The sequence below is a fragment of the Phascolarctos cinereus genome, unplaced genomic scaffold (genome assembly GCF_003287225.1).
Source record: "Phascolarctos cinereus isolate Bilbo 61053 unplaced genomic scaffold, phaCin_HiC Scaffold_726;HRSCAF=1367, whole genome shotgun sequence".
NCBI lineage: Eukaryota > Metazoa > Chordata > Mammalia > Diprotodontia > Phascolarctidae > Phascolarctos > Phascolarctos cinereus.
The window spans coordinates 120,518,573-120,662,751 of record NW_027556098.1 but is presented as its reverse complement, the minus strand read 5'-3'; the positions used below and the strand labels follow the sequence as shown (position 1 = coordinate 120,662,751).

The 144,179-nt window shown below is 37.9% G+C and overlaps 2 protein-coding genes and 1 pseudogene across 5 annotated transcripts; 1 reads left to right on the top strand and 2 right to left on the bottom strand.

The window, feature by feature from the left end:
• The first annotated feature begins 18,233 nt into the window (after window positions 1-18,233).
• Window positions 18,234-23,029, top strand: LOC144454356 (galactose-3-O-sulfotransferase 2-like). The gene is given in 5 exon segments (XM_078146145.1): window positions 18,234-18,255; window positions 18,690-18,843; window positions 19,546-20,440; window positions 22,170-22,740; window positions 22,743-23,029. Coding segments are annotated over 5 exon segments (1,929 nt in total).
• Window positions 23,030-30,501: 7,472 nt separating this feature from the next.
• PAK2 (p21 (RAC1) activated kinase 2) lies at window positions 30,502-139,709 on the bottom strand. Of its 4 annotated transcripts, none has more exons than XM_078146759.1 (17): window positions 139,622-139,709; window positions 102,660-102,870; window positions 83,972-84,072; window positions 83,417-83,564; window positions 80,315-80,346; window positions 78,790-78,897; window positions 77,206-77,338; window positions 74,406-74,469; window positions 72,907-72,955; window positions 68,507-68,619; window positions 66,342-66,459; window positions 62,145-62,244; window positions 61,040-61,236; window positions 60,035-60,172; window positions 36,227-36,270; window positions 33,184-33,300; window positions 30,502-31,232 (listed from the first exon to the last, which is right to left on the bottom strand). In XM_078146759.1, exons 2-17 carry the CDS (start codon window positions 102,844-102,846, stop codon window positions 30,956-30,958), a joined length of 1,926 nt encoding a protein of 641 aa, XP_078002885.1. In that variant the 5' UTR covers window positions 102,847-102,870; window positions 139,622-139,709; the 3' UTR covers window positions 30,502-30,955. The 4 variants fall into 4 exon arrangements, 3 of the variants coding, with proteins under 3 accessions (XP_078002885.1, XP_020841715.1, XP_020841717.1); XR_013482974.1 differs by lacking the exon at window positions 30,502-31,232 and adding an exon at window positions 35,743-35,832 and having other exon boundaries at window positions 33,220-33,300; XM_020986056.2 differs by lacking the exons at window positions 30,502-31,232; window positions 33,184-33,300; window positions 36,227-36,270 and adding an exon at window positions 51,408-55,391.
• On the bottom strand, window positions 101,370-102,511 carry LOC110208179 (succinate dehydrogenase [ubiquinone] cytochrome b small subunit, mitochondrial pseudogene; annotated as a pseudogene).
• Window positions 139,710-144,179: the final 4,470 nt, after the last annotated feature.

The following is a 144,179-nucleotide window of genomic DNA, read 5'->3' as shown; positions in this document are numbered from 1 at the left end:
AAGCACATGTGACCAAGATAATTTATATCTCTTCCACTGTCCTCATCCCCAATGCTTTGTAAAACTATTTTTCTTGCTTCATTTCTCATTTCTAAGATATAAAAGGAATTTATTCAAATACAATAAGAATATAAGCTTTTATAAGAATAAGAGCAATTCCACAATTAATAAATTGTCAAAGTATTTCTTAAAGGAAGAAATTCAAACTATCAAAAGACATATGAAAAAAATCTCCAAATTACTAATAATCAGAGAAATGCAAATTAAAGAAACTCTGAGGTTTTGCCTCATATCCACCAAACCAGCAAAGTTGACAAAAAAAGAAAAGGACATATGTAGGTCTGTGAATAAACAGACACATTAATTTTTGGTGGAGCTGTGAATTGGTAAAGCCATTCTGGAAAACAATTTGGAACTAAACTCCAAATTTTATTAAACTAAACCCTTTGATCCAGAAATACTACTACTATGCCCATACCATAAAGAAATTAAATAAAGAGGAAAAGGACTTTTTGCCACATTCATGGCAGGACTTTTTGGTGTAGGAAAGAACTATAAACAGAGGGAGTACCCATTGACTGAGGAATGAAGGAAGAAATTATGGCATATCAATGTATTAGAATACTATTGTGCTATAAAAGTGTTCAGAATAGTTTCTATGAAATCTAGGAGACTTATATGAACTGAGGCAGAATAAAGAAAGCTGAACAAGGAAAACAATTTATATAATAAGAACAATGTAAAAACAAACAACTTTGAAAGACTCAAGAATTCTGATCAGTACAATGACCAATCATAATTCCAGAGGACCAATGATGAAGCATGCTACCCACCTTCTGATAGAGAGATGATGGACTCAGAGTACAGAATGAGACATACCTTTTGAACATAGCCAATGTAGGAATTTGTTTTGTCTATCTGTATATTTGTTATATAGGTTTTCTTTTTCTTTTTTTAATGGTAGGGGAGGGATGAAAGGAAAAGAAAATAAATCTCTGTTAATTGAAAAAATAAAATCTAATTTTAAAAAATCATCAATGAAAAATAATAAATGTGACAATTCACTGCAGTTCCAGGAATTCTTACAGCATGTTCTTCTGCCTCCATATATTACTGGGCTGTAAGACCTAAAGCTTTAGCAGTTTGGCACTGTGATTCACCACCCTCAAACTTAATTATCATTTCTAACTCCATTTCACTTCACTATTTGGATGGACCTCATTGATCCATGGATACTCCTTTCCACTTGTGCTGATAGCAGTCTATCCATGCATTCTCATCCTGCCCATGACCTTCCATAAAGTTTCAATAGAAGATCTACCTGCCACATTGGAAGTTTTTCTCCAAGTTTTTTAATATTCCATGGATACAAACACAATACACAAGTTGCCTGCCTATTATACCTTGTTTTCTTTACAAGACTAACCCACTCTCTTTTCTGTTCATACATGTCTCTGATGACATCTTTTTTATATCTGTGCTGCATAAATCTCCATTAGTTATGTGCAGCTGGCTCACATCCACCATGCATTCAACTTCTAACTTTACATCCAAACTAAATGGTTTGGAAAGTTGTTGGGTTTTTTTTTCAATTGGGGCAGGAGAGGAAGTTAGGAGGACCTTTTCCAACACTTCAATTTGTTGGACCCTTTGCAAGCTGTCTTGCTATTAAAACATCTGTTTTAATCATCACAGTGCTTTTGCACCAAAGTCAATCACTCTGACAGGTGTGTAGCAAATTAAGGTAGCCCAGCACTTCTATATCAAGGTGCCAAGCGTGGCCCTTCCTTGCAAACTGACTGTACCCTGGCACTGATTTCCTGCCCGAATGACAGAAATATAAAAATCTTCTTGGCTTGAACTGCCTTTCATAGCGAAGCATCTTCATTACTGGAACTCTGTATCTGCTTGCCAACGTTATTTGCCTAGAACCTGATCCTTCTATCTGGATGTTTTTACCTAGAATCCCCATCCACTTCCCTACTTTTTATTTCTGTGGATTTAATAGCCTCTGATGAATACACAAATTTTTACAAACCACTTTATTTTGTCATTAGATGCTTGAGAACTCCATCTAACCCAACTCATTCATTTTACAGATGAAGAAACTGAGGCCCAAGAAGAATAACTAACTTGCTCAAAGTCACATGGATAGTGTTCATTTGGGTGGGGCTTGAACCCTGACCCTCTAATTCCAGGGCCAATGCTTCTTTCACTGTGCCATTTTATGTTCCTAATTCCTGCCTATTTGGTTCTACCACCAACAGGCTTCTGGATACCCAACAAGAATTTATATGGTTCTAACCTGCTACCTTGCCCTGCCACAAATTGTTTAGGGTGATTAGCTCTTATTTAAATGGGTTTTTAAATGTTTTTTAGTGTTACACATACAAATATTACTCATGGTATATTGGAAAGCTATCAAAAAGCAGAAGTCACCTTAAAGTAAAGCAAGAATCACATCTGTGTGGTCTTGTTTGGTTGAAGGCTCTAATGTCCAATCTAATGGTTTCTTGGATGGTCCTTAGTTAGAATTCCTGTGTGCCAGTTTCATTTTTATCTTTGTATCTTTAGTGTTTTGCTCTCTAGTAATGGTTACTTGGTTGGCCCCTCCTTTTTAATTAAAACAGGAAAATTGATGAGATAAAATGAAGACCATATACAATATGGAGTTGGCTTAATGTGGGAATAAAAAGAACCAACCAGATTCTAGCTCATGAACATGGACTCTATTGTGTGCTGCCACATGTATTCTCCTCCACTTTGTTGTTTTTCTGTTATTCATCCATGGGAAACTAGATTATATAAGCCATATATTGCTTCATACATTCAGGTGGTTGCAATTAATCAATATCTGTTCATTTTATGAACAGAAAGCTCACTCCTTTCTCCTTCCCCTTCCCAACATGGAAAGCCCCCAATCTTTCTTCCAATTAGAAATTAGATTACCTGATTTTGTATCCTGGTTAATTGTTCTTATTGTAATTACTTGGCCTGGTTTGATTACTTTTATGCATAAAAATATGACTCACTCTGTATTTGGGTTCTTTGGACTAACTGAGGAGTCCATGAACCCATTTATTCTGACTGCCTAGCCAACAAATTACTTTTGCTTAGATTGTTTCCTCAGTTATTATTAATTACTCACCATAGTACTTGTTGAATTCAGTTAAATAGCCACCCCATTCTCCAGTTCACTTGTCTCTGCAGACATAGTCAATTTTGGATCTTTTTGTGTTCCAGACATAGGCCAGTAGCTACTAGCTAAATGGCTTCTGTAGGTCATTGAGGAGTTAAGTTCTTAGAATCCTATGGCAACACCAGTTGGTCTTTTCAATATTATACTCTACCCATTCATTGACACAGTTCTTGCCATACTTACGTCAGATTCTGAATTAAGGCAATGTCCTGTGTGAACTCCTGGTAGTAAGTATTCTTCCATTGTCCAAATTGAATTCTTGAAAGTTACAAGCATAGCAATTGTAGAACGTGTTACAAGCATCAAGTATATTGTGATCCTAATTTGTTCCTCTATCTGAAATTGTTGCTGTTGCTTGTCTTTCATTTTTGAAGAGGACCAATTATATCAAGGTGATGTTTCGACTCATGGGTGAATTAGATTTAAGTGAGGCAGAATTGCACAAAGTCTCACTCTCTCTTCCAGAGTCATCGAAGTCTAGTGGAAAGGTAAATATCAAGACAACGGGCAATGGCCCAGAATGCAGTGGATGACCTTGGTGTCTTCAATATCTGACCCAGCACTCCACAGCACCTGCTTTAGCTGCCTTCATGGCCATTGGAACAAACTGTTCTCATCCTCCCATTCTTCACGTACTTGGGATAGGCATTCCCCTCAATTCACCAATGGGTTTGAGGTTCATTGGTTACCCTCAACCTAGTTTAGCCTGTCTGCCAAGATGGTTTGTCAGGGTGTGTCTGCTGTGCATGCTACAGTCTCTTGGAGCCAGAGGTGAAAAGTGAGTGCCAGGTAGACGCCGAAAGTGGATGAACAGCCCTGAAAAGAGCTTGGCAAGCCCTCCCAGAAGAGGTGCTAGTCCTCTTGAACAACCCATACACCCCACATGTGCATGAAGTCTATCCATCTGGATCTAGACCTCTATTCTACCTTAAATGCTATCTAATAGGTACTTCCTAGGCCACAGCCTACTCCCATTGCCTAACCTAACTCTCCTAATCTCTGGCTCCTTGCCCTACCTCTGCAAACCACCACTATCCCATGGCCCCAAAGACTAAATATAGCAATGCATTAAGCTAAGGATTAAAACTGTCCCATTTGCCCTTCACGGCATCCATGTGAAGTAGGGGCAAGCATTATCCTTTCCTACTAAGCAGAAGAAAAGCCCAACTCCATAACATTGCCCAAGGCCACAATCGGTCATTCTTCTAAACTCTGAAGAGACATGAAATTGATTTAGTCAGACTTACATGGTGCACGTGTTATGTGTGTGTGATCGTTGCATGATATTTGTTTCTTTCCAGCTGTGATTAACTAGGAGGAGTTATTTGAACAATTAATCTCTCTAGGGAAAGGAATGGTCTTGTACTTTATTTAAATATGTATAGATTCATGTTGGAACAACAGACTAACCTGGGAGTGCTTGAGAAAGGTACACCTCCTGAGAAGCACCATGAATGTGTTAAAGTAAGTAGATAAAGCTCTAAAATCTTTTTTCCGTCTCATTCTTTTGAAGTCCATCCCCTACAGTGATTCTTCTGAGCAGAATATAAGAAGGTGAGGGATAAGAAAAAGGAAAGTTAAACTTATAAGTGAGAAAAGAAGGTGGGGAAGAGAAGAGAGAAGCAGAGTGGGCAGAGAAGGCAGGGAAGAGAAGGAAGAGAAGACAGAAAGAAATTCTGTTTCATGCCTTTCAGTCACATTGTTGCAGGCCTAGTTTCTTAACCAAAGGTGGTTATTAGCAAGTTGATGGAAGGGGAAAGTCATTTATAACGTCTTTCTGAAGAAATATAATTTTGGGGTCCATCTTGTATGTTTTGGAAATGTGGTGATAGAGAAAGCGGGTACTGAGATCCTGACTCATCTAGGCAGCTGTGAATTAACTTACCAGGATATCAGGAATAATTCCAGGTATTTGGCTGTCTCCACCATTTCTCAGAGAGCAACTTGTTGGGGTCATCGCAGTTTTTTCCAAATTCATTTATGGCAAAGACCTTCTTGCATTAGACCCTGTCTGCTTCAAAATTGCACTTACTTCTCAGCTTTGCATTAAGAAATAAAGGGCTTTAAGGCAAATTAATAGGTTTTTTAAAAGCTAAGGAGAGATGGTTAACCTTAAGGGAAATTTATTTTTGGTATTGATTTGTATATTTTTAATGATTCTCTTCATTAAAGCAGGTCTAAGATGGTCTTTGGTTAATGAATGCTAGATTAAACTGTCAGTTTTCATTCTGATAGCTATATGTAAATTATAAATGTATATAGCTTATGTAAAACAATATTTGTTGAATGAATAATAAAACTGCATTTCTCTAAAAAATATTCAATAGTTCAGATTTCACTATTCCAGAAAAACCTTTCCCAGGCTTCTCTGAAACCATTCTCTTCATCATTTCTTAGAGCGTAATAGTATTCCGTCACACGTGTATATTATAATGTATTCATCCATCCCCCATTTGATGTACACTCCCATGGTTTTCAATTCTTTGTCACCATAAAAAGAGGGGTTATAAATATTTTGTATATATGGGATATTTTCCTCTTTCTTTGATCCCTTTGGGGAACAGAAATAGTAGTGGTATCACTGGGTCAAAAGTATATATAATTTGATAGCTTTTGGGGCATAGTTCCAAATTGCTTTCCAGAATAGTTGGACAAGTTTACAATGCCACCAACAGTGCATTAATGTACCTATTTTTCCACAGCTCTTGCACAAATTGTTGTTTTCCTTTTTTATCAACTTCACTATTTTAATGGGTACAGGGTTGAAGCTCAAGTTACCTTAATTTGCATTTCTCTGGTTAATAATGATTTAGAACATTTTTTCATACAGCTATTGATAATTTGGATTTCTTACTCTGAATACTGCTGATTCATATCCTTTGAACATTTGTTAATAGGAAAATGGCTCTTAATGGATATCCCCATAGTTTGGGGGCTCTTATTCTTATAAAATTGAATTCCAGATATACAGACATATTAAAAATGAGACCTTTATCAGACAAACTAGTGGCAAAGATTTTTTTCCCCAATTTCCTGCTTTTCTACTAATTGTAGCTGAACTGGCTTTGCTTATACAAAACAAACTTTAAAATTTTTACATAACCAAATTTGTCCATTTTACTTTCTGTGAATTTCCTTATTTCTTGTTTGGTTATGACTTCTTCCTCTAAGTCATAGATTTGACAGGTAATTTCTTCCATGCTCCCCTACTTTGTTTTTGATACTACTTTTTATGTCTAAATCATGCACCCATTTGGAGATTGTCTTGGTGTATAGTTATGAGATGTTGGTCTATATCAAGTTTCTACTAGACTGCTTTCTAGTTTTCCCAAAAGTTTTTGTTAAATAGTAAGTTCTTGTCCCAGTACCTGAGATCTTTGGGTTTATCAAACAGTAGGCTATTGTGCATCAGTATACCGTATACTTAATCTGTTCTACTGATCAACCCCCTTCTTTTTTTTTTAAGTGAGGCAGTTGAGGTTAAATGATTTGCCCAGAGTCACACAACTAGTGAATGTTATATCTGAGGCTGGATTTGAAGTCAGGTCCTCCTGACTCCAGGGCTGGGACTCTATCCACTGCATCACCTAGCTGTCCCAACCTCTATATTTCTTAACCAGTACCAAATCATTTTGACAATGAGTTCATAGTATAGTTGAGATCTGGTGCTGCTAGGCCTTCTTCCTTTCCATTTTCATTCATTATTTCCATTGATATTCTTGACCTTTTGGTCCTCCAGATGAATTTCAATATTTTATCTGGTTCTATGAAGTAATATTTTTGTATTTTGATTAGCATGGCACTGAATAAGTAAATTAATTTAGGTAGTATTGTCATTTTTATTATACTGACTCAGTCTACCCATGAGCAATTAATTTTTTCAATGATATAGACTTGTCTTTATTTGTATAAAGAGTTTTTTTGTAATTGTGTTCATATAGTTCCTATTTGTGTGTCTTGTCAGGTAGATTCCCAAGTATTTTACACTATCTGTAATTATTTTAAATGGAATTTTTCTGTCTCTTCCTGCTGGATTTTGTTAGTGGTATCCAAAAATGCTGATGATTCTTATAGGCTTATTTTATGTCCTGCAACTTTATTGAAGTTGTAAATTGGTTCAATTAGTTCTTTACTGGGTAGCTAGGTGACACAGTGGATCAAGTGATGGACTTGGAGTCAGAAGATTCATTTTCATGGATTCAAATCTGGCCTCAGACACTAGCTGTATGACAAAGGTTTCTGAAACAAACCATCATATCATCTGCAAAAAAAATAATAATTTTGTTTCTTCTTTGCCTGTGCTTATTCCCTCAGTTTCTTTTTCTCATATTATTTCTATAGCTATCATTTTTAACATAATAAATAGAAATTGTGATAATGAACACCCTTGCTTTATTCCTGATCTTGAGAGGCCTCTAGTTTATCTTCAATATAACTCTTGGTTTTAGATAGCTATTATTTATCATATTAAGGAAAGATCTATTTATTCCTATGCTGTCTAGCATTTTCAGTAGGAATGGATGTGTCTTGTTAAAGCTTTTTCTATATTCTTTGATATAATCACATGCTTTTTGTTATTAATTTGGTCAATTATATTTATACCTTTCCCAATATCATACCAGCCTTGCATTTCTGTTATAAGTTCAGCCCGGTCATAATGTAGGATCTTTATAAGATTTCACTACAGTTTCCTTGCTAGTATTTTATCTAAATTTTTATATCAGTGTCCATTACAAAAAATGGTCTATAATTTTTTTTCCTCAGTTTTGACTCTTCCCAAATTTAAGTATCAAGACCAGATTTGTATCAGAGAAGGAATTTGGCAGGACTATTTCTTTTTTTTCTTTTTTTTTTCCAGTTTATGTCATATAGGAATTAATTGTTCTTTAAATATTCCATAGAATTCACTTTTAAATACATCTAGTCCTAGTTTTCATTTTTCCCTTAAAAGTTCATTTATGACTTAACTCAATTTATTTTTCTTTTTTATTGTTTTATCAATGGTCTACTACAGACTTAAGAAAATTATAGAGAAAATGTTCATACAGATTAAACTTAAAAGTGAGTTGAGCATACTTTTTTTTTTCAGAAAGCCCATTGTTAAAAATTTACGGTCACACCCCTGATACAAATATTCAACTATGTATACAGGTCCAAGAGAAAATAAAGTTAGAAAAATGGGCAACATAGTAAAACAAAACAAAGTATTACATTTTACTAACGAAGAAACAGAGGCCCAGAGAGGTAACATAGCACAGGGTAGAGACTCTGCCGTCAAAGGACCTGGGTTTAGATTCTGCCCCTGATCCTTAATGTCTGTGTGACTTTAAACAAATCACAATTTCCTTGGGCCCCAATTTTCTCATTTATAACATTAGTAGGTTAGCCTAGATGGCCGCTGAAGTTGCCTTCCAGCTCTAGATCCATAGTCTTACAAGGTAAAATAGTTTAGAACCATAAATTTAGACCTGGAAGAACCAATACTGGAATTCTCTGACTCCAAATTCAGGATTCTTACTACTGTACCACCTAGCATGAATTATCAACTTTATAAAATTATTCATAATTTTATATTTATATATAATGTTTAGTAAAATGAATGTATTTTATAAAATTTATAAAATGGCTGGATGCAAGGCTCTGATGGAGTGCAGGTACATTTTGAAGGAAGAGAAAGAGAAAGAATTATAAATGTAGAGCTAGAAGGAAGTTTAAAGGTTATCAAGCCCAATCCCTCCATTTTCTAGTCCCAGCTCTGGCTACCCCAAAATGGGCTAAATCAAGGATCCTGTCCAAGGATCCTTAAAGGCAACAGAGCTGCAGGCCTGGTCGTGATCCCTGTGCTGGTGACTCTTCTTGTGGGAAGAATCCATCATTTTGGACTGGAAAAATGGCCCACTGTGGTTCCACTTTGGGTTTCCCAATCACCTTCAATATCTAGTGCTCTTTCTTAGTTTGAGTTGGCATAGTGGTGAAAGCTGGGCCGTACCACTCTTTCATACTCTGCCATTTTTTCTGGTCCTTCATCCACTCATTTTCTAGGTGAGGAAACTGAAGCCCAAAGAAGGGAAACTGACTTACTCAAGGCCACATCTTGCAATTCAAAATAGTCTCTTGTCTCAGAATGCAGTGCACTTTCCACTATAACATCCTACCTCTCCATTGGCTAGCATTAGAAGATACTGTTATACAAACCTGCCTCAAAGTGGGAGGCCCTGAACAGCCGTGGGAGCAGCATGAGGGGATTGGGCATCTGTGCAACATGAGGAGAGAGGGGTGTGTCAAAAATGGAAGTGAGAAGGTACAGAAGAAAATATAACATGTAATTGACTTTACTATTTTGCCCAGATTTGGTCCTTCCTTCCTTCTCCCATCTAGAATACTACTAGTATGAACTGATTTGGAGTTTCCAGAAGAAAGGTGCTAGAAAACCTGAAGGATTATCATTATTAATAAGCCCATTGTTAAAAGAAGGGGAAGAATGAGGTCTATGAATATACTCTAGTTGTCTGACTTCCTCAGAAAGGAGAAAAATATGAAAAGCTTTCAAATGACTGGTTGTATTTAAAAAAATGAAATAAAATAAAATAAATAAGGGAGCAGCTAGGTGGCGCAATGGATAGAGCACCAGCCCTGAGTTCAAATCTGACCTCAGACCAAACACTTGACACTAGCTGTGTGATCCTGAGCAAGTCACTTAACCCCAATTGCCTAAAAATAAAAATAATAAAATTAATTAATTAATTAAAAGAAAAACAAATGGCTGTTTATCTTGTGGAGTCAGGTAACAACTGGGATCATAGGATTTAGAGCAGGAAAGGAATCTTCATTTCAAATGTGAGGGTACAGGCATCAATTAAGTGACTTGTTTTTGATCACAAAGGAAATACATAAGTAGCCAGGCTAGGATTTGAACTAGTTCTGCTGACTCCACTAGAACAATCTATGTTAGGCAAAAAGGAAAGAAAATACATATTTTTCATTTTACTCTGGGTACATCTCTCGGGAGGCAGCTAGATGGTATAGTGGATACAGTGCCAGGCCTGGAGTCAGGAAGACTCCTCTTTCTGAGTTCCAATACAGCCTCAGACACTTACCAGCTGTGTGACCCTGGGCAAGTCACTTAACCCTGTTTGCCTCATCTGTAAAATAAGCTGGAGAAGAAAATAGCGAACCACTCCAGTATCTTTGCCAAGAAAATCCCAAACAGAGTCATGGAGAGTTGGACATGACTGAAATGACAGAACAACAACATCATCTGAGGAGTAGGCAGGATGAGAGAGCAAAGGATGCCTGAATCTAGGTGGACTCAGGGCATGTCATTTCATAGCTGACTTAGCTACAAGGGATACCTGGGCAAGCTCCCTGATGATAATAATAGTGGTGGTCTACAGGTTCTCCTATTATTTGGCCACAGCTTGACCTTTTTGCCTCTAGAGTATCTCATCTCCAATTCGGCACTTTACAGAGACTTCCAAGTGAGACAACTCCATGGTACTCTGAAGTCTTGGATATTAGCTCAAAATTAGCCTAGAATGGAGAGAGGACCTATTGGTATAGAGATATCCTAATACAAAGTTTGCTAGCCCAAATACATTTAAAAATGCTTTCAAGCCATCTTCTGCCATATATGCCCACCAAAGTCAGTCAAGAACATTGAAAAGGATGAGAAGCAAGGAAGGAAGGGGATAAATAAAAGAGATTTCCTTACAGAGAAATAAGTAGGAAATACCCTCCATGTAGAGGAGAGAAAGTGATAGCTCAAACTAGAAGCCGATGATGGTATCTCTGAGCAGCAGCAGAGCTAGACATTAGAGCTGGATGGCAACATTCCTTCACTGCTAACTTGGAAACATGAGGTCCCTAGGCTAGGAGGGAGGGCAATTCCAGGGGTCATCTAGTCCACCCCCACCTCATAAATTGGTCAACTACTTAGAAGCTTGGCAATCATCTAAACTAACTAGTTTCAGGAAAAGAAATTCTAGAATCCTGGGATCCAATGTCAAACACAGGTGTGTTTTCTGGAGGGAAACAAGGTTTTCATTGTCACTGAATAGAAAAGATATTGGCTGGAAAACCTAGCATATTGAAAGGGAAAAGGCTGTGTCAAAGTATCATTCTGACATCCTGGTCAATGCTAAAGAATCCAGAGTTATAGAACTTTAATCATTAAGCATTTATAAAGTACCTACTGTGTACCAGGCACTGTGCAAAGTGCTGGGGATACAAATAACAAAGAATGAAACAATCCCTATCCACAAAGAAAAGAAGGGAACAAGCAGTTATGAGGTGCTGTTATGTTCCAGGCACTGTGCTAAGTGCTTCACAAATATTATCTCAGTTGATTCTCACAACAACCTGATAGGTAGCTAGTATTATAATCCCCATTTTGCAGCTCAGAAAACTGAGGTGGATAGAGGTTAAGTGACTTTTGCCAAGGGCCACACAGCTAGTAAATGTCTAAGGTCAAATTTGTACTCATGTCTTCCTGACTCCAGGTCCAAAACTCTGTACACTGAACCACCCAGCTGCTTATGTTCTTTTTGTGGGTTCTGCTGCTCTAGAATTTGTTTAGAGCCATTTTTACAGGTATTTAGAGGGGTTTGGAGGAGAGCTCAAGCAAGTCACTGCTTTTACTCTGTTATCTTGTCTCCTACCCCCCCCCAGCTACTTATATTCTAATGGAGGAGCTTACATTCTACCAGGGGAAGTACATATATGGCACAGTGGATAGTGGACTGGGCCTGGAGTCAGGACAACCTGAATTTGAATCCAGCCTCAGACACTTATTAGCTGTGGGACCCTGGGCAAGTCACTTGATCCTACTTGCCTCAGTTTCCTCAACTGTATAATGGGGATGATAACAGCGTCTACTTCCCAAGGTGGTTGTGAGAATCAACTGAGATAACAGTTGTGAAGTGTTTAGCATAATTTCTGGCACATAGTAGGTGCAATATACTTATCAGCTGTGTGACCTTGGGCAAGCCACTTAACCTTTCTCTGCCTCAGTTTCCTCACTATAAAATGAGGATAATAACAGCACCCACTTCCCAAGGTTGTTGTGAGGATTGAGTAAGATAATATTTGTAAAGAGCTTAGCACAGTGTGGGGCACATAATAGGTGCTATATAAATGCTAGCTAATGTTGTTGTTCATGTGACTTTAAACAGAATAACTTAAGAAGATAAATGCAAGGTAGTTAGGGAGGGTGGGCACAAGCAGTTGGGGGCATTAGGCAAAGCTTCATCTTGAAAAAAGAGAGGACTCTGTGAGGGCCAGACATATTGGAATAAACAGACACACATGCTACTAAGCTATAACCTCCAAGAGTCTGTCACAGCAGGTCAATATTCTTCCTCTAGTTTTGCTAACAGCCAGCACATTGGATGAGTGGGAAAGAGGGCAGACAGTGTCACACCGAGTGACCAAGTCACTTGCACAAGCCTCGTAAGGGGGCAGGAGTGAGTGTGATGAGTGGGTCTGGTCCGTGCTGCTCTGGAGGCAAACCTACATGTGGGCAGCCTTTGTCTCTCTAAAGTGATGAGGACCACATCAAGATCAATTGGGTGATGCCCCCGCTCGTGCCTGGAAAATGAGACGACAGCAGACATCTCTACAGGTGCAGAAAGGTCAGACCATGCATAAGAGACCAGGATCACAGAGCAGGGGCCAGGAAATGTACATCTTGAAGCCTAGGTACTGCTCAACATATCAAATAACTGACCAGTAGCCCCGATGGGATATAACCAAATGCATCAGTCATTCCCAGTCAATGGGATGGGCCTCTAAGGTTAGCTGCTGGCCTTTGTTGAAATATTGACAGATCCTTACCAAATAACACTTAAAGAGGACCCCTATTGAGTCTTATCCAAGTAAGGTTGGCTTATGGGGGAAATCTGTCTCTAGGGCCTGCGTGTCAAGTAGCAGCAGAATGAGCTTCCCTTCATTTGGAATGGGGCCCAGGACAGAAACCTAAAAAACAAGGAATCTTGTTGGATATAGAAGGATAAAAAAGACACAGAACAAATAAGCAAGGTGGTTTTCCTGCTGGAGGGGAGTTTAGGGAGTTTCCACTTCACTGTCCAGGATATCCCCCCAATGCCCCTTCCTCGTCAGGACTCCTGACTCACAGCCTCCACTGGCCTCCCCTTGAAACAGAAATGAGAGGCACAGAACAGCAACAGCAGTAATAACAAAAGTAAAAGTAACAATAGTAAGTAAAAGCAGAAGTAACAATAATAGTAAAAGCAACAATAGTAACAGCAAAAATAACAATAATAGTAACAGTAATAGTAATGGACACAGTAAAAAAGTAATAGTAACTGTAATAGTGATAGTAATACTTTTATTTATAAAGTAAAAGTAATACTGATTGTAATATTTTTATTTATAAAGTTATGGTAATAGTATACTTTTATTTATAAAGTAACAGTAACAGTGATAGTAATACTTTTATTTATAAAGAAAAAGTAATAGTAAAAATAATAGTGATAGTGATAGTAATACTTTTATTTATAAAGTAAAAATAATAATAGTAAAAGAAATAGTGATAGTAAAAGTCATAGTAATGATAGTAATAGTAATGAAGTAATACTAAAAATAATAGTAATAGCAATAGATTTTTATAGTGCTTTTAAGATTTACAAAGTACTTTACAAATACTATCTCAATTTCTCCCTACAATAACCCTGGAAATTAGGGGTTATTATCTCCACTTCATACACGGAGAAACCCAGGCAGATAGAAGTTAACTAAGTTTCAGTGTTGGAGAATGGGCCTAAGGTGGCAGAACCAACTCCAGGGTCAAGTTCAGCCTTAAGTACAAGTAGAAGCAAAGGCTGAAGGGTAAGAGTAAGTAAGCAAAGTCAAGTGTCAGTCTCTGAAATCTGGCTCTTTGTTTCATCTTTGGTTCAATGTCAGCCTAGCGCAGTGGGAAGAACAAGGGTCACAGTATCCAATCCTACCTCTGGCATTTACTTCCTGTGTGATCTTGGGCAGATCACTTAACCCTTCTTGGCCTGTTTCCTTATCTGTAAAATGAGGAGGCAGGCCAAATGACCACAGAGATGGCCTTCTAGCTGTAGGATCCTTTTCCATAAGTGGAAAGTCCTGGGTTTTTTTTTTTAAGCACTCATAACTCTATTGAATTGTTAAAGGCCCTGAATTATAATATTTCAACTAATCAAAAATATTTCTTCTCCTATTAGGATCCTTGAGGTCAAAGGCTCTTTGGTTCATATTTGTATTTCCCATGTTTAGCATAGTGCCCTGGTACCTAATGAGCCCTTAATAAGAGTTTAATCTAATCTAGGATACAAGCTATTTTCCCAAGATGATTTATTTTCCCAATAATGGTGCTAGGTGGTGTGACAGAACCAGAGTTCTCTACCCCACCCACCTCCCGCTCCCTTTCTCAAACAGGGATTAGTTTTCCTTAAGAGACAAAAAAGTTGCGTTGGGGAACCGAGTGGCCCCTGCCTCCCTCTCAGGTCATCTAAGGGCACAATAAAGTCTCTTCCATGTGAAGTCAGCTCCTGTAAACTGGTGGATGTCTGAAGATAATAGTTCTATGTTTCCATATAAAGAAAAGGTGGGGAGGAGGGAGAAAGAGGGGAGTATCCTATAGAAACTAAGTGCTATTGTATCCTTGTTATATATCCTTGCCTGTTAAGGCAAAGTCAACCTCCTTTGGTTAACCGTTTAATAACTTATTAGCGTCTCATCCCTCCAATACCAAGTTCCAACCTGAACTAACCAGATACTGGAGTCAGGTCTGCCCCTAACAAGCGGGCATTGATTCACCCATACCTGCCTCTTTTTCTAGGTACCCATTGTGATCAAAGACATAAATCAGCAGAATGCTCATCAGGATTAAAGGTGTTTCGTTGCGATGGAAACTAACTGGATCACATATAACAACCTGGGATAGGTTCTCTACTTGCTAAGCAGACCCTTGATGAATGTCTGCTAAATTGAGTCATGTTGATAGACCATATCCTGCTGACCAGAATTACAGCAAGGCATGTAACATAATAGATTCAGAGCAGCCCTCAAACAGAAGGGGTCTTCAGTGGAGAAATTCAATAATCAGTCAACAGGCACTTATTGGGGTGTATGGGATGTTCAGGGAAGACTAGCACCTCTGATGTGAGGGCTGCAGAGCCCTTTCCAGGGCTGCTCATTTACCTTTGGTGCCTACCTGGCACTCAAGTCTCACCTGTGGCTCCACGAAGCTGTAGCATGCCCAGTGGCCACACCCCAGCAAACCATCTTGGTAGAAGGGCTAAACCAAATTGAAGGTAGCTGAACCCATCAGTGAATTAGAGGAGCTGTCTACGCCAAATACGTGAAGACTTCCCCCAGCAGAATCAGTGGATCAGAACAGTTTGTTCAATAGCCATGAGGGCAGCTAAAGCAGGTGCTGCAGAGCCCTTAGAGGTTGGTCAGATATCAAGGACACCAATATTATCTATTGCATTCCAGGCCATTGCCAGTCATCTTAACTTTTGTTTTGACACTGGATTTCAATAACTCTGGAAGAGAGAGTGAGGCTGATAGCTGCATGCAACTCTGATAAATCTAATTCATGCACAAGTCATAATATCATGCTGTGATGTCATTGGTTGGCTTCAAAAATGAAGGACAACAACATTGAGCTAGAAGGCTCAATGGATAGAGTGCAGGCCAGGGAATCAGGAAGACCTGATTTTTTTTCCAATGGGATGGGAGGTAGAAGGGAAAGAAAATAGATTTCTATTAATGTTTTTAAAAAGAGAAAAAGGATACTATAGATGTAGTACATGTACTTTAAGACGAGGCCACTGCATTATGTTTTACTAAATTGTTTTACCTTGTTAAGTGAGATGTCTTGAGAAGGGGGAGTGTTTGTGATGTATAAACAAAACACATCAATAAAACTTTAAAAGCCATTAAATCCAGGCCCCCAGACAAGGAAAACAGAAGCTGAGAGTGGTTAAGTGACTCACCCAGGGTCACAGTAAGAGTCTAAGGCAAGATTTGAACACAAGTCTTCCTAACTCCAGACCCAGCATATTAACTGAAAGGCATGATAAATCTCCCAAACCAGATTAAAATGTAATTGGGAAATATTTAACAAAATAAATAAAAACAGAATAAAACATAATGTTAATATGTGGTTTTCTAAGTCAATAGGTGATTCTTATATACAGTTTGGGGGCCCCCATTTCTATTTGACTTTGACACCATTGCCACAACACATCCCATGGTTGTTACTATCTAGGGCCTTCCAGTTCATGTCATATGAGAACCAGTTAAAGAAACTAGGAATCTTCATCTTGGAGAAGAGAAGACTTGAGAAGACTGACAGTGGGAACACTAGACAAGATAGCTGTCTTCAGGTTTTTTAAAAACTATATATCTGGCTTCAGACACTAGTTGTGTGACCCTGGGTAAGTCCCTTAATCCTGCTTGCCTCAGTTTCTTCATCTGTAAAATGACCTAGAGAAAGAAATGGCAAACCAGTCCAGTATCTTTGCCAAGAAAACACCAAATGTCACATCTATCAGATTGGCCAAGATGACAAAACAAGAAAATGATAAATGTTGGAGAAGATGTGGGAAAATTGGAACATCAATGCATTATTGGTGGAGTTGTGAAATGATCCAACCATTTTGAAGAACAATTTGGAACTATGCCCAAAGGGCTATAAAAATGTGCATACCCTCTGACCCAGAAACAGCACTTCTAGGACTATATCCCAAAGAGATCATAAAAATGGGGAAAAGACTCATGTGTACAAAAATATTCATAGCAGCTCTTTTTGTGGTGACAAAGAATTGGAAATTGAGAGGATGCCCATCAATTGGGGCATGGCTGAGCAAGCTGTGGTATAAGAATGTAATGAAATACTATTGTGCTATAAGAAATGATGAACAGGCTGACTTTAGAAAAACCTGGAAAGACTTGTATGAACTGATGCTGAGTGAAGTGAGCAGAACCAAGAGAACATTGTACACAATAACAGCCACATTGTGCGATGACTAATATTGAAAAACTTAACCCTTCCCAGCAATACAAGGATCTAAGACATCTCCAAAGGCCTCATGATGGAAAATGCTATCCACATCTAAAGAAAGAACTATGGAATTTGAATGCAAATCAAAGCACACTATTTGCTATTTTTTTCTCTTCTGTTGAGTTTTGTTTCCTCTTTCTGGTGGTTCCTCCTATTGGTTCTAATTTTTACTTACAACATCACTAATCTGAGAATATGTTTAATAAGAATGTATATATATAACCTATATCAGATTGTGCACCGTCTTGGGGAGGGTGGTGGGGAGGAAGGGGGAGAAAAATTTTAAACTCAAAAGCATATGGAAGTGATTGCTGATAAATCAAAATAAATTAATCAATAAAAAAAGAAGAAGAAAACACCAAATAGGGTCACGGAGAGTTGAACTCAACTGAAATGACTGAACAACAATAAAGGAAATTAGCCTTGTTCTGTCTGGCTTCAGAGGCCAAACTAGGAGTAACAAGGAGGTCAAAGCTGTTAATAGGTTTGATGTCAGGAACAACTTCCTAACAATTAGAACTAATCAAATAATATCCCTCAATGCAGCCCACTTGAAGTCCCACACCCTACATGGAGCTTTCCCTAACTATTCTATTCTACCCCCATATAAGGAGTAAGCATCAGAGGAAGATTTGAACCCACATCATCTCAACCCAAAGCCAGTGCTCAATCCACTATATCACAACTCAGAAGGATGGGCCACTGAATTTTGAGAATCAAATAAGATTTCAGCAAATAGTTATAGAAATTCTCAGGTCTTCAAGGACTCTAGAGCTCCATGGGGCCTCAAAGCTGGGCTATTTATTTGTATGAGGTTCCTTGGGAAGGTCTCCATTTCAGTTATTTTCCTCAGCTAACTCTAGGCCAAAATCAACCTTTTATGCAATGAAAAGTCCTTTCTTGAGTCCCCCAGTGCTTATCTTCTTCAAATAGAGGGTTGCCTTGGAAAGCACATTTCCTGTCATTTAGAAAAAAGCCATGGTGGCATTAAGGAAAACAGGTGAGGAGGTGGAGTCGGTGATATCAGTAAATCATTGGCTGTGGAGATTGGTCTGTAATCCAGGTGCTTTTAATTATGTAAAACTCCATACAGATAAGAGACATACGTTGAGCCTTCTCTTCTTATCTACTGCATTACTGGCACTTAACAAATTGAGTCCTTTTAGCAACTTCCATTATCTTGAAAAACAAATTAAATATCTAAGAATGAACGAGAAATTTCTGGGAAGTCAGGTTTTTTTTTAATTTAATTTTTTTTAATGAACAAAAATCTATGGGGGAGGCAACACGTACATTTACAAGTATAGGCAAAATAAATGTAAGGCAACTTTGGGGAGAATGGGGACACTAGTATATTTGACATGTTGAAGAGAGATTTTACTAAGGTGTTTCTAACAATTATTTTAAAAAATCATTTTTTTAAAAAAAGATAAGATTCAATCCTACATTTTTTGTTTGCTTGTTTGTTTTTCCACAGAAAGGCCCAGCTGGTGCCCAATAGCCAGCTTGGAAGATTCTGGATCCTTATCACTTTAATTAGCATCCTCTGCATTTCTCTCCAAATGCTGGGAAACCTCCAACAGATAAGGTAGTGTGAGGATGGGACTCCGCAGTTGGGGAACAGGACAGAAATCCTAAGCTCAGCCTGAGCCAAGAATACATGGGCCACAGTGTCCTTCTAAGTCACAGGATGTCACACTTGTGCTGTAACCAGTACAGGTCCAAACACCCTGTAGCCCTGTAATCACATTTTAAAGAGGTACATGGAAAAAGCCAGACTCTCAAGAGAAGGATAACCACAGGATTACAGGGTTGGAAGGCATGAGACAACCAAATGAAAAAAATGCATGGCCTAAAGGATAGGATTCTGGGCTTGGAATAAGGAGGGTCTGGGTTCACACTTCCCCTGTGACATTTAATAGCTATGTGACCTTGGACAAGACACTAAGCCTCTCTCAGTGTCCATTTCTTCAACCTTAAAATTGGAGTCATAAAGAAAAACACAATATCTCAAGGATATTGTGAAGATCGAGTGAGATAACATATGGAAAGCACTTTGCAAGGTTTGAAGCACTGTAGAACAGAAGCTGTTATTGCTTAAACTTTCTGAGCCTCAGTTTCCATATCTATAATATGGGGATGAGATTACTACCTCAAAGAGTCATTGTGAGGCTAAATAGTATTAAGTCTCAAACATTATCATTTGAAAAGAGCTTTGCCCATATAAATGTCAGTTGTTGTCATTATTAGGTTTATTCAAAACACTGATCTTCTCACTATCTAACTGCAGTTGCAAACAAGAAATCAGGCATCTCATCCTTCAGCAAAATATCAACCTCCAACAGAGATCCCAGGTTTGGAAGAGCCCCAACTCCACATTGTCTCCTCAGCCCTTGAGCAATGCCCCCATCAGTCACACTGAAATAACCCCAACTCAAATCTCCCTGCAGAGAATGAAGGAGAATCAAGCACTCAGTCCTACTTTGCAACTACAGAATAACCTGAGTTACCCAGAGGAAAATGCCTCAGATGATTTAAAGTGGCTTTCTTACACCTCCAAGTATCCAAAACCTACATTGTGGGGTACTGAAAAAGCAGTCGAGGGCAAAGGCCAGACTCCCCCTCAGATCAAGAGCTCCAGGCCCCTTCCCAAGGCTGTACACATCATAAGAAAAGAAAGAGAAATGGGGAAGAAAATGGAGATGGTTGACTCGACAGGTGCATCCCAACAGAATCTTCTTCAGGGCACAGAACAAAAAGATGGTGAATTGTTAACTGATCTAGCAGACACCACTGGGGCCCAGGCTCAACGAAGAGTAATGGAAGCTCCTTTATTCAGCCGAAAAAAGTCATTTAAAGGTCAGCTTACAAGGCCCAAGACTCCAGTTTCCCCTTTTCTGGCCCTTGGTTTGCCAGATGGCCTTGACTCTTCCCATGAGGCAGCCTGTACCCCCAAAACCCACATCTTTTTCCTGAAGGTCCACAAGAGTGCCAGTAGCACCATCATGAACATCCTCTTCCGTTTTGGAGAGCAACGAAATCTCACCTTTGCTCTCCCCATCAACCAGTTCAGTCAACTCTTCTATCCTTTCTATTTTGTGGCTAAGGTGGTAGAGGGATTCAAAGATGGCATAAGCCCTTCATTTGACATCATGTGCCACCATATGAGGTTCCTAAAAAAAGAGGTGAGTCTTAGCAGTTTAGAAAGGGGAGGGAGGGAGAGGAGGAGAAAATAATACTAGCTTTCCCTCTTGAGTTCACGTCCACAACTCACTCAGATATCATAATAGAGAGAGCCTGGCTTTGGAGTCAGTGGACTTTGGTTTAAATCTCCCCTCACTGACATTTACTACCTATGTGACCTTGCTCACAAGTCTGGGCCTCAGTTCCCTCATTGGAAAAAAGAGGGGGATGAACTGAAAAGCTACTAGGATCCCTTCAAGATGTAGATCTGTGATCATATGATCCATATTGTTGACCAACAAAGGCATCCAGATATCCTGTATTTGCTAAGAACAGCAAGGGAACAACTTACTGTATACAAACCAGTGTTTCCAACATCAACAAGCGAGGAATAGAGGCCAAAATTTTTTGTATGTATGCAGGTAAGTATGTAAACACGTGTGTATGTTACATGTGTGTGGTATCTATGTACATGTATATATGCATGTGTGTTGTGTGTTATATATGTTTATACATACACATGTGTGTATGCCTCTGTCCACATGCATATATGTATACACACATACACATACACACACCACACACACACACACACACACACACACACACACATATATATATATATATACAAACACACAATATACACAGCATTTCATCCTGAAAGAACATAGACCCATCTTCTCACCACTAATCAAATACTACTCTAAAAAGATTGGATTCTAAGGAGCATAAAAAATATACCCAAAATGACTTAGACAATTGGACTTGTCTCTAAGACTTGTTAGTGGCTTAACCATTTGGGTAAACTAACTAGTAATATCATCTTATATTTCAATAAACATTCAACAAGCATTTATTAACAACCTACTCTGGGAAGGAATGAACAACAACGTGATTATTAAATAGAGAGTTCACTTCAGATGACTCAGTTGACACTGAGTTGACCTGGGTTCAATTCCCAACTCTAGCTTTTCTCAGTGTCCCAGGAAATTCTCTAATACTCTAAATTGCAAAAGAGTTGCCCATCTGTATTCACAGAAGATTTAGCACAGTGCCTGGCATATAGTAGGTGCTTAATAAATGCTTGCTGATTGATTTCTTCATGGGGAGTTCCCTATACCAATGAAATTACACACACAAACACACATACACTCACAGTACAAAGCTCTATACTGGCTGTCATTAATTTACAGGGAAAAAAATGAAACAGTATGAAATAATACCTACCCTCAAGACCCAGGGTAACAAATTGGTTATTGACCTCCACTCTAGTGCTTACATTCTATTTTTAAGATGCTTTTTAGTCTAGCAATGTTTTCACATACATTACCATATGTGATCTTTGGAAGCAGGTAGTACAAATATTCCCATTTTACAAATAGGGGAAATGAAGGTCTAAGAAGTCGAGTAACTTGCCAACTTCACAGCCAGTAAGTGACAAAGCTAGAACTTTATTCCTGGTGTTTGGGCTCCAACCAAAGCTAGGGCTTTTCCGACCATGCTATCATACATTCCACAAATGACAGCATCACAATTCTTAGAGCTAGAAGGGGCCTCTAAGGGTTAGGGTTGTTTCCAAACAGGTGAAGGCAACTCTACTTTTAAAGTCCTTTTAGAAAAGACCTCACTGAGCTAGGAAGTCTTTCCAGCTTTTTAACCTAAATCCCTCCCTGAGCCAGTATGAACCCATTACCCTGAATCAGTTTCTTCACCTTGACTTTCTCTTTTCAGGTCCAGAGGGTCATGCCAAATGACACTTTCTACTTCTCCATCCTCCGAAATCCCATTCACCTCATGGAGTCATCATTCATGTACTTCAAGGCCAGCTCGTCCTTTTTCAATGCCAAAAACCTAGATGACTTCTTGAACCACACAAGCAAGTTCTACAATCCCCTGACACCTGATAGTCATTATGGCAGAAATCTCATGACCTTTGACTTTGGTTTCAACCACAATGGACAGGGCTCCACCCAGCACACTCAGCTTCTTGCCCAGACCATTGAAAGCCAATTTGATCTTGTCTTGATTGCTGAGTATTTTGATGAATCAATGATACTGCTAAAAGACTCCCTCTGCTGGAGCCTAGATGATGTAGTGTCATTCCCCATTAACCAGCAAGATGCTTCTTATCGTTCTCCACTGTCCTCCAGCACCATTCAGAAGATCCAGAGTTGGAACAAGCTGGACTGGGAACTCTACCTTCATTTCAATCGTACCTTCTGGGAAAGAATTAACCAGAGCATGAGCAAGGAATACCTGCAGCAAGAAGTGGCTGCCCTAAGGAGGCGGCGGAACCAACTGGCCAGACCTGTCTCGAGGGTGAACGAAGCGTCCATTCCTGGGAGATCCAGGACAAATTGCTAGCCCCACTCCAGTACGGCAAAGCTAGAATTCTTGGCTATAACTTAAAGCATGGGTTGGACAAGGCAACAAAACAGGCCTGCCAGAGTCTTGTCATGCCTGAACTCCAGTATAGCAAGAGACTATACAAGAGACAATTTCCCCAAAAAGCCCTCCGGCTCAGCCAGGCAAAGAAACACTCCAAGGCCCACAGCATGAAGAAACAGAGACCCTTCAAGCACCATTCCTAAACATCTTAAGTATCTCTTTTCTGACCCAAGCTTTGGCTGATGAAGAATCAGGAGAGGATTCTGACATGGGCTCCTATGGGCCATTAGCATAAAGCAGTTACGCTCACAAGGCCCATGCATTCTGGACACTCTACTGAATATTTTACAACATCAGCTGGATAAGTTACAATCCGGGATAGATAACAGGATAAACAACTCTGTAGTCATCAGCTGGATATATATGAAAGTGAACTAAACACACACAGGACTCTAGAAATTGAACCTGGGTGTGAAATACTCTCAAACAAATAGAAACTTGGATTTTCTCCAATCTCTCTTCCTGATGAGAAAAATATAGTTTATTCATTTCAAAGTCCTAAACAAACAGATCTCAGATTCCTCAAAGTACCCAGAATATTTGAGATTAAATACATAATAGTGAAGGCTCCATCCCAAGCATTAGACTAAAGGACGTATGCACCCTCTGCCTGGCACAGGTTTATGCTAAGGCTAAAACTGAGCCTTGACTAAAATATGACCATGGTCTTCAAGTAAACCAATAACAGAGTTAGTCACCAGATATAAAAAACTGCCATGACAATTTAAAAAGTGAACAGTTGATTATTTGATGATGGTGATTGAGGTAGGCAGGGAGAGTATAAAAACAGAAGAGGCCAATAATGATGTCTGAAAATTATGATTAGTCAGAAAAGTCCACTGCAACCAGGAGATGAAAAAAAATGCCTGCTGCCTATTAAAGACTTTTATCGTAACATCTTCTTGGCATCATCCTTGGGTTTCTTTTTAAAACTGATGAAGATGTAAATTGTCATAAAAGGGGTGGATGGACCTTTCAACAGTTCCCGAGCCTAGAAATAATCTCTCTTTTGCCTAACTGGATCAGTATCTTCGCTACCCCGGGGAGACCTCATAGACCTCTGGACTATTTGCTCAGCAAATCAGGAAAGAAAGCAGACAAATATGATTCCCCCATTGTTTGTCCCAGCTTGCAAAGCTATTTTCAAATGTCTGCCAATTCTTACAGAGTAGCTCTCTCAAGAGAGCAGGGATATTCAGAGTTTATCATGACCCTGTGAAAAAATTGGCAACTCCCATTCTTCAGAAAACTGGGGCTCAAAAATAAAAAAAGGAAAGTTAATGCATACCATGGTCACATACCTAAAGTGATCTTGCAAGACAGAGTATATATATTTTAGTCCAGACCTGCGGTGTTTCAATGTGAGATATTCCTAGTATGGAAATTTCCTCCAATGATTGAGATTGGCAAATTGTCTATAACTTAAAGAGTTGTTTGGAAGTCAGAGAGATTAAGTGAATTGCCCGTGGTCACATAACTAGTATGTTTTAAAGGTAGGACTTTTTAGAAGAGCTGAACTCATTTTCCTGCTCCAAAGCCAGCCCCTTTATCCACTACATCATGACTCTCACTAAGTGTTATAAGGGATACAAAAAACAACCTATTTTTTGAAGAGTCTTAGGGAGACAAGATGGAATTCCTGAAGCAAGGCAATAAAATTACAAGGCAATCTGCCACCTGCAACACTAACCAATTCCTCTCTACTTGTCATTCCCACTCACTAAATACAATCTTAATGTCCTAATTTTTTTCTCCCACCTATCTATTCCAATTGGAATCCAATTCTCCATCCCACTCTTAACTTTCCATTGATTCAAATAATTGCCCTTTTCTGCTTCTGTTTAATGAGCCTACTATGTACAATGGTCTAAAACCTGTAGCTTCCTTCTTTTGTACTCCTTCAGTTTCTTTGCAGGGTGCTCCTGCTTAAAAATTCCCCATCTCCAAGATCATAATCTAATTGGTTCCATCATCATCTTTCTTGGTTCCTTCCATTTGCTTCCCATTGCCTTTCACATCAGGTATAACTTTCTCATCCCTACATTAACCTTCCCCCCTCCCCACCAACCCATTCCATTGCCCTTGCCCAGATTTCTTGGTTTTCCTCCTATTTCCCCATCTACCCTATTTACTCTTCTCAGCCTCTTCTTACTCCCTCCAAGCATGCACACTCCCAGGAAATACCAGAGATAAGCCCCTCTTCCACCTTCTCAGCCCCAGTCACTTCCTAATGATCTATCCTGAAAACTCACATCATTGGTAGCAAAGTTTGCCTTAGGCTTCACATAACATGCTTTATAGCCTTCTAGTTGATAATGCTTCCCCCCAACTTTGAAATAACCTTATATGTTTATGTTTAATAACCTTATGTGTGTATGTTTTATGTTTATTTATCTGTGCATGTTTTTTTCCTCTTAGTAGAATATAAATTCCTTGAGAAAAGGGACTGTTACAAAATTTTTTTTGAGAGGGAAAGTTTAGTAAAGGAAGATAACAAGTACAAAGTTTAAGGTAAGATGCCCACATGAAAAAAGCCTAGTATGCAGGGCTAGAGATACAGATTTAGGAATCTGGTAGTGTTAGAAGCTATGGGAGGGCATGGACTATTTGGTGATGGAAAGGGGTCAATAGAACCAAAAGTGAAAAGAGAACTGAGTGAGAAAGAATTTAGCTGTTTGGAGACGGGAAGAAGAAGAACCAAACCAAAAGACAGAAGATCAGAGAGAACAATAAGAGAAAATAAGGAAAGCAGAGGAACTAAAGAAGGAGAAGATAAGTATATAGGACAAATGCTTAGGACGACAAAGAAAAGACCATTGTATTACATCAGAAAAAGCTCATGGATGAACTTAGAGGGTACAATGACATATCATAATGGGGTGGAAGTAGGGAGATGTGGAGGGGGAATGGGAAGTAAGGAGCTTGAGGCAATCTGAGAAATTTAGCTTTCAATAGGGCAACATTAGACTACAGTTAGTAGGGCTTGTGGTGCCAAGTAAAAGATTAAAATACTGGACGATGAAATGTGGAATGTGTTGGCAGAAGGGAACAAATAGGATAATTTTGATTACATTAAATTAAAAAGTTTTTGCACAAAGCCAATGCAAGATTAGGAGGAAAGCAGAACACCAGGAAAGAATTTTTACAACCACTGTCTCTGATGAAGGCTTCATTTCTAAAATATATAGAGAACTAAGTCAAATTTATAAGAATATAAGTCATTCCCCAATTGATAAATGGTCAAAGGATATGAACAGGCACTTTTCAGATGAAGAAATTAAGGCTACATATAATCATATGAAAAAATGTTCTAAATCACTATTGATTAGAGAAATACAAATCAAAATGACTCTGAGGTACCACATCACACCTATCAGATTGGCTAACATAACAAAATGGAAAAATGATAAATGTTCGAGATGTGGGAAAATTGGAACACTAAAGCATTGTACGTGGAGTTGTGAACTAATTAATCCAACCATTTTGGAGAGCAATTTGGAACTATGATATAAGAATGTGCATACCTTTTGGCCCAGCAATACTACTTCTAGGGCTGTATCCCAAAAAGATCATAAAAATGGGAAAAGGACCCACACGTGCCAAAATATTTATAGAAGGAAACAATTGAGGAATTAGCAATCAAAGATATTAGAGATATGGAGGGTGGGTATAGTAGCTAGGTCTTTCTGGTGGTAGTGGGAAACCAAAAGGGAAGTTTAGAGAAAAGTAAAGACATTTTCCTTTTTGAAAATAGGGGGGAAGCTGAGAGAATATAAAGAAATGACATAACTATGTATCATGTGCTGGAAGGCTCCTTCAGCCTCTGAGGCTTTTTACTCAGATGGAGTGCTATTCCTCTTTTGTGAGACAACCCATTCATAAAGCCATTTCAGCTTTTTTGTTCATCAGACATACAGCACAATACAGTCAGCACATAAAAGATCCCTTAGGTTAAAGTCTTTCTTTTTAACTATATTTTTCTTTGTTAAGAAAAATTCCCTCTAGACTTGTTTGATATTTATATTGGAGACAGTAAATTTCTCTCAACTCCTACCATGCCCTAATAGCTAGTGCCAGAGCCAGGCAAATTACTCTGGAGATTCACTCAGCAATATTAAAAGGGTGATGTGGAGCTGGAAACTTCTGACCTACATTTCTGTATTTATACCCATCTTATCGTCCTCCTGATGGGTAGGAAAGGGATTCCTAGAGGATTTACAAGATATAGCCCCATTCTTCTTAGGGATGTAAGAAGTGAAATTATCAGCTGTAAACGAGATTGGGAGAAAGGATTGAAGACTTAAGGAGAATGGAGGCTGGAATACATTCTGTGAGGATTATCAGGGTATTTATGAAGGATAGAGATCAGGACTGACAACCAGTGGTTGCAAAGCCAACTTGTAACTGAAAAGCACAAATCTGTAAACTTCTCTGGAGGCATTCTGCAATATGAGAACAGGAATGGACCAAGTAGAAGGCAAGTCTTACTGAGTATTGAAAATTGGCACAAATAAACAGAAATTGAAGGGGGCAAAAGAACCTAGAATGCCAAAAAGGTCAACACTGGAGTCCACAGTGGAGAATGAATCTGCAATGTGATTGGAAAGACATTAATAACTGGGATGAAATGATGGGGTTAATCACTTAGAGGTCCAAGAGAGGATAGATATTGGGCCCAGTGTAAGAAGCACCACTACATAATGGGGATAAAACGCCAAACTTGGAATAAGGAAAACCCAGGATCAAATCCTGTGACCTGATGCTTACTAGCTGTGCGACTAGGAGCAAGTCACCTAACCTGAGCCTCAGTTTCCTCATTTGTAAAGTGGGAATAATAACGTCATTCACACTCATCCCAAAGGGTTGTTGTGCATATCATGTGAAATGATGTACATATAAAATGCTTTATAAACCTTATGCCTATATAAATATATAAATATGAATGAATGACAAAGCATTTAAGTGTTTACTATGTGCCAAACACTGTAATAAACATCGGTTATTATTACTATCTCTTATTTTTCTAATTCTAATTCAGGCAAAAGGGATTTTCAGTTTGCTAGTTAGTCTATATTTCCAGGACCTGCAAGTAGGTATTGTAGGTACAAACAAACAGAGAAAAGCCCTGGATTTGAAGGTGAGAACATGGCTTGGCACCACCCTCAAGGGATGTTTCCCAGGATTTCCCACTCAAAGAATAACAGGATATCTGGTCAGAAAGAGACATCAAGAGAGCATCCAAGCCCACCATCCTGTAGCACAGAGGGATATACCTAACTCATTTCAGAGAGAGAGACTTCCAGGAAATATGCCTTAAACAGCATAAGCAAAAGCACTGGGGGGTTTCCATAATATAACAGAAAGTATCAACAACCCTGCTAATCAGGAAATTGCCATAATTTAAATCTGCCTGTCCCCCTACACAAAAGCCTCTATGTTCTAGCAATCCATATATTCAGCGTCCTCTGAGTTCATCGAGCCTAGCATCCTAATCCATTTGGGAAAAAATGTAGAAAGAGGAGGTAAGCCAGGGTCCCAAAGGAAGCTAAGATTAGCTATGTCCGTCCTTCCCTCGGTGACTTTGCTTACGTGGTTCCTAGAAGATACTCCCCACTCTTATTAGGATCATAGATTTAGAACTGAAAGAGGCCTTTCAAGATTATTCAGTCCAACTCTCCTGTTTCATAGGTGAGAAAACTGAGGCCGAGACAGGATAAATGACTTGCCTAAGGTCCCTCAGGTTTTAAGTGGCAGGGTTGGAATTTAAATCCAGATCATCTGACTTCAAATTCAGGTTTCTTCAGTCCCATCATCTTTCAAAGTCCAGTAGAAGTCCTACCTAACTCCATAAAGGTTCCCCGACCATCCTAGCCCATGGCAGCAAGTTGAATGAGAATATTAGGAATCAGAGGACCTGACTCCAAATTCTTTCTCAATGTGCCATTTTACTACTTATTGAATGGCCTTGGGTAAGTCACTACCTTTTTCTAAACCTCAATTTCCTCAATATTCATTTTATATTTTATATATTTACATTCATAAGAAAAAGCACAGAGGTAAAATGGGAGAGTTAGACTACATGGATTTTTGCCTTTTTTTTTTTTTTTGGTTAGGCAATGGGGTTAAGTGACTTGCCCAGGGTCACACAGGTAGTATGTCTGAGGCCAGATTTAAACTCAGGTCCTCCTGAATGCAGGGCCGGTGCTCTATCCACTGTGCCACCTAGCTGCCCCAGACCACATGGATTTTAATGTCCTTTCCAACTCTAAGATCTATGATCCCATAAGGAGTGGTCAAAACGACCTCCGGGCTCTGAATCTGAAATGAATTCTATGGTTCTTTCCCTAAACCCTGTACCACTCATGAAACACTTAGTTTTGTATGTATGTGTCCTCTCTGCCTAATTTTTATGTGTTCTTAAGGAAGGGACCATGGTTTATACTTCTTTATATCCCTGGCACCTAGCTCAGAGCATTTCTCATTGTGGTCTTTGATAATGATGATAGATACCTGGCTGCCATCTTCTGTGCTACAATCCTAAAAGACAGATAAATTATTTTGTCCTGTTGATCTCTGGGTCTTCTCATTCCCAAATTAATTTGCCCTAACCCCCATTTCTTCTCTGTAATTTTTTTTGGGGGGGATGTTAAAATAGATTTTGGAAAGGTAAGAGCCAACCCAGACCTTTCCTGTCAGAACCAATCCTATAAGCACTAAGCACCTACTAGGTGCTAACCTTCCCCAAGGAGGCTACTCCTACCATAGTATACATGCACCCAGGACCCCTCTCAGGCACCGCCATTCCCATTCAGGACTCACTCACATCTTTTCCCCAAAACCTATCAGTCACAACCTAGAATAAAGGGGACATTTGTCCTTTAAGGACAACCGTCCCGCAATTCATGGCCTATAAGCTAGTAATTGTTTAACAAATGGCTCTCCAGAATACCCAGGACACACTTTAAAGTTTAATCTGGGGGGCAGCTGGGTGGTGCAGTGGATAGAGCACCAGCCCTGAAGTCAGAAGGACCTAAGCTCAAATCCGGCCTCAGACCAAACACTTGACACTTACTAGCTGTGTGACCTTAAGCAAGTCACTTAACCCCAATGCCAAAAAAAAAAGTTTAATCTGCATTACGAACGTTTTCTCCAACAGTTTCTTAAGTCTAGACAAGCACCAAAACAATAAATCAAGTCCTAATTTGTAGTTTGCCGATTTCCAAGGTGTAAATATTCATGTTGAAAATTTAACAGCTGGCTCTTGGGATCTAGTTGGAGCTCACTCCAATACACCCTTCCCTTCAGTCTATAAGGCCCCTCCAAGTCACCATCCCATCCTGTCTCCTAAGCCTCTCCACATACTAATGGCATTCCACAGACTTAGAACAGATAGCGGACTGAGACAGTAATTATAGGAGCTTAGGGAGGGTTGAGGAGACTCCCTTCTCTGAGAAGCCCAACCCCTGCCCCTCTACTTTAGGACTTCAGACACCTTCACTAAATCACTGGGTACAGAGGAAACAAACAGCTCCAGTCAGTATTTTAATAATTTCTCCCCACCTCCCACCCTTCCAAGGGCTGTTCTTTTGTAAGGAAAGAAGGAAGAGGCTCAACCTGGGTTTCGCGTACTTATTTTATTTAACATGTTGATAACTGTATTTCGACAAAATCAGTATCCTTTGTAATCCTATTTTATTTTGCACATTTAAAAACATGAATTCTGGGGAGGGGAGTCCATAGGCTCTACCTAACTCTCGAAGGAGACCTTGACCCAAGAAAGGTGATGACCCATTGCTAGGGTGCCGGATTGTGTACTTGGTTGCTGCCTGAGAACACTCTCAAAAAGCTCAACAGCTTTGAAGATAGAAAGCCAGCCAGGATTTCCTGGGTTCCTGTCTTTTTTTGCTGATGCATTCACCCAATAAACTGACAAGCCAAGGAAATGGGCACACCTGTCATCACAGTCTAGTAGGATCACAGGAGCCCAGATCCAAAGCTGTAAGGGACCTCAGAGACCATCTAGTTGAACTCCCTCATTTCACAGATGAGGGAACTGAGGTCTAGGGGGTTTAAGTGACTTGCCCAAGGTCACCCAGGTAGTAGTAAGTGGCAGGGGCAGCATTCGTACTCGGGTCCTCTGAGTCCAGAACAGCTACTGTCACTCCATTTTCTGACTGGGTTCTGCTTTTCCCCTCTTGGTACTTTTCTCCTGTTTCTGCTTCCCATTGGGCGTAGAGTAAGGCTTCCCCTTGGGCACCCGATACTTGTTCTTTTGATAGTAAAACAGGTTCCTCTGGAAAAACCGGGGAATGTTGCCCTGATATAGTAGGACTGCCACAACCATCCCTGGAAAAAAGAAGACTTTATGAGTAGTCTAGGGAAGCCTGTAAACTCACTATCCAGCTTGACTTAAAAGGCACTGTACCCATGCAATGCAGACCTCCCCACTCCAGGCCTCCCTCCAGAGCCTCACTAGGGCATGGAGAAGACCTGGGATTCTCAAAGGCTAATGAAACTTAGAGACCACCAGCCCAGGATGCCCAGCCAAGCTCAGCAGGTTCCAATGATGGACTGGATTGCTCATTATTTGAGCGCCAGCCTAACTCAATTTGGGGAGGCTCGTAAACAGGTTGGGCATTTTTGGTCAAACAGATCATCAAAGCCACATGCAAAGCCATCGAGAGATTACCACTATCATCTGCAGTGACAGAGGGAGTACCCACAGAGGTGTTAGCACAGATCCGGCCTGAAAATACTGAGGTAAATGCACGTGTAAAGGATACCATCACAGAATTATTATCAGGAGCTGAAGGCCGTCTACAGGCCATCTAATCCAATTACCTCATTTTACAGATGAGGACACTGAGGCCTAGGGAAATTAAGTGACTTGTCCACAGTCCTACAGGTAATTAGCATGACGTCAGGCCTTCCTCCAAGGTTTCAGTGTACCTTACGTGGCTTTACTTTCCCATGAGTTAGGTCTATATTTTAATACTTCAAATCATTATTTAATATTCAGTTTGAGTCATTCCATTTTGTTCCTTATTCATTTACTAAATAGTTAAATAGGGAAAGGTGGTGAAATTATTACTCTAAATAAGGTGCTAATCATCATGTGCCTTTTGCTCTCCATGACCCAATGAATCTAAAGATTAAAAAGATTATAGCTTGTTGAAATGAAGATGCATCCATATATACACATACATAATAATTACATGTACTTATATGTCATATATAGTCATCATATATACTGATATGTGAACTTACACATTCATATAGCTATTTATATATAGTCATATATGTACTTATATATGAACTTGTGTATATATATATATACATGTACATATTTGTTTTATATAGTTGTTATACATATTTGTATATTTAGTCATAATATATACTTAAACATGAACATTTGTATATATTTACACATATTTATAGTCAATACATATGAACTTGTATGAACTTTTACATCTATGCATATATGTGTTTACATAGGATATATTAACTTTTATGTATATGTTCACATGTTTATTTTTAGCATCACTGTATAAACATACATGTAAACTTTTACATATATATTTACATATAGTCATTATATATACTTATATATGTATAAATTACATATATTTACTTATATAGTCAAAGTATTACATGGACTTATATATACATATATGTTTTATATTGTTATATGTTCTTTTATATATACATATGTATTGTCATCTTAAATAACATCTGCCCTAAAATATCTCTTACTATATGGTCATAGAGTCATTCTATTATTATGCTGGGTTTGGAACCAGAGGATGTGGTCTCAAATCCTGATTCTGCCCTTACTATCTGAGTGGCTTTGGGCAAATGACTTCACCTCTCTAGACCTCAGTTTACTCATCTGTAAACAATAATACCAACAATAATAATAGCATTTATATGACTCTTTAAGGTTTATAAAATGTCATCTAAACATCTCATTGTACTCACAATAACCTTGGGGAAAAGGTGCTACTATTATCTCCATTTTATAGATGGGAAAACTGAGGCAGACAGAGGGACTTGCCCAGAGCCACACAGTCTGAGGTTGGATTTGAACTCAGGTCTTCCTGACTCCAGGTCTAGCACTCTATCCACTGTACTTCCTGGTAGCCTCCAATTAGAAGGTTGTACCAGATGGCCTCTAAAATTGCTTCCAGTTCTAAACTTGTGACACTCACATTGCCAACTTTGTCCTAAACAGATTCAAACCTGTAGACTTGATCAATGGTGTGAAATGGACCCCTGACTCCCCTTAAGCTTTTCTTACCTGTGAGAGGGCCCAAGCAATAAACCTGCGTGTAATCCAGTAAAGTATTTCCAGAGCAGTGAAAAGTCACAGCGGATGCTAGAGCAGGGTTGAAGAAGGCAGAAGTGAATGGGCCAGCTGTGGAAAGAATAATCCAGAGTGACGGCGTTCCATTGGTTTTAAGTAGCCTCTCCATGATACTATCTCAAAGGATGCTCAGGCTGCAGGGGCCCTTGGAAACTGCCCCTCCCTGCTGCTTGAAAAATAGCCATTTTAACTAACTTGTAAAGATCATTTCAGACAATTGTGGTTTTGCTTCTTCTTCCAGCTGGCACTTAGGTAACGCCTACAAAGAGCAGGCCAAAGTCTCTCTAGTGAATCTCATCCACCTCCCTGTAGTCCTGGCTGGAGAGTTACCATGAAGAGGCAAAATGTGGAACTTTGTAGAATATTGTCCTTGGCCCCATCGATCAATAGATAACTCAAGAGAACAAAGCTGGTTCTGAAGTACCCTAGTCTACTAAGCTGCCTGAGAAATCCTGTTTTTTTTTTCATTTGGTCTTTCACCCTTTTTTCTGCAATACAAGAAACTAGAAAGAAAAATGTTTGATTGTACAACATTAAAAGCAACCAGCCTATCTCAGAGTATATCCAAACCTACAGTCTAAAAGGAAGTTAAATTTCTCAGCCTTAGAAGACTGTTCTCTGATTCTTCCCTGAAAAGTTCTAAGAGGAACAGAGTTATGAACTCCAACCCTTCTTTCCCATATAAAACTGTACTAACCTTGAGAGGGGCAACATGACAGTTATACATAACATAATAGCTTGAGTGCTGAATTTGAAATTTGGAAGCCTGGGTTAAAATGCTATGGCAGACATTTACTAGCTGTGGAAACAAGTCACAAACTCTCTTAGACTCAATTTCAGCATCTGTAAAATGGGGGGTGGAGGGAGAGGATGTGTTTATATTTACATTAGCAGTAAGAAAAAGCACTTTGCGAATCCTAACAGAGTACACAAGCATGAGTTTTTGAATTATCCTCTCTTGACCCACACAATTAGCAAGCAATTAACAAAATGACTCTGTGATCTAGGTTTGTGTTCACCAGGGTTGATATTTATTCACGATAGGGGGTTGCAGTAGCATGTTCCTTGCATTTTTCAAGAAGGGCTAGTGGACTTGGGCTCATCCTTCCATTTTCTTTTATATTTTATAATACTATGGATACCTTTGCTATTAGGCCACAATTTAAATGGATAACCTTAGAGGAAAGAAGCCAATTAATCTAATACTATAACTTTGGGGAAAGTTGTATTCCTATTTCTTAGACATAAAATGGCCTAATTGAAAGAATACTGAATATAGAGTCAGAAGGGATCCAGATATCCCTCATACTAGCTATGTGACCTTGGGAAAAGCATTTAACCTTTGTGGATTTAAGTTTCCTTACCTGTAAAATGGAGATAGTTTTTGTACACTGCATGCCTTACTTCACAAGGCTACTGTGGGAAAGACACTCTGCAAACTATAAAGTGCTGTAAAAAGACTAGTTATTTATTTTGTATGGGCACACCCCTTTAAGAGTACAAGGCAGCTAGCTGGTAGCACAGTGCCAGAGTTGGAATTGGGAAGTCATGAGTTCAAATCTGGCCTTAGATGCTAGCTGAATGATCCTGGGCAAATAACTTAACCATCGTCTGCCTCAGTTTCTTGGGGATAATAATAGCATCTACCTCCCTTGGTTGTTGTGAGGATCAGATGAGATAGTATTTATAAAGCATTTTGCAAACCCAAAAACTATATACATGTTACCTATGATGATGATAACAATTCATTATAATAATAACATTTATTTAGTGCTTAGTATATGCCAGGCACTACTAAGTGCTTTACAATTATTATCTAATTTGATCCTCACAGCAACCCTAGGGGCTGGAGGTAGAGAAGGGGTAGTTGCTATTATTATCTTTACTCTACAGATGAGGAAACTGAGGCAAACAGAAGTTAAGTGAGTTGCCCAGGGTCACGTAGATAGGGTCTGAGGTTACATTTGAACCCAGGACTTCCTGATTCCAGGCCCAGGGCACTATCCATTGTGCTATTTTAAAAAGTAGTGAGTTGGCTCTATTTTTCCGTGTGTGGGGGGGGGGTATGTGTGGATGGACAGATAGTTAGATGTATATGTGTGTATGTTTGACCCCCTCATTTTACAGACAGGGGAAAATGAGGCCCAGAGAAGTAAAGGGATCTGTCCAAAGTCACACAAGTAGTAAGAGGCAGAAATGTGATTGGAATCCAGACTCTCTCACACCAAGTCTAGCATTCTCCATTCTACCAACACTGCACTATCTTATCATTAACAAGCTAGTAAGTAATTTTATAGATTTTTTTTAGTCCCTAAACCAGGTAACTCTAACTTAGCTCCCATTGTTTTCCCTTGTCCCTTAGAGTTATCCCACACTTCCTACTTGTTCTGATGCTGTAATACTACTATCTGATTTCCTTTTCCTTCTCCCTCTGCCTCCTCCACCCCCCAAAGTATGGTCTGAATTTTTAATTAAATTGAATAAAAAACTCACTTGGTTTGGAGAATTTCATGACATCACTTGAAGTAACTGAATCGTTCTCACACATTCTGAAACTAGGGCTGTGATTCACTCCACCAAAAGCTAAATAAATGTAAGAATTGGTTCTTAGCCCCCTCTCCCAAATGGCAAAACAAAGCTCAACAATTTCAAAGACTCCCTGACCTTCTTTTTCTGACTCTCCCCATTACACACCATTATATACACACATGCCACTTCCAACTACCTCTTGGTCCCTAGCACTATGCCCAAGAAAACAATATAAAACAAATGGCTAACCAAAAAAACAACTAAAATTCTCTTATTTCTTAAGATACACTCTACTTGAGTTTTGTCAGAGTAGCTGTCTGATTTCTATTAAGTACTGACTATTTAAATGAGTGCTTCTTTTCTCTCCAGTAAAGTAACACTGCTTCAAGGGATAACCTTCCTCCCTCTCTCCACCCAACCTGGACTCTCAAGGAGAAAATTCTCTCACCTGTATAAGCCAAGATGGTGACAATGAGAGCCACAGCTGTCACCCTGTAGATAAAAAAACTGTGCTGAAATAGGAGGAGAGTTAAATGGAAGAAGAAAGAACAGGTGGCTTCCACCAAGGTGCCCTGGCCCACTGACGTCCGCAGGGAGGAGCTGCAATCTCTGGCGATCAGATTCTGGATTAGATGGAAATCTGTCAATTCCCAAGACCAATAGAGATTGGTCAAAATGCAGCTAGCCTTCATCCCCAAAAAATGAGCCAACAGTTTGACAGCCGTAGTCAGCAGAGAGGATTCTACCATCAGGAATTCCTGGATGGACACAGCTGGGTTGGCAGATGCACCATCAAAAGACACCCCGTGGACCAAAAAAAGCAGAAAGAGAAGAGTTAGAACCACATCTGGGCCAAAGCCGCCTCCCCAGGGCCCAATCTCTACTAACATCCTTAGTTCCAGGCAACATGCACATAACTGGAAGGCACTTGCCAGCTCCCCAGCAAAGCTGCTGTAGATTTTCTGTGGGAGAAACATCTTGGAAACTCTTCTAGCCCCTTCACAGAAGGTCACAATAACAAAGAAGAAGGAAAGGGAGACGTTCAAACCAGCCATCCAGGAATCCTCACTAGCTAGTAGAAGCAAGGGAGTGTCTAGACTGGACTAGACAGGAAATCAGGTCAGAAAACCCCACCTCTTTTAACATAGAGGTGGATATTAAGCTAACGTGGCAAAAACTAACATTCAGGTCCATAAGGTCAAGGAGGCTGGAAGGAAAATTCACATATGGCAAGAAGCAAGCAATGCTCACCCCCAAAATATTTTTTCTCATCTACAATCCCATCAGCCACTTGATCTTCAAAAACTTGCTTCTCCTTCAACTAAAATGTTTCAACAGTGGAGAGCTACCTGTCAGAGAGGTATACACAGACACAGGCTACCCAGATGAGTGTTCGTGAGTCACACCATAGTAACTGTCTACTTTTTCTTGTGCTGCCGTGGGAAGATCAGAAACAGCTTGCTCAAAGCATCGTACATCCAAAGTTTACTCATGGTACTTTCATTCATTTCAGCCTCCTGGACTGTGACTCACCTCTGACCCTTCCTGAAATGATGAGAATATGATTTTGACGCAAACACCGATGTTAGTGAATACTAGTTTTATGGAAGGTAGTATATGAACTCTTTCATAACCTTGGTGTTGGGAGACAAGACAGACTCCTGTTAATTCTGTTTTAAAAAGCCGCAATAAAACTATGCTGTAACAAAAAAAAAAAGCTGCTTATATTCAGATGGTGCTTTGTAATCTATAATGCACTTTTCTCCTAACAACCTAATGTGGTAGGCAGTGTATATCTTTTCACTCCCCTTTTACAGACAATGAAACTGAAGCTAAGCAATATGCCAATGGTTCTTTTAAATACAGAACTGAGTATGATATGACTTTAAAAAGTAAAAGCGTTTAGGAACAGCTAAAATGAGGTGCGAGAGGAAGAACCAACATAGAGGAATTAGATGGGAAAGGAGGGCTGGTAGTTCTGGAAACCTACTTTCATCAGGAATGAGTTCAAAAGGGAACAACCCATATGTATCTAGAAGAGTACAAAAGTCTTCTAAATCCAGAAAGAAATAAAATGCTAAGGAGATAGGGGGAGGGGAGAGGGGAGAGGATAAGGGAGGGATCTTTAGAGGGGAGAGTGATTGAATAGATCAAAGGTAGGTATAGAAGGGTGTTTAGATTTATGGGAATGGGAGGATAGGGGAGAGATTCTTGGAGGGCGGTAGGTTAGGTAATAGGAGTGCAAAGTAGAGGGTAGAAGTAAAGTAGAGGAATTAAGAGGGATAGGAAATTAGAGAAACGCACAAACTAAAAACAAGGATCAGAAATAGAATTTGTTAGGGAAAGTCTATGTCTATGTATGGATAGATGGATGGATATACACATATACGTATGTGTATATATGTGTATCTATATTTTATATATATATGTATATATATATGTGTGTATATATATATATATATATATATATATATATATATATATATATATATATATATATCCATGCTTATTTGTAGCCTGGGGGAAGTGGAAGGGAGAAAAAGAACAAAGTAAAAAGTGCACAGCAGAGAACAAAAGAAAACTAACAAGGAAGCAAAGACAGACAGCTCTTAACACAACACATAGTACTTATTATAAAGGCTTTCTTGAAATGGAAATTTATTGCTATATATTTTGAGTGCTGTCTTACATTCTGCTGTGCACGACATACTTTTTTTTCTTATTATGTATTTAAGTTTATGTTTCTTTTTCTTTTCTTATTGTGTATTTAAGTTTCAGTAATAAAATTAAAAAAAATGGAAAAAAGATAAAAATCAAAAGTGAACCCTGTGTAATTATAATGACCAAGGCTGACCCTGGAAAAGAGTTGAGAAAAAGCACCTTTTCCTCTTCACTGAAGGGATGAAGGGCCATGAACATGGAATAGTTGGTTAGTTTTGCTGAAATGCTTGCTTCTCTTTCCAAAAACTTTCTTGTTACAAGGACTGGCCCATTGTATAAAGGAGGGTAAGGAATATATTCAGAAATTAATGTAATACAAAAATAAGGCACTGATCCAAATAAAAAGAAGTTTTTTGAACTACACAACTTTCCAAAGGCATTTAGTAAACTCTCCTCCTAATCAATTCTGGGCCCACTTTGATGCTCGTTAGCAGTGCCTCTCTAAGATATATGGACTGATGGACTGTTCTGTTTGGGTTGTCCATCTGCTGCAAATCAGTTTATAAAATGTGAATTTTTCATCCATTTTTTCCCACATGGAAGGTTAGGCTGAACACTCTGAAATGTTCCTGGACTTGATGCAATCAACACAATGTCATCCAAAACCAGGAACATCTGGAGGACTGGAGGACTTTGCCTTTTCAGTTGAATTTTGCTGTTCTCTTTCTTAACAGTGGTAAGTATCTTCGGGGAGTGTTTTAGGTCTTGCTTGATATGATTAACTACAGACTGCTGAAGAATGTCATCTCTGCTGTTAGATCTTTCAAGATTTTGTCATATGCGGGAAGAAAACTGTAGAAGGAAAACTTTGAAGGGATCATCTTGGTTACAGAATCAAACACTTTTTGATAGTAAAAAAAAAACCAAACCCTCAAGACAGTGGGATTTTGTATTCTCTAGTCCTTTCAGTAAATGAAGAGTGAATGTAAAGATGCAGTCTATTAGAGTATAGTATTTGTGAAAGCCTTCCTGTTCCCTTATCATACTTCCATTGAGAATGTCTCATATGAAAGGCAGACTAGGGGAAGGGATATTCAGAATGCATGCCATCTTGGGGGGGGTGAGAAATTTGGAACTCAAAAACTTATGGAAGTGAATGTTGAAAACTAAAAATAAATAAATTTATATTAAAGAAAATAAAGACAACTAGAAACATAAAAAAAGAGAATGTCTCATATGTGTGGAGATTATTCTCATAAAGATTTATTAGAGATGAGAGAGTAGACACATGGATTGATAATTAATATTTTCTTGATCACTGCTTTTGTTTTGTTTTGTTTTTTTTCAGTAACAAAGTTCGTGATTGTTCCCCCCAAAAGCTTGGCCATCCTCTTCTCTTTTGAGACTCTTGAGAACCAGGACTTCCTTAACACATTCAAAATTGTGTTGACTCCAGTACAAGCCTTTTCTCTTCTTGCCTTTATTTTCTTTTGTACAATTTCTACTTCTTCCTGAAGCATAATAGGACTATGGTATTAATGGCCAAATATGTATATTGGAGAGAACACAGCAAGGGCAAGTGATGAACTTGGAATAAGGAAAACCTGGATTTAGATTTCACCTCTAATACTTTTTAGGTATATGATCACAATCTCTCTGTTTCTATTTCCATAGATACAGAATAAGAATAAAAAATAATCATAATGCCTACCTCACAAGGTTGTTTAGAGGTTTAAATGAGATAGTTTGTGTAAAGTTCTTTGCAAACTTAAAGCCAGTATATAAATGCTAATTATTCTTACCATCATCACCCTTATTATTTGTAGAGAAAAAAGTTTGTTACGAAGATCTTTACTGATCATTCCATTTTTGCCTATCTGTTGTCTTTCTTCCAGATTTATCCTTAAACATCCCCAGAATGATCTGGCTTAATTGTCTCTTGCCATATTTTCTGTAAACTTGTTTTTTCTTCACTGATTCTCACTCTGTTATGAGGCAACATGCCTCATAACCTTCCACAACGTGCCTCCATTAGAGTTTCTGCGAAAGACTTTCTATTCTAAACTGGTGTTGTCCTTGGCTGCCCTACCTCTCTTCTTATCAACAAGATCAAATGCTGGTTGATGATTTCTAGGTTTTCTTGATTTCACTGTAACTTGATTTATATTGGTTAAACTTCCTTGGAAAATGACAATAGTTTGTGTTAATGTCTGTTCTTTTATTCATTTCCCTTTTTTAAGCATTAATAGTCAACAACATTTATTAAGTGCTTACTGTCATTACTGTTATTAGATGTGGCCCAATGTTCCAACCTGCCAAAATCCTAATTCTATCATTATACATATTATCCAACCCTTCCAGCTTTACTTCACCTTCAAATTTAATACTAATGTCATCTATGCCTTCATCCAAGTCATTGACAAAAATATTAAACAGTACAGGGTCAAAGAGATATCCCGGGGGCACTTCACTAGAGATCTCCCTCCAGGGTGATACTAACTCTTTCATGACTACTGCTTGGGGAATTAATTATCCAAATACTATCCATGGTTAAAGTCAACCAGGAAGAACAACAAATGAGGCACAAAATTGAGGCTAATAACAATGACAAATGAATCCTTACTTGTAAAACTTTTAAATGAACCATTTCCTCTAATCTGGGCTAGAGGTTTCAAGCTACAGTTATCAGACTCTTCCAAGTTACCCATGTTATGCAAATTTCTAAGAGATAGCTAGAAAACTCTCTAAAAAACCACCTCTTCTTCTCTAACCACGTAGAACAGGTTGCACAGTGGTAGAGGACCAAGCTGAGTTGGTCCTGGAGTTAGAAAGTTTGAAGTCCAAATACAGCCTCAACCACTTATTGGCTGTGTAACCCTGGGCAAGGCACTTAACCTATTTGCCTCAGTTTCCTCATCTGTAAAATAGGGATAATACTAGCACCTACCTCCCAGTTGCTACAATTAAATGACACAGTAATTATAAAGTACTTAGTATAGTGCTTGACATACAATAAGAACCATAAAGTACCTTTACCCATGTTGGTTACTATTATTATTATTATTATTATTACATTTATCAGTCAGGCCCATTTCTTTTCAAGAAGCTCACATTCTAACGTGGTAGATGACCTGCAAATAACTATATACATACTGTGGATATACAAGTGTATTTACATGAAGAGTGAAGACTTGTTTTAAATTTTTGGGTGGGTGTTTCTTCTACTACATGCCATATCTTCTCATTTTTATTCTTCCTTATGATTTGGTATTGATTTTGATCTTGCTATAAAGGATCAATGGTCTCCTGAGAAAGCTGATTCAGAAATGACTCTTACATTGGTAACCAGTCTTTTCACATCCATTAGTAAATATAGTCATCCTGTATAGCCTTACGTGGTTGTTTCCTTTTCTCACCCACCTCCTAGCTAAAGGATTGCATCTAAGTAATCAAAAACTCTAACATATGATCTTTACTGTCTAGGAATAGCCAACTTTGTTTTTTGTTTTTGTTTTTTGCCAATTTTGAATAATCGATGGTAAGAGATCAAGTAGAAAAAAACAGAAAGGATCTTCATCATGTAGACAAGATCTCTCACCATATTCCCTCAGCAATTTTGTGTTAGGTAGATTCAGCCTAACATAAGTAATCAATCACAATGTAGAAATTTCAGATTATCTGGGAGAAAAAATATTTCTACCATTTTCCCCATTAAACTTACCAGAGTTGCAAACAAGAAGCAAAATAATTAGCTTTTGTGGGTTTCTGTTCACTTCTTTGACTTTATGCTTCCATATAGGTCACTTAATAATGAAATGGACCTACTGGGAGGAGAAAGATGACTAAATATTTTCCCACATGAATATGAACTTCTTGTTTTGTGGCACTGCCAAGCACCGGAAGTACCATGTGTGATTCACTAAAACTTTTACAACTATCATTATACTGGCTAAGGAAAAGGATTGCCAATGTTGCCTTATAAAAACCCGAATTAAGACACTCCCAAAGCACCATAAAACTTAGATTCAATTTGCAGAGATGCTTAAACATGTTTAATATGGAGGGCAGGGTAAAAGTCAAACAAAACCCAATGAAATAAACTTTTTAATCCTAAAGATTTTCATTTGAACATAAAGAGGAGGCACTATTCTCTGGTGTTAGATTTAAAATCATGAAACCTGGATTCAAAGATTTTGGCTCTGGCACCTGTGTGACCTTGGGTCTCTTCACCTCTGTAGATCTCAATTTACTCATCTGTATTTATGAGGTGGGGGTCAACTTATTGAACTTTAAGGTCCCATCCAGCTTTTAACCTAAGATCTTTCCTTAGAGTTCAAATCTAGTCTCTATTATTTTACAAATGAGATGGAAGCCTAGAGAGGCAAGTGACTGGCCCAAGGTTACAGAGGTAGTAAGTTGCAAAGCTTGGATCCAAACCCAGGATCCAGTGTTCTTTCCATCATACTATATTTCTCCTCCACAGGATAGGAGTAGAGAACAACCGCTGGCAAGACAGCCTGGGACCCTGAACCTAAGGGCCTTTGAAATAGCATTACTTCCCACCCAGTGCCAATAGCCATCATGTTGGGAAGCAATTCCTTGTGGAGATGCACCCTAGCAACTTGGCTGCAACCACACCTACCAAAGACTCAGGAAATTCTTGCCACCAAAGGCCTTAGCAGTGTGTCAAATGGTTCAATATAAGAAACAGATATGTTATCAATAGAAATTATATTAAAGGAGGCATTAGCATATATTTTGCTGCTGCCCCATGATACGGGACTTCTTCCAATTTGCAACTAAAACCTTGCGTATGTGTTGTCTCTCCCATTAGAATGTAAGTTCCTAGGGGCAGCTAGGTGGCGCAGTGGATAGAGTCCCAGCCCTGGAATCAGGAGGACCTCTTGAGTTCAAATCCAGTCTCAGACACAATACTCGCTAGCTGTGTGACCCTGGGCAAGTCACTTAACCCTGATTACCTTGCCCAAAAAAGCTCAAAAAATTATTTGGGGCAACTAGGTTGGCACAGTGGATAGAACACCAGCCCTGTAGTCAGGAGGACCTGAGTTCAAATCCAGCCTCAGACACATAATACTAGCTGTGTGAATTTAGGTGAGTCACTTAACCCTAACTGCCTCACCAAAAAAAAAAAAAAAAAAAAGAGCTCCTTGAGAAAAGATAATGCAGAGTGTTTAAAAAATGGCTTTCCCTCCATTCACACATTCCCCGAACTTTCCTCCAATCCAAATTTCTTCTAAATAATAAGTTTACTTTTACTTTTAGTTATCACTGCACTACATGAAACTGATCCCAGTAAGACATGAAGGTTTTCTAAGAGTTGTCCCCTTTCTGATATGCCAATCAAAAGGGACCTATGCTCTAAAAAAGCATCATGTGAGGAAAATTTGGCTGTTATTCTTTAATTTATAAACTAGGCTCTAAACAAATAATATGCCTCACCAAAATACAAGATGCATGCAGCACCTGAACGTTGTAGTTAGCATTTTCTACAATTTTCTTTTTCCCTTTGGGTCATCTCCTCAACTCCAAATCTTCTATCATCCCTTACCAGTTCTCTTCCTTATTTTCCCTTTCATAATGCAATTTCTTCTACGCTACTAGAACTGTAAAATTTATTACTCATAAAAGTGTGTAGATTCTCTGTACGGCACATTTAAACATACAGCAGGCTCAAATTTCTTCATACAATTGTTGGGTTAATAATCTCATGTCAAGTGTAGTTTTAGTTATGTGAATCGCTGTTAGAGAGGGGTGTGTGTGGGTGTGTGTAATACTCTATGAGATACATAAACATGTCTGTAGTATGTGGAAGCAAAGGGGAGAATCTTGGATATTCCCTTAATTGGCATGTGATTGTCTTTAAACTAATACTCATTTTAGTATTAAACCAGCAGTCATGTCTATCCTTCCTCCCATTTGTTTTCTTCCTCAGTTTCTCTGCTCTACTAGCCACAGAGCAAAATATATCCATCCCCAAGGCCAACAGATTAATAAACCTCTGCCCACCTTTAAAACCCAAACATCCCATTTTTCTGCTTCCTTATACACATACACATGCATGTATCCTATTTTTCAAATTCACATCTCATGGAGATTTACTCCAACTTCAAAAGACAAGTAGAACATTGGGAGAATATCAACTGGCACTGCCAACTGGAGGCAAATTGAAATTTTGAATTGAAAATTGGCTCAACATTAAACAACTTTCCTCATGGAGTCAGAGATAAGGTATCTATTTGTGACCCATGAAGATCTTTGAAAATTGAAATGAGAAAATGACTTCCGAGTGAAGTCTCCCTATGAAGGCATGGAGATGTGTTTATTTCATGAGAAGCCATGAAAAATTTATTCCATGTGTGCTTTTCACAGTAGAGTCAGAGATCAGATATATTTATCTCTGATTGATGAGAATTTATATAAACAATCTATGCAAATATAAGGATGGACTTCTTATGCAGTCTTATCTTAAGTATAATTTTTAAATCCTTGAGTATCAGTTTATAAAAAGTATTCTATAAAGACTTTGAGAGAAGCTGAAAGTGTTACTATCACTGCTGAAGAGAAAAAGGACTATCCTGAGAAATATTAAAAAATGTTAAAAGAGTCATAGTCATTATTTGCAATGATTGAATTGAGACTGAGCTTCCAGACAAGTTCAGGCATACCTGAGAGATAAAGTGATTCAGTTCCAGTTCAACCATAATGAACTTAATTATCATAATAGTCACATGAATTGTATTTCCCAGTGCATGTAAAAGTTATGTTTATACTATGCTGTAGTCTATTAAGTGTGCAATAATACTGTCTAAAAGTCTTCAGTGAGTTGTAATCTTTTTGCTGGTGGAGGGTCTTGCCTCAGTGATAATGTCTTTTGACTGATTGGGGGGTGGTTACTGAGAGTTGGGGTGGCTGTGGCAATTTCTTGAAACTAGACAATGAAATTTCTCCCATCAGTTAACTCTTCCTTTCACTTGAATACTTAAGAGGTCATTATAGGGCTGTTAAGTTTAATTTTAATATTGTTGTGTCTCAGGGAATAGGGAGGCCCAAGGAAAGGAAGACAGGTCGGTGGGCCACTCAGAATACATACATTTATCAACTAAGTTCTCCACAGTACATGGCATTCCAAAAGAATTTAATAGTAACATCAAAGGTCACTGATCACAGATTACATTAACAGATAAAATAATGAAAAAGTCTGAAATACTGTGAGAATTATCGAAATGTGACACAGAAACACATGAACATGTTGTTGAACACAGGCTTGCCATAAACCTTCAATTAATAAAAATGCAGTATCTATGATGGGCAATAGAATGAGGTATGCCTGTACAGAGGAGTCAAACACTGACTTTGCCACTTACCAGTGGCACTGCTTATAGCTAAAACAGTGTTTAGAGTAGTAGCATCAACCACATATTGACTTAGAGAACCACAAACTGATATTGTTATATTTTCATTTTGTTAAACATTCCCCGATTATATTTTAATGTGTTTGTGCTCCATCAGGGAATGTCTGCTGCTGCATGTCAGTACAAGTTCTAACCCTTTGATTCAGAGACGGTGCATGTGTATACACAATTATATAAATATGTATTGTTGCTCATTTGTTACTAAAGTATACACAGTTGGCAATTTAGACATAAATAAGAATTACAACTGAAAAAGTTTTCTCCAGATCATTGAAGAGTTTGGATTTAATGAATTGGAGTGGGGGTTTGAGCTACTCAATTAGCAAATATTAATGAGGAATTATTTTAACTATCCCTAGATTGCTACAGGGCTATGACTAATATATACCAATTGATCAAATGGCATGCTAAGGGTGGGTTACTTACCAGTGACTCCCTGAATAAGCAGTACATACGTGTATCCCTACATGGATCATTTGCATCAAACTCTCCTCAGTGTAAAGGATTATCATTTAATATTGCATCTCTACATAAGGGGTGGAGTTGGTACTACAGCTGGGAGGAGACCTTCTTCACTCTCGAAGACCACAGGTAGTTCCAAACCCTCTTTGGGGAAAGGCAAACAACATACGGGAAAGCTATCCCCAATGGCTTCCCTCCTCTCCCAAGTCCCTCATTTCCAGCTTTCCTCCCTAGAGAGCAATTTTGTTCCAAGTGAGGGTGCTCATTAATTTACTCTCTGAATTGTCTGATATATTCTAATCCGTATAATTTCTCCGGTTTGCTCTTTCATAGGATAAACAGGTTTATTCATTATTATTATTGATGGCTTTTTGCATAAATAGCATTTGGTAGAAAGATCAAGTCTTTCGATATAAGCAAAGCTGCATTCTTTTCCCTTTAAGGCATACTAAAGAGCACAGTTTGAATCTAAAACCAAAATAATTTCTTCTAGAGTAGCAATATTTAGGGAGGCAGATAGGTTTGATTCTAGTCCAGGATTCCTCTCTCTGAGAACAGAGTGGCCAGACTCGTGACACCTTTCCCCTGTGCCCCTTCAGACAGGAATCGAAGAACAGAGGCTAAAGATCTATTCATGACTCCCTGTGAATCACATTTAGACATGCCATGTGGATACATACCTAACCTACATGGGCAACGCATACATCCTACATGTGTGAATACACAGGGACACACACAAAGGGGTGGAGGGAGCAGACATCAGGTGACCCTCACTCAACTGAAAGGGAAGAGAGTTGGAACACAGGTAAGAAATACATCAGACAGAGACACAAACAGGCATGGAGAGGGCACAGTTAAGAAGGAAGCATCAGGAGTAGCTAGGTGGTGCAGTGGATAGAGCACTGGCCCTGGAGTCAGGAGAATTCGAGTTCAAATCCAACCTCAAACACTTGACACTAGCAGTGTGACCCTAGGCAAGTCACTTAACCCCAACTGCCTCATCCCCCCACCCCCTAAAAAAAGGAAGCATAAAACTGAGGAGGGGATAGCCTCAAGCAATACAGACAGGCTGATCTACATGAAGGGTGCTGGGAGATTAAAATGGGGGAGAGGGGAGGAAAAGGGGATTTAGTAGTGATGCCAAAAAGGAGGACATAGCAACATTTTTTTAAATGCACAGAAGTAGAGAAGGAAGCACAAAAAAGCAGGGCAGTTTTGAAAGTAATAGGTGGAATTATTATATACACTTCTGGTTTTACATCAATTGGCATGACATGGAGATTTACGGTTTCATATACAATCCTGTGTTTTGGTGGGCATATGGAAATTTTTTTGGAAGGAGTTAAGTTCTGAATAAATTTTAATATTATAAATCATATCATTTAAAAATAACAAGAATATATGCCTTGAAAATTTCAAAGTACAAGGTAAATATGAGCCATCAAGTTCAACCCCTTTATTGTACAAATTCAGGAGCTCAGGCTGAGTGATAACAACACTGCTAAACTGGAAAGGCTTTGACTAGGGCACTCAATGAGAAACTGTGACTCATTTGTCCAAGAACTAATCTAAGGTATCACCCACTCTCACACACACACACTCACACACACACATTCTTACTTGCCCAAAACAAATTAACTCAAAGAATAGTTTGCCATCTGGGTTGGTGGAGAAAATACCCATACATATTAAGTAATAGATCCTTTCAAGTGCTGAAATACTTTAGCATCATTAGTATATTTTCATTAGTTATACAAAGTCAAAAGTGAATCCCTATTAGTTTTACAGCAAAATCACTTATTTGACTTCAGTACTTAAGTGAGGCCTAGTTTAGTAGTGTTGATACCAAACTAAATTTTTTTTTCTCCTGAGCAAAATGGTACAATTTCTAGGCAACAGAAGTACCTCCCTAATTAAAGTCATCCCGAGGGAGGAAAAAACCACCATCATTTTTACAAATAGCATAAAATATGCTTTTCCAAATGCTGTTTACTAGGAAGTTCAAACATATCCATACACAAAAAATGTCCTGCAGAGATAAAAAAATTTCTTCCTGGATTCAAATGAGGATTCAAACCACAAGTGGTTTTCCTATTCCTGCTTTTCTAACATGTAAATTATTACCAAAGTATGCCCATTCAACATCCATAAGTAACCACTCTCTTTCTCTGAACTTCATTTGATGAGCACCCCTTGAAAATGAGAATAAAAGCCAAGCATGACATCGTAGGCATAATGCTATGTACTCTTCTGGAATACCAAGAACTAAAACTATAAATGCATACTACTAGAAAGGTATTTTTTTTAAACATTATGTTCAACCTATCATTTGTCCTTGTACAGTCTCTTAGAGTAAACCCCTTTTAGAGTCAAAAAGACTGAGTAACACCATTCATGCCAGGAAGAATCAATTAAGCAATTCTATAGACTGATTATTGGTCTGTCCCAAGTTCTAGTTTCTTTCTCACCCAATACATTCTCCCAATAGTTGCTACATTGATATTCCTAATACAAAAATCTGAAAACACTTCTGTATTAAAAATTCTTCAGTAACTCCATTATCTATAGAAAAAAAAATCCTCAGCTTAGCTTTTAAGCCTGCCACAATTTGCCTATCTACTTTTCTGGTTCTACTTATATTCTGCCCCTTCATGCATTTTTTGTGCTGGTCAGACTGACCTTTTAGCTGTTTCTCATACATAGCATTCCTTCTCCGGCCTCTGTGCCTTTAGACAGGTGGTCTCCCTGGTTTGGAACATACCTCCTCACTTTCAACTTTCAGAATCTCTAGCTTCCTTCCCACAATATCCAGGTGTCACCTTCCTACAAGCCTTTCCTGATGCCCTGAGGTGGTAATGTCTTCTCTCCTTCCTAAAATTACACTGTGTCTATTTCATAATTACTGTGGAAATAGTGCTGAATTTGGAATTAACAAACTTAAATTCAAATCCCAGCTCTCCCACTTGCTACTGTGTGACCTTGCATAAAACACTCCTCTCAGCTTTAGTTCCTCACCTGTAACATTAAAGACTCAACTAGCAGACTTCTTAGCTCCCTTCCAGCCCTAAATTCAGGCTACTAAGTTTTAACTCTCCATTAGCATTCCACATGCCTAGCAGGCTAAGACAGGCACACTTTTATCTTTGTTATCACCAGGGCCTGGGCAGTTGGTATCTACATTTGCTAACAGAGAAACTGTGCTCTTTGGGGGAAAAAACAAAGAAACTGGCTATAGCATTAACAAAAGCACTCCAACAGGAAACAATATGCCCAGCACAGAGTATACATCAATTGTAAAATATGTGAAGTTCTGAAGGGCACACGCAGGTCAGCATTCAATTTGCTCTCACAAAGCATCCCAAAAATATAGATTATAAGTATCTACACATTTTACAAAAACATGCATTCTCAATGCTCAAACTGGATTCTTCATGACATGATGACGCTAAACACATTTCAAAGGTCTAAACCCATCATAGCAGCTATATAAGATGAATGAAAAGAATAAAAATGCTATGGAGCCTGCAGGAAACTTTGAATAAATGGCAATGGTATTTGAAATTTTACTTTAAAACATTTTTCAAGAAACAATAATTTAAATATTCAAAAGTTTCACGCTTTCTGAGTTCAAGTGAAGAATCCAGAGTCAACTTGCTCAGCAATTTTGTTATTTAGTCATTTTTTAGCCATGCCCAACTCCTCATGACCCTATTTGGGGTTTTCTTAGCAAAGAAAATAAAGCAGTTTGCCATTTCCTTCTCCAACTCATTTTAGACAGGAAACTGGGGCAAACAGGGTTAAGTGACTTGCCCAGGTTCACACAGCTAATAAGATTCTGAGGCCACATTTACCATCAGGAAGATGAGTCTTCCTTACTATTATTCACTTATTATTATTATTACTTATTATTCCTTACTATTATTCACTGAACCGCCTAGCTGCCCTGCTCAGTAATTACTGCACTTAAATTAGATAACTGTCAGTCATTCTTTAACAAACAGAGCAAATAAACTCTAATGGATTAGAATCAGAAGAAAATAGCTATTTTTTTAGTTAGTAGGAATCTTACAATTTATTGTGTCCAACCTCTTCATTTTACAGATTAAGAAACTGAGACCTAGGTAGGTAACTGGAATGTAAAAAAAAAAGAAAGTATTCAAATTATATTAAATATCTTTTGTACTCTAAACTTTATAACCAAGTACATAAAATCAACCTGAGGAATCACAATTGCTTGCATATATGAATGCCTGATTTGTCACGGGTACATATTTTCCTTTCAGGAGGGTGTCTATATATAGACCATTTCAAGGAAATCATGCATGAGATTAAATGTTAGCAGAAGTTATTGTACTATGTCAAAGTTTCTACAACTTCTACTCCCATTAAATCCTTAATGAAATGTTGCTTTAAAATATTTTAAAGATTCATTCGTCCACATAGTACATGAAAGAAGCAGTGCAGAGGTGGATGGAGAGTTGGCATCAAAGTCAGGAAGCTCTGGGTTCAAGACTTGTTTCTGACACTAGACTGTGTGACTGAGAAAATCATTTAACCTCACAGTGCCCCAAGCAATTCTCTAAGATGATAAATTGAAGAAAGGTGCTAATCAACAATGGTACAGGAAGTTCCTTTCCAGGAATTCTCCCTACTCAGACGATACTGCAGATCTGGTTCAAAATGAAAAGGAAAAAAAAGTGGTATATAAATTCCTTGTCCTCCTACTTTTTTAAACTTGCAATATTCATCCAAGTCTACTGATGCTACCTGAGTTGAAGATATAGATAGATCCATAGTGGTTTTCCTGGACTTCACAGTCAAAAAAAGTTGTTAAAAATTTCTTATGAACTCAGTTCTGAACAGGGAAAGTCTATGCTTTTTACTCATGTTTCCAGAAATCTTAAGAAGATTGGAGCACTATACACAAAATTAATGCCATAAGTCACATAAAAAAAGAATTCATACTTTAAGAAACACTGAGCACACTCTCCCACAACCTATTAGAAATCTAAACATTTATTCTTTAAAGCTATGCTGGTCCAAAAGGATAAAAATTCGGGAAGGGGATAAACAAACATTTAAAAATTTTTTTATTTCTAGCCCTGAAAAGAACAAGTTATTGAACATCAAATACAGTAGTTAATGTTGCAGTAACAATTAAATAACATAAGGGATTAAATTAAACAAAAGGCAACATAAAATTTGAAGACAATAAAAAATAAGATAGCTACTTGCACCTAAATTCCATTTCCATCTGCCAAAATAAGGAAGGAGAGAGAAAAGACAACAAATTCTTACCCAAGATTTGTGTTTGATTCCACCCTTTTACTACAGAACCAAAATTTAAGAAGTTCGCTGGCTTACTTACATCTCTTACTGCCTCTCTGCTCTGAAAAGGCTAGTGTGGTGAACCAACTAAACAGCAAGGACCCTTGAAGACAGGGAGCCCAGCATATCTAGCATGGCTCTTTGCTTCTAGTAGGTGCTCAATAAATACTTGTTGCTTGAGTGAATATAGACACTCTGAAAAACTGCTAAACTTGGAGGAGGGGGATGGGGCACAGACAGGAAGACAAGGGATTTTAAAACTTTCCCTTGGACATCTGGTTTTTGTGATGTTACACTTCAAATTAAAACTATGAAATTGCACTGCAAAACACCCAAAGCAAATACTCATCTGGATGTTTGTAACTATAACCTCAAATAATTGGGCATTGAAATATAAAGATGCTCACTGGATATTTGGGGATTTTAAGAGATTCCTAAAGTGTTATCAATTCCTTAAGCACCCAATTTTCCTACTACTCCTACTTCTCTCCACTACTGTCTGAGATGTATTAAGTAGCTAGGACACAGCACACACAATTAACCTCAAAAGTTCATTTAAAGGGTCCCCCAAAGATACTTTAAAAACTGTATTTAAAAGGCACAGGTTAATTTTGGATTGGTGGTTGGCTTGATTAAGTTTAAGCAGCTTAACAGACATATCTGGAAGATCAGAGAAGTTTACATAATCCCAGTGACTCTACTTGCTCACCAATTACCAATAGGGAAAAACAATCTCAAGTACTTCCATGGCTTCCTGGGTTTATCTATCCCTAAAGTTTGTGACACCAGAGAATGGAGAGAGGTAACCTAATGGCCACCAGAAGTCACAGCTTTTGTTGTAGTGCTAAGTACAGTACTACAACATAATACCTTATAAACAAAGTTCAACTATTAAGGTAATTCCTGGATTTGAACGAGACATTTCAACCCAAAGTGAAAACAAAAATAATTTTAAAAGGCAATTGCTTTAAAAAAAAAATCTTGATTCAATTAAATTTGTTCTTTCAACAAGATCAGAACATTTTACTTGTTAAAAATTAATAAATCACAATTCCTTATTGCTCTTAAACTACTTTGTTTAAAATTTACAAATTTCAGAAATAATCAAAGTATATTCATATGATAGATTAGTTTATCTTACTAAGAAAAGAACAGACTGGGGTTTAGGTCCCATGTCCCAGGAGTCAGATTTTCATGATGCACGGTCTATTGCCAGCAATGGACACGCAGGGCACCATCAATAAAAAAAAAGACTAACTATAATTCCAAACTCTTCCTATAAACCAAAAAGCCCTTTACTGAGTCACATGCTTACAAATGGGGGCACCGATATTGTATCCAGTGAACATGCTTTCTATGGCTCATGTATAGAAATAGAAGCTATTTATAAACTCAATACCCAAAGTTACTGCCTTCTTGAGGAACGATCACTGCAGTTTGATCATTAGGTTTTTCTACTCCATCAGGAGTATCTTTTTTATACAAATCTACCTAGTGACTGCTTACAAAGCAGAATGTTAAGAAGCTGAAACTCAAGAGGCACGAGAGTTTTTCAAAAGGAATAAGGCATTTTGTTGCTGTACAGCGATGAAACAATAAACCATTGCAGAAGGGCCAACAATAGAAAAATAAAAATCAAGACAGACTGAAATCAGAGACCATTGTACTAAGTGCTCTAGTTACAGGTTTTGTTTTATGATTTTGGCAAAAACCTTTCTGGTAGTCGTTTCTATTTATCACAGTCATATCTTAACATGGATATAAGAAGAAATTAAGCATGGGCCAGCTTCCTTTGATAACAAGGAACACATTTTAAAAAAATATTTATTTTCCCATTTTTCAGAAAGTATCCCTAACACTTAATTTTTTTTACTCATGATTTGGCATTGCTGGTATGTAGCTACGCGAATGTGGGGTTGAGCAGAAGCAAATAATTGCAAGAACCAAATGAATTTTTTTAAGCTCCTGCTACTTTAGATGAAGCAGCATAGCTTCTAAGAAAAGGCTCCTATTAATAATGAACATTACAGGCGAGAGATGATTCTGAACATCAAAATGCTTTTAAAAATTTCAATCAAGTCAAAACTTTTTTTTAAAAAAAGGATGCCTTATAGACATCAAAATACATTTCATACTTATCTACTTCCCTTTTCCAATTTCTTGGTACATGAAATTTAGAATTTCACATGAATTCACAGTGACCCATCACTGATTAGCTCCTAATTTAAACCTATAGCAACTCAGTAAATGAAATGATCCACAAGTCCTTTAGCAGCAGTATTTGTGGAATTACTCACTTATGTCATCCTAGCCAGTAAAATATTGGTGAAGCTTTGGGACCTCTTCATAATTCAAGATGAATCTCCCCAGCCTGTAACAAGCTTCATCCCTGTGAGATGTCTTTAAACTTCTCTATTCTCTTCATTAATACAACTACATCTAACTGTTTCTGGGAATACTAAGTTTCAGTTCACATATTTTCAAGTCTCTTAACTTATAACATTCTCCAATATACCAAATTATTTGTGTATTTTAAATGGAATATTTTAAAAGGTATTTAATATTCAAATCCTGAAAATCCAATGGTTATCGAATTATTTGCTGTTGGGAATTTAAAAAAAAAAGATGCAACATATACACAAACTTATTTGATAAAGAAAAGTAAAAAAGAAGCACCAGCCAAAGCGATAGAATCCAAGTTGGGGTAAGAACAAACCATTTGGTTTCTGAAACCAAGTACATAGTGGGAGTTAACTTTGAATTGCAGCCAACACAAATCCAAAGGAACAGAAAGGAAGATGAAAATTGCAGGGACTCAATTGTCAATGGGGTCTCTTCCTTTGCCTCAATGATTTAGTTAAGAAGATTCTCCTCTCTACTTGTAACTTTCACTCCAAACATCACCACCATGATATTTCTAAAACAGACTCTTTTAATTTTAATCTCCCCAAGCCCCTTCCCTCCCCCCCCCCAAAAAAAACACCTTCCCTTCCTCAAAATGGTCTGCAACAACTAAAATGTTATTGAATGTAACAGTGCTTAAAGTAGCTGGTCCTGGCTTCTACACAAAATTAAATCATAGGAAGCCTCTTTTCTAATATAAGGAAGTACATAATACCTATCACACTTGCTTTAATTTAGGCATGAGAAAAAATTTCTCAAAGCAATCCAAAAGGAGCAGGTAAAGGAACAGGAAGGACAGGGGAAAAAGGAGAGGAGACTAGCAGATCAAACAAATGCCTTTCTCTGAAAGCTTGAATCTGCCATTCAAGTATTGAAAATACCCCCAAAGGGTACAATGAATGGGATCTGTTACAGCAAAGTCAGCAAAAATAAAATAAAATGCAAATTCCAAGCTTGATAAATGGCACTGCTGGGCTGTTGGCAGAAAGGTGAAAGGCCAGTGATTCAGTCCACAATTTTTCTTGGACCCTAAAAAGGGGTTGTTTTGAAAGTCATAACAATTCTTTTCCTTAATTTTGTCTTAGATGCCTCCAGGGAGTGGGGATCTGTTCCCCCCAACCACCCCATGTGCTGACAACTTTTTTTTCAAACCCCTAAAAAGAGTAACAATTTTTTATGTTATAAAGACTTCTTTTTTTAAAAAAATGACAAAAGATGAGGCCACAAATGGCAAGGCTATTAACGGTTACTCTTCATTGCTTCTTTAGCTGCCATGATCAGCGGTGTCAAGCTAGACAAAGGTTTAGCCAGTTTCAGGAAAGGATGCTGCCAGAAGAAAAAAAAAATAGAATGGTAAATTTGCAACTCATTTCTCTTACTGAACCCTAAAGATTGCTTTTATAGACTATAACACAATTAAACCCCAAAACTGAACACATTATTTATACACTGGAGTTAAGATAATACCACCACTTAGGAATAGGTTGAACCAGCATCTGTATATTCATTGAATAAGCTTATTTAGCCATGACCTCACCAATATTTAACACTTTGACCGAACTGTGTTTTCATCAATGTGGGCGGTCCCCTCTACTGATACAGACTGCTTCCAAGCCACCTCATCCAGGTTTGATTCTCATCCATATTCTTCCATTAAACCTTACACATGGGATTCACCTACCCCAGCAGCAATCCTCTGATCTCCTTGGTATCTCAAAGGTAACTAAACTCAAACACTTGCTGCTGCTGTTGAGTCACTTCAGTTGTGTCCCACTCTTCTGAGCGCCCATTTGGGCTTTTCTTGGCAGAGATGCTGAAGTGGTTTGCCATTTCTTTCTCCAGCTCATTTTACAGATGAGGAACTGAGGCAAACAGGGTTAAGCAACTAGTCCAGAGTTACACAGGTAACAAGTGTCTGAGACCAGATTTAAACTCATGAAGATGAATGAGCCTTCCTGAATCCAAGCCCAGTGCATATGCCACCTAGCAACCCAAAACACTTGTATTCTCTATAAGGTCCCACTCACAGCATGAGTGACCCCATTACTTGTTTTGATCATTCAATCCATACACACACACACACACACACACACACACACACACACACACACACACACACACACACACGATGAATACACATACATAAAATCTTTGTTCTTGCATACAAGCCATTGTTGGTAGCATACTTTATCCCACTTACACTTATCCTTTTTTTGGGGGGGGGGGAGGGAATGAGAGAATCCTTTGCACTACTTGTAATTTCAATTCTTCCAAGACTGTGGTATTTCATGATTTGCAGCCTGATAACATTCACCACAGCACTGATGTTAAAGAAACAGACTTTTCAAACAGCATTTCCCAAATGTTTTCTAGCCCTTCACAATTCTGGGCCTGCCTTACCATCTATTCCTGTCTAAGAGACACATATTTATACTGGCAAATACCATGGGCTACGTGTCTAACTGAATGTCACAGCATGGGCACTATATGTTTCCCATCCAGTTTTTTGGTTAGGATAATCAGGCCAATTTTTTTCCCCACTATTGTGAATTTCAGAGAGAAGGCCTGATCCTGTTCTGGAGCTTGATGTAATTAGTACATAATCCATAAATATAACACTTAGAGAATGTCAGCATCAATCAGGAATCGTTCGTTTAGATTTTGCTTAGGATAGCTTCCATGAAAATGGTGATGACCTTAAACAAAACTATGTTTCCTTGTTTTACACCTCATCTGGATGTCAAAAATTCCATAGAATGTTGAAAAGTACAGTTATGAATAACCTGAATGTGTGAGAGTCCTTGTTTACAAGGAAAGCCTTCATATTTTGTTCAACCCAGTCAAAAAAATTTTAAAGCAAAATCCAGAACTTTGTTTCCTATACCTTTCAACCAGCTATATAAATTGAAGAGATATGCCACAGAAAATCATCTATAAAAACCTACTTGTTCCCTTTTAATAAATATGGAAGAAAAAAAAAGCAGGTGCATGCATTGATTACTGCTGATGTTCTGCAGGGAGACATTTAATTTGTCCTTTTTTCCAATACGTTTATTTCACTTTGGAATTTTTTCTTTGAGACATCATGAAAATCAGTTCCTAAGAAACTTTAAAATTGTCTCACCTCCACTCTTCATAGTTTATCTGGCAAGATCACAGTCTCATTTTAAGCATTATTCCTACTTCCCAAGAATATATCTAATGCTGAGACGGCAGAGTTCCAATGTGGTAGATTCACTATTGTCACTGATGAAAATTCATCACTTTAAAAACAGGAGAAGATCTATTCCATTTCATGACTGCTGTCCTTTTGGTTTAATCTAAAAATATTCTTTGGATATTCTAGGCTTATGTTGTTGTTCAGTCGTTCCAGTTGTGTCCAACTCTCTTCATGACTTCATTTGGGGTTCTCTTGGCAGAGATACTGGAATGGTTTGCCATTTCCTTCTCCAGCTCATTTTACAGATGAGGAAACTGAGGAAAAGAGGGTTAAGTGACTTGCTCAGGGTCAGACAGCTAGTAAGGATCTGAGGCCAGATTTGAACTCAGAAAGATGAGTCTTCCTGACTTCAGGCTTGGCATTCTATCCACTACACCACCTAGCCGCCCACCCTAGGCTTAGTAGAGCTCTAAGCATGCTGCCTAATTGATTTTCAGCAGTTCTTCTCTACTACTACTGAGTCTTCTATCATCTTCCTCTGTATTATTCTGAAGATGAGCTTGTACTTATTATAAATCAACATTGCCCTTGGTTGCCACATACCATTTCCTAACAGATTATTTGCTACAACTAAGGTGGCTTCTGGATTCTTTTAGTCTATTAATTTGGTGACGTTTTGCACTGATTAAACTTCTCTGAGAAATTGTGATGGTCAATGTTTTCACTCTAGTCTGTTTCCTATTTTGTACGGAAGGTATATACAGGATTGCTCTGCCTTTATAATTTTCTACCATAGATGTGATATTTACTCTGACTTTTGCTCTAATGAGTTGGTAAACTAACCAAAGATAGCTGATATTTAAATGACTACGACATCTATAACCAGTCATCATGACAAGGTATAGTCAATTTCACTTTTAAAGACACTTGGGGCTCACCACCTTTGCCATCTTTTGGCCCTCTGAAATACAACTAAAGAAGGTTCTTTAGCATTTAGATTAAGGATTGTGAATAGCTTATGCAACATTTGGCCTCTTCTATTTCTTGATCCTAAACCATATTTTCTACCAGCTTTCATCATCTTCTTCATGCCTATTTTTTTTTTACTGAAGTCATGAAACATCAAAGTATGTGTTAACTTTGCTTCGTATATCTTGACCAGTTCTTCCAAAAAAAAAAAAGTCTCTATTTCTTCATCAGTAAAGTAAGCATCTATTAAATACATGGCCTTATGACCACAAAGGGGGGGGGGGAATCAATCTGAGTCTCCAAGGGGTTTATATCTTATTAGGAAATAAAATGAACACATAAAAGTAAATACCACATACAGGATGTCTCAAAAGTTTTAATGCACTTCTATAACTATCAAAGCTATAGAAGTTTTTAAAGCTATAAAACAGCACTAAGACTTTTGGGACACCTTGTATAGACAAAGTAAATATAAGATAATTTTCTGTGGTGAATGAAAGGTATTAACAGTTAGTGCCTCTAGCTAGTATTAATTAGGATGGGCCATTTGGGCTAAACTTTAAAGGAAGCTAGGGAATCTAAGCAGTGGAAAGAATCCAACTGAGGCATTAGCCTGTACAAAGGTACAAGCAGGAAGTAGTGGCAAGTAGCCAGTATGGTTGACTATAGAGTGAATAAAGGAGAATAATGTTCACTAAGTCTGGAAAGGCAAGCTGGAGCCAAATTGTATTTGACTTTTGAAACAACAGGTAGTCACTGGAACTTTCTGAGCAGAGTGTGACAAGGAAAGACCTTTATTTTAGGAATCTCACTCTAGGCCTGAAGGAGGGAGAGACTTGAGGTGGCAGGGAGACAAATAGAGGCTTTTCGTAACAGAGATCTAGAAGTCATCTACATAGTGATGATCCTTGAATCCAAGGCAGTTAATCAGATCATCTCCAGGAAGTGATAGGACACAACTGTATTTACAGTGGCACATTTGCTTGAGTCATCATGAACCCTAAAAAGCATTGGTGAAATGATGTTCCTTGTTCCCATTAAAAGCATAATGAAGCCAGCTTGGGTCAATTTCTTTATTCTCTTCCCTGAGGGGCATCTGTAAGCCACAGTTCCAGTTAGGTATTTCTTTATGTCTTCTGGTTTCTGTTATATCCAGGATATCAAAAAGGATATAGATAAAACAAAGATCTCACGTTTAGAGTACTAACAGTTAAAAATTAACGGTTATAGTAACAGTAAAAACAGTACAATTCTTAGCAACCTCTACTCCCCTTACCATTAACTCTACCACAGAAGCAGGAGGACAGATTCCTTGGGGACATTTTGTAGCATTCTTCATTTCATGGACTGTTCTGGCTCAAAACACTGGTAGTAAGCCATTCTGTATTGAGTTAGACTGCTCCTTAGGCAGCGACACACTGTCTCTGGCATTTTACACAAAGACTTTTCAGCTTGTCAGAAACTGAGAGAACCTGCGTTCTGTCTTAACTTTCAAGAACTCAAGGATGACTGCAAACTACAATGAGGCATAAAAGTATGACTTCTGCAGAAATCCCACTAAAACGGCTTCAATAATTAGAAAAAATGAGTATTTTCTGTTTTTCCAGCTTCCACAAGGCCTTCATTTCAATGAACCACAGATACATCAGTGAAGTAGTGATAAGGCTAAGGTGCAAAAACTCAATTTTACAGCAGATGAAGCCTTAATATTGAATACCAATAGCATTTTACTTGTTCTGTAAGTGCTGAAGTAATCAAACTTTTGAAATGGTTACAATTTTATTTCTAATTCCAAAAACTAAGGCTTTCTGGTATATTCCTTCCTGATTAACAAATTTACCTGTAACAATTCTTTGGCCGAACCTCTTTTTTCTACATCCATCTCCAAACACCGATTTAAGAAATCTCGAAATATTGGGGAGAGTTTCTCTGGGTTCTGCAGTTCAGGTGTCCCATTTGTTGCTATTAGATACAAGGCCTAAAAACAAAACAACACTGTCACACTTGGTTAGCTTTGAAAGTTCAGTTTTTCTTCAGGAAGACTGGTATAGCATTTCTACTTCAAAGATCCCTCAATTCATCACAGATATTACCCCTAAACATCTTAAGGGAAAGGTTATAGTGGCTCCATCCATTTCATAATAACATTATTGTTATATTTATATTTTATACTCATCTATTACCTCTGTTTTAGATTATGTACTAGAAAAATAACCTTAGGACAGGTCATGACTTTTGAAGGTCTTAGTTTCTTCCTGGGGAAAATAATTTGATTAGACTAGATGACTTCTAAGATTCCTTCCATCTTGAATATTCTATACCCACACAGATAGCCCTAAGAAAGCCAATGATGATTACTTCAGAAGCTTAGAACTTTCTGGCTGACATGATCTAAATAATATACGACGTTTATACATTGGTCAAATTCAATAAAGGACTAACACTAAGAAAATTATGAAGCATGAGTGAAATTCATAAACAAAGGAGTTCTAACTTTGACAAGCACATGGTAATTTTATTCTTTAAATTACTAGATATCAAATGCAATCTATAATTTTGAAAATCTTTTTTAAAGGACAAGCATTGTTCTAAAAGGACCATTCCCTAGAATGGCAATTAGTGTCAAATATGAGAGAGGCATTTAAAGACTGAAACATTAATAAACTCTCACCTAAATACTTTTAATATCTTTACTAAGACTGGATTCAAACTGGAGAGGCAGTAGTATATAATACACAGAGCTCTCTCTGTACTTGGAATGATGAAGTCTTGAGTTTGAATCCTGCCTCAGACACCTTCTGGTTTTCTGTATAAAATAGGCCTGGGAGATCACTGCTGCGCTTACCCTCAGGGGATTCTCATTAAGGTATGGGGGTTCTCCTTCCACCATTTCAATCGCCATAATTCCCAGAGACCAAATGTCCACTTTAGGCCCATAAGCTTTACGTGTAACCACTTCCGGTGCCATCCAGTAAGGGGTCCCCACCATTGTACTTCTTTTGCTCTGTTCTGGGGTGATCTGAGCACAGAAACCAAAGTCGGCTGTGTAACAATAAACAAAAGTTTAGAGGTACCGTCCAAGACTCAGGGGGCATTCCAATGCAGCTTAGAAAATACAACAGTTTGTACGTTATCTACTACTCGTAACTTTCTATACCCTATTAAATCTATTGCTTTTTAAAAGGTTAAAAAAAATCCAGTTTTATTGGAGAAGTAAAACCAACAGACTTAGGTTTGTGTTCCAGATGCGAAGGTTCTTATTAACTCAGTGACCTCTCTGATTAATCTCAGTTTTCTCTTTTGTGTGACGAAAGGACTGTACTAGATATCCTCTGAGATTACTTTTAAGTCTAATCTATGATCCTATGATTTTTTAAAAATACATTAAAATATTTATCCGCAATCCTATGATTCTGAGGTAGGATACTTATGTCATATGCTACAGAAACTCCCAGGCTGGTTAATGTCTAACAACTGGTTGGATCTCTGAAAACACAAGACACACTTTTAAATTTAATCTTCATTAACATTTTCTCTATCACTTTCTTTGTTATGTCAGGCCCAGATCTGTGGCATTTGCCCATTTCCAAGGTATAAATACTCATACTGAAAATTTAACAATAAGCTCTTTTGAGCCAGCACACTCTGGACTCCTAAGACTCAAAAGGCTTTCAGAAAACTATAAACAGTGAGATATACATACCTACTATATTAGCTAGCACTGACAATTCAAATCCCTTTTGGAAAACCTAAGAAAGATTCTTCTCCATAAAAGACACCACCAGCCTTTGTGCATGTTTGTGTGTACACACAACACACATGAGACAGCAAAAATAATCAGTAGTAGTAGTAGTAGTAGTAGTAGTAGTAGTAGTAGTAGTAGTAGTAGTAGTAGTGACTTCTTTAAAAGTGGCAGAAATTAGAACAGAAAAATGCCATTTTTTACTCACTGAGTTTAACTGATCCTTCCATTCCCAAAAGCACATTATCACTTTTGATGTCTCTGTGAATCACCTGATTGGCATGTAGAAACTCCAGAGCTTGTAAACACTGTGTAAGAGAAAAAACATCTGCATATAAAACAGGTGCTGGGTACAACCAATTGCTGCTCAAACATATTCAGCTGTAAGTAGTGTCCTTCAGAAAGCACACTGGTAACGACACCACTAAAAGACAAATCCACTAGAATACACACCACGTTTACACAGAAAGATCACTATGATAACATCATCATGTAACTTGATTTTTTTTAAACTTAAAAGAGGCAGAAAACACGACAAATTTAAAAGAAAAACAAAAGCTAAACACTGACCCTTCTGAAATACATTGAGAAATGAAGTGAAACAATATCAATTTAGCCTCCCAGGCTCACAGATTTGGAGATGGAAGGGGTTCAAAGATCACCTAGTCCATCTCACACCCATTTTGCAGACGAAGAAACGGAGGCTGTGAGACAAAAGTGATGTGCTCAGGATCACAAAGGCAGTAAGTTTAAAAGCCAACATGTGACTACAAATCCAGAAACCCCTGAACCACAAATGCCTTGGAACATGCATTCATCCCTGCTTCTTAATGCAGATCATGACTGCACAAAACAGGGGGGGCGCGGGGGGAGGGGCGGTGCCTAGGCAATGGGGTTAAGTGACTTGCCCAGGGTCACACAGCTAGTGAGTGTTATGTTTCTGAGGCCGGATTTGAACTCAGGTCCTCCTGAATCCAGGGCTGATGCTCACAAAACACTTTAAATGCCAAGTTATGCAGTAACTCAAAGACCCTTCTAATTTTTAATGTCTTCTTGTGATGCTTTGACCTACAAAAGACTGTAGATACAGCCAGCACAAGATCTGCACCCAGGACTCCAGTTTGAAATCTGGCTCTTTGCTGCTCACTTTACCTGGCAGGTAAGTTCCTTGAGCCCTCTGAGCCAAAGGTTCCTCATCTTTAGAACACAAGGGATCACACTAGAACAGAGAGGTCAAACCCCATGCAGCCCACACAGATTAAAATACAAATGGGAAATATTTGGCAAAATAAATAAAAATATAATAAAACACAGATAATATTACATTTAAAAACTAAGTCATTCCATGGCCCACAGGCATCCTCACATATGGACTGAAGACTCGATGATTTCTGGGGTCCCTTCCAACTCTACATTTGGGATAAGAAACTTATCTATTGACTAGTCTGTGAACCTAGGAAAATCTGTTCATATTTATGCACAGATTCCAAACGGATAAAATGAAGTTTGAACTAAATATTTCTAAGGATCATTTTAGTTCTAAATTCTATCATTATCTCATCAGTAAAAAAATCACTCTACGTAGCCAAAAAAACTGAAACAAATTGGAGTCCCCTTGATTAGGGAATGAACAGCTGAATATATATTAACTATATATTGCACTCTAAGAAATGATGAAGAATTCTTGCAAACAAGGAAATACATAAAATGATTCATAACAAAGAAAGCAGAACTAGGAAAACAGTATACATAATTACTACAATAGAGTAAATGAAGGCAACACCAAAAGGCACACCAACTCATTAAATGCAATCAGAGGCGGAAGACTTGGGTTCAAATTGTGCTTTCAAAATTTCATTTCATTTCTCTGCTCCTGTTTCGTGATTGACATTGGTGCCAGGGGCCAGATGATGAAACATGCCTCCGTCCTGATAGTGCTAGCTCTGTTAGCTGATTGTGCTCTACTATTTTAATTTGTTATAAGGAAGAATTCTATTTGGGAGTGGAAGTAAATCAGAAAACCACTGTCTTGTAAAAACAAAATGCAACAGTAAAAGAAAATTTTTTAAAAGAATGAACTTGTGGTTGGTTCATCTGAATTTACAAGTTCACTAACTGCACATCAGAGTATCTGAACAAATATGAGAATCTGAGTGCCCTGGTTCTATGTAGCTATTTACTCATATGACAAAGGCTAAGTTTTCTTTTTTCTCTTCTATGCAAGGGGGATCCAATCAAGTTACTTAACATCTTGCAGACAGGTATTTAAAACTATTGGCATATTCTTACAAAGAGAATAATGATTATAAAAAGAAAAACATATTCATTCATTTAATATTTAAGTGCCTACTATATATACAACACTATTCCAGGTGTTGAGAAAGATAATTTAAGATAAGACACTATCTGGCTTAATGATTTTATTAATGGAACAAGACACAAACACATAACTAGGGGAAAAAATTGCTTGATAAATGAATGCATTAAACCGAAACAGTGTAGGGTGGGGTAGGGGGATGAGTACAGGAACATTAAATAGGAAACAAATTTAGCCTCCTCTTTGTTTAAATTTTCACTGTTTCTGTCTGACGCTTGGTTAGATAGCTTCTTCTTCCCTAAACAGAAAAGTACTTTGAAAGTTTAGAATTTGCTGTCTGAACACTTTCTAATGCAAACCTCAAATTCTACACCACCTACCAAGGAAGCTACTTTTTTCCTTATCTCAATCATATGGTATTGTGTATGATCACCAAAATTATTTGTCACCCAACTGGAAAACTCAAATATGTCACCTCCCCGCTGGCTTATCCTATTTAGCAAAATAGCAAGAAAAATCAATGTCAAGACTTGTATTCTTATATTCTCTAATCCACTCACAGAGCTCATGAGTGATAGCATACTAAAGTTTGGAAGTTTTCAGAATAGAATAAATTTGAGGGATTAATAGTTCTAATCAAAGAAGTTACACACATATCTTCTACTTTGGTTTAAAGAAAATTGGTATGTGTAGAATGGCTGTGTGATATAGCTGAAACAACAAAAACTTTGCAGTCAGAGTACCTGTTCTCTTGCTACCGGCTATGTGACTGTGGGAAAGTTCCTTAACTTCTCCGAGTCGCAATTCCCTCATCAGTAAAAGAGGGTCCTGGACTAGATGAACCCTAAGATCCTTTCCAGTTCTAAATCTATAACCCTATGAACTCCCAAAACCACTTCTTTTTCATCTCTTACCCCTAGAGAGAAAAATATAAGATTAAATAAAATCAAAATTTCTAAGTAGAAATGGATAAAGAATATTCCTGAAGATTCTGTCAACTTACAAAAATTAGAAAACCCTTGCTTCTGGAGATGGAACAATCATTCACACTTGCTCAGTATGAATTGCTTTCCCTTCCATTTCTCCAGTTTGTCCCACAAACCACTGACCCAAGATCCAAATATTCAAAGGATGAATATTTTCCACATTCAAATCAAATAAACAAAAATTGAGGCAATACAAGATCATATGCTCATTCTTACAGATGGCCAAATAGTTTGTAATCCACTTACTCACTTTGGTATGACAGTGAAATTTACCGTTTACAACTTCAGCTGCAAAGCAGGTAACGCAGACAACACAAAATTAGCCTTCAAAAACCTGGCCTTTAGCGTGAATACTTCCAGGGGCATCAGAACAGGGTGACTAGGAGTGTCACTGACAATCAGCCAGGTGTTCTCTTTAATCTACACCAGTAGTTCTCAAAATGCAGTCTAGGGACCCTGGGAGTCTCCAAGACCCTTTTAGGGGGTCTTCAAGGTTAAAATTATTTTCAAAATAATACTAGACATGTTTAAATTTTTAATGTGGTAAGTATTGATAAAAATAAATTATATAAATTAAAGCTCTATAGGAGGTCCTCAAAAAATTTTAGGAGTACAAAGAGGTCCTGAGACCAAAAAGTTTAAGAACTGCTGATCTACACTAAGCCCATACAGAAAGGTGAGATCAAAGAAAGAATTTTTACCACATCTTAAGATAAGAAAAAGGGCAAGGGGATTGGGATTAGGAAGCTAACACCAAAAGATTTGTTTAAAAACTACTTTGTGTGGTTAATACAGCTAAAAACCAGAGACCTGTAGCTACACAGTGGGTTTTACTGGCTTGTAACCTGAGTTCTCTAGAGGTCCAGACTTTACCCCAAGACACTGGAATGTGTGAGCTCTCAGATTACTTCAAAGGCAGTTGAGAGACTACACGTAAAGTAAATTCAAATGGAGATAACTTTTAAAGAATTTTCATTATGAAAACTGTTCTAATGCAATTTCCTGGGAACATAATCAGTGACACTGTAAAAAACATGTGCGCAGACTTTCCTTCCTGCACCCCCACCTACCCATTTTACCAAAGTGGAAACACAAGACCCACCTCTCTACACACCGCAGCAATCTGTGCTTCATCCATGCAGGTTTCTGTTACAACATCAGTAAGAGACCCTCCAGCAAGGTATTCCATTACCACAAATAATTCATCCCCTACAAGATAACTAAAAGCAGAAGAAACAATAAACATTCTTTTCTATTAGAATCATAGCAATCTTCAAATATTTTGTTTGCAGTTGATTTTAGTTCTGTTGACATCACTAAAAATCATCTAAATTGAAATTTCCATAAAAGACTCCGCAATCCCACAGAATTTACCATTAACTTAGCATTCCCTTACTGAAATAAACATAAGAAATGAAAATTATTGTAACATTCCACTTATCAGCCAAGAATCAGTAAGTAACCTAGACAGAATCAATGAAACAGCTGTGACAAAGCACTCAAAAAAGCACACTAGAAATGACACAAATATATGAGAACAAGAAACATTCCCCAAGAGATAAATGGTCAAAGGATTTTGAACAGGCAGGCTACAAAACAGAAAGGCAAGGTATTAATAATAACTCCATAAAAAATTTCCAAATCACTAATAATAAGAGCAATGTGAATTACAATAACTCTGCAGCTCTATATTATGCTTATCAAGACTGGCAAAAGAGGAAGGAAAATGACAACTGTTAGAGAAGCTGTGGAAAACCAGGAACATTAATGCACTGTTGATGGTGTTACGAATTGGTCCTTTCATTCTGGAAAGCAATTTGGAACTATAACCAAAAACTTATTTAATTGTGCATACCTTTAGAACTAGTGATAACACTGAAAGGCACATACCACAAAGAGGTCACTGAAAGAGTGAAAAGTACCCATACATATAAAAAATATATACAGTAGCATTTTTTAATTGTAAAAAGAACTGAACAAAGTGGTTGCAAGCCCATCAACTGGTGAATGGCTGAATAAATTACAGTACAGTAACATAATGTATTATGACAATGTAAGAAATGTTGAAAGGGAAGATTCAAAGAAATATGGGAAGACCTGAATGGACTGATACAGAGTGAAATAAACAGAACCAGAACAATTTGTACAATGACTATAATAATGTAAAGGAAACCAAATCCAAAAGAATTCTCAACAATGTAATGACCAATCATAATACCATAACACTGATGATGAAGCATGCTTTTCACCTTTTGGCAGAGAGGTGATGGAGCAAATGAGACACAGGTTGTCAGAGCCAATGTGTAGATTTGTTTTGTTTGACTATACTTGTTATATGGAAGGGCTGGTGGCTTGTTGGGTATTTTTATTTGTTTGGGGGGAGGGGTTAGGAAAGGAGTAATGGGCAATTATAGGGAGGTAAAACAAAAAGATCATCAATAGAACACTTCAAAATACACAAAAAGGAACAGAATGAAATTCAGTAGTCAAACAAGACAGTTTTGTTATTACAGGGTTAAATTTGATACGTACTTTTAAAAAACTGTATATTCTAGAACTTCACAGTTTCATCTATAATTCTCTCTGTTCTTTTTTGTATACTGAAATGTTCATAATTTAAATACTTTTGAAGTCATATTAGATAATGGCCTTTCACCTTACTTTATGAGGCTATATGGACCATCATCCAAAACTTACAGATTCAACAAACACGTGGTTCTAAAAATTTTGGTTAAGTATCCAAATCACAAATCAGAGGCAGCAAATCATCAAGAAGGCTAGTAAGCTCTGGTACACCCTGAAAAAACAGGGTGCCAGCTTGACAGCAAGAGAAAAGATAGAAAAATTAGTGTATTACAACATAATACAGACAATAACTGATGGCCATAATGGTAACCCTAATTTATCAAAATTAATACACCTCAGAAATATTTTCATTTAAAATGGTTAATGGAATATTTTAGCATTGGAAAATTCACCTTTGTGAGATAACTCTCTACAGTGCCAGATAAATGAATCATTAGTATACAAAAGCATGCTATTTGCCAAGAAAATGATCATATAAAATTTGAAACATGAACTAAGGATTTAAATCTAAAGTTGAGAGAATCATCTGTCGCAGACCAAAAAGAGAAAGAATACATCACAGCCTTTCATAAGGAAGCTCTTTTGTAGTTCTGTGTCTAATGATCTGTACAACAGAAGAAACACAACCAAGATTTAAAGATAACATTCTCACCTCAAACTTTCTTGAAAATCCATACTTACCTATCTAAGAAGTTGACTATGTTGGGGTTCTTTAATTCTTTCATTACGAGAATTTCATTAATGATTAATTCCTTCTTAGGCTGCTTCTGCAAATTTATCTGTTTGATGGCAACCTGTATTAATGGAACATTATAAAAGAAGTGTGGTAACTTTCTAAACTTTTGTAAATTAGGACAGCTACAGATAATAGAGCCAACATCAGCACCTAATAATGTGTGCTGGGCTCTGAACAAGAAGCTACCCCAGAAATTAAGGGACATTCAAAGTACATAGCACTGAACTAGGTTCCATGTGATCTGAAGAGTTAAGATTATTCCCTAGTTGCAAAGAATTTCCAATCCAAAGAGTAAACTTGCTCACTACATGTATTCAGGATGAGAACCAATAGCATATTATAAAATACAGATACCAAATTTGTAGGGATTAACAATGGACTGAGAGGAAATACAATGTAGTCATCTGAGTTCTGGGGCTGGGATCAGGAAGACTTGGGTTTAATTCTAATTTAAGATATTTACCAGCTGTGTGACATGGACAAGTCACAACCTCTCTGAGTCTTAGTTTTCTTCTTTGTCAAGTAGTACTTACCTCACAGGGTTGTTGTGGGGACCAAATGTGATACTGTATGTAAAGCACTCTGCCTACTTTAAAGCACTATGCCATTTTTTAAAAAATAAATTTGTGTTTATATACATTTATAATCTGTCCCTCTAGCAGTCCAATTAAACAAAAAGAAAAAGAAAATATTCATCATAAATATGCACAGTCCAGCAAATTCTCTACAAATTTAATATAATGATGATGAGAGCTAACATTTTACATAACTTTTAAGATTCGGAAAACAATTCATAGGGATTAGCACATTTTAATCTGACTACACCCCTATACAGCAGATGCCATTATTACCCCCATTTTACAGGTAAAGAAATTGAGAAAGGGAGGGTAAATGACTTGCCCAACATCATACAGCTAGTAATCATCTGAAACAGAATTCCAACTCCAGTATTTTGGTATTCTAAACACTATGCATTTATCCTCCCATTTCAGTAATAATAAATTTGTGTTACAAATAATAATTACAACCATTTACAAACTTGTTCCTAAAGTTTCAGAATTAGTCACTTTCTACTGTATTAAAAAGGGAGAACTTTTTCTCCCTTTTTTCAGTAACATTTTGCTTTTGAAGACAAATTTAACTCAAATTCTACAAGCTACAACAGCATGCACTTTATTGCTGCTGACTACACATCCTGACAGCTGTTTAACTATGTCTCTCATCCTCACAGAGTGAAAAGTATGTCTGAGCTGGCACAAAACCCGAACACCTCCTTCAGGACTTTCTCTGGGATAGAAACTATCAAATTCACCATGTATGACAATAGTTTGACATATGACATTGATAGCCAGCACTCTTCTCTCTTCACCAAAGAAATCTTTACTTACTCAATATTATTTCCAGTATTCCATAACATTATCATTCTGCTCTAAGCAGTGAACTGTCATGTATTCATTTAACCTCCATACTTTTGTTTATGCTAGTCTCATTTGAAATGCTCTTCCCTACCCTTTCTACCCTACCCATGTCCTATCTCCTCGACTACCCTTCCCCCTCATATTTCCCTTCTTTGGATTCCTATTACATTTATAGTTCGTATCACATAAGGCAGCACCGGGTATTATCTTATGACACAACCAGAAGCTACTATTAGCATTTATTAAGCACTTATTATGTGCAAAGGACTATACTGGCACTGGGGATTCAAAGATGTTGATACAACACATACTTCATTCTCAAGAACCTTGCAATCTAACTGGGGAGAAGGATGGGAGGGCAAGAGAGTCACATACAAATAAACCATGGTATAAGGGAAAATGAGACGGCAAAGTACTATTAGAAATTTAAGGAGGTTAATGTAACTTCCACAAGGAGAAAGAAGGAAAGCTTTGTGGAGGATAGCACCCAAAATGAGTCTTGAGGAACTTCAAAAGATGATTAGGCAGGGGTGAAGGGTGGGGAGACATATTTTCTAGGCAAGGAATTCAGTGCAAGTAAAAGCACTGAAGACTGGGAAAGACAGGATGAGAAAATTCTAGGTCTGAGTAGAAAGTAAAACACATGAAAGGATATAGTAGGAAATAAGGCTATAAAGAGGACTGGAGTTACATTTTAGAGAACCATGAATGTCAGAAGTTTATACTTTATTCAAGAACTAAAGGGGAAAGCTTCTAGGTCATGTGACCAACAAGATGAAGGCGTAGATAATTTTTCTGACCTCTAAATAAAAGATAAAGGAATTTCAGCTATCTTCATGGAATGGGACTCCAAGAATCCAAACAAGGTAAATCCACACCCTTGTACCAGAATTCAACCTATACTCTAACCCTACCCAACCCTCCTCCCAATGCCTCAGAATTTAATGGAAAAAATTTGCTCAGGCTGCAATAGTAACATGGAAGTGTTCTGTGCTGCAATAAAGCTCAGCCAGAGAACAAAGGAAAAGAGGGAAAGGGCCAAGACACATGCATGGGAGGTTGTGTGGCACTCCACTAGGCATGAGGTAAAGAGCTCAGTATCCAGCTGAGATCAGTTCTGACCTCGCAGAATCACTCAAAGTGGAGACATGCTGATAAATTGCTGCCCAACATGGGAGGAGGTTAAGAGGCTTTCAAATCCTGTCCACAGGGAAACCACCATCAAAGGGGAAAGAGTCAGAAAGTGAGCAAAAGGGAAAAATACGAGTGAAAATGAGATTAAAATTACCAAAGATCTCAAAAAAATATTTTTTAATACAATAAACATTTATTAATTACCTACTTAGGCAGCCAGGTAGCTCAGTGGAGAGAGCACTGGGCCTCTAATCAGGAAGGCCTGAGTTCAAACCCAGCCTCAGACACTACTTATGTGACTCTGGAGCAAGTCACTTAACTTCTGGGTACCTTAATCCACTGGAGAAGGAAATGGCACCAGTCCAGTTATCTTTGCCAAGAAAAGCCCATGTGACAGTATGGTGCATGGTCACAAAGAGTTGGACTCTCCTAAAGGACTGAGCGACAACAAAACAAGCACCTACTATGTGCTGGGTCCAGGGTTAAGCACTGGGAATATAAATAAGAAAAAGAAAGACACTCCCTTTCTTATGGAACTTACAATCTAATAGGGGAAGACAATATAAAAAAAGGAAGGAAGCTGAAAAGGGAAGTGGGAGTACTGGGTTGGGAGGGGTCAGAGTGAGATGATGATAATGTTAAAAAAGCAGCTGGAAGCTAGAAATCTGGCAATCATGGGGAAGAAGAGGAGAACACCATAAGTAAAGGGGCTAGCAGCACCAAGGGAAGTTTTTTGGTTTAGAATTTTTATTTGGGATAAGGGAGATATGAGCATGTCTGCAGGCTGAGGGGAAGGATACAATAGAGAAGGAAAGATGAAAAATGGCAAAAGTTCACAAAAAGGACAGGAAGAGATAAAAAGGATCAAGGATACAGATGGAGGACTTAGTTTTTTCAAGGAGGAGAGCTCCTTAATCCCAAGATGAGAAAGAGAGCATTCTTTTAAAACTTTCAGTGAGAGCATTCATTCTGTCTACCCCAATGAACCTATACAAATCTAAACTCTAGTCCTGACCATCTTCTTGCAAGATGCCTTGCTGCCCAAGACCAGAAGTCAGTCCTAATAACTTAAACCTTTTTCCTCTGAGACCTGTCCCCTCTACTCACCCACTCCCAACCCCAGGTTCTGATGGGTAAATGCCTCCTAGGGCCTATTCCTTCAGGCAGCTCCCAGTCATACTTATCCCACTCCCCAACCATCTTATTAGCAGTGGCCTTGCCACTGAACTTGTATCACCTTTCTCCCTCAATCTCGAAAGCATAGTCAAATCAATCAATGCTTCATTACTTCTGCGCTTTCTAACTAAAATACTCTTGCCTAGACACTGTTCTCTCTCTATATGTCTCCTCCATTAGAACGTAGGCTCCTCGTGGCAGGGACTGTTTCACTTTTTGTTAGTAACCCAGGCTTAGCACAGTGCTTGGCCTTAAGTAATATTTTAATAATTTTTAAATTAATTCATTTATTGTGAAAAGAGAGCATAGCTTTTAATTCTTTTGTATTTGCCTACACTGCTTAGCACAAAGGTAAACTGAAGTAGAAATTTAATTAGTTGATTTACCCACTAACAGGCCCAACTAATAAGAAACCTCTTTTGTTTCCTAGGTTAGGAATATAAATTTATTTTTTCGAAACATTTTCTAATCAAAATAGTAATTCTCTTAATAAAACAACTGACATGCATAATTCAACTCATTCAAACCAGACAGTTTTTACAAACTGATGTTACTTTCTTATTCATAGCTTCCCTCATACATAGGCCAGTATATAGAAGGAATAAAAAGTTACCTACCTCCTGCCCCAACGCCACATCTGTAGCAGTGAAAACTGTACCTGAAGCTCTGCAATAATAAAAGACATGACCAAATTTGGAGTTTCTACAACACTACAAACATTATAATTTTTCTCATCCTGCAATTTCACTGATGTAGAGAACTATAGGAGAGAAAACTCCTCCTATTGATATAGATCACTAATGAGTTTTAGAAAGGTTTACTGGGGCCCTAAAAAGATTAAGTGACTTGCCCATCGTCACAAAACTAGTTTATGTCAGAGATAGGACTTGAAACCAATATTTCTGTCTTCAAAGCTGATCTTGTGTTTACTACAATCTCTCTCATGCCTCTCATAATTTGAATGAAAAGCCAAACACAGCTTAACACAACTGGAAAAAAAAATGAAATGATAGGAGAGATTTTTTAAAAGACATAAGTTTTCCATAGAGGCATAAGGCTTTCGTCTCAAAAACATTTTTTCAGACAGAAAAAGCAATGGAAAAAACCTTTCTAATATAATTACTCCCTAAAATTCCAAATCTTCACTGATTTATAAACAAAACAAAACATAATATGCTTTGCTTTAATAATATGGTGAGAAAGTGGTTTGCTACAATTTCATAATACTATCACTACCTAGACAAGGGCAAGAAGAGTGTCATGCTATACTGGGCATTCAATGCATACCTAATGAATGAATGGATTGAATATAAAAATAATATCAACAAGAGAAGCTAAAAACTAAAACTACTTCTTTTCCAAGCTAATAGCATTCCAAGAATTCTTTTTAAAGGCAGAAAGTTATCATATTCACAACAGGATAATGAAGCTGAATTTTTACTACATCTAATTTTAAGTATTTACCTAGTTAAAGGTTCCTAAGTTATTTCCTTAATCTAAATTAAAATTAACAGAAATCCAACCTACAATTTCTTTTAAATTTTTGTTGCATAAAAAATTATGTTTATTGCCCAGATTCCATTTCTCAGGCCAGCTGAAGGCCCAAGCCAACGTGCCCCACTCCCAGGTTTTTTCACAATCATCAAGTTGTGAATGTATACACTGGCTACTCCTAATTATGTCTTGATAATTACCATTATATTTTCACATCCACTTGTACATACATGGCTGGCAAATCTGGCCTACACGTTGCCCAGCAAAATTCTCTGAGCACAACTACAACATAATTTGCCATTTCTTTTCCATTGTCTTACATTCCTGTTGATGACTAGGTGGCTTAATTTCTTTTTTCCACCTACAATCACCACCACCTCTCAACCACCCACCCATGCCCAAAGAACTAAAAGAAAATAATAATATCTGGGTAAAAATAAGGATGCAAAATTGATCACAAAACTAGTACAGAAACCCAATACCATTTTAAATGTGCTTCATCTAGTTACTCTTACTTACATTAACCCATAAAGACATTATTTTTTAGTAAAAACATGATGATAAACAATAAGCAAGCTAAATTATATGCTATATCTTGGTAAATATCTTTATGAATACTCACCCTTGCCCAATTTTTTCATATCTGGTATATTTTTTCTTGGGATCACCTATGCTGACTATAGTTCCTATTAAAAAAAAGTGAAAGCCCATTTAAATATTAAAAACTAAAGTTTCAGTGGTACTATTCCTTTGCAAACAACACTTAAGATTTTTTTTAAAAATTAGTATTCTCAAAAAATGCTACCAGCCTTACAAAAAACAGAGAAAACTCATTAAGAAAGAAGCAGCAATACAGTATTATATATATATAAGCTAAGTCTTTAAAAATAAATATAACCTTTCCACTAACTCCTAATTCCAAGTTGTTTTTAATAATGCTGAACAAACTAAATTTCCATTAAGTACAGAAAAGTTAATTTTATACCAATCACTTTCAGAACACAACCACTGGTGTGTCTATTAAATTAATGGAAGCTGCTTAACATTAGCAGACTAAAGAAGGAAGTAATAAAAATGTCTACATGGTTATTTTATTTCATCTTGTGGTATATATTGGCAATTACTGTTACTATGAAGATTACAGAAACAAATAAGAAAAGTCTTTTAGCAGCAACTTTGTGCAGAAGGGATTCAATTCTGTAAGCACCTGCTTTGTCAAAGTCACAAAGGCAGAGAGGTGATGAGCAGGAGTCACAGAATGATATGTACATTTTCAGACATGACTACTGTGCACAATCTGTTTTGCCTGACCATATTTATTTGTTCCAAAGAAGGCCTTTTGTTTGGGGAGAATAAAGAAATGTGGAGGGATAGTAACAGTAATGCCACCAAAACAGAAAAAAAGAGACCAGAAAGAATTTCAGAAAGAACACAGACAACGGCATTACCATTAAATGTAATGTATGCTTTAAAAAATAAGTTGTATTTAACACAGATGTATGATTCCATAAAAAATCCTCTTTTCTGTTCTACAGAAAAATTTGTGTTGATGGTTTTTTAACCTCTAAAATAAATTAAAAATAAAGTCAACAAGGACTAAATGAATGGCCTCAAAACTATGAAACTTAAGAAATTTAATATCCTGAAGTGGAATATTTATGAACAGAACAACAAAACTGAAAATTCAATAAATTAACAATTATCCAAGTTAAAAATCAGGGTTATATAAAAAGTGAACTCCAGATAATACTTAACTTCAATTTCGCCTACTGAGATCAGAGGTAGAAGAAATGAAGTAGGGCATAAAGGGAGATGATAATGGGTACATAATAAAATGGCAGAGGAACATCCTATGATTCCTACATTACATGCATAATGTATTTTTTAAAATAACATTGACATGGGGCAGCTACGTGGCGAAGTGGATAGAGCACCTGCCCTGGAGTCAGGAGGACCTGGGTTCAAATCTGGCCTCACACACACATAACATTCACTAGTTGTGTGACTCTGGGCAGGTCACTTAACCCGAAATGCCTCATTTAAAAACAAATAATACTGACACTCCTCCAAAAAAGTAATAAGCATATTATAAAGCATCTACCCCCACTCCCTCCAAAAAAAAGAGGGAGGGGGGTGGTCACCTCATGCTTGAAAAATCAGAGATCAGTAGGTAAAAGCCAGCAGAGAAAATAAACGTCTGAAATAGGTCACATCCAAAATTATTGTCTTTATCTCTCTAAATCAGTGTTTTTCAAAGTCATTAATAGTTCTGTCAAAATTCCCTAGAAATCCCAGAAATTCTCCACTTGGTGCCTCATGTATTACATGTTTACCCCAAACTCTATTTCTGGTATATAAGATCTGGAAAAACATAGAAAAATGAAGTCTAAGAGAAAATAATCTTTTTACTTAAAAACCACACAAATGTAGGTTTCACATATAATTTGTTATTGTTCAGTCATTTCAATTGTGTTCAACTCTTTGTGACCCCATTTGAGGTTTTCTTGGCAAAGATACTGGACTGGTTTGCCATTTCCTTCTCCAGTTCATTTTAACTGGATGAGGAAACTGAGGTAAACAGGGTTAAGTGACTTTCCCAGGGTTATACAGCCAACTAAGTATATGAGGCCAAATTTGAACTCAGGTCTTCCTGACTCCAGGCCCAGAACTCTTATCTACTATAATAATTCACATGTAAAGCAAACCTAAACCCCCGTGTACCCATTGTTAACTATTTTATATCTTTGTGTGAGACCCCAATTAATCAGCACTTATTAAAAATCATCAATGGTATGCCAAGCACTGGGAGATGCAAAGACAAAAATGAAACAATGCCTTCTCTCCACGGAGAAAACCCTGGTAGAACCTACTACTCTAAACAGTACTGCCTTTGAGAGATGTCACTGTTAGTTCATAAAGACCACCTTTCAAATAGAAGACTGGTACACTAACAAGACAAAGCAATGTTAAAAGAGTGTTATCCTGACTTTACTAGATATAATTGGAGCTATTATTACTCTGGAAGGAAGCAAGCACTTATTAAGCACCTACTATGTGCTGGGCACTATGCTAAGCACTTCAAAAATATTATTCCATTTGGATTCTCACAACCCTGGGAGATAGGTGCTTTTATTATCCCCATTTTACATCTGAGGAAACTGATTCAGCCAGAGGTTGAGTGACTTGCCCAGAGTCACATAGCTAGTAAGTGTCTAAGGCTGGATTTGAACTAGGGTCTTCTTTACTCCAAACCCAGTGCTCTACCCACTGAGCCACCAGCTGTGATAAGACTATAAATTAATCTATCCTTAAGACATGGTTTATGAATAATCTAAATTCAGCTTGAGTAGGATACAGCACAAAAAACTGTAACAAAAAAATCGCAACATTTTTAGAAAACTTTTAAGCATTATTAAACTTACTTAGTTTCTCCATAATTTCTTCATCGGTCATCTTAGTCTTCTTTTTCTGTTTGTCTGAAGATTTGGCTGCACTATCAACATTAGAATCACCAGCTGGTGCAGGAATAGGGTCAATTACAGACCGTGTGTAAATCTAAGGGGAGATAAAATTTACTACTCAGGCCCAATGTTTTCAGGCCTTAATTGCTGGGCATGTTTCAAGTCTGACTTTAACCAATACCAAAATCATCTATGGTCACTTTTTAGTGTTCTAAAGATTTAGAGGGTTAATATTTTCAGCATTTATTTATCTCTATAAATCACTTAACAGGAAATACTTAAGATCTGAAATTATTTGTTGCACAATGCAGTATATTTAATAATCCACTTACCGAGTATAGCAGATCTATGTACACAATGTCAACCTCTCATTTTAGAACTAAACTTACACTGTATCTACAAGGAAGGATAAAAAAAAACAAGCCTAGAGACCTTATTTTTGAAAAAGATATATCGCAAATAAGAATTACAAAAAATGATATCTTCATAAAATGTGATTCTTTTCTACAAGAAAAAAGCTTGTTTTAAAAAAAAATGCAATTTGTAGCACATTCATTTCAAACAGTCATCACCAGCGGTTTAACCAATTAGCTTAGGGTTTAACCAACTGGTAAATAAAACCCATCCCTCTGTCTGCCACCACTTACTAGGGTTCCCAACAAAACTGCAGACAGCTTGCAGCAACAAAACCCTTTTCCTCATTCCATTCTGGGACTTTCCAATGTTTACTCCTCCCCACCTGCACAACAAGCTCATTGTCATTAAGGATCTTATCTTCTGCTAATGAACCCAGGGCTCAGGGAAAACTAAAAGTAGGATCTTCCATAGAAAGGCTGGAGAACCTAGTAATCACTTTTAACCTAGATATCATGGTAAATTTTAAAGAGATATAAGACATAGTCTCTGATCTCAGGACTTTTATTTCCCTAAAGAGTTTCACACATAAGAAACAAAGAACAGTTTTTTAAAAACCAAAAGAAACACGTTAAACTGTTATGCCTAATATAGATTATAACAATAAAGGAGGTTCAAGAGAAGGAATTAGTCAGGATGGTTCAATTTGTTAGAGAAACTTCAATTAAGAGAAGTAACTTGAGCTGGAACTTGTAGAACTGTCAAGAAATGGTTAGGCAGAAATACTGGTACAACATCCAAGAGGAAATATCTACAAAGTATATGAAGATACAAAAGTGAAGCCTGGGTAAAAAGTGATAACTAGAGATAAAAATTTGGGAATTATCAAAAAAAAAGGTATCTGTTGAAGCATGGGACACGGCTGAATCCTCCAAAGCAGAAACTACATGGGTTTTAAAGGGCCTGCTCACTTCTTAATAAAAGTCATCTTTCTACAGTCTTCAAACACAGGTCATTTTCTAAATAGCTGCTTTCTAACACTTTCTAGATAGATCTCACTATACAAAATTATTTTGTAAAAGCTTAATGGCTTTAAGAATTAAAACCAGCTGTTCTAATATAACACTCATTTCTTTCTCATACTAACCATAAACCAACAGAATATCATCAGCTCACAAATAACACACTCACTGATTTTGTATGATCAGGTCTAGGAGCAATGACAGGTGGAGCAGTCTCCTCCTCATCATCATCTTCTTCTGTTACTGCTGCTGAAGTTTCTGAGCCTTTTGCATTCAGCTGAATTTATCAAGTGGGGGAAATAATACACATAATATGAAAGAAATGAAGCCTGAGAAAATTGCTTCTTTAAAACAGCAATTTTAATATAATAACAACCTCATTAAGAGCCATAAAACCATTTAGAATCACAAAATTATACAGTGAGCTTAGTGTAATTCCATAATTTTACAGATGAGGAAAAAGACATGAAAGATTAAATTACTTGTTTCAGATTATACAAATAGCTGATAGAAGAACCAGGATGAAAATGTAGGTATTCTGTCTTTGCTAGGTGCCTTCCACTACAAACTTGTACCCTGCCCCCTCTCCCTTAGATCTCTACCCTCTAATTTAGTCTAGAGCCCATAATTTGGAACTCATAATTGTAATTGGGCTAATGTACCATCTATGTGAGGATCTGCTAAACAAATAGGATAAGAGTATTAAGAAGGACAGTCACTTAAGACAACAAACTTTTTAGCAAGCATCCATTAATATGGAAAATGACCTCTACCTGCTATGGCCTAAAAGCAATAGTTTGAACCATCTGGGCAATTCAGTAGAACCAGACACATTTTAAAAGAAGGCTACTAGGACAGCTAGGTGGTGCAGTGGATGGCCCTGGAGTCAAGAGGACCTGAGCGTAAATCCAGTCTCAGACACATAACACTTACTAGCTGTATGACTTTGGGCAAGTCACTTACCCCCAAATGCCTTGCCCAAAAAAAGGGGGGGAGTCTATTAATAACCTACCTTTGACTTACACTAAGTATATAGATAAGGAATATATGAGAATATATTTGTGAAATATACAAAACTTGTTTACTGAAATCATGTATGGGAAAAACTAAAGTTAAGAACATAGCCAGAATAACTTTTACTTGACATTTGTTAATCATCAACGCAGTGGGATGTAGTAGATAAAAAGCTAAAGTGAGGAAAATCTGAGTTTAAGTCCTGCTTCTGACACAAAACTGTGTGTTATATTGGTTTAAATCTCTTTACCATTCTACACTCTTGCTTTCTCATCTGTAAAATGAGGGAAAAATTAGATGTGATAAACTCTAAGATTTCTTCCAGCTCTTAATCTATGATTCTATGATCCTAAATTCTTCTGATTTAAAATGGTTTCTTGTACTTATCAAGAAGCCAAAAACATATACACTGCCTATTAGACTGTGAGCTCCCTAAGGGCAAAGGGGCTATCTTTTGCCTTTCTTCCTATCCCTAGTCCTAGGTAGAGTATCTGACACATGACATGCACTTGATAAATGACTGCTGACTTCTGAACCACTTATTTAATTTACATGATCCCACAAAGCTCGTGTTCTATAGTTTATTCTAGAATGCAAAGCAGAAACTGACAATCTCTTTATTAAGTACCAAAAACACAATGGCAATTTGAAGAACTGCAATAAAAATAACATCAACTTACTGCTGGTGTTCCCGAGGGGAAGCCATCTTTCTCTAAATAGGAAAACAAAATATTTATTAAATTAAATATTCTTATTTAAGTAAATGACAAAAACTGAACTAAGGAGAAAAATTAATTTAAGCAAATTTGAAGTTAAGCAATGAAGTTCTTTGGTTTTTTTAATTTAAAATCTTTGGGCTAATTTATTAATCCGTGCAGATTAAACAAGAAAACATAATTGTATAACATATCACTACAAAAAAAATTAGTGCCTACCAAATACCTAGAAAGATATGATTTGAGGATTAAAAGAATAACACCTAAGAATCTTGTCTTTCATCAACTAACAGATGATAATTCCCCATAATAATAATTGTAGACTTCAAAATATTTTGTAGAAATCAATAAACTGTACTGGAACTGGAACATTATCATAGACCAAATTGCTGTCCACAGTCACCTGGGCATAATATTGATCCATAAATATTTAAGAACGTTTTAAATAAATGTTATCACAACAAGTTGCCACAATCTCTAAGCTACACGCAACAAAAAAAAAATGTAGAGACCTACCAGAAAAAAATAAAAATTATGTGGGAATACAACGAGGTATATTTCATCCCCTTTGTTCTATCTGTTAAGCAATGAAGTTAAGCATTTGAATTTTCAGCTCAAGATAAATTAATTTTTAAGAAAAAAAGAATTATGTAGAAGACCTCAGATAGCTAAAAACTGATTTTATATAAAGTTGTGTTGGGTCCCCAATCCTAACAGTAACTGTGACATAAGATACCTTATCCAGAAAGAATATGTACTGATGAACTGACTAGAATTACTTAACGAAAGAGTAATTGTGGTAAAGTAAAATAGAGCTCTCATTGACCAGGAGCTTTTAAATAACTTAGCCATTTACATATTCTAGGAAAAATACAATGAAACAAATTCCATTTCCAAACCACCAAACCGGTAAACTAGTTAGTACTTTAATCGAACTAAGACTGAACCCTGGAGCTTGATATCTGGCTATAGTGGTTACCTGCCAAATAGTTAATACCTTAGAAATCCAAATGCCAAGTCAAAATCTGGGTAAAAATCACTGCTGTGAGACCTATAATTCTTTCTAGAAATTCCAGGAAGCCCAGAAGCTTATGGAGAATATGCACACTGAAAGGAAAGCATTTTGAAATTGTCATCTGGCCCAAAGGTGACTTTTACTGACTGCTTAACTCATCAGAAGTGACTGAGGTGGAGGGCTAAGCCAAGACCCCTCACACAAGAGTGATGATCAAGGTCAAGAAAGATCACAAGTAGTGTGGGAAGAGACTCCATCTCTTCTTATCCAATCACTGTATAAATAAAGCCCTTACACTGAAATACCACAGAGAGAGCCAGTTTTCCCTTCTTCCAAATGACTTAAAATTGAAGTTGCTTATATGAACTGGATTAATTAAGAGAAGGCCTGACCAATTTGAAGCTTTACTTTATACTTTGATACTCAGGTTCCCCATTCCTGTGGTTTTAGGTGTTTAATGTGTTTAAATTCCTTTAGATTTTACAATCCTAAATAACAAATTCTACCTGTAGAAATAATTATTTTCACTGATCCTGTCAACAAAGAACTGATGTGAATATCCCGCATGGAGCACAATATTCCTATCTTTCAACATTACCAATTAATCTTTTCTATTCAGAAACTTGGAGGGTGGTTACCCTAGTCTATTTTGGTAAATTCTCTGATGATCATATTTTTGAGAGTGGATATATTTAACAGGAAGATAAGAAATACTGCTGAAAATTCTAGGTGGTGCAATGGATAGAGCACTGGCCCTGAAGTCAGGAGGACCTGAGTTCAAATTCAGCATCAGACACTTGACACTTACTAGCTGTGTGATGGTGTGGCAAGTCACTTAACCCCAACTGCCTCTCTCTCCCCCACAAAGAAATTACAACTCCCAATTTCCAAATTTTAACCCAAAATTGTACAAGATTTAAATGAAATTTCTAAAAAAGTGCTACATTATAAATTTCAAATCATAAAATTGAAGACTCATGGACCCCAGTACTCCATGAGCCTACTCTAAGCCTCTCTTTTTAAAACACAGCTTTCAGCCTCATTAACATCCAAATCAAAAATGGTTGTACATTCTTCATTTATGCCTATTCTGATGCTCAATGATATAACAATCTATACAAATTGGGCAGCCTCCTACGTCATAAGCTTCTTTCTATTAAGAGGAATGAAGTCATAAATTTATCACCTCAACCTGCCATTTAACAAAATGGCATTCAAACTCTGTGCAGGTACAATCAGCTTTCCTTTTATTTTATTTAAACTGTTATTATAAGCTTAATAATTATCAACAAAAACTACCAATCTTATCAAGGGATGGGGTGAACGACAAAGCCTAGGATCTCATCAGTAGAGGGAGTGCCTAGTGAGGGACTTAACTTTATCAAGCAGCCACTTCTCAGCACCTTAAGTCTCAGAGTTACCTTGATAACTAAAAGTTCAGTGACCTGCCCAAGGTCACACAGCCAGGATATATCAGAAGCCAAACTGGAACTTGGGTCGTCCTGGCTCAAGAGCCAACCATCTATCTGTTATACTACCATATAAAATATATAAGAAAATCTTACCCAACTCCTCAGCATATAAGGCAGAACAAAAAGAATTAATACAAAAATGAGCTTTCTACTGAGACTAGCCAACAATCAACTGATTACATATTTGATTATTACAGGGTACCTTTCATGACTGATTCCATACTGGTAGGAAGCCAACTTTTCAGACATAATATATTTTTTAATCTCTCTCTGTCTCTCTCTTTCCCCTAATGAAACATGGCAAAGTAGACAAGCCTGCTGCATGTGCCTGTCTATTACAACTTGTTTGCTCCACTGAACCCCTTAAACTATTTTGAGGAATCCCAGAGAGAAAAATTTGAGTAAAAAAAAAAAGGAACCTTTCATCTATGGATAAATAGATTAGTCCTAGAATTATTTTCTCCTTCATTAGCTACATAAATTAGAATCTGAGCACTTCCTTTTTCTCCCCTCATCTTAAATTTTACAACCTTATAAGGAAGCATCACTACCTTATTACAATATAGTCTAGTGTCTTACCAGGAGGAGTAAAGCTCAAATATTTCTGTTTCACTGTATTGGAGTCATAGAATTTCAGAACATCCAGCACAGCCTGGGGGTTCTTCTTTTGTTCTAGTTTGGTGATATTGGAGGTCTGCAGCAATCTAGCCCACTGTTCTGGCATTCCCTAAAGAAAAGATATTAATTGAACAGCACTGCCTGCTGACATGGAAAATTGTCATACATAAAATCAGTTGGATTCAATATAAGTCAAACTTTTACATAATGGCAAACATAATCATCCCTCAACTCTAGATCTGTCTTACTAGATCAGGGTGTCACAACTTAATTTCCTAGATTTCAACCTTGTCCATCTTCATTAAACATTTCTCTAAATATTCTGGACAATTAATAACAAATGACTGTTGAATTTTAGAATTTTAGAATTTTGCCAAGAAGCAAAAAAACAAAATAAAACAAAACCTAATAATTAAGAAATCATATCCTGGGAGAAAAAACTCAATTCTGCAAAGTAAAACTGAAGCACTAAGTTTCATAAGTGCACAATTAAAAACAGTAGCAAATTATACTTACGGTGAATTCTCCAGTAACAGCATCAAAGCCAACATGGATGGTGTGTTCAAAATCAGAAGGAGGAGAAATTTCTGGCCGCTCCTTTTCTTTTTTCTTACTTCCTACATGGGGGGGGGAAATCAACATATCTTTACTGAACAACGTTTTAAATTTGAAAAAATGCCCATTCTGTTGATAGATTAAAATAATTTTTAAAGCCTAGATAAAATTACTGGGAACAACAGATTTTCATGAAAACAAAAAATGACCAACAGAAAATAGCCTGGAACCTTACAGACAAGATGGAATTGAAAGATGGAAGGAAAAAAGGGCTTAACATAAAGAAGGGGAAAGAGTGACATGATTTATGAGGTAATAGGAATGAAAGGAAGTAGATTCATAGAATACTAGAGTTGGAAGAGGTCTTCTAGGTCATTTAGCCCAACAATTTACCTGCTAGATGAGCATCCTATACAGTAATAGCAATTATCTACTGGGCTCTGCTTGTATATCTTCAGTGACAGAGACTCTTAGTTACCAACAGAACAATCCCTTCCATACTGGAATCCAGAAAGATTTGAAGTACTTTCTGATTACTGTGAGAGAGGCTGGAGGCTGGTCCTACCTGAATATTGGGCAATTTTGAAAACAAGTAATGGGGAGAAAATGTCTCATTTTTCTATGAGCAGCCAAGTCCCAGGGCTCAGTCAACCCTTCCCTTGCTTCTAAAGCATCTGCCCTGTCACAGAAGGCATGCTTATGCCTACCCTCCCACCACCTTTGGTTCTGGGAATGAAAAGCCTCCATTTTCTGACTTCGCACCTAGTTTTCAACCCTTTGCAATAAAGCTTCTGACTTGAAATCATTCTCTCCAAAGTTACTCATGGTCTATAAATTGCCAGGTCTAATGTCCTTTTCTCAGCTTATTTATCACCCTTGATCAACTTGAAAAATCTGACACAGTTAATAACTCCCTCCCCTTCTAGACGGTTTCTTCTCCTCAAGTTACCCTAACATTGCTCTCAATTCTGCAGCCTCTCTGGTCACTCCTCAGTCTCAGACTCTAGCTAATCATCACTGTACCAATTTCAACACCCGAATGACCCCTAGGCTCTATCCAAAGACCTCTTCCTTTTCATTCTCTAAACACATTTTCTAGATGTACTTATCAGCACCCACATATTCAACTAACAACTCTATGCAGTTGACTCATGGATCTATATACCCCATACCAGCCTCTCTCTGAAATGCCAGGTCCATGTTATCAACTATAAGATCCTCAGACATCTCAAACTCAACCCATCTAAAACAGAACTCATTTTCTTTCTCCCCAAAACTCTCCATTCTTCCTTCCCACCTTTACAGAATCCCTAGATTCCTTCAAAGCTTAGCTCAACTGCCTCCTCTGACATGAAAGCACATCTTGATCCTTCCAGTTGTTAGAGCTCTACTTCCCTGAAATAACTTTACGTATATTTTGCATTTAATTGTTTATGTACAATCTGTGCTCGCATATGTGCCGGGCAGACAAGCATGTGTGTGCGCGCACACACACACACACACACACACACACACACACACACACCCCCTCTTAGATTTCAAGTTCCCTAAGGTTAAGGACTATATTATTCTTTTCTTTGTATTCCCAAGCCTTTGGACAGTGCCTGGCACATAGCAGGTGTTTAATAAATGTTCGCTAAATAAATTAATTAAATTTTTACCTGTTATTTCTGATTCAGAAAAATAGCCTTTTATTCTACTCATGTTGTTGAATAAATTATATTAAATACACTCGTAGTTGAAATATGTTCAAATTTTAACAGCTACCCAGAAACTAAACATAAGCATGTAAGCTGCTTGAGGGCAGGCACTATTTTTAGGTTTTGTCTTTCTATCCAAAAGCATAGTGTACTACATGTAAATAGGCACTTCAGGTGTATGCCTGAATTCAAACTGAATTTTTATCATTACTATAATTAAAACTTAAATTTATATTAAGACTTTTAAAGTTTTACAAAGTACATTCTTTACAATACTACAGTGCAATGGGACTGAGACATCTGGCACAATTTCAGATCACAGTATTTCAGGTTGGAAGGGCCATCTAGAGCCAGCTAGCCCAAAAAATACCTATATAGGAAGCCCCACTAAAATATCCCCCAACAGGTATTCAGTCTTTGTTTGAAGACTTCTAGTGAGGGGGAACCTACACATCATCTGCTAATGAAATCCACTTATCTTTAGACTACTTTAATCAATAATCAGTTTTTCCCTCATATCAAGCCTCAATCTGCCACCCTGAACCATATCCCTAATGTTGCTAGTTCTACTCTGAAGCTAAGCAGAACAAGTTTAATAAATGATCTAATTCATGACAGCCCTTCAAATACTTAAAGATGGATATCACATCCCTTTCTAAGTCTTCTCTGCTCCTGGCTAAAAACCCTTATTTCTTCCTTCAATTAGTCACCATACATCAAGTTAATGACGAGACACATACAAGTGCTTTATGCTTTATAACATGCTAAACAAACATTATCTCACAGAGCTAATTAGTGGCATGACAGAGGACTAGAAGACAGGTCTCCTTATCTCCATCTGGTGCTCTTTTCACTATCACATTAAATGCCGTATGTGATCTAATAGAGGCTATGTCTGTATGCTAAAATATTTTCAAAAGATATAAGTAAAATATATACTTATACTTACATAACTATTAATACGTGCACTAAAAAATAACAGGAATTACAGGTCATGCTGAAGTTTTATACAAGCCAATTAAGGGGGAAAGAAAGTGGCTTAAATTTTGATCATTTTGACAACAGAATTAGGAAGCCAAGAAGAAAACAGTTCAGTCTAAAACTGTATTTATTGAGAACTCTGATAACTTTAAAGAGGAAGAAAAGATAAAATTTATCATTGTCTGGAAAGTTGCCACAAGCAATTAGTAAGAAAAAATGTAGCATATAACATAATGATGAACTATGTCAATATCATTTTTTCTCTCTGGCAGAGATATGGTCTTAAGTCAATATTTACCAAGAATGCAAATGTATTCAGTATTATTCAGATACACACAAAACTCCAAAAATATCCTTTTCTGACCTTTACTTACTCTGAATAGATTTCCTGGGATAAGAGGACATTAAAGGAATTTTTTTTTTCTGAGCAGATATGGACTGAGGAAATTATTTAAGGTGGAAAGTAGAGTATTGAAGGAAAGCTAGCATGCCACCAAATAAGCATGAGACTACCAGAAGTTCAGTAAAAAAGTAATGGAATCATATCCCCAATTAATTAAAGGCAAAATAATTAGGAGGTATAAGTGATTTTAGGTCTAAAATAATACAAAAATGTAAAGAATGAATGATGCAGGATACCAGTATGCCAATGTAATGTTCCCAATCATTTCCAGGTGCAATGATCACAAGTTAACTTTAATATATAAGGACAATTTGAGAATATTCACTGACACTGGTGAACTTAGCCACCTCATTCTGGACAAGACTGAAGAAGTTTTCAGCATCACAGAGGTTCATCATTTATATAGCTTAGAAGGATAAGGTTCCTAAAGTAAAAGAGACTTCCTGACCACAGGCTGGTCTTCAATTTCTATTTCAGACTTCTAAATTGTACAAACTGGTTCAATGAAACTTTCTATGATTCTCTGGACTTTCCTTCAGTAGAGCAAAAAAATTTGTCGTGCTATCTGCTCATTCCCCAGGAGACTTATTTGTGTTCATCTACAACAAGGAGTAAGCTAGAAACACAGAAGAGGCTGATCAGAGCATAAGAACTAGTCTTTGATACCAGCCATCACCTCTCTAATTATTTACCCTTACTCTCCTCTCCCTATGCATGTTCCAGAATAAGACAGCCTTTCTCACAGTACCCTTCACTCCATCATCACTTCCCTTCTCCTTCAGGGACATTCCCTACTAATAACTATTCTTGTCTCTTTCCCCCACATATTGGCTCTCTTCTTGTTGGCTACAAAGAATCACAGATTTAGAGCTGCAAAGGTTCTAAGAGAGCATCTAGTCTAATCTCCCATTTTACATATGAGGAAATTGTGGCCAAGAGAGTTTAAGTGACCTGCCCAGTGTCATGTAACTAGTCAGTGTCAAAGACAGTATTTAAATTCACCTCATGGTACCTCCAAATCTATGTTCAGGTCTTTCCTACTCTTTAAAAAAAATCTTCTCTTGCTCTTACTATGCATTCAAGCTATCACTCTCTCTCCTACTTTGAATATTAAATCACTACAAAGAATAGTTTAAACTCCGTGTCTCCATTTTCTTACCGGCCTTTACTACCACTTTACAGAAGCAACTCTTTCAAAAGTTACCAATTGTTTCTTACTTATTCAGTATAACCAACTTTTTCTCAGCTCTCATCCTCCACTTTTCTGTAGCTCTTAACACCATTTAATATCTGTCTCACAATGCATCCAATCAGTTTATATTAAGGGATACTTGTATCAAAGGATGAGGCTGGAAGGCACAAAAGTTTATAATGTAATTTAATATAATATAATTTAAGAAGGATACAAAGAAGAACTGAAATATGTTAAGAGGCAGGCCACACAGCTATAAAGAAAAAACTAATACCAGATGTTTATTTATATGAATTAGTTCATTTTTCTTAAAAGAATTAGCCTCAGAACCTAATTTGATCGGCCCTAATTTTTGTTGGTTTGTTTAAAACAATCTATGCCTACTTGATGCAGTAGGTTAGGAAAGGGTACTACTAGATGTTATAAGGTCAGAAAACAGTAAAATGGCAAGGTTCTACATCACGCCTCAAACTAAACAATGCATTTGAAACTGAAAAGTCATTGTTGGACAAACAGGATGTTTTAAACATTACTGCACAGTTCTTGGAGCCAAGAACTAAAAGAATTATTTAAAAAAGAGAGAGAGTCTTAGGAAAAAAAGATACCTTGACTGCAACAGGGAGGAGCAAGAACCTGCATATCCCCTACAAATGTACATCTAGCTAGTCTATTGGGAAAAGAGTTTTAGAATCATTTTTCCATCTCATCATAAAAATGTGAGGCTTCAGTGTTCAACCAGGAGGAGGGGCGTGAGTCATGCCGCAGCAGCAGATATTTAAAGTACTTTAAAGTAGGTAATTCTAACATACTAACTCTAACATATCTAACTATTTACATTTTATTAATTTTAGGGGTTTAAAAATATATGGTAAGATTATATTTGCGCCATAATCCTAAACCTAAAATGATTCCTCCCTTTAACTGGAAGGACTCTTTTCCCTGCCTAATAAATCCAGCAGATAGTGTTTTTGTTCCTGACCCAGAAATAGCTGAAGTGTAGTACAACTAAGCTGTTCTACATAAGAGAAGTCACTTGTTTGTTAGAAACAGGCACAGAAGTATGCTATTATGACTTATCTTTGTGACATCAACAGAGAAATAAGGAAGGCGCTAAATGCACAGCCTACTGTTAGTCAGCGCCTTCCCTCCCTCCCCCACCTTCCTTTTTCAGACAAACTGATAAAACCCTTGGCCAGTCACGATGTTTTATGTGATGAAATTATTAAAATGACCATACTGTCTAGAATCACATTCCCAATCTAAAGAAGATAGAACTGATAAGCTAGCTACTTTGTAGTCAACTAGCATCTGAACTAGTGATCCTATTTTTACAAGTTTTGTTGTGGTTGATATCTTTGTAAACTATAGATATATCTTAATTAGGTATTTAGATGATTGATTTAAGAAGAAGTAACAACAGTCAATAAAACACTATATTTATGGGACCCAGAACAGAAATAGCTTTATTGTACAAAACCATTCATTAGAACAGTATTCAATATAATAGTATTTTTTCTCTCTACTGCTACTCAAAAACAAAAAAAACACATATTCTAAATTAAAATTAGTCAAAGAAATAGTTTTAGCTCAATCACTGTCAATGTTCCACTAGAGGGAAAAAAAAAAACAAAGAAAAAGAAAACCTTGTGTATCCTTTACCTGTAGTGAAAGGCTCTTAATTTGGCTGAATATGAACGCTGACTTATTTCATCAAAATGGTTACTGTAAAAAAGGTACAAGATAATTTTATCTTCTAATTTCTTTTTAATAATTAATGCATATATGAAACCTCTTGCTTTCTAACATGAAATGTTGCCTTTCATAAATAGGTTCATCAAGAACAATATATAAAAATATGTTCTTTTGAAAATAAAAATGAGATAAATTATTAATAACAACAACAATAACAGCTAGCATTAAAATAGTACTTTCCAAGGTTTACAAAGTGCTCTACAAAAATAGCTAGGTGGTTGGGCAGCTAGTTGGCACAGTAGACAGAGCTCTGGCCTTGGAGTCAAGAGGACCTGAGTTCAAATCTGACTTGACACATACTAGCTGTATGACCCTGGGCAAGTCACTTAACCCCAAAAAAAAGCCTCACCAAAAAAAAAGAAACAACAACAACAAAAATAGCTAGGTGGTGCTATGGATAGTGCTGGAGCTAGAAGGAGGCAGACCTGTGTTCAATTCCAGTCTCAGACACTTATTAGCTAATGTGTGACTCAACCCTAGGAAGGTCACTTAATCTGACTCAGTTTCCTCAACTGTAAAAGGAGGTTAATAATAATACATACCTCCCAGGGCTGGTCTGAGAGCTAGCTGAGTATTTTTAAAGTGCTGAGCACACAGCCTGGCATGTAGTAGCCACTTAATAAATAAGCCCTTCCTTCCTTTTTCAAAACCCTAGGAAGACGGCTCAGAAAACTGAGCAGATAGAGTTTAAGTGGCTTCCCCAGGATCACACAGCTATCAAGTGTCAGGTCTTCCTGACTCTAGCTCTAGAACTCTTATCTAATGTGTCACCCAGCTAGCTGTCCCTAGTGGAGAAATAGTACAGGGATGTTCATTTACTTATTCATTCAACTTTTATTGAGAACCCAAATTACATACTAGAGTACTGGAAAAATCCAAAATATCACCAAGCTTTCTAAGGAAAATAAAATCAAGTGAATATTCTCCCAATATTTCAGGTAAATTTCATAGCCTCCATATAATAACAACTTAAGTTAATTTGCACCTGAGCAAACCAAACTCCTAAACAGCTGAAATAAAAAGTGTCTGCTTGCTGACATCAAATGACAAAAACTTTAGAAGTCATACTGAATAACAATGTATTTTAATCACTTGCAGCACAGAACTCAACAAGGAGTAGAAAACCAGAGGCTATCAAGTACAGTTAGCTGATGAGCCAGAGAGACAAATTTTTTGTATAGGAGAATTGCTGACAGCTGGTCATTTAGGGAGACAATAATGAGGTTCTTCCATATCACTAAGTCAAAGAAGATTATTCATCCTGTTCCACCTAAGCACATCCTTCTGGACTACTTTTTCAGTGAAAGCACTTGCTGAAGACAGCCTTTTAGAGAAATTTCACTACAAAGGACAGAAAGATATAGGATGTTAGTTAGAAGAGATAGAAGGATCAAATGAGGGTTTTTTTCAGGATAGCAGAGACATGGGCATGTTTGTAGGAAATGAGCCAGTAGACAGGGAGAGACTGAAAATACGTGAAAGAGTGGAGATAACGGAGGGGACAATCTATTGGAAGAGACAGGACGGAATAGGACCACTTAACAAACACAGGAATTAGCCCTAGTAAGGAGTAAGGCCACTTCACGTGAGATGGGGATGAAGGAGGAGAAGGTGGCAGAAGGCACTGGAGTAATGGGAGGGGAGAATAGGAACTTCATGGAGAATGACCTAAATTTTTTCTGTAAAATATGAGACACAGTTCTCAGCTGAGAGAATGGGGAAGGCAAGAGCCACTGGGAAATCTAAAGAGAGATGAAAGAGTGGGATAGGATCCAGTCATAATGGCTCCATGATTTTTCTCTACCTTCATTCAGCAGCACATATGCGGGCATGAAGGCAATTAACAGTGGCAGCGATACCAGTCTGAGGCCTGGCTGAGCATAACTGGTAATATGATAATGGGGATAGGGATTCATGAGAGGATGACAGCAGAGAGTTGAACTGGTTCACCAAAGAGTCAAAATGACATGAAGAAGACAGTGGTTAGTGTAGGGAAGACTGGGAGAGCTTTGAGGGGTCAAGGGACTGGAGGATAAGGGTTGAAGAGTACATTATACAAAGGAAGACAGAGAGAAAGGTGAACAGCCAATAGGTTATAGTCAGATAAGGGGAATTCAGAATTCATGGGGGTGGTACAATGGTGGTGGCAAAGTCAAAGTTATGGCTTTTATGTGTGGCTGAGGTGGGGTGGGGTAAGGAAGCAGTTCATAGGAGAAGAGTAAGTTGAGGAACTGGGTGGTTAGGGTAATATGAGGGAAGAATCAATATATATTTTGAAATCCCCTAATATAAGAGCAGGAGTTGAAGAGAGAAAAATTCTAAGCCAGGCATCCAAGTCACTGAGGAAGGAAGGAGAGTGACACAGGAGTCTGTAGACAACAATTACCAGGATTTAGAATTGGTGATATGAATAAAACATGAATCTCAAAAGAAAAGAAGTTACTGAGTGAAGGAGGAAGGGGGAGAACCTAAAAGTCACAATGAGGGGCAAAGAGAATTCCAACTCCCCTGCCTTGACTGGTGAGCCAAGGAGAATGAATGAAGGTGCAGCTAGCATTCGAAAGCGTACAGGAAAATTGTGTCATGAGGGAAAAGCCAAGTTTCAGTAAGAGCCAGGAGACAGAAGTTCTAGATGAACAGATTTAATATGATGGGAAATTCATTGCCTATGAAACAAGCATTCCCAGAGGGCCCAGTGGAAGAGTTAGTTAGCCTTAGGATGAAACTTTGAAGAGAACAGGAATGAGGAATCAGGTGTTAGGTAGTGTTGAGTGGGGTTTGGATAATGATATACAGGAGTTCAGAGTCACTGAATAAACACAAATTCAAATAGACTATCCCACAATCATTAGAAATAAAAGAGAATGGAGTAGTATATTCTCAAAAGAAAAGGATTTCAAGCTGCAATACAAAATAACAAGTTTTACACAAAATTAAGTCTAACCAGGAGATGGACAAATGCTAAAACCACCACAGTAGGGAGCCAGGACCTTTCCCCTCCCTCATCCTATCCCAAAAGGCACCCACAAGAACAACAATGGAATCCTTTCCCTCCCCAAAGCCAATCCCTATTATCCAGGTGCCACACAGACCATAGATCTAGAGCTAGAATGGTCTCAGAGGCTATCTTGTTCAGACATCCATTTTTGGTTAGATGTTGACCATTTTCCAATCATTACTTCTGCCAGAGATAACTAACAGTCCAATTATCCTGTGAGCCCTCAGCCCACTAGCCCCTTTCCATAAATGGTCAGAAACTATCTGCACTGCTGTTTTGCCAGCTATATCCTAAGTACCAGCTATAAATGCTGTTTGCCCTAATTATCATGTGAGCTCCTAAACAGACCCTATCTTACTTTTATATCTGTATCACTACCACTCAGCACAGTAGTAGTTAGCACATAGTAAGAGCTTTTACAAGTGTTTCTCCATTACAACAACAAAGATGAACTTTCAACAAGAGATTTGAGTCATTCTTCCAGGAAAAACCTAGCAGTGAACAGAACATTCAACTTGTAAATACTCCCAAATAAAAGAAACAAAAGATATGTAAATTAAATGCAATGATCAAGAAGATTAAAGAAAATCTATTTTTTCCATGTTTATAATGTATTTATTAAAAAAGAAATTGAACTAATGGATTAAGAAAAAAAACAAAGATCATCAAAGGACAAAAAGGTTCTAAAAGCTAAAAATTTAAATGAAAAAATCTAGATAAGAGGAGAGATAAATAAATGGTTGTCCTTTCTCGAAGAGTACCAAAATGACAGAGTCAAGCTACAGTGTGTCTGACTGTGGTTGATAAGACCAACAGGAGCTCATTAGGCTCTACCACAGGTTGGGAACAAATAATCCATGTGAATGAACATTTGGGGTGAATTCTCTAAATCTACACATCTCAAGTTTCTTTTGAGCTACTTCAATTCTGCTTTCCACATGTAACACAGCACTTTCCCTGATGAGGACATGCTATGTTGGGTAGTCCCATGCCATTATCTCCCATGTCACACAATCAATTCCAAAGTTCTTCAGGGAGACCTTGAAAGTGTCCTTGTATCGCTTTTCCTGACCACCATGTTAGCACTTGCCTTCTGTGAGTTCTCCGTAAAATAGTCTTTTAGGCAAATGTACGTTTAGCATTCAAACAACATGGCCAGCCCACTGGAGTTGCATTCTCTGTGAAGACTTTGAATGCTTGGCAGTTTAGTTCAAGAAAGGACCTCAGTGTCCAGTGCCTTATCTTGCCTGCTGACCTTCAGAATCTTCCTAAGACAATTCAAATGGAAGCGATTCAGTTGCCTAGTATACTGTCCAGGTTTCACAGGCATACAACAATGAGGTCAGCATAACAGCTCTGTAGACACCTTCAGTTTGGTAATCAGTCTAATACCTCTTTTCTCCCCACTTTCCTTCAGAGTCTCCCAAACACTGAGCTAGCTCTGGAAATGCATGCTTCAACCTCATTGTCAACGTGTACATCCCTGCAAAGCATACTGCCAAGGTAAGTGAACATATCCACGGTATTCACAACTTCTCCATTTGCTGTAACCGATGGTTCCACAAAGGGATGTTGTGGTGCTGAATGGTGCAGCACCTGTTTTCATGGTGTTAACTGTTAGGTCAAAATTAGCACAAGCAGCAGAGAATCTTTCCATACTTTGTTGCACCTCAGTTTCAGAAGCTGCATTGAGTGCACAATCATCTGCAAACAAAAAAAATCACATACCAATACTCCCTCCCTCCACTTTAGTCTTAGCTTGTAGCCTTTTTAAGTTGAATAATTTGCCATCAACCAACAATTTGAGGCAGCGGACCTTGATGCTGTGTTCATCCTCATTTGAAGGCTTTTGACAACATGGCTGTAAACTACTTGCTAAAAAGCACGGGAGCAAGCACATGGTCTTGTTTCACTCCACTGGTGACTGGGAAAGTGCAAGAGCACCGTCCTTTATCCAGAACCCAAGCAAGCATGCCATCATGAAATTGATGTATAATACTAATGAACATTTCTGGGCAAACAAATTTTGACATAATTTTCCATAAGCCCTCACTCACCACCTCAAATACCTTGGTCAGATCAATGAATGTTGTGTACAGACCTCTATTCTGCTCCTGACATTTTTCCTGGAGTTGTCGGGCAGCAAATACCATATCAATCATTCCTCAGCCCGTTCTGAAGCCACACTATCTCTCAGGTAGATGACCATCTCCCAGGTGAAGGTTCGGCCTATTAAGGAGCACTCTGGCAAGAATCTTACCAGCAGTGACTAAGAGCGATCTCCCTGTGACTGTCACAGGGCAATCTATTTCCTTTATCTTTATAGAGATGGACAAGGGAGGTGTCCTTGAACTCCCAGAGGATAACCTCTTCTTGCCATATAACCCAGAAAATTTCAGTCAGCTTTTGCATAAGAAATGGACTTCCCCCCCCCATCTTGTAAATTCCAGCTGGATGTGAATCAGCACCAGGTACTTTGCCATACGAGAGGAATCTAACAGCATTCAAAACGTCTTCTTCAGCTGTAATTCATCTAGACTGACTTCAACCTGAGGTCAATGGCTTCAGCACTGATTGATGGAGATCTGTTAAGAACATGATGGAAGCGTACAGCCCACCTCTCTAGGATCATGCCCTTATCACTAATCAATATGGCTCCAACAGCACTAAGTGGTTGAGATGCACCACATGTCTTTGGCCTATAAATGGCCTTCAAGGCATCATAAAAGCACTTTGGATTGTTACTGTAAGTGTAAAACTGAATTTCATCTACCTTCTTACTGAGCCAAGAATCCTGCATTTCTCTAACTTCATTTGTACTTTACTTTTGATGGAGTTAAATGTTTTCTTCTTAGAGATGTATGAACTATCCTGCTGGTAAACCCTGTAGAACTCTCATTTTTCATTTAGCAGCTTCTGAATTTTCCCATCATTTTCATCAAACCAGTCCTGATATTTGCGAGTGTTCTGACCCAGATGAGCAAATGCAGTGCTGCACACAAAATCTCTGAAAACTACCCACTCCTTTTCTACTTCACTCTTGGTGGCCAACCACGTGTTGACTGAGCAGCACTCTAATCTGCAGACATTAAGTATTTGGGTAGTCATTTTGCCTCGGGGCCACTGCTTTTGTTGAATGAAAATATTTAGCTTGGAGAAGATAAGTCTATGACCTGTCCAGCACTCTGTACCACACAATGCCTTAGTCACTCTCACATCCTGTCTGTCTCTCCTCCTTACAATGACACAGTCTATTGAATGCCAATGTTTGCTACAAGGGTACATCCAGAAAGTTTTATTACATTTAGGTAAACAGAAGACAGTGTTGGTGATGAGGTCATGAGATGCACAAGTCTTCAGTAATAAGTGTGACCATTGCTGTTGCTCTAGGGATGAGAACCCAAGATTCCTTCTAAGTGAAACATTTTTTGTGGAAGGGATAACACAGTGGGAAAATATGTGATGGAGAGAAAAGAAGCAAAAGACAGAAAGGAGCAGGAAATTCGAGGATAGCCATTTCTTTAGTCTCAATAAGACTGAATACTGTGGGAGAATGGGATAAAACTGATGTAAGGGAGAGCTTCAGATGGAGTTGGTGCTAAGGTTAAAGAAAAGGATGCCATTAAAGAATATTCACAATACATCAGTGATGAGAGCAACGGGCCTTATAATGAGTTTTCCCTGTGAGAAATTTAAATTTTAGGAGGCTACCTTCTCCAAGAAGGTTGGCTTTGCCCCACAAAGTTACAAATCTATAACCTCAGAAATCCTACCTTAAAGGGCAGAGAGAGAATAAAAAGGAAACAATAAAGTATAGAGCCCAGGACAGACTACTAGGGAAGAGAAATTAAGGAAGAAGGCTTAAAACAAAGTGAAACATAGAAAGCAGTAAAACACAGAACACAGTAAAACATATCTACGGTTAGAATGAATTTTAGCAGTTTAATAATCCACAATGGAAAAACTTCATGGATTAAGAATCTCTACTGCACAATCAACAAACAGAACAGAGAGCTGGTCCAGCAGTAGAGACCTCTTAGAGCAGTCCTATGGACAGGGGCCCACAGCTGAATAGATAGAAAAGAGAAGTTTGGACAGAATTTGATAATCTGTAGAACACTTTCAATAATTCCAAAGATTCTCCTTGAAACAAAAATCCATCTTTTTAATACTACACTGTTCTAACAGTGATGCCATATAGCCATAAATCACAGATTGACATAATCTATAAAGAATAAAAATTGCCCTAGGGACAATGGAGAGGTATGGCAAGCATAATAGGTTACAGTAAATAATTAGTGATGATATTCACACAAGCAGTTGGTTGGCTGGTTGTTGTCCTTCGTTCTCAAAGAAGACCAAATGACAACTATATACTGGAGTCAAGATACAGTGTGTCTGACTGTGGCTGATCAGACCAATACAAACTCAGAAGGCTCTACCACAGGTTGGGCACAAATAGTCCATATGAACATTTGAAGTGGAAATGTTTCTAAATTCTCGAATCTCACATTTCTTTTGAGCAACTGCAATTCTGCTTTGTTCAGAAAACACAGCACCTTATTTGATGCAGGCACACCATATTGGGCAGTCCTCTGCCAGTGTCTCCCATGTCACAAAATCAATTCCAAAGTTCTCCCTCTCACCCTTTTTCCATGTTCTTGTAACTCATGGAAACTTGGTTCCCTTTAGAAGACTTTGCCTTACTGGCCGCCTCCTCTACAACAATGTATACTTTCTCTCATGCCTCCCAACACCCTGAGCAAGGAAGATTTGGAACAGGCATACTCTTTCTTGCTACTCACTACTACTTCCAAACAGACCTACTTTCTGTTGCTATTACTCAGCAATCTATCCATTTGTATCACCTTATCTAGATCCTGGTTGCAGTGACCTGCAGTACCAGACCAGTTCTCAGGTCATTCTTCTCCTTTTTCAAGGCATTCAGCACCTAATTAACAGTCTTCCTCTTTATCCCAATCCCTGCCCTCATACTTGGGGACTTCAACATTTATGTTTACACTTCCTCAAACATCCTCACCTCCCAGTATATCACCCTCCTCAACTTACACAATCTATATTTTCACTCTACCTCAGCCATGTACAAGAACAGGCATATTAGTCTTTACCTCACCCATCACCCATAATTGTTTCACCCCCAAGGTACGGAACCCTGATATTCTTTTCTTAGACCGTAACTTATCCTTCATCTTTTCCTCTGCCTCACTCATTTTACACATACTCTTCCTCAATATCACCTATAGTCCCTCCAACACTCTACCTTCTTAGTCCATCACTCCCTGCTCTGGTCTCCTTCTGCCATCTTGATCCTATCATCAACCATCCCAGTTTCTATTGCTCTCCCCTGAAATCTCTTATCCCATCACCTTGCCAATCCCAACCCTGAGTTATTACCTGTACCCACCTTCTCACACTTACTTTTATGCTGAACCCAGAAAGTCACAACAGTTATGATGTATAATCTCAAATGGGCCTTCACTGCTTCACATCAATTCTTTTTATGTTACCTCACAGCAACTGTTCTGAACCTTTTCTACTCTCCTCAGGCCACCTACACAACCCTCTCCTCCTCTTTTATCTCCCTCCCTCTCACTGGAGGAAAACTTACTTCACAGTGTACTGAGAAAACCAAGTCCTCTTGTTGTGAGCTCCTTATTTCCAACTTTCCACCTTCTACTGGCACCATTAATCTCTATTCTCTTCCATCTCCTTTGGGAGCTTTTTTCTTAAGGTGATTTCTCCTATCTCCTCTCCATAATTTTCACTCTTTTACTTCCCAAAAGTTCCTTCTTTGCTATATACAAACATGTTCATATCCCTCTCATTTATTTCCCCAGGTAACAAGTATTTTTTATTAATCTGTTTCTCCCACTAACCTCCATTCCCCCACTAAGCAAATTAAAAAAGAAAATAAACCCAAAAAACAAATCTTTTAATACACATCTATATAAAATTTTAAAATAAATTCCCACATTAGCCATTTATGAAAATAAATGTCTCCTTCTGCATTTTAAGTTCCTCATCTCTCTGTCAGAGGTAAGCAGTATGTTTCATCTTCATTTTTTTTGGATTTACAGTTTAGCATTATGTTAATCAAATTCAAAGTCTTTCAAAGTTGTTTTTCTCTTTAATGTTATCATTGCTCCAACTTATCTTTCCAGACTGCGTTCCCATTATTCTCCCTTATCACACTGTGCATTATTCTCTCTTATCATCCTGTGTGTTCCAGTCAAACTGGCCTACTTATCATTTATAACATTTGATCTCCTACTTCTATTCCTTTGTTAACCATATCTGAAATGCTCTCCCTTTTTACCTTTACCTCTTATTACGCCTAGCCACTTTCAAGAGTTAGCTCAGGAAGCATCTACTATGCCACCAGGTCTTTCCTGAGCACCCACCTCCTCCCCTTTTTCCCTTAGGCCTTAATGCTCTCCACCACCCCATCCATGTTATTTTGTATTTACTGATCTGAATATCTATTATATCTTCTAATAGCACAGAATCACTTTGAGGGCAGGAACTCTTACTTTTCTCTGGGTCTCCAAAGTGCCTAGCACGGTGCCTACCAAACATTACCAGTGACTAATAAATACTTGTTCAATTGAAGGGAATAGAGGACACACAATTTCTCTAATCTGCCAAGCCACTTGGTTTGGTCCTTTCCTATGAGATACATTTTAAACTGTATTATAACTACATATATATAGCTCTCCTTCCCCAGATGACAAGTTTCTTGAGGATAGATTCCACATCTTGCTTCATTTTTGTATTTCCAACCTCTAATAGAATTCACTACACATGGTCAGGCAATTAAAGTCGGGAAGTAACTGTAAGGTGGGTCTTCAACTAAATGCTAAAATCACCAAAAACAAGAGAAGAGATCAAAGGGAAATATGCAAAGGCAAGTAACCTAGGAAGGTAAAAGGGAAGCCAATCAAATATGGCAGCAATGATTTAGAGTATAACATAGTTGGATGTCAAATACTTTAAGTGATGAAAAGAACGTAAGAAATGAGAGAACAGTAGTCTGGAAAAGGCACTGCAGAACACTGGATCCAATCCTTTCTTATGTCCTACTAATTGAGGGTGTCAAAGAAGACGACATTACTGTGACACATGCTAAGCTGGAATGCGTTAATTTCAGTTTAGGCAAAAAAGAGAAAAAAATCATAATTAAAGAGTAGTTTACCCAAAAGTCTGTCAACCCACTGAGCTCCTTTAGCTCTTAATGTTTCTATCATTTAAATTTAGCATTTAATCCATATATGGTCTTATAGTGTTAATAAAATCTCATTATGTATATCAGGCCCTAAAGAAACCATAAAGTCTTTAAGTGAAGGACATTCTATATTTAACAGAAGTCTGCAAGCAGTACGCATGCAATACATATTTATTGATTTTTATTCTTTACATATTTTATCTTTCTTTCGTATACCTAACTATGCCAAAGAAAATAAGGCACTCAATAAATATTTGTTGAAGTTCCATTCTTTTTCCTCCTCCCCATTCAAGACCAAATGGGTGAGAGGAAGAGAAGTGGAAAAAAAAGTGTCCAATGTCAGGCACAATGGGCAAACAGATGACTTCTATTTGCCATCTAAGCATACACATCTCTAAACCATACAGTTATGGTTCACTGAATGGCTATCAAAGCACACCAGCTTAGAGCCACTGTCAAGGACAACTAAGGTCCTTGAAAGCAGGCCCCTGAATCTCCTCTAGTAACAGAAGTGTACAGACTAGGAACTTACTAAATGTTCTATAGATAAGTGAATTCTAATTCAGGACAGTCAATATCTTAAATAAAAGAGGCATATAACTCTAGTATGGCCTTCTAGCAACCTAAATCTATACATCCCTCCCATTTCCTACTCTTTTTCCTCCCACTTCATCCCTTTATGCCTGCCTAGGCCTATAACCTGGCTTCTTTCTTTGTTCTTGTCCTGCTCTGGTCTAAATTCAATTTTGTACTCTGATATTGATGCCAAATTCATATCCTTTCTTCTTTTCAATACACTTCAAAAATATACTTCTTCCATGATGACCCAAAACGAGAAATGTTTTCCCTAAAGTCAAAAAGAAGTGAACAAAATACTGAGAAAGAAAGAAAAGAAAAGGACACTGTACATGCTTCAGTTTGTTCTATGCTTCTGCTTGGTCTGCAATCCTTTCTCTATTCTATAACTTCTAACTTTTCTTTTTTATTTTTTTCTTATAAATTTTTTATTATATGAACTAACAAAATGTCTTCTTTTCTCAGTATTCCCAAGAACAAGAAACATTTTAAGAGGGACAGACAGGGCTGCGGACCAATCCAGTCACAACAGAATGATGAATAACTGAATTCTTAAGAGATCAGTAAGTTGAAATGTGGCAGATATAAATCTAGCGAGATCCTGAGACAACTTAGTAACTCTCAGAACTTGGAAAACAAGCTAATCTCACAATTTCCTTAATCTAATCCTTCTTGGATTATATTCCTCATAGAGACCAATTAGTGAAATAACTGTGCTTGACTGGAGAACAGGTGAGGTCTCATCAGTGGAGTTCATTGCTACTTTCCTCTCATTTTCATTGGTAATAATATGATAGAGCAGAGGCAATAGGTGTACAATCATTTCTGTTCCCAGGAAAGTCAGAGGCCCCACAGTATGGCAACAGCTTTGCAGATGCCCACATCATGATAGTTGAAATGGCAAAGTCCTGCAAAGGTCACAGCTGAGAGCATCAAGAGACTTGCACTGGCTCCTTTTACCAACTTGTCTTCATGAACATAGTAACAACCTGTCCAAAACTCCAGTAACTATGGAGGGTAAGGACTGCAGCCAGTGAGTAGTTCACCACGGAACTCACGTACAGACAGGCAGCTGGGAGCAGGCCCAGCAGCAAGACACCGATGGCTCTCTCACTAGTCCAGCATAGAGATTCAGCCTTAGAGTTAGAGCTACAGCTGGCAGGCAGGTGAATGTGCCGTCCTCCAGGGGCAGGCTGGTCTGGAAGAGATGCTGAGATGAAGGCGTGTCTGACCACGAGGGCACCCAGGGGTACAGCTAGGCCCCGCTGAGCACAGCTTAGAAGGTTCAAGCGCCCCAGCGCCACAGCCGCCACCAGCGTCATGTCTGCCTGAAGCGCTCAAGGTCACTTGCTGAACCCAACTTCTAACTTTTCAAGTAAAATTAACAAATACTGAGCAACTAATATGCTTTACTGCTTGGCCTAACCTTTATAATCTCCTGAATTTTCAAGAGGATCACGAGTTTTAACAGTTCTCATTAACTCGTCAGGTGGCATGCCCATCAATTATTGCCCTAGTTCCAAGTACTGGAAGGAGACCAACCCAGAGATGTACTATCATACACTACATGATATTAAGTAGAGTAACAGGAACCACTTAAGCTTAAGGTTGTATTTCTATTCTTGTATATGACAAACAGTTGGAAATAAACTCATACAGTAGAGCCTCATCCAAAATTCCAACTTACTCTTACTCTTTCCATTTCTTCTTACTATAGAACAAAGCAAAATGAGTGTCAATGTGACTCATAAATACCACATAATAATGTAGTATTCATACTCACCCCTTTACCACAGAACCTTACCTTTCTCAGTGCTTGAAAATATGGAGATGATTTTATTCCTAGGCTTTCTTTCCTCTGGAACAGATGGCAAAGGTTTCAAACTATGGTTAGCTGACAAAGGGTCTTTGCCTCCAGTGCTAAAAATGGTACTGCTCATACGGACAGGAGGCGCTGGTGGCTTGTCTTCCAGTTCTCCGTTATCAGACATGATTCAGAGTGATTATACAAAAACCTGAAATAGAACAAAAATACACAAATAATATCAGGAAGGAAAACCTTTGAGAAACATGGAGATTTCTTTCTAGTAAAGAACATAATTTTTATTTTAAAATTAATATACCTCTCTTAAGGAAAGGCCACTAATTTATTAGAAATATACTTTCTACAGAAAATCTCAGAGTTGGAAAGAGCATCAGAAATCATCCAGTCCAACCCATATATGAAAAAAAAAATTCCTTTCTTCAATTGACCTGACACATGACCAACCTATGTTTGAAGATCTCTACTGAGGAAGAACCCAAGCCATTACGCTTTTGAATAGCTCAAATTACTGGGAATGTTTTTTTGATATTAGGCTTAAATATGTAATCTGGGGCAGCTAGGTGGCACAGTGGCTAGAGCGCCGGCCCTGAAGTCAGGAGGACCTGAGTTCAAATCCGCCCTCAGACCAAACACTTGACACTTACTAGCTGTGTGAGCCTGAGCAAGTCACTTAACTCCAAATGCCTAAAAAAAACAAAAAATAAAAAATAAATAGGTAATCCCCATCCACTGCTTCTAATTCTGCCCTCTAGGGGGCCAAGCAGGACAAGTCTAATCCTTCTTCTAGGTGGTACCACTTTAAATGTTTGAAAACTATTTTGTCTCTCATGCTCCTCCTCCCCAAATGTTTTTTTTCCCCAGGGTGAACACACCAAGTTGCTTTAATGAGGTAGCTGGATGGTATGGTGGATAGAGTGCTGAAATTGATGCCAGGAAACCCGAGATCAAATCCTACCTCGGACACTTATTAACTGTGTGTCCCTGGACAAGTCACTTACCTCTCAGCCTCAGTTCCCTAATCACAAAACAGAGATAATTAATAGCACTTTTCTTATAAGCTTATTGTGAAGATTATTAATAATAATCAAAAAATTCCCATACAGCACAAGCTCAAGACTTTAAGGCATACTGACTGCCCATTTCTGTAAGTATTTTTCTTAAAAGACATCAGGATCAAAAAAAACTCAACAAAAACTTTCAAGGTCTTAGGAGATTAATGTTAATGGAAACTGGTTCTGTGACATTACTTTTCTTTGACACATTAGCACAATAAAAAATCAGTTGTAAAGGAAGCCCCAAACTTAAAAATGAATTGTTCTCAAAGGTCAGCCATAAATAAACTATTTGGAATTCTTACGGCATGTTCCCAAAGGTGCAATCAACCAACCAATAAGCATTTAGCATTTAGGTATCAATTATGTGCCAGGCACTGTGCTAGGGCTAGAAGATAAAAATAAACAGTCCCTGTCTTCGAGGAGCTTATTTTCTATCCAGGAAGATATGTAAACATAAGTGTGTGTGTGGGGGGGGGGGTATTGGGAAAGATCTCATGAAGGCTGAAATGAGCTGTGGAGGTGGAGGTAGAGAGAGAGAGAGAAAGAGTTCATTCCCAATACCACAGCAAACAGTGTGTAGTACAAAGGGTAACTAACATCCCAGGCAAGTTTACAAGGGCCTATTTAATCCACACTGTGCATTAAATATCACATATGGGGGGGGGGGACCCAAGATATAATATCTGTCAATAGTAGAAAAAATAACACAATTATAAAACTGAGTAAGGAAATATTTTTCACTTAGACTGGTATTTGAGGAAATCTAAGCTTAGAGGAGGAGAAAGAACCGAATGGAAACTTCTGCACAAATTCCTAAAAGGACTTCTGAGAACATTTAGGGGCTTTAGAGGCAGTTAGGTGATATAGTGGCATAGCGCTTGGAGTCAGGAAAACCTGAGTATGAATCCTACCTCAAAAACTTACTAGTTAAGTGACTCTGCGCAAGTCGCTTCACCTCTGTTTGCCTTAGTTTCCTCATCTGTACAATGACAGTAATAATAGTACCTATTCCCCAGGGTTGCTGTGAGGATAAAATGAAGTATTTGTAAATCACCTTGCAAATCTTAAAAGTACCATATAAACGCTATCTATTAGAATTACTATTATTGATAACACTAGCTCATTCTGAACCTGTGACTTCACTGGTATATGAATTCCCTATAAAGAGACACTTTCTACCAATGCAACCATTTTACAACTTAAGTCTTCAAGAGTTGCTTAGGATGCTACGAAGCTGAGTGATCTGTCCAAAGTTACACAGCCAGTCAGTATGTGACAGAGGTGGATGCTACCCAGCCTTTCCAGACTCAGGCTGGCTCCCCTTTGCACATGACCCTTTCTAGCAGTCTGATTTCACTCTAAAACTTGGAAATTGATTCTTCTTTTTTCCTTTTTTCCATTTCTTTAAAAATTCTTATTATAAACTTGAAAATAAGTGGTTCTTTTCTTTTACTTGATACTTATTCTCCACCAATCAATAAAAAAAAAATTTATAAAGCACCTACTAGGTATGTTCGAGGCTGGTACAGAGACAAAAAAAAAATACACATTCCTTGCCCACTGGAGTTTAAATTCTACCAGGCAAATTAAACGTACATTGATGTATATAATACAAAATAAATACAAGTTAATTTGGGATGGGAGAATAGTAGGAGATGGAAAACAAAGGAGATAGGGGGATCACAAATCAATAAACCTTTATTAAGTACCTCTGTGCCAGGCACCATGCTAGGTGCTGGGGATACAAATACAAAAAATGAAATCATCCAAAAAGCTTACATTCTAACAAGAGAGACAAGCACATTTATAAGTATATACAGACTATATGGCAGCTAGGTGGTACAGCTTAAACTTGAAGACTCAAGTTTAAATCCAGCCTCAGACACTTACAAGCTGTACAATCCAGGGCAAGTAACTTAACCCCGTTTGCCTCAGTTTCCTCATCTGTAAAATGAGCTGGAGAAGGAAATGGCAAATCACTCTTGTATCTCTGCCAAGAAAACCCCAAATGGGGTCACAAAGAGTCGGACATGACTGAAACAGCTTAACAACGATGAGAGGAAGAGAGCAAGAGAGAAAGAATTCAAAGTCATTAAATACAAGGGAGGGAGCGCCTGTAGTAGTTGAGAAGATCAGGAACTGCTTCATGGAGGAGGTGTAACCTGAACTACAAGAAAGGGAAGGATTCTCTAAGACACAGGTGAGGAGGAAGTGAATCCCAGGCATGAGGGGCAGTCAGGGTAAAGGTATGGAGATGGAATATCTAGTTTGAGGAAAAGAAAGCCAGTTTGAGTGAGTCACAGAGTGCACAACAGGGAGTAATATGAAATGAACGTGGAATTTCTTTAAAGTTAAACAAAGGACTTTATATTTGACTCTACAGGGATTAAGAGGCCACTGGGGAGTGATATGGTCAGATCTGCACTTACGGAAAATTCCTTTTGCAGCAGTTGTCAAATGAACTGAATGGGGAGAGACTTGAAGCAGGGAGACCAACCGGAAGGTTGTTGAAAAAATTTAGGCAAGGGTATGGTAGTGGAGCAAATAAATTAACTCATGTAAAGAGTTTTGCAAACTTAAAGCCATAGTATTATTATTATTAATATTTGTGGAGAGAAAGGGTCTGATGAGAGAGATGTTAAAGAAGAAATGGCGAGACTAATCTGGCGTTTGATTGGATAAGGATAACACCAAGTTACAAACCTGCCACACTGGAACAACAGTGGTGCTGACAGAAATAGGGAAGTTTGGAAGAGAGATGGGTTTGAGAAGAAAGATAATCAGTTCTAGTTCTGTTTGGGGGAACACTGAGTTTGAGGTGTCTCCAGGAAATCTAGTGTAAAATGTCTAAATGGGTAACTGGTTATACAGGGTTGCAGCTCAGATGAGAGTGGGGGCTGGATACAGAGATCTGGAAGTCATCTGTATTCATTTATTTATTTATTTCAAGGGTTTTGCTTTTTTTTTTCCCCCCTTTTTTGTGGTGGGTAGGGAGGACACACAACAGGGAAAAGTGCTTATTATAATATTATATTATTATATATAAATTTTTAAAATACAACATAGTTAAAAGAATAATACAGTAAATACAATTAGACAAAACAAATTCTCATATCATTAGACCATCACCTTTCATTAGGGGATGGGTAGTACATTCCATCACAGGTCCTCTGGAATCATGATTGATCACTATGCTTACCAATGTTCTCAAAACGGTTCAGTTTTTACAATATTGATGTTATAGTATAAATTGTTCTCCTACTTTTACTGATTTCATTGTATATCAAGAGACTCAATGCTATATTGACACCATTATCATTATGCCCAGCACAGGCTCTTATTCCTTATATTTATACTGCTAGTCATCCCTACATACATGTTCCTTCCCCCAATCCATTCTACATATCACTATCAGGTAAGTCACACTAAATCCACTAAATAACTAAACTAAATAAAATCACATTCCTGGCAAATTTGGAAGAATCTTTCATATTTTTTTTCTTCTTTTCATATATTTTTCTTCTTTTCCGCTACATGACCTTAGTCCTCTGGCCTGTCATTCTATATCATTGTAGTCTATAATCTTTTTTTAAAAAATAGTATTCTTCCCAATTACATGTCAAGACCATTTTTAGCATTCATTTAGATTTTGAAATCCAAATTTTTCTTCCTCCCTCCCCTCCCTCATTCCAAAAATGGTAGACAATTTGATATAGCTCATACATGTGCTATCATGTAAAACATGTTTCCCTATTAGTAACAGCTGTGAAAGAAGAAACAGATCAAAAGAAAAAAAAACACAAAAAAGAATAAAGTGGAAAAACTATGTTTCGATTTGTATTCAGAATACATCAGTTCTTTATCTGGATATGGATAGCATTTTCCTTTGTTGAGTTCTTTATACTTGTCTTGGGTTGTGTTGCTGAAAAGAGCTGAGTCATTCAGAGTTGATCATCACTTTGCCTCAGTTTGTACAAGTCTTTCTTGGTTTTTCTGAAATCTGCCTATTCATCATTTCTTATTGCACAATAATATTTCACCACAATCATATACCTCAGCTTGTTTAGCCATTCCCCAATTGATTAGCATCCCTTCAATTTACAATATTTTGCCACCACAAAAAGCCACTGCTATAAATATTTTGTACATGTGGGTCCCCTTCCCTTTTTTATGATCTCTTTAGGATATGGACTTAGAAGCGGTATTGCTGGATCAAAAATGTATGCACAGTTTGGTCACCTTTTGGGCATAGTTCCAAACTGCTCTCCAGAATGGTTGGATCAGTTCACAATTCCACCAACAGAGTTGGTGTTCCAATTTTCCCTCATTGTCTCCAATATTTTGTCATTTTTCTTTTCTGTCATATTAGCCAAACTGAGAGGCCTGCGGTGGTACCTCAGAGTTGTTTTAATCTGCATTTCTCTAATCAAAAGTGATTTAAAGCACTTCTACATATGTCTATAGAGAGCTCTGATTTCCTCATCTGGAAACTGCCTGTTATTTCCTCTGACCATTCATCAAATGGGCACTGGCTTACAATCTTAAAATTTGACTCAGTTCTCTATATATTTGAGAAATGAGGTCTTTATCAGCGATACTTGCTATAAATATTGTTTCTTTCTAAAGAAGCTTTCTGCTTCCCTTCTAGTCTTGGTTGCACTGGTTTTGTTTGTGCAAAAGCTTTTTAATTTAATACAGTCAAAATTATCTATTTCACATTTTGTAAAGCTCTCTATCTCTTATTTGGTCATGAATTCTTCCCTCCTCCACAGGTGAGTTCTTGTTCCAAAGGCTGGCGTCTTTGGGTTTACCAAACACTAGGTTACTATGGTCATTTACTCACTGTGTCTTGTGTACCTGATCAATTCCGCTGATCCATCACTCTATTTCTTAGCCAGTAAGTCTATAACCTTTTACATGACTTCTACTGACAGTATCAAATGATATTATGAGGCTGATAAATGTCAAACAAGATCTTTATGATGTTCCTTGCACTTACCCTGCATCTCAACCAGACACATACAATACAATAAACAATATGTGTAGATCTTAAATTTTCCTTTACCTAATTATCATAAGATCCTTTTTAGTAAGTTGTTTAAAATTTAAAATAACAGCAAAGTAGTGCCTCCATTTCAAATCCTTTCACTTTCAGCCGCTTTTCAGTGAAAAACAAGTGGGTGAAACAGAAAAGCCTGCCCAAAACACACTGTACTCTTCTAATAAGCCCATTGTTCAACAGTGACAAGACTCAAATACAAACAATTGCCTGACTGTTTAGTGGAGGAGGCTGGGGATAGTTAAATATCCAATAGCAGTGGGGAAAAAAGTAGTGGTACTGAGAACCAGTCAGTTCAAACTAGTGGAAATTATACTGTTGTGCTGAATTTACTATAAATCACTAGTGGCAAGTAAAGCATCACAAATATAATGTGAATACTATGGATATATGCTAATTAAAAAGTAAATCACTTAAGAGTCTACAAGTCTTGGCTAAACCCTTTTTTGACAATCTGTTTACAAATGGTATGATGGAAATTAAGTTTAGAGTTAGTCAAAGGATGACCTAGGCTCAAAACCTGGCTGGAACAATGACTAGTCATGTGGCCTTGGACAGGTCACAGAACCTCTCTGAACCTGAGTGACCTCTTCTGTATAATAAGGAGGTTGAACTAAATGACCCTTCCAGCTCCAAATTTAATACCCTTTGATCGCTAATAAAAATGACCCTGCCTTTTACAGAACCTTAATACTCAAGGGACTAAATACAGTAATATCCCATATATAGAGTGACCAAACACCAAGTTCTAAGGCCAGAACTAAAAAGGGAAGGGGAAAATGCCTCAGGAAAGATGAAAGTAGCAAAGAAAACCTGAAAATGACACTTTAAAATATGAATGATCAACCAGAAGGAAAGACTAATCTCACTGAAAATCTCTCCCTTCAAGGCTGAACCTAGGTGGCACCTCCTTCCTGAAACCAAAATTGACCCTCTCTACTTCCCTCTTTTCAGCCCCCTGCTAAAAGTGATCTCTCTCCTTGTGCAAATTTCCCACAGTACACCACCTCTGCACTTATCACTCTCCTCCACAGAATCTCAATTACTTGTGTACATGTCATTTCCTTTTCCTGTTTCATGACATCAAGATGTGCTACAGATCAGTGCTATGAAGACATCTTGGCACTAGGCTTCCTTGTAGCCACTACAGAGCAGGAGCAAGATAAGCTACAATACAGTACAATACGTTAGCCTGAAAGCGTACAAGCAGAACAGAGTTGTAAGAAGATATCAATTTTTACTGACTCCAAATTTTCTATGAAGACAGTCAAGAAGCATAAAACACTACTCATAAAAGCAAAATGGAAATCAGTTCATAACTTGCTTCAAACAGAAAAATGCTGACATACATAGTGCTAACCTACTCATGCTATGAGATACCAAGACTCAAAAAGACCATTTGTCCAATTCTTTGTTGATGCTGTATCAATTAGAATATATTAAAGGATCTAGAACACGCCTAATACCGACAATTCTCAGATCTGAAGAAAAATCATTTGTTTTCCAATTCAAAAATAACTGAAAAGCAAAACTTGTTATAGACAAATACACATGGATAAGACACTTATACTTTCTAAGCAGTGATTGTGGTATTTTAAAGTTAAGATGTAGCCCCAAAAAAGCTAGATACATCCAAATCAGAATTTAATTACTTTGAAAATACGTAGTTTCATTCTTTAAGTTCCCTGTACCCGGGACACACAGTAATCACTTAATAAATGCTTGCTGATTAGTTTAAGTCAGTAAACCATGATGCTGCAGAGAACTTAAGAGGGCTCTTCTAAAAATTAATTTCTAAACATAGCCTCTCTGCTGAACAGTTTATTAATGCTGATGAAACTGTTCAAATCTCCAGATACTCAGACTCAAAAGGGACTTCAGAACTGATGTACTCCAACTTGTACATGCACAGAAATACTTAAAAGAGGGCCATCCGATCTATGCTTTAAGATTTCTAGTGATGGGAACCCCTTACACCTTAAGACAGCACTAACTGTCGGGAAATTATTCAATCCTGCCATCCAAAATTGCCTTCTAAGGCCCCCTTTAGGTACCAAATTCCATGAAATATGCAAAAAGAATAAAATTTTGTGATAACATCATAACCACAGTTTGGAGGCTTTTTGGTTTTTGTTTTTTTTGTTTTTTCGTTTGAAGAAACAATCAGAGGAGAAAATAGAGTATAATATTTTTTGGTTGTAAAATATGTCAATGCTCAAAGTGATCTGTGATCTCATCTATTTGGAAATTCTTTTCAGCAATGCAGACCACAACACATCCATCCTGTCAGACAGTTCATGGACTCCAATAAGTTCACTGAAGGAGATACACCCAATGTGCTAGAGGGCCTCCTTCTTCAGTTACTTTGGACATTGGGAGGGTGCCAAAGGAGCAATCTAGGTAGAGAACATGTGAAGAAGGTATATTCCAAACTATGCAAAGACAAGGGAGAGATGGAATGTTCTATAAGGAATTCTAGCTCTAAATTTATGATCCTAAGGGCTTCTAAAGGAAAAGCTGCCTTAAAAGAAATCTAGATGGTCCAGAAATTCAATTTAATGAGCTTTCACACAATTTTAAATACATAGTGTAAAAAAGGAACATGCTCAATCATTGTCAAAGACAGAAGTAGCCTGAAAGACTGTATGGACCAGGGGTGGGAAAGCTGTGGCCTGCCGGGTATAGCCTTTTGACTGAGTCCAAGTTTTACAATTTGTTCTATGAAGTATGGATTCAGTCAAAGGGCTGCACTTGAGGACCTAAAGGGCAACATGTGACCTCAAGGCCACAAGTTTCCCACCCCTGGACTATGGACCATTTGGCCCACCTATTTTGTGCATAAGCATCAGAGTCATAATACCCTCAGCCCCTTCAGCCCCATCCAGATCTTTCCTAAAGACCTTAGGGTTGTCTAATTTTATATTTGACCTAGAGCTCCAATGGTACCTCCTCCAAGGCGGAGCAGATATGATATCAGGTTCAGGCCACACCTAACTCCCTCGACTAAGGGTCAGGGAAGATCTACCCTTTAGATCCTGTTCTAGCCTTTTTAGTTGTCCTCTCTCAAAACTCTGCTTCCACTCTCCACCTGAAGGCAGCATGTCCTTCCCCTGCCAGAGATGTTTCTGATCATGAGTATGTGTTGAATAAACCTGTTTGTTTAACCTGTTTCCTGCCTCAGCAGTGCTAGCTGCTTCCTAAGTGCTTCAGGGAATTCCCCTTAACATACTGCCCCTCTGGCATAGTGTCAGGTGGCCTCCCCCTTCCCACCCCCCACCCTCAAAAGCAGAGCCAGCAGGAATGGGACAGAGAGAATACAAATTCCATATTACACAGTGTAAAATGAGGTTCAAAGAGGGGATGAGCATTATCCAAAATTACAAAGCTAAACAGCAGAGCCAGAACAAAAATTGCAAATTCATAGAATAAGAATAACTAGAGAATCTTGGAAAGTTCTCTTAAAAAAGGTATTTTTATTAAACCATGCTGAAAGTATGTTCCGAGCACAATGAGCTGAAGAAAAATAAAAGACAAAGGCCCTGTCTTCAAGGAACGTAAAATTTTCAGTTAATAAAGTAGCTACATACATTTTTTCAAAATAGTCTTAATATTTGTGAAGTCTTTCTAGGTTATTCCCACTATGACAAATTCCCTTGTATTCTATCCCCAGTAACTGTGCAGTTGATTGTAATTTGACTTTTTTTTTTTAAGTTTTTCCACACTCTTAAAAGAGTGTAAATTCCTTGAGGGCAAAGGACTTTTCTTCTGTTTCTTTTATATTCTCTCATTATACAATGCATTCTAGAAGCCTGTTTCCTAGTTTGGATTTGGAAAGGGCCTAAGAAATCATCAGTGCCTTGTACATTTTGGATACTCAGTGTTTGCTAAATTAAATTAAAGCAATAAGGAAATCAAGGAATAGTTTATCTGTCAGATCTATGGAGAATGGACGAATTTATGACCAAACAAAAGATAGAGATATGGAAGCCATTTTAATCGATCAACAAACATTTATTACATGCCAACTGTGTACATGAAACAAGCCCTACTCTTAAGGATGTAAATTCATTTATAAAATACTATAGATGAGAATAGGAATGTTATGAACAATACTGCTTCAAATGAGCAGGGGAGGGGAAAATGAATATGTAGAAAGCTTGGTGCGACACAATTAAACCAGACAGATCACCCCAAGAACATTTAAAGATGAGAACAGAAAAAAGGCAACAAATATGCCTCAAATGAAACATATGTCAGCATTTCTAAAAGCAAACTAATTTAATCATCGATGATAGTACAACCACAAAATTTGGATTACAGCGCTATACGTGGAAATGGAAATACCACAAAAGAAGACAACAAAGGAAGAGAAGCTGAAATAGACTAAATACACATAAAAGGAATTCATGCTGGGGGGACCATTTTAAAAGCAGTGAGGAACTTATTCTCAAGATACTGTGTATGAAAGAGATGAAGATACAATAATTAGAAAGGGACAAAAAACTTTATTACAGGGGAGAAAAGTCAATTATGAGGACAGAAATACTAACCCATAGGCCTATGTTCCCATCTCTACAAAATATTTTAAAGAATGATCTACACAGATATCAAGAGAACCCCTGATGAAAATATCAGCAGTAACAGGAAGGTTTTTACACATGTGCTTCTTTATAGCAGACCAAATTTTTTAGTCATATTACTGAATTAAAAAGTTGGAGAATACAAGATGAGTTTGTTGACTATACAAAAAAAAAATTCACTCAGGAGCAAAAGGCAGCCTTAAAACCTCTTTAAAGAAGCTGCTAAAGTCATACAAAATTACTTGTTACCTACAACAGACACAGAAATCTGGGTCACGTGACCAAAACTTAAAGGATTAGCTATTTTCTTCACTGTTTTCTTTTCACCTTTCAATCCGCCACACAATAGGAATTATGTTCCAGAAATAAAGTAATTTCCACTGACTCCATGATCTAGGGCACCAAAAACCCAAACAAGGTAAAAATTTCATGAATTAACAGCAGAGGCGGCCAGTAATCCTCACCCTAACTCAGCATCTCCTCTCCCCCACTGCCCAGCACATTCCCTCAGCAGCCCTGACCTACTTTGTAACAGACACCCTGGCCCCTCCCCACCTCCTCCCAGTGCCTAGGGAGAGCCAAAAGGCTGAAATTTGCTCAGTCTGCAACAGCATGCTGCAATAGAGGTTGGTCCCAGAGCCAAGGAACAGAGAGCATATGACAGGATACCTGTGTCTGCACTTATAAAAGTGCTCAGCTCCACACCCGTGACCTTCCCCTAACTTCTCAGGGCTCTGTGCTCAGGCTATGAGATCAGCACAGAAGGGCTCTGAGAAACTGAGAATGGAGGGCAGGATAAACATATTTGTATGGCAGTATGGCACTCCACAGCTTCCAACATTCCCCTCCGAACAACTTTTAAATAATGCCTTAAAACAAATTTTGAAGTGGCAGAGCCAACAAAAGGTCAGAGGGAGACAGTTTTCTCACCTAAGATAGCTTCAGAAGTCCTGAGAAGAGGTCTGTAACACTGGCGTAGGTGCAAGGTCCTGCGGTTGGCAGGAGCACCTGTGATGGGCCTTGAAGGCAGCTGTGACAGCAACATCAGCAGCAGCTTTGGAAAGCTCTCAGTTCAGAGAAAATAAGAGGATCAGACAACTGATCAGAAAGAGATTACACAGGACCCTTTACTGGCACGAGCTAGTGCCAATTGGCAATTCTCCTGCCTGTAAGCAGTTCTGGGGTCACAGTTCCAGGGTGGAGAGAAGAACTTGTGGTTGGTTACAAGGGAGCAAGGGCACTGGTTACAGTTCAAAGGCAAAGAGGAACGTTAGCACTTGTGGCTGCAGGACAGCAGGGTCCTCTTTTTGGGTAGAGACCAAAGGGAGCCAAAAAAGCAGTGACCATATCTGTCCCAGAATAACACCACCCTAGAAGCACCAAAAACTTATAGACCCCCAGAACTAGCTCCAAAAACATCAGCAAGGAAAACCTGAAGCTTGGCACAGTGCTTCCCCACTTCCAAGTGAGCAGAACCTAACTTTAAAATAAAATTCAAAGTCAAGAAATATGATGGAGAAAATGAGCAAACAACCACAACAACAAAGAACTTTACCATAAAAAGTTACTACAGAGGCAAGGAAGACTAAGACTGAACTTAGACAAGGCCAACAATGTGAAAACAGGTACAAGCAAAGCCTCAAAGAAAAATGCTAACTAGACCCAAGGCCAGAAAGAATTTCTGGAAGAGTTCAAGAAAAATAAAAGTGATAGAGGAAAAATTGGGGAAAGAAACTTCCTTTTCTTCTCACTCTCTTCTAAATTCTCTGTACTCTGGCTTCTGACATCATCATTTGATTGAAAACTCTCTCCCAATTTATTAATCATCTTTTAATAATGCTGAAACTTATGGCCTTTTCCCAATCCCCATCCTTCTTGACCTTCTCTGTAGCTTCTGACACTGTCAATTACTCTCTTCTCCTTGACACTTGATACTCTCTCCTAAGTTTTCATAGTACTTAGTTCTTTCTTGGTTCTCCTACCTGTTTAAGTTCTAATTTCTATTTATCCAGCCCTAACAAACTTTTTTCCTGAACTCCACCTTATGTCTCCAACTAGCTATTACACATCTGGAAATCGATGTCCCATAGAGATCTTAACATATCTAAAATAGAATTAATGATCTTTCCTTCAAAATCTTTCTTTCTTCTAAACTTCTCATTACTTTTGAGGATATCACCATCCTTCTCAGGCACACAACCTAAATGTCATCCTTGACTCCTCCTTCTCTTTCACTCCACACACCCAATCTGTTGCCAAATCTTGTCCATTCTACCTATAAAACATTTCCTGTATATAGCTCATTCTCTCTAACTGTTACTACCCTGGTACAAGTACTCAACATATCATACATAGACTACTGCAACAGCCTTCTAGTTGATCTCCCCACCTTAAGTATCTCCCCATTGTAGTCCATCCTATACTCAGCTGCCAAAGTAACCTTAAAGTATAAGTCTGCCCAAGTCAACCCTGCCCCAGATTCAACTCCTTTCCACCACTAGGATTAAATACAAAAGCAGTTAATCACTTGGCTCCTTTCTATCTTTCCAGTCTTCTTTCCCTTTACTTTCTTCCATATATTCTATGATCTAGCCACACTAGCCTTCTTGTTAATTCTCTAACATGACACTCTCTCTCCCTCTTCTTGACTCCATGACTTCTCATTGGCTACCCCATATCATCTCCCTCCTTATCTCAACCTCCTGGCTTCCTTCAAGACACAGCTCATATCCTACTTTCTTCCAAGAGGCTGTTCCCAGTTCTGCTACCCCCACCCAATGCCTTCCCTCTGAGATTACTTCCAATTTACACAGTATATATCTTGTGCATCCAACCATAGCTATCCATTTGCATGTTGTCTTCCCCATCTGAATGTGTGCTCCTTGAGGGCAGGGACTGCCTTTCCCTTTCTTTGTATACCCACACAGTGTATAATCTTAGCACAATGTGTTTAAAAAATGCTTGCAGACTTAAGGCAATACGTAATAACTAACAACAATCAATATTTTGCCAGTAACACAAAGAACTGTGATTTATATGATGTGGAGAAATCCAGTGCCAATCACAACTGTGGTCAACCTTTCTTTTTTCCCTCATTTCCACTTTGTTTTCCTAGCAGTTAACATAAGTCCAGGACAAGCAGATATGGAAGGATCTATGGTTTCCTTCCAGTGAGGTTATTCCCTCCATCAAGGAATCTAAGACTCAATAAGAAAAAGTATTAAGGAGTTGTCTGAGATGTTTAAGAGACTTGCTAAGGGGTCCTGTAGTTAATAAGCTTAAGAGGTACAGGTAGGACTTAAACCCAAGTCTTTCTGACTGAAAGGGCAAAACACTATCCACAGCTATATCCTCCTTCTACATGTGGCAGGCCTTTAATAAATGTTTATTAAAATGAACTGAATGTGTTACCAGAACAGCCTTCATAAGTACAGATTCCAGTAAACATTAGGATGAGCCACTGCCAAACACGGATATTTCAGTCCTTAATTTTACATGTGTATTTGCCCATAATGAAACTACTTTTCTCTTTTTAAAAAACTGTTAAACTTTATATTTAAATGATGATCTGAAATAACACACCACAGAAGAGATACAAGTCCCTTTCAGAACTATTCCTGGTACTTGGGAAATTTTAACCACAGACTATAGAGCAAGTTATAAAGCTTGCTGTCTGCTAAAGAATCAGTTATATTCAGACCGAAATTTAAAACAAATCCTATTTATAAAATTAAAGAGGGAAGAGGAAGAGGAGGTGTGAGGAGGTATAAACTTAAGGACTTTTTCCAAAAGGATAAACCAAAAGTGAAACTTCTAATTGAAAATGTTTCATATGGATTCATGCTTCTGACAAAGATCTAATGAGTGTAATTTCTTTCTTCCTGTTTCTGCTGTTCAGAGGAATGCTAGGGGTGACAATGAGAGTGACACAGGAGAAAAGAGGCTGTTTTTTCCGCTGAAATCCTGCAGGTCTTCCCCTGTCACCTGAAAATAGCCACAGCTGTAAAGGAAGTTTCACAGAAAGAGATTTTTTAAAAGTAAAGCCATGAGAGTAGATGGGAGAAGGACCTACAGGGTTTCTTTCATAAAGTAGGCAGTAAGAGGGATTAAGAAGTTTATTAGTATGCCTAGGCTAGGTCAAATTAGAACAATTGTCCCAAAACTCTTGCTGGGGACTGGCAAGAATGCCAGTTTGTTCGTAGAGTGTGGGAAGGTGAAGTAATGTGTAATAAACTGTAAAGGTAGGTTGCAGCCAGCATGTGAAGAGCTTTATATGCCAAAGAGTCTATATTTTATACAAGAGGTAAGAGTTTGAGTGAAGAGGGTGGGCAGAAAATGAGCATCTATTAAGTACTTACTATGTATCAGGAGAGCAATTTACAAATGTTATCTCATTTGATCCTCACAATAACCCTATGAGGTAGTGCTATTACTATTCCCATTTTACAGTCGAAAAAATTTGCTCAGGGTCACGAAGCATCTGAGGCTGGATCTGAACTGAGTTCTTCCTGACTCCAGGCCTGGCATGTTATCCTTGTGCTCCCTAGGCTGGGGGAGGTAGAAGGGGAAGAATGAGATCAGAGTTGCACTTTAGGAAAATGATTGGCTACTACATAATGGATTGGAATCAGGAGAGATTTGAGCTCAGAAAACCAGTAAGGAGGCCCTATGCAAGAGGTGATGAGGGCCTGAACCAGAGAAGCTATGTGAGGATCTGGCAACTGCTTACACAGGAATTGCTTGTGAGTGAGAGTCAAGGATGACCCTGAAATCGCTAACTTGGTTGATTCATAGGATGGTGGTGATCCTCAGCAGAAACAGGAATGTCTGAAAGAGGGTAAGTTTGAGGAGGAAAATAACATACATATCCTTACCTATTCATACTGTTCCACCTAAAATGAAAGGCGGTGTAAAGCCCTTATTCAGTAGTCACTGCCCCAGAGAGTCCACTCTCTCTAAAGATAACGGTAGCAGCCACAAGGGATGGCTGTACTGGGAAGAAGTGAGGGAATTTTCCCACTGGTACTTGGGCAGTGGGTGCCTGGGTCAGATTAAGTTATAATTACCCTGACAGGTAAATTATCAGGAGACTGCCTCGGGTCAGACCCAACTCTTACTATGCATTATTAAATAGATTTTTTAAAAATCTTCTCATCCTTTTAAATTTTCTATTTTTGTCTAAGTTTTATAATGTACAATGTATATTAATTAATAATACATATATATTATTGGGGAAAAAAACATATATTGGAGACGGATTCTTAAACCTTTCTGATACTCAATCCAGAATTTTTCATCCACTTAGTTTTTCCTGTAAAACAGGCCTTTCTTTTTAAAAAAAAATCATGGAACTCAATGACGAAGTGCTCATTATGGGGTTTGATGCAATCAGCATAAAAGTATCCTCAAATAGAAGCACCTGTAAGACTTCAGTCTATATTATATCAGATCCCACTTCCAAATTTACACTGTAAAGATAAATCTTATTGTCTTTGGGTTCAAAATGAAACCAACTCTATTTGCCTTTCCAAAGAGAAACTATGACTTACCATTAATTTCACTGCAACTTCCTTTTGTCTGTCTTCTAATAGTATGTCAATTCACTAATTACTGGATAAAGATCTCACACTGATAGAACCTAGAGGCTAAATTAATGTTTACAAATGGTCTAAATGCTGTGTAATTCTTACCACCTTCTGATCCCCTTTTCCACCACATGACCAGAGAAGTGGAAAGGAGGTGGATAATACTGAACACTATTTTTTTTGTCTTCATGTATAGCAATGTCACAAAAAAAAAATCTAGTGTCCAACCTACAGGTGGACAAGCCTCTTCATAATTACACTGGTCCTCAGAAAATAGACTATCACCAAGACCACATAAAATCCTTTCCAGAATAAAACCAGACAGAAATTATACACAAGTGGCATAGCCTTCAAAGACATTCATTCAAAGGAAATACAAAAGTTAGCAACTTGGATTATGGGATACTGAACCATCTAATACTTCATTTCCATTCCATCTTATCTTTTTAACTTACTAACACATTACACATTTACAAAAAGATATAAGCTTACATTAGATATGCAAAAAAGAGGCTAAAGTGCAACCACTTATAAAATATGGAGAGGAGGCATGAAAACAATAAACAGTGCAAACAGACTAATAAACATTTCAGAATTGCTAATATAAAAGTAGTTTTTTAAAAAAGCACACCACCAGGAGACAAAAACAGAATTTTATAATATCACATTGTCTTATTTTTCAAAGTCTTAGCTATGAAGAAGTACTGATACTTTGGTATAGCTGAGTGAAAGGAAAAATGCAGTAAAACTAAAGAAAACAGATCATATATTGTTGAAATTACACCACAGACCAACCAAAGTAAACAAAGTAAAAAGAAAAATATTGAGACAGGTGTGCATGTGAGGTCGGGGAGAGAGGAGGGTAACATACACATGGGAAATTAAGAAAACAAAAGGCTAAATGAGAAAAACAAGCTACATAACATATCTCAAAACAGACTTTTCCCTAAACCGTTGAGGTTTAAGATTCTTTCTCCGCAAAATAATTTTTAAAAATGTCTGACAGATTGGGAGAGACTTTAATAATCCTCCTCTTTGAACAATGAGGGGTGATTTGGGACAGTGGTGGGCTTTAAGTCAATAAATGTTTGAGAGACTACTAAGAAGACCTCTTTATTTTTTCAGTTCACAATCAATAATTTAAATACGGGTGGCAAATTTTTCTAATCTACACTTTCTCCAGAATTCTTACTATGCTCTAGTTTTTACACTAAATAGTTTTAATTCTACAACCAAACAGAATAGTTAAAATAAAAACCCAACAGCAGCTACTTACACAGGATAAAGATGTGATAGATGGTGGAGAGGGCAACCAGCAGAAGAGGAAAAGAGACGTAGGGAACAGGAAAAATAATGAGGCAGGACCAACAAGAAAAAATAAAAAATGCCCTCAAGTCACTTGAGCATAACCAAAAGAGCTTGATCAATTATATCTTATCAGGCAACTCCACTGTCTTTCCCGAACGTCTCAACTTTGATTGTAGCTTTTCAAGAAAAGTAGTAGACTCACCAGTTATCTTCCCATTACCCAAAAAAGTATGAAGAAAGAAAGGATGCCCAAGTGGTGATGCAGCCAAAGAATCAAAGAAAATCAAAACTGGGAGGAAAAAAGCCAAACAGATGATCATTGATGAACTTCAAAAGTACAATTCTAGCCACACACGGAAGGGGAATAAAAGGAAGGGTAGACACCACATTGCAATACTGTGTTAGGTTTTCCTTCAGGACAGAAACTACAGCAATCTGTCAAGAAGAAAGAACAATCTCATGCAATAAATAAAAGAATATAAGTTCATATGAAATGAGTAGTGGAGATAGGTGTTACTGGAAATCAGAGACAGAGTGTGTTCCCATGAGGGTTAGAGCAGCCGGAGCTTCAAAAAAGGTCAAACAAGCTTGAGCTGAGTGCTGAAAGACACAAATAGACGAAGAAAGGCAAAAGCAACCAGGCATTAAAGGCAGAGGCAATGGAGTGAGGAAAGAAAACACAGCAAAATGACAACAATATATTTTCGGGACAGTTGGTACTTCATTCTGGCTCTAGCAAAGGATTGATTTAAGTAGTAAAATAGAAAAGGAAGGTTGAGGTCAGACTCTGGAAGAGAATCAAACACTGGGTTAAGAAGGTTAGACTTTACACTATGACAATGAGGAGTCAGTAAAGGTATTTGAACAGGAGATGATATGAGCAGTGTTTTCTTAGGAAAATTAATCTCACAATGGGATACAGAACAGATTGGAGGAGAGTGAGACTAAAAGCAAAGAGGTTAGAAGACTATTAAAATTAAACCAGTATGAAGTCAATTCCATCTGACTTTTGTGTGAACTAGTTAAATAGGAAGATGGAGTATTAGGAAAGGCATCATGGAGCTTAGGCTTTTAAAAGCATGAACCGGGGCAGCTAGGTGGAAAGAGCACCAGCCTTGGATTCAGGAAGACCTGAGTTCAAATCCAGCCTCAGACACATAACATTTACTAGCTGTGTGACCCTGGGTAAGTTACTTAACCCCACAGCCTAGCCAAAAAAAAAAAAGCATGAAGAAAGCTTATATGGGGTAGGAATTTGTTGTGGAAATTCAGAAGCTACTGTAAAAGAAAGAAGTTGAATAATATCTATTACAGAAGGTACTGTTTTAAAAAAAATGCAGATAGTACAGGAAGGTATGAATGGAGTAGGACTATGAAATTAGGTGTCTTCAAAACATGGGAAGGGGGGGGAGCCTGGATGTTTGGAGGAGAGAAGAGTTGGGAGGACAGCTAGATAGAATTAGTGAACTACAGAGCTGGAAGGAGCTGCATCTAGCCCATAACATACCTGAATAGGAAGCTCTTCTGTAATATTCCAATCAAACTATACCTAATAACTCCACTGAAGGAAACCTCACTACTACCTCCAAAGATATTCCAACATCTCATTACACTTTTGGACCATTCTAATACAAAGTTAGAAGGGTTCTTCAAATTCAGAACAGTAAAGCTAAAACTAAAAGCTACACGCTAACAGTAAGGTCAAGTTGGTAAAGAAGAAGCGAACTTCACCTGACATTCAAACACAACAGAAAGAATAAAACACCTATTCCACTGCATTGCATATAAACAAACAGATGCCTAGTAATTTTTTTTTTTTGCTGAATAGTTTACAAAAGATTACTAGGTTCACCTTTTCCCCTTCTTTTCACAGAGGTGGGGGACTATGCATGTGGACCACATCATTTATTAAGACTTGATTGATATATTGGTTAGTTCTGCTGAACCATTTCCTCCCTTCTAATGCACTGTTATACAGAACTGCTCTCAGTGGGGGAAGGAAAGAGACATGTAAAATCAAAGTAATGTGTTAAGAAAAGATATTAATAAAACTTTTAAAAGAAAAAGAAATATCTTTCAAAGAGATACTAGGAAAAAACATATTCACTAGGAACAGACAGACAAGTGGTTCACTAACTGCAACAGAGGAGGTGGCTACACCACACCAATGTAATTTCCAACAAAAGCCAAAGGGATAAGGCAGTTCAACTGCAGAACAGGCAAAAAAAAACATACTTAACCATCGAAAAATAATACCTGATGACAACACTCAAATCCAACTAAGCAGTGACTAAAGTAGCTAGATGACTTGAAAACTTTACAATCAGGTAACTTAAACCACAGTCTACATAATCTGAACTGACTGATTCTGAAATTCTTTAAATATATTCCATTTCCCCAAATTCCATCACTTTTTAATAAGTTACTTGTGAACATACTGGACTTCAGGGGACCAAGGCTGGGATATGCCTCAGGAAGAGGAGGAAGTGGGAGAGGCCAGAATTCAGGGATTGACCCTGAAAGGAAGAAAGTTCTAAACCCCCTTTTAATTCCTACACAGTAATTCTAATTTATAAACAACATAACAGGGAACAAATTGGAAATAGCAAGGTGCTAAGCCCACAATAAAGTTCTTCTTGGCCTGAGTAAAATGACCATCACAGTTGAGAATGAGTGTTTTAAGAAAATGTACTAGTATAAAAAATGTTCAGGACACTTACTTTAAAAAGTTAAATCAAAGAATATCCAGAATGGTCACTATTTAATGCTTCAAAAAGCACATAAGTTTAAAAAAAAATACAGTACTGTCAGAGAGGTGGCAGGAATTTCAGACTCCATAGCTTGAAGTTATATCATGGAAAGAATCACCCTGTCTTACAGATTTTTAACAAAAATTTTTTTCCAATTACACGTAAAAACAATTTTTAACTTTTTTTTTAAATCTGAGTTCCAAATTCTCTCCCTTTCTCTTTCCCCTCCCCCACCCAATTGAGAAGGCAAGCAATTTAATATAGGCTATGTATGTGCAGTCATGCAAAACATATTTCCATATTAGTCATGTTGTGAAAGAGAACAGACCAAAAAAAATAGTAAAATAGTATGCTTTGATCTGCATTCAGACTCTTTCTTTGTAGCTGGATAGCATTTTTCATCATAAGTTCTTCAGAACTGTCACAGACATTCTTATATGCCATAGCAACACTGCCAAATCTACAATAAAAGACTTCAATAATTGAAAATGAGTTTTTAAAAAGGATTTGTTGTGCTTTTTCTGCCTTACATCCTGGGTCCATTTAGAAGATCCCAATAAGTGTCAAAAAGGCTTTTTGTTGAGAAGCTGGGGAGGGAAGGGGGCAGAGAAGTTAATGGAGGACAGGTGAGACAATGGTGCAAAAAGAGAAAAGAAAAGCAGAGACAGTAAATATTTTTTAAATCCATGGAAGACAGAAGTCCAAAGGGAGACAAAGATAAGCATATTGTTATACACTTAAAAAAAAGAAAAGCCAAGCTGTATGTAATTAATCCAATAAGATACATGGTTTCACATGCAATCCTTTCTCTAATCTTCTTTGTATGTGGAAACATTCTTGTTTGTTGATGTTTGTCAAATTTCAAAGTAAAAAAAAATTAAAAATTAAATAAGTACTGCCAACTAGTTATTTATTATTGTGATTTCCCATTTTCTACTGACAGTGGCACTACTCAAAACTGTCAGATGATTTTACTGTATTATTTTGGCAGTCATCAAATGTTAAGACTTGGAGAAAGGTCTTCAATACATTTAAGCAGATTCTCTATGGATATTTCACTCCAAAAATGTCAAAGTGGGGGTGAATTCCAATGAACAGAGATCATGTCTCCACCAAAAACCCCACCTCCACCCAGGTGTTGCCCAATTTCACCTTTCTCAGAACCCTTTTTAGTTAGACAACTACCTTTCATACTCAACCCTGTGTTGTTTATATTGCGTTTTGTAGAATATGAAATTGCAAAGGCCCTCATTTCTTCTTGCCTAAACTATTATACTAGTCTCCTTGGTGATCTCCCCATAAACAAATCTTCTCACCTGTCTCCCTTACTTCTAGTCCTAGTCCCTCTCCCTCCATACAGTGGTCAAAATTCAGGTAACTAAGACTTTCCTTCTGAAACATACAGTATGCTTGGGTCTTATTTTACGTAAGTCTGTCCACAATCCTCCCAGACCTCCAAAGATTCAGAGGTTCCCTACTGCCTCTCAGATAAAATACAAACTCCTCAGCCTAGCATTTGAAGTATTCTAGACTCTGGTTCCAAAATTATTGCGTGTTACTCCCCTTCATTGTACACCCCTATACATCCCCCTTCATTGTAGATAAGCTTGGACTACTAAACTGTTTCCTGAATTCATCATTCCATCTTCCTCTCTTGCACCTTCAAATTGGCCATGTCCTGTGCCGAAAATGTACATCGTTCTCACCTCTACCTCTCAGAATCCACTTTTTCCTGTAGGGTTTATTACTAGCTCAGATTCCATCTTCTATACAAGGCCTTTTCTGATTCCCCTAGTTGTTAGTGCCCTCTCCTGCTTCAAATTACTATGTATTTACTTCTCTGTATAGCAGATTCTTCAACAGAGCCTCTTATGTAGTAGCATGGTTTCAAGTCCCTACAGCTATCTAAATTGCCTATCTAATAACTTGTTCCTTGCTATTGAAAGACACAGACACAGCAAAGCTACGCCTAGAACAATATTTACTCCTTTGCTAAAGAATCATTTATTGGGAATTGGCACAATCCAATTGGTAAAACAATACTTTTCCATTGTTGCCCAAAATATCCAAAACTTATTTGATACACACACGCACGTCAGTCAGCACATATAGTTATGTATCGGATGCTCGATTTAATGTCTTGGATAACTGCTGAAAGCACATGCCAACATGAAAGTCTGGGAAATAAAAATAACTGCAAACATAATGGTTGCTTGCAGAAGTAATCCCAAATATGTATGTATGTATGTATGTATGTATGTATGTATGTATGTATGTGTGTGTGTGTGTGTGTGTGTGTGTGTGTTGTTAACTGATACAGCAGTAGCAAACAAATTTATTTTCTGGCTATGTTGAAGTTTTTGTGTTCTCCATTAAGCTAATGTAATATCTGAAAACATATTTTTGCTGCAATAAAAAACAAATAAATTCTCCCCCCTCCCCGCAAAAAAAAAGAATCATTTAAAACAGCTAATAAGTTTGCACCTGGGCAAAAAATAAAGAATTGTGACCACTGTTAGGGAGGGCAAGAACCTCCAAATGAAGATCACCTGATTTCTAACCAAACTACTTACCTTCTTATTAAATTGTACCTGACTTGAGAAAGATTTTGAGGAAAATTAAAGGCATATGGCCTGAACATTTTAATCTTCTTCATCTTATCCCACTGTACTGTTATCTCCACAGATGAACCCTTGATAACAATCTCTTTTGATCTCCTTCAGGGGCTACTCAACTCCCTCACCTGCTCTTCCACTCCAACTCCACTCTGCACCCTTTATTCTGCCATCACCTACAACTTCTGCATGATGAAGAATCAGAAGTTCTTAGACACAGCAGTCAATGACTATAGTAATCTATTATTTGATAAACCCAAAGACTCCAGCTTCTGGGATAAGAACCCACTCTTTGAAAAAAACTGCTGGGAAAACTGGAAAAGAGTATGGCAGAAACCAGGCATAGACCCAAATCTCACACAATATACCAAAATAAAGTCAAAATGGGTTCATGACTTAGATATAAAGGCTGATACCATAAGTAAACAGGGAGAACAAGGAATAGTTTACCTATCAGATCTATGGAGAACAGAAGAATTCATGACCAAACAGGAGATAGAGAACATTATGAAAAGCAAAATGGATCATTTTGATTACATTAAATTAAAAAAGTTTTTGCACAAACAAAGCCAATGCAACTAAGATTAGAAGGAAGGTAGAAAATTGGGAAATAATTTTTACAACCAGTCTCTCTGATAAAGGCCTCATTTCTAAAATATATAGAGAATTAAAACAAATTTATAAGAACAGAAGCCATTCCCCAATTGATAAATGGTCAAAGGATATGAACAAACAGTTCTCAGATGAAGAAATTAAAGCCATCTATAGTTATATGAAAAAATGCTCTAAATCGTTACTGATTAGAGAAATGCAAAGCAAAACAACTCTGAGGTACCACATCACACCTACCAGATTGGCCAACATGACAAAACAGGAAAATGATAAATGCTGGAGAAGATGTGGGAAAACTGGAACACTTGCGAAATGATCCAACCATTTTGGAGAACAATTTGGAACTAAGGGCTACAAAAATGTGCATACCCTTTGATCCAGCAATAGCACTTCTAGGGCTATATCCCAACGAGGTCAAACAAATGGGAAAAGGACCCACATGTACAAAAATATTCATAGCAGCTCTTTTTGTGGTGGCAAAGAACTGGAAATTGAGAGGATGCCCATCAATTGGGGAATGGCTGAGCAAGTTGTGGTATATGAATGTAATGGAATACTATTGTGCTATAACAAATGATGAACAGGCTGACTTCAGAAAAACCTGGAAAGACTTATATGGTCTGATGCTGAGTGAAGTGAGCAGAACCAAGAGGACTTTGTACACAATAACAGCCATGTTATGCGATGACTAACATTGTTAAACTGAACCCTTCTCAGCATTACAAGGATCTAAGACATCTTCAGAGACCTCAGGATGGAAAATGCTGTCCACATCCAAAGAAAAAACTATGGAAGTCAAATCGCTATCACCTATCACTTATTTTTACCTTCTGTTGAGTTTTGTTTCATCTTTCTGATGGTTCCTCCTATTGATTTTAATTTTTACTCACAACTTCACTAACGTGAAAATATGTTTAATGGGAATGTAAATGTAAAGCCTCTATCAGACTGTGTGCCATCTTGGGGAGGGTGGGGGGGGGAAGGGGAAGAAAAATTTTCAACTCAAAAGCATATGGAAGTGATTGTTGATAAATCAAAATAAATTAATAAAATTTAAAAAAAGATTCAGATGTTCTTTTATCTGATCACAACTTATCATTTCATCCTTATCCTCCCCCCATCATTACCCCTGCTCTGCTTCCATGCCCTTCCTTCCTAATCTCAACCCTTTAGTCAACCAGTTCAATTCTTCAGTATCTTGTATTCTTGAATCCCTTGCTCCTGCACTATTACCACTCGTACCCTGCCAAACCCCAACCCTGGATCACTCTAACCACTTCCTCTTCTCCTCCATCTCACCTGCTGCTGAACAGAACTGGAAAAATACACACAACTGTGCTGAGTCCTCAATCTCAACTGTGTCCTCAGAGCAGCAAGGCAATCCTTTTACTTATTATTCCTTTATGGATTCTCTATCCCACACACCACAGAAGCTATTCAAAACCCCAGCCTCTTCATGTAACACCCTTCTCACTCCCCATGAACACAGGTAGGTTTGCTTCCTAACCTGAGAAGTTATAGGCTCCCTCTTCTGCCCTTCTCTACATTAAAAAAAAAACCCTGACATCGTCTACCAAGCTGTCTTCTTTTGTTCCAATCTGTGATAAAAAGGTGACCCTCCTCCTCTTCAACAAGGCCAAACCTTCTCCAAGGGTCCTGACCCCACATCTTCCTCCTGTTTTTCAGACTGGCTCTACAATCATCCTCTCTTCCCTTCAATCTCTCCTGGTCTACCCCCTTCCCGGTTACTTATAAATATGCCTGGGTCTCAACCATCCTTTAAAAAAAAAAAATCCACCAACCCTCTCCAACCCTCTCTTAACCCTTCCATTCCTTCAAGTTATCACATTTATCCCCCACTCCCTTTCACAGATAAATTGCTAGGCTGCAGGTCCCACTACTGGTTCACCAATACGGAGGATTAAAGTAAATGAACACTTAATACTTGTGCTTAAGCCTCTTAAAGTTTTAGAATACCGACTCTAAATAAAGCAGATAATGCATCATTGTTCCCTCATTTTGGGATCTTATCCCCTTGCCTTCAAACACACGGAGATTTCTCATCCTAAAAGAAAAACTTCCAATTGACCCTTTGTCATCACTACTTAAAAGTCTTAATTTAGAACATACTTCCTAGGAAAAAAAACTTTTTATCTTTATTGCCTTCACTACTTCTCCCTCATTCACTTCACAATCCTTAGAAATCTCATTTCCAATATCATCCCTCAACTTAACCCTTTCTCTCCAAAGTTACCAATGATCTCTTAACTGAGGAACTAATAGCCTTTTCTTAATCCTCATCCTTCTAGATCTCCCTATATACCATCTGTTGCCTTTTGCAGTCTCCTCACCTCTGCCTCCTAGAATCGCTAGTCTCCTTCAAGGCTTGGCTCAAGTTACCTTCTATAGGAAGCCCTTCCTATTTTCCCTAGGGCTAGTGCCTTTCCTGGAGTTAAGAAGACTTGAGTTCAAATTAAGCCTCAGACACTACTAGCTATGTTAACCTAGGCAAGTCACTTAATTTCTGTCTGTTTCCTCAACTGTAAAATGGTCATATTTGTAAGGTACTTAGCATAGTACCTGACATATAGTAGATGCTTAATAAATGCCTGTTTCCTTCCTATATTTTTATATACATATGAGTAACATATGTATACACACATATACCTCCCCTGGCTACTCTGTAAGCTCCTTGAGGGCAGGGACTTTCACATTTGTCACTGTATCCCCTTTGCCTTGAACAAAGTGCACACAGTAGGCACCTAATTCATCTCACTCCAATGCACAACTCCACTCCTATCTTCAATTTTACCTTCTCTACAAACTCCTTTTCTCCTTTATCTAAATATGTTTAGGTCCTAGGATATCTTCCTTTTACAAAAGTCTAAGGGCAGATCAGGATCCAGAGAGTTATCTCCATTGGGTCTCTTCTTACTCAAAGACCAACTGAAGGACCATAGCACTAGGTAGTACTATATAACTTCACTACTAGCAATTTTTATATCTGGATCCTAACTTAATTTGCAACATAATATTCCACCATTAAAAAAAATTGTAAACTTTTTAGGCAATAAACTATTAAGTGTGCTGCAGGCTTCTAGAGATATGCATTTCAATCTTCATTTGAACAGTTTCCATTTCTCCAAAAGGGATCTACAAACCATTAATCCCCTGGCAGGAAAGCTTTCTAACACAAAGTTTTAAAAGTAGACTTTCAACAGAAATTTTCCATAACGTTGACCACTGAAATTATTTCACTGTCTCCAGCTTGCTATACATACATACATACATACACACATACATACATACATACATACATACAAACAAAAGCATGCTCCTCCCTCCAAGTGATTACTCCGTTTTCACCAAGTCCACAGGGGCAAAGGGCTCCTTCCAAAGTAAGAAAAATTTGGGGGGGGAAGGTGTGACTAATGAACAGTAACACTGTTGGTACACTAGGAAAGGGAGGGACGCAAATGTGGTAGCTGACAAGGGCCACATTCCTATTTTATGTTTAATTAACATAATTACACATGCAAATATGAAATTACCATTTTATACCAAGTATACAGATAAGTTATCAATCCATGACAGAAAACAAAAAGATCTGCAGCAAAAATAAACTTAGCTAAAATCAATACTCATAAAAGATGAGTATTGAAATGGCCCAAAAAGGAAGAAGGGAAATTTTTACCAGGGAAAAGAATTCAGAAAGAATTAGGGGTTGATAGACACAAAGTGTGTCTACTTCATAGTTATAACAACCACATGTCACTAAAAATAACCATGAATGTCTAAGTGAAGATATCAGAATCAGTTTCAAAGACTAAAAATCTCAGCTTCTGGTAATTCAGGTCAGTCACCTTGGTCCAATACAGTTCAGCTTAGCCTAATTTCTTTCTATACAGTCTTTGTTCCCATCCAACTGGGAACAAAGACTATAATCTTCTCTTTCCCTCTTCATTTTTGTATACAGTAGATACAACAGATATAGAATTTCCCTATTTTCAGAATCTTTAAGAGTCCCCCACCCAATCTTGAATTATCAATAGATATAATAAAGTAAAAAAACAACATAATGACTTTTAAACAAACACACATTCATACTAAGAAGTCTATACTAAATAGGGTATTAAGCTCTCATTTTAAGACATCTTATGTAAAGTTTTCATTTTCTGAACACCACAGTGGTGCTGGAAGTCCCAAATATTAGGTTGTTTGCTGGCTGGATCCAAATCTCCATACCTAAATAGGATCTAAGCCCATCACTTTAGGTGTCAAAATACTTTTAAAAAAAAAACTGATACTTCCCAATAACACCACCCTCAAATAGAACCCATCCTAGTAACAAAGTTCAAAAAAATCAATGTCGCTTCCTCTTGTCTGGTAATGTATGCTTCATTTGGCACCTCTCCACCGAGGGGAGGAAGATCATAGGTTCACAGATTCAGAGCTGGAAGAGGATTTAGAAGTCATCTAGTTCAAAATGTCCATACTCTGACTTAAAAGACTCCATTACTAGCTATATACAGATGTAACAAAATGCCAGTGGCGTTTTTTGTAAAAGAATCAGATAAAAACAATAACATTTTTTACAGAAAACAGTCAAGACTGTGAAAAACTTTTTAAAGATGAAGTGGAAGGGAAGAGAACTGAAGGGAAAAATCATTTACATAGTGCCTACTATTTGCCAGGCAGGGTGCCAAGTGTTTTTTACAAATATTATTTCATTTGATCCTCAAAAAAATCCTACGAAGTAGGTGATATTATTATCCCCATTTTTACAATCAAGTGACTTGCTCAGAGTGACACAGCTACTAAGTGTCTAAAGTTAGATGAAGGGGTACTGCCAGATTTGAAACCACTATAAAGTAGTAATTAGTTTTTAGATAATAAACAGAAAAATAAATCAGTTAAATAAAATAATCTGGAAAAAGAAATGACTACAAAAGACTAGTTTTTTTTACAACCCTAATATCGCTCAACATTACCAAAAATCATTCGACGTTTGGAAAATCAGGGACTACTAAAATGATAGAAGGGGAAAATGACAAATGTTGGAAGGGAAGTGGAAAAACCAGGACACTAGATATACTGTTGGTGAAACTGTGAAGCAATCCAATCATTTTGGAGAGTAATCTGGAATTATACCCAAAGAGTTATAAAACTTTGTATACCCTTTGGCCTATTAGGTCTGTTTCCCAAAGTGACGAGGGAAAAAGGAAAATAACCTATAGGTTCTAAAATATTTATAGCAGCTCAATTTGTGGTGGCAAAGAAGTTGAAATTAAGGGGATGCTCATCAATTGGGAATGGCTAAACAAGCTGTGGTGTATGATTGCAATGGAATAACATATTACGCTGTAAGAAATGATGAGCTCGATCTTAGAAAAACATGGAAAGACTAGAATGAAATAATGAAGAATGAAATGAGCAGAACCAAGAGAATATTATATATAGTAACAGCAATACAATTTGAAAAAAAATGGTGAATGACTAAGTTATTCTGAGTATCACATTCAAATCCATCTCCAGAGAAAAAACTGATACATCGAAGTATGCTTCATATGGTTTTACATACACACACACACCCCCCACCCCACCCCACCCCCACCCCTCCATGTCAAATGGTGACCTAGTTCAGGGTGGGGAGGGAGACAGTTCGGAAATTAAAATGTAACCAAAAAATTAAAATTTTTTTAAAAAAGGAAAATTTTAAAAGAAGGATTACCCACAGTTAGTGGGCAGTTAGTTTAAGTGCCAAGAAAGGACACAAGAAAATTTGGTAATAATACCACAACAGAGAAAGCAAAAGAGGGCAGAGGTTCAAGAAGGAGCAGGTGATCAACAGTATAAAAAGGTTACAGAGAAGATGAGCACTTAGAAAAGATAGGTTTTTTTCTAGAATAATATGAAGTATCAGTTAAGAGAGCAGTTCCAATACAGTAAAAGGAATAGGTATGGGGAAAAGAGGAATTTGAGGTATTAGCAGAAGACAACATTCTTTACCTATCTGAAAAATTCAAGAACCACTTATATACAATGACGCCCATTAGAATGTAAGCTCCTGGAGAGCAGGAAGTATCTTTGCTTTTTCTTTATATTCTCAGTGCTTGGTACTACTATGTGTTTGACTGATACTCAGTGAATGATTACAAGGCACCAGGATGCATGATGAAAACATAAAGACAAAAAGAGGTGGTCCCTGCTCTCAGAGTTTACATTCTAATTGGTATTTTTAGGCAGCTAGGCTGGTGGACTGAGCACTAAATCTGGAGCCAGGAAGATCTGAGTTCAAATCTACTCTCAGAAAGGTATTAGTTGTGTGACCCTGGGAAAGTCATGTAACCTGTCTGCCTCAATTTCCTCATCTGTAAAAAGGGAATAACTGCATCTACCTCCCAGGATAGTTGTGAGGATAAAAAGAGACAGCATTTGTAAAATATTTTACAAATCTTAAACCACTATGTAAATGCTAGCTACTGCTAGTAGTACTATAAACTACTAGTAGTAGTAATTCCAACTAGTGATGGCATAAGGGTCAAGTGAAGGTCAGATAAGGGAGAGTTACCTGTTCTGGAAAGTAAAGGATTAAGACACTAAAGGGAACAATAAAGCTATTAACTGCTTCATTTAGAGTCACAATTCCAAAATTTTATAAGGCTTAAATTCAAGTATTAACCATTCACTTACCTTAATCCTGAACACTGGTGAACCAACAGTGACACCTGCAACCTACCAACCTCAAAAATACTCAGGAATGAAGAATAAACTCCAAAGAGGACAGTTTTTCATTACCATAATCCCTAATACATTCATCACTGTGAAAAAAGTTAAAACAGGTGGAACTGCCATCTTAGGTAAAATGTAAGGAAAAAAAACTGCCATTCTTTTTTAGCAACAATATTATCAGAAATCTGAGTATTTTAAACATCTCAATCCTTGTTCCCAAGGGGCAATAAGCCCAGCAGTGTTTATTGACATTTATATGTACTATAGGATAGGCTGTGGATTATGGGATTTAGAGCTGGAAGGGGGCTAAGAGATCATTTATAGTCTGACCACCCCCCACAATAACAGATGAGGAAACTGAGGCCCCAAGGGAGATGAAGTGACCTGTCTGAGGTCAAACAGTAAGTAACAGTACTGGAATGGCAATCCTACTCTGACTCCAAATATTATCTTCTTTATACCATAATTAATAGAATTTTAGAGCTGGGGGGGTGGGGTTTAGAGATCAATCTCCCCACTTTTCATATGACATTAAATGGCTTGCAGGGGTAGAGATGAGATTTGAACCTAAGCCACATTTTTCACTATACCAGTCTTCCTTGTAGTCTAGGATATGGGTCTTACTCTCAAGTTGTAGACAGTCTAAGTTTTCTTACAACCATCGCATGAGGCAGGTAGTATAAGTATTATTATCTTCATTTTAAAAATAACTGAGATATGAAGTTATTTGCCTAAGGTCACTCAGGACTCCAAGACCAGGGATGGCATTTCGGCAAAGGAGACCAATATGAAGCAGCATAACTTGAATGAAGGATAATAAAGAAACCAGGCTAACTAGAATGGATTGGGTAGGATTGAAAGCTAAGACTGAATAGGTAAAGTAAGGCTTCAATAATAATGGATATTCAGCCACATAGGAATTCAGATTTGATGTGATAAGCAGTAAAGAACTACTAAATGTTTGGGGGGGGGGTTGAGCATTTTGAGAGGGTGGGTAAACACAAAACAGAGGGATCATAAGAGAGCAAGAGAAGAAAAGACAAATGAGAAGAAAGGAAGAGACTAATACTACAAGATGGGTTTAGAAAGATGAAGTCCAACCTATAACCATTCTGACTATAGTACAAATCGAAAGTCCTCCAAAAATGCCTTACAGCACAACATTAGAATGGAATTTTACTTCTCCTAATCACAAAGTCTCAATATTTAGTAAAATAATAAAAAAAATTTCTTAGCTAGCTAGGCATGTTATGGTCTAGTGAATGAATGAAAAAGCATTGATTAAGTACTTATTATAGGGAAGAGAAGGGAATGAACATTTAATAAGCAACTATTATCTGCCAGGCACTGTGTTAAGTGCTTTACAAATATTATTGCATTTGATCCTCACAAGCCAGAGAGACAGGTGCTATTATTAGCCTCATTCTAAAGTCGAGGAAACTGAGTCAGACAGAGATTAAATGACTTGCCCAGGGTTGCACCTTTAAGAGGTGTCTGAGGCTAGATTTGAACTTGGTCTTCCTGACTCCAGGTCCAGGCTCTACCCATTGTGTCACCCAGCTGCAAAGCACTGTGCTTAGAAGTAAAGATACAAACAGAAAAGTAAAACAATCTCTGTTCTCAAGGAACTCAACATTCCAGTGCAAGGGATAACAATATGGTATGTTTCAGCTGCAAGTCAGGTGGAAAGAGCTGATAGTCCTTAGGATGCAGCACAAAGCAGAAGGTAATGCATCTTTCTCTAACGCCATTTCCACTGATAAAATCATATCTATTTCTAATACTGAATTATCTGACAGTGCCAAATAATTTAGTGGCAATAATTTTCTTCTCCTGGTCTTCAATAGCTGTGGTTGCTGAGGAGATAGGGTCTGCAACAGCCACGGATGCAATTGCCTGATCTTATCTCCACTGGGGTTGCTTCCCTGGATGATGACAGCTTCAGAAGTTGGGTTGCAAGCAAGATCCATTATGAAGTGGGTGAAACAACTCCCGAGGCTCTTGGACTTATGTTCCCTCATGTGGTAGGTGATCATCAGTTAATATTAAAAATGGTAAAGAAGGTGGGCCCCTTATTCACAGTAATAACTCCACTAAATGGATTTGGAGCCTATCAGGGTCTGCGTAGAAGTGGTGGACAAAGTGTTGGTGGTGGTTTGACCTGCCTGGCACATCTGTCTTCTGTCTTTCCCTCCCTGTCCCATTGATGCGTCAGCCACATTAGCTTGTGTACCTTGAAGGTAACCATTGGTCAGCAGATGGTGGGATTGCTGGCCCTTTCTCCACAGGGATGGCTACAGAAACTGGGTTATTAACAGGTCCAGTGGTTCAGGGTCCTGGGTTGTCTCCATCAGATGGGTCTCCTATATCTCCTCAGGGTACCTTGCTGCTTCAGCTAGTACAAACCTAGCCTTAAAGCAGAACCTCTCAATGAGAGACCTTGGGACCAAAGAAAAAAACAAAAGAAGACCATGAAAACAACTTTCTAACTCAGATAAGACTACTTGGAATCCAGTACCCAGCTTTTTGTTTGGTTTTTTTGTTTTACATTTGAAAATTCAACATGAAATTTGGAAACAATTTCCCACCATAAACTATGTAAATCTATAGATCCTGGATAAACTCATAATCAAAAACAAAACTAGAGAAACTGGAAAGATAGCTTAAAAATATACTTTGATGTGCTCTACTGAAACAAATGCGCAACTTCCACAAAATCTTTACTGCTCATGAAAGTCTGAAAAACTAATAGCATAAAAGAGCATTAAACTGAGGGAAGACATTTAGTATCCCAATCCCACCCTGGATGGAAATGTTGCAACCATTCACTGGCCCAATCCTCCTACTCAATCAACAACAGAGCTTTTTAACTTGCTCCATTTCCAACCCAGGCTGATTTACACCTCCTTAGGAATCTGGTAGCACCCACTCCCAGGTGGCTCACCATACTGGTGCCACATTTAGTGAGGTCCCTCTAACAGCTTTAGCCAAGCAACAACAGGAATTCCAAGCTCAAGTGATCCACTAACCTCAGCCTCCCCAGTAACAAGGATTACAGGAATGCAGCACCACCCCCAGCTTAATATTTACATCTTAAACATCACAGGAATATTCTATTTTCACTCTAACCTTTAAAATTACCTCCCAAAATTTCCATGTTTTGTATCTGTTCCAAAAGCTTATCATTAAAAAGATATGTTCAAGGAAGATTAGTTTTGTAACTCCAATGCTTTTAGAATGCATTTTGTACTTAATCAAGGGTGTGATGGTTGCCATAGAAACAATTAAACATGAAATGAGGGGTTTGCACTAAATTATATCTGAAGTCCCTCTTCCAAAGCTCTAAAACAGCTTTGGAGTTTTGTCTTTTGGGTTGTGAATGGGGAGGAGGGGGCCTGAGAGGACAGGAATAGAAGCTTAGAAACAAGCAAGTAAACCAGCATCTAAATTCCCTTCTGACCAGAAACAATCAATCAATGAGCAACAACAAAACCCTGATGGCACTTAACAAATGTTTGCTGAACTGAAATCCCAGTCTTCCACGTATGAGGAGCTTTTTTCTACTGTCAGAAAATTTCATGGATGCTCACATATAATTTTTATGCTATCAGTATCCAGACAAAATTCAAGACAAAAACAGCTACTAAAAATTCAGTAATACTTTCAAATGAATTTGTATTTTATTCATCACAAAAGGTCTCATTTTAATTCCAAAAAAGCAAACAGCAAATTAGTCACAAATTATGCAGCAAAATAATATAAAACTATCGCAAGACCCATTATTCACACCTGATTTTTTTTTTTAAGATAAAGATTCAAAATGCTTCATGAACATCAAGATTCACAGGCTCACTCTGACCCGAGGGATAGAAAACACCAGCTCTTATGACTCCTTTTTTTTTTCAGTTGTAGACTCTGGTAGATGAGTGCTACAAGGACAGTAAGTCACCTGAATATATTCCATCTTTTCTATTACCTTAGAAGTGATCAAATGTCCATCAACAAAAGATCAAAGGATTTGAGGGAAGCAGCTAAAGAGTAGGAAAAGCATGAATTTCTGACACCAAAAGGACAAAAGGACTAATAAGAGATTTCCATGCCCCTCAAGACTTTGTGAACTAAGATAAATTCAGGAGAAATCAAAAGAAGCATTTTACTAAGACCATTAAGTAAATGCTTCACTTAAGCATTTTACTTTAAATTGTGGTAAATAAGTTAAAGATGTGTGGGAAAATATATCAAATTGTATGTAGATTCTGATATCTTAAAGTCGTGAACTAAATATAAAATTATGTGTATCTTACAGAAACTGTGTATCCTACCAGAATGCTGCGTTTGAAAAAAAAAATTTAATGGAAAAGCATGCTACTCTATCAACCAAGTCCATGAGGTATCCTGGCTGCTCTAGTCACAGAACATCGCCATTCACCTGATGGCAGCTTCCACTAACTGCAGGCAAAGTACCTATAAGGAAATTATCTCCTGGTCATGCAAACATTACAAACATTATGATGATCTAGAAAAATAAATAATTTCCAAATAACAGCAATATCACTGATTAGTAAGTTGTCTGGTCACAGGATCCTAGGTCTCAACCAGATAGGAATACCTAGAAGAAAGAAGGTAGCATTCCAGAAGAAAAATCACCAACAGTCTTGTAAGTCAGAAAGCCCAGGATAAAATACTGATTCTGCTTATTAGTGTAAAAAGCTTAAGCAAGTCACCATACACCTCTCTGGGCTTCTATTTCCTCATCCGTACAATATAGCCACTGCCTTAAATGACCTTTGAAGTCACTTCCAGCAGGCTATAATTCTGGTTTTGTAATTTTCTGAGTAAGAACCAAGGATTGCACATGCAACTGTTATAAAAAAATAAAAGTTTTAAAGAACTTTTAACAGTTTCAACATCTCATACCCTGAGGTTATCAGAGTCACCACTATCAAATATTTAACCCCTACCTATACATGAGTAGTTGTGTTAAGTCTCTAATGCCACAAAAAGAAGACATTAATATCTTAACTATTCATTGTTGCTCACCAGCCAATCATGACATGTACATAGCCTATGAACACTTCAATGCTTTTTTTTTAATATTATGCTTGGAAAAGGGCTATTTGTAGGTCTTCAGCAGTAACAGCGAGAAGACCACACAAAAATACCTGAATTTGGATCCCCTCCATGGGTTCAATGTCTAGGTCCATATCAAATAAGTACAAATCATTCTTGCTGAGGGGCTAGAAATTTATCATCAGTTTTTAGTTTTCTTTATTAATAAGCAGCTGTCACCTTAAACATTGCCATAACTAAATGTTCTCTTTGGTAGGTGCTTTTTCTTCTGATTAAAAAAATTGTTACTTGCTCACCAATACTGCTAAGTGCACAATTTAAAAAGCCCAAGATAAAAGTGTCACCTTAAACCTACATTCTTATACAAGATTTTAAACGGTTTTCCTTTTTTCTAAAAAGTTAAGTCTTTGACAAAAGCTACAGAACCTCTGGCGAGGCTGGACAAGTTTTCACTTGCCTCCAAAATTACTGTGCACTGAGTTCATCTAACAAAAGAGATCTTCATCTAGCTTCATTTTAAATTATTCTTATTTTTCTGGCCAACCCTACAAAAACAAACTCTCAAGAGTAAATTCTTGTAGATTTCAATATCCTGCCTACTTATAAGAGCGGAAGAGTCAAACACAGCAGGGGAAAAAATGTGACGCGTATAGCCTTGATCCAAAACCCAGCTTGCGGGTCTAATTTTAGGCCTAACCATTCTGACTGTGTCCTTTTGCAAAGTAGACAAAACGTGTATGTATTATTAGATAGAAATCGACGCATCACCATGTGGTGGGAAATAAATCTCCTATTGCATTAAGAGCATTATCTCCCTCTACCCCCCCCAAAAAGGACGACCACAAAATATACCCTAACCAGGAAATAAGTACTTTCCAAACATCAATACTCAGGTCATTCTGTACCTAAAGACTTCTGCAAAAAGATGAATCCACTCATGAAACAAAGTTTTTATTCTAAAAGGAGTGCACCCCCTTCAAAAGAAAAAAAAATCTAAGTTGCAGAAAGCAAAAAGTCCATGATCAGTAGCTTCAAGTTAATTTAAGGTTACCTAAAGAAGTCACTAACTTTTCTCCTGGCACAGGATTAAAATAGGAATGATCAGAAATGAGACTGCTCCAGAGCAGGGAAGAGGGTGGGGGGTGGGGTGGGGGCGCCCTAGGATTGTGGACCAGGAGTTTCAGCTGCTGCGGTTTGTGGGAAGGGAGATAGCAGATTGGGGTTGAGGGCTGGGCAGGGATTCAAGGGACCCACGTCCAGAGCCCTAAGAGGGAGGGCAGAAGGGATCGCTGGGCACTGTCCGGAAGAAGAAAAACCGGCCGGACCCCAAAGTGGGCCACGAGGAAAAGAAAAAGGCGTGTGCGTGGGAGGGCGGAGGGAGAGAGGAGAGGGGCAGAGCCCCGGAGCAGTTCAGGGGCAGGGCGATCCCCCAGCCAACTTCTTGGTCCTCCCTCCCCCAAGGGTACGAAGGGGAAGAAGCCTGCCCCGGGGAACAAACAATAAGCAGCCGCCGCCCCGGCACACAGGTGGCGGCGGCGGGGCGGGGGCGCCCACCTCGGGCCCGGCCTCACTTACCCGCGGCCACGGAAGGAAGCGTCCCCGCCCCTGCGAGGCGCCTGGGTCAGCGTCTCCTCCCGCGACCGCCCGGACGCAAGCCCCGCGCTCCCCGCCTGGCTGGTTGGCTCCGGAGCCGCCCCGGGAGGGCGCGGCCAGGGAGGGCAGGGTCGGGGGGACTGGGAGCCGGCCGCGACAACTCGAGGCCCCCTGCCCGGGGCGCTGCTGCGGCCGCCCTCGCTACTAGGCCGTGCGGCCGCCCCGAGCGCCCCAGTGCAGGCAGGGCAGAGGAGGCAGCCTTCGGCAATGGCGACCGCCGGGGCCTGAGGGGAAGCGGAACAACCGCCGCCGCCGCCGCCGCTGCTGCTGCGCGTGGCCACAACCCTAGAGGAGGGAGGGAGGACAGGGGAGCTCAGAGGAGGCGGTGTCAACAACTGCAGCGCCCGCAGGCTGCGCCGAGCGGACGCCGGCGCCTCTCCCGGGCCAGACCAAGCCCTCAAACCCGATTGGCCCCCGTCCGCCAAGGGACGAAGAGGCTGCTGGGAGTTGTAGTTCCCGGGTGGCTGCTGGTTGAGTCCAGAAAGGCCATGCAGTCTTTCATCTAGTCCAATCCCCTGTCTCCGAAGGGGCCTACGCCAGTTTTGCTCAATTCGGGGCAGTTCACCAACCAACTGGGATATACACATATCCTAAGCACACTTCAATGCTAATTTTTTTTTTATGCTTGGGAAAGGCTTACCACTTCTATTCTGAGAGTCCTCTCAAGGGATATGCCACCTCCCAAATCCATTTAGGTGTTTCACCCACCAGATCTTGACTTCCAAAACACAATGCTTTCACATAGTAAGCACTTAATAAATGCTTTATTCATGCATTCAAAAAAATCATTCTATTTATATGAACTGATGCAAAGTAAAGTGAGCAGAACCAAGATAACATTGTGTACAGTAACAGCAATATTATAACAATGATCAACTGTGAAAGACTTAGACACTGTGATGTAGACAAGGATTTAAGACAGTTCCAAAGGACCCATGATGAAAAATGCTATCGACCCCCAGAAAGAACTGACAAATTCTGAGTGCATTTTGAAGCATACTTTTTTTATTTTTCTTCCTTTTTGTTATATGTTTTCTTTTGCAACATGACTAATAGGGAAATATTTTGCATGATTTCACATGTATAATCAATATATTGATTGCCTTCTCAAAGTCTGGGAGGGAATTTGTAACTCAAAATTTCAAAAAATGAATGTTAACTTTTTTACATATAACTGGGAAATTTTAAAAAAATTTTATATATATATATATATACACATATATATATTTACATATATATATACATATATATTTACATATATGTGTGTGTGTGTGTGTGTGTGTATATATATATATATATATATATATATATATATATATATATACACACATCCACATATAATTTTTTAGTCAGGTCTCAGTTTCCCCATAACCTATATAATCAATATTGTACTACATAGCAGTATAAAAACGAAGTTTTTTTGTTGCTTAGTGGTGTCCAACTCTTTGTGACCCCATTTGAGGTTTCCTTGGCAAAGACACTAAAGAGGCTTGCCCAGGGTCACACAGCTGGTGTCAGACTGGATTTGAACTCATAATAAGAGTCTTCCTGACTTCAGGCCTAGTACTCAATCCACTTCGACACCTAGTTGCCCCACAAAAAGGAAGCAGGAAACTTCTAAAAACAAATTTCATCTACTTCAAAATTTGGATCCACCTTGTCTGATCTCCCTTTTACACAGAAGTCAAGTATAAGGATCACTTAACTGTTTTTAGCTCCCTGTTCTCAACCCATTCCTTACTCTGCCTGGAGCAGTGAAATGAAAGGAACAGAAGAATCAGGATGCAGTGAACTAGGTCTGTGGTATATTTGGATGCTTTTCAGAGACAGATCCAGGATGTGTAGACAAAAGATTAGTGGCATTCAGTTTTGTAGAAGTTAACATGATATGGTAGAAAGAATGAACTGGGAGATTCAATGCTAAGCTGAAATTATGTTCTAGTCCTGCCTTTAATACTATCTATGTGATACTGGGCAAGTCACTTACTGCCTCCGCTTCAATATCCTTATCTGTCCAATAAGGAAATGGAAAGAGATTTATCAATTAAGGTCCCATCCAGCCGGTAACATTCTGTGATCATGTAACCTCAGATAAGTCACTTCCCATCTTACTATACTTTCCACATCTATAAAATGAGGTATAATAACTGGACTAGGTAATCTTTAAAATCCCTTCCAGCTCAATGAGTTCTTTGATTCTACTTGTAAAATCATTCCAGGAGACAAGCTGTACTTCTAGAAGCAAGCAATCTACAAAGCCACACAACTGTATGACAACTTTGTGCTTTGATAACTTTGTTGTTGTTGTTGGTTTTTTTTTGGGGGGGGGCTAGGCAATGGGGTTAAGTGACTTGACCAGGGTCACACTGCTAGTAAGGGTCTGGTCTGAGAATGGATTTGAACTCAGGTCCTCCTGACTCCAGGGCTGGTGCTCTATCCACTGCACCACCTAGCTGCTCCCATTTTGATAACTTTTTAACATTAAACCCATCAGAACACAAACAGATTAAAAAATTTAACTTGCTCACACAAATATTGTCTTTTCAATTATCACGTCAAAGGCAGAAACCTCAGTCTTATCTCTGCATAGTACTGAAAAGAAAAAATATTGATTAAGCACTTACTATAGGCCAGGCACCGTGCTTAGCACTGGAGATACAAATACAAGCAAACCAATCCCTACCCTCAAAAAGCTTACATTCCAGTGGCAGAAAATGAGATAGGCAGATAGAAAGACAGACAGAGAGATAGATTGATGTGTACATGTATATCTATCTACCTATCATCTATCTATCTATCTTTGAACTAGAAATTGGGATGGAAGAGAAGACATGCCAGAAGTGGTTTAGAAATGGTGTGGTAGCCTGATTCTGAACAGGATAAGGTTCTGGACCCACCTATAAAGCCTCTGAGAGATATAAATGTTTTTTGAAGGTATTTACCTTCAGAAAAGGGTAGGAAGCCATATTTTAGAACGGCTTCTACAATACAACTAACTAGCTGCTCTTTGAAGGTATTTACTAACTAAATGCTCTTTGAAGGTATTTACCTTCGGAAAAGGGTAGGAAGCCATATTTTGGGATGGCTTCTACAATACAACTAACTAGCTGCTTCTTTTTTTGTGATAAACACTACTATACAACCTACAGTACTATATTAGATTCTTCATACAATAAGATATTTACTGATAGTAACAGGATTTTTACTGAGCCAGTCTCTAACCTGAGAATGATAAAACAGCGGGGCCAGAAACAACAGGCCAGTAATCAAGTAGAAGCTTAATTAATTAGTTTCATTATGAGGAACAGATTGGCAAATCAGGAATTCTCCTGATATTACATTTCTATATATATACCACACACATATATCACATTGTATTTACTCTACTAAAAAACATAGTTATAATATATCCTGATTGAAAAACCTGGGAAGACTTATAGGAACTGATGCAAAGTGAAATGAGTGAACCAGGAGAACACTGCACATAGTAATAGCAATATTGTAATGATGATTAACTGTTAAAGACCTGGCTACTCTAATCAAGACAATGATTCCAAATCCCAAAACAATTCCAAAGGACACATGATGAAAAATGCTATCCACCCCGAGAGAGAGAAAACCAATGAACTCTAAATGAAGATTGAAGCATTTTTTACTTAATTTTTCTTGGGGATTTTGTGTGTCTTCTTTTTCAACACAGCCAATATGAAAATGTTTTGCATGACTTTACATGTATTACTGATACCATATTCTTGCCTTCTCAAAGAGTGGGTGAAAGGTAGGAGGGAGAGAATTTGAAACTCAAAATTATTAAAAAATGAATGTTAAACAACTTTTATAAGTAATTGGGAAATATTTAACACAATAAATAAAAATATATTTTTAAAAATAATATACCCTGATTTATTGGTTAGCAGCACAATTACTTCACAGTGTTATTTTGAAGTATACCTAGTGCTATTCTTCTTATTTTTTTTAACCAAATACAGCAGCGACTAGTGTTCCATTTTTAAAAATTAATCTGTAAATAATCTTATGAGACACACAAGATTTCAGAAAAAGCATTGATTTTATAAAAAGAGCTTCTTTAAGGAGCAAATTGAGCTGAGTTCCCTCACAATTTTCTTACACTAAAGCTTATTAAGTAGCTTCATTATTTTCCTTCCCCACCACTGACAGAGGTATATAAATCCAGAAGCAGCATAAGATAGAAATAGAATGCAATGAGTATGCTAAGTTTTGATATTAGTAATAATCTCTTTTGTTAATTTTTGCTTCTCCCTAAAGCTCTGGATGTTTTTTAACATTTTTCAAAAAAAATTAATCCTCAATCAAATGTCTGATTAGAAATAATGTGCCCTCATCTGTAATGCTTTCCCTGATTTTCAAAACATTTGTTAGTTAATAATGACCAAAAAATATAAGAAATTAATTTCTCTGCATATAGAACTCATTCTTCTCTTCCAATTCAATTAACAAT

Excerpts from the sequence above, each read along its gene's own strand:
- PAK2 (XM_078146759.1), bottom strand. The coding sequence starts at position 102,846 with ATGTCTGATAACGGAGAACTGGAAGACAAGCCACCAGCGCCTCCTGTC. Across the intron at positions 74,470-77,205 it reads AGAAATTATGGAGAAACTAA|GAACTATAGTCAGCATAGGT; the intron begins GTAAGTTTAATA and ends TTTTTTTAATAG. Across the intron at positions 66,460-68,506 it reads ATAGTCAACTTCTTAGATAG|TTATCTTGTAGGGGATGAAT; the intron begins GTAAGTATGGAT and ends TTCTGCTTTTAG.